The following is a 144,179-nucleotide window of genomic DNA, read 5'->3' on the forward strand; positions in this document are numbered from 1 at the left end:
TCATCTACTAAAGATAGGTATTAAACGAAGCTCTGACATAAAATGGCTTTAAATATTCTTGTACCTATACGAAAAGGGCGTATGATAGCAATTTTTGTTTTTCTCTCATTGAAAATTACGATTTTACTTTTTCGAAAAAAGATTTTAGTCAGCTGTGTTCTTCAGGGTCAGGTGACGTATTTTTTCCGCTATAATTCTTTATGTATTTTCACTATACTCGTTCTTTATATGTCTGTATGATTCTTGGAAATATATAAACTCGGGTATCTGAAATGTATGCTGCTTCTTGTGTGAATAGTCTAATAGAGAACAGGAATGTAGAGGTTAAAAGTCGAGTGTGAATGCATGAATACAAGAAATATGACTTAATAAGAGCATCCTCTCTGACACTTTATACCTACCCCTTTAAATCTTGGTACGAAATTTAAACAACATGATTTTATACAAAGCTACATTATTATGATAGCAAGAGGCCAGAAATTCATGTTTTCATGCAAATACCTATCTACCTTTAAAGTAAGTAACATTCATAATTCAACATATTTTATGTTAATTTTCTCCAGCAAACTTGATAATGTTTTAGACGTAGGATGTACATTACCCTGTTTTACATGCGTAATTTTATAGTTAGTTCTTAATACTTAGCTAAAACTATGATAAGTACCTTTTAAAGATGATATATAGTAATAAACTACCTAAAGTACGGTGCGCATTAGATGATAAATCCAGAAGTATGGCTTTATTACGGTAAAAGTTCAAGGTTTAGTTGATGTTAAAAATATTGCAATTCATAAATATAGGTTCTTGGAAAAGCAAGAACGTAGGGATTTCACAAAATTGCAAAGTTAGCGAATCTAGTTTCGTGATACAATATTTAGAACATGCTGCTTAATTCATACACAAGAATCTTCTACTTTTTTCCACTGTTTCCGTTCTTATTAGGTTTTTATCAATGTATACAAGTAGGTACAACAGATACATTAATAAACCTTACCTTCCGTTGGGTCCGTACTTGTATTAAATTAACGTCTGTTGTTCAGGATATTTGTGCCCAAAATAGGTAGGTACGACCCTCCGGCACGGACGAACTTATCATGTTTCACTGTATCACAACCGAGTTACCTGCCTTCTTCCGAAGGAAAGACAATGAATTAAAATTTAAAGACGGAAATTTTGGGACTTAATACTAATTATCTGAAGGCGTCTTAATAATTATGGAGTACTCCAATAATATTATTGAACGGTCTACTAATGACCAAACGTCTTTGGACAAATATAACTTTCAAATATATTGATTCAATGGCCGTTACAAATGTTTAACACGTTATTTGGGCAAACATACGTCTCAACCATAAATGGTTATGTCAGTAATAGCGTAGGTATAGAAAGTACGCAAACTGACCGAAAACTCATAAATCTTCTAATAGAATGGACCTTTCCCCGCCATTCGGAAAGTGAATCCCCGCATATCGGCTATCTGTAACCTTCGGCTCCGTTCGTGTCAGCTCGGCCGGTCGTGCGATCATCCGTACTGATTTACTCTTGCCATCTTTGTCTACATAACTTGTGGGTACAGGTGGACACAAAATATATTACGTGATTTATTGTATTCTATTATTTCGGAATTCCTTTTTCATGGTTGTCACTTTTCTTTACGTATTTCCTTTGTAAATCAAAGGAAATACTTTACGTTCTATTAAAATAAAACGAATAAGTATAAACATACTTAATGAAGACAAAGTGGGTACTTTTGTGTTTTAATTTATAATGAAAACCAAAAGCTTCTCGGAAATTATTCATGAGTGTTCATACAACTGTATAAAACGGTGTACAAAGAGCACCATAGTGGGATTAGTTGATTCTTTTGTTTGTATTTACCGACTCTTACACGTGCACACGACCACTAATAACGCTTTTTCATTTCGATACAAAAACATACACTAATTATATACACTACTTTTTATTTTTATCATCTCTTGATGTCGGGACAGTAATATAATTGAAATTATCATTTTTAAAATAACGATGTCAATTTCTTATAGAAGCTTTATAAAAAATTGTTAGAGTATCATAATTTTCGCAATACCTTTTGAACAACATGGCACAAAAACACTTTAGTCATCGCTAGTACTTTCCATGACATTAAGCCAGGGACACAACGCGGCAGACCGCTTAGCGAAAGCATCGTCACTTTCACTATGACCTTTGACACCTAAAGGGGTTTGTCTCGAAACGAGTGACACAGCCTAACGTGTGAACTATACTTTACTGTCTTAATAAATAACAAAATCGAAGGTCGGCTTTATAGAAAGTCGTTAAGTACGAGTTCTATAATTAACTTAAGACGTGAGGTCAAGGGACATTCGGTTTCACTTGAGCGACACTAAACGCAGTATTTGTGCGTAGATGAAGTTTTTGTATATAATAATTATACTAGCTGTTGCCCGCAACTCCGTCTGCGTGGACTTCAGTTTACACCGTTCGGTAGTCCCCGTTTTCATAGGAATACATACCCTTAGTGATCTTATAGCTTTTACACACCTTTTCAATTTTCCTTCGGGAACTATTTCAAAAATCGGGATAAAAAGGTAGCCTATGTTCTTTTCTATGTCAATGGCTATGTACGTGCCGAATTTCATCTAAATCTGTTCAGCCGGTTTTGCGTGATTGAGTAACAAACATCCACACTTTCACATTTATAATATTAGTAAGAATTTATGAGAATTTTTCAGTATTTCAATATAATAAACAAATGTAAAAAAATATTTGCCATTCTGAAGTTACTACGAATACTTACTTCGAAAACGTCAATCATATACATATAAAATGTCGGTACAAAACTGTTCACCACAATTATATCTAAAACATGGCCTAGTTTAGTTGTGGTACAACTGAGGGTTGTACAACTGTTGATTGCTCGCTTGTGTTATTATAAATTGATCAAAATGACTTAGTAATGAACATAAACTGTACATTTAACGTCCATAATTTAGTACATTGTCACTCTCATTTTGTATTCAAACCAGGTATCATTGTTGATGATAAATCAAAGTATTTTGTGATGAAACAATAATAGTGATTTATATCGAAATGTTCCCAAACATTATTATATTTCGATAAATTTGATTATTCGATAGGATAGTTTGACAGTAGGTAAGTAGCGGTAGCTTTTGAACTCATTTACGGCCAATTTCATAAAGTATTTTTTCTGTACGATAAGAAAAATATATTGTTGACAGAATTCCACCTTTTAATTGTCAAATAAGGTTTCAAATACAAATTTGAAGCAGTAACACTCGTTCAAGAAAAAAAGAGTATTATACCGTTTATAATATATATGGTTTATAACAAAAAGCCCGGTTAAAATACCTGTCTGATATTGACCTAATTTTTCACCCGAACAGCTAAAGAGAACTTGGCCCAATTCAATATGAAACTTTTTGTTTATCCGTCGACCTCACCTAAAATAATGTCAGAGGGACTTAGAATTAAATTGTTTGTTACAACATTTACAACAGAATACTTCAAGACATTTGAATGTCAGTGTGTTGTCAATATTTTATGACGTAAATTGCATAACTCGTGACTGATGACACACTTCGTAAATATGCAACAGTTATGTAAAAGTTTTGTCATAGCTTGCGTTCGCCGGAGATAGAAATTGCAGCCGCTATTGGTAATATAGGCCCTTCGTACACAAAGCAATTCAACTCCGTTTTTTGTATCCAAGCGATTATTGCCGTACATAGAGGGGAAATTCGTGAAGGCAAGCGTTGATGGTAAATTGTCGGGTATCATAGAATTGCGATGCTATCTGTCAGGTATGACTGGTCTTAGATACGCGAATCAGTAGGTTCTTTATTTTACTGCATGTTTCACGGTCAAAAGTATTAAGTCGATTACCAGTAAACATTTAAGTATAATCAAGTGTGACTAAATAAGTTACGACTGAATCGAAATGAGTAATTTATACAGTCCTACAAAGCTCAAGACCGAAGACAAATCAATACCTTTCAATCCCATTGTTCTAAATTTGACGGAAATTACTGATGGTTAAACAGCGGCTAAAGTTCGTAGCCATAACTTTTGACTTACAATATTGATATTCAAATCGATAAATATTTCTATAAACTTGTTCGATCACGGCATGACGGTACAATGACCTCGACGTCTGAAACAAAAAAGAAGCTAGACTAACTGCCTAAGAAGTTAAGTCTAGGCCGTTGATGGACGATTATTACCTACAGTAACGAAATTGTTTACATGTTTTGAGTGATTGCAGACCATGAATAATTTCAACACGACGAATGTATGGTGCGTGAACCAACCCTTTATAGATTTTATCGTACTGCCCCGGAAACGAGCATTGCTGTACAACAGTACGGACTGTAGATTTCAATTTATCGTGGTTTTCATAGAATGTCGTGCGGAAAATTGTTTTTGCGAGAATAGCAACACCTTACCTATTGATTTGTTAATTACTTACTGGGTATTGAAGTGTCGTGCTGTATGTAATTGTATTGTTGACTAATTAGATTGGTGCAGTGGCTAATGAGATTGGATTTCTATGTTGCTAATTTAGATTAAAATTCAAAGTTATTTGCATTGATGCTAGTGTAAAATTAACAGAGCTTCAGATTTACTGCTCGGGAATAATAATTTTAAATAAAATATTGATGATTTACAGTTCAAAATTATCTTAAAGAGTCATGACGTAAAAAATTAAGAAAATCCGTATCTGCTATATGACATTTTATTTATTATCCTATCCATGTAAAGCGCGGTCCACAAGATATATTATTGTCAAGCAATTTCTCTTGATACAAGTAGCAGAACTTATGAAATTATTTTTACTACCTCACAATCATCAAATAAGAAAACATTTTATATCCAGACTCAAGATAACTTTCCTTGTCTTTATTCCTAAGGTTTTGTCGTAAAGGCCTGTTTACATTATCTTATCGTTTTAAAAGAAAAGTGTAAACGCTACCCGCTTTAGTAAGATCTCACGTGCCTTTCAAAACATTTATACATATGTTATCGGAACATGCTGTTTTCAGCAGCACTAGCACAGAAATGACCCTCTACCGGACCAAGCATCAACGTTTACTCACACTTTTACCAAACTCGCCTTGCTTTCTGTACTAAAGCACTCCCCTAAACACTGAGCTAGTGTAAACCGGCCTTAAGGCTCCTGAGTTTTACTTGGAAGTGTATTCACGATGTGTCTTTGTTTCAGGTTGGCTCTCTACCTAATTACACACGTTACGCACCCCGCCGAGGTAAGGTGGCACCTTCATTTAGAACTTCTAACTTTATTATTTACGCTAAAAGGAAGGGTGAACGTGTTCTGTGTGTTCCACTGCGTACTAATAATTTTCGTATAACTAACATAATGATAAATTTGGTTTGTCATTTAATTTTAATACTTGTTTAGTCTATACTTGCCATTGGTTAGTTTGAATTTTTGTATGTAGATAGTACTAAACTTGTATTCGTCAATCAGCTTGGTAAATACCTGTTCTCATATAGGTTGCATTTTGTGTATAAAACAATCCTGCAGTAGAAAAACAAAAGATATTTTAAAACACGTCCTCGAAAAAACTCAGAATAGTATTTGTGGATCACACAAAACCTTGTTTTACGTAGAACTCGAAGCTGTGATACGTCCCGCAGTGGTCATTGGCGTGGTGACCTATACCACTCAGCTATCCGTGCAGTCAATCCAAGACGTGAGGTCTTAGTACATGTTAATCCTTTCTAGAACTTTTAGATCACCGTGACATCACGGTACTTTGATACATTCATTATCCTTTTCTAAACTTATCCAATTATTACTTCTCTTCTCTTCCATTCTAGTACTTTTTTTTGTTAATGTTACTCTGATAATATTGGTTTATACTAAATCTACGAGTAATTACTCTTCGAAAACATTATACTGTGTAGAATATAGGAACTAGAAAAGGGCCTATAACGTTATAATAACCGAAAATTTATTTGTCGCCATAAATAAAGCGTCCGTTGTTCAGTTGCCAAACAAATTAATAAATTAATATCGAGTGTAAACCCGTAGGCACTAGGCAGGCGCTGATCGTTATAAATTCCACGAAAATAACGTACACCGGTAATAGAACAAAACAGGCGTTTCAAATGAAATATTATTTTAATTTCATGATATATTTTTTTATTTTTCCTCTCACACCTCGAATTTTTAACAGAATACATGTTCTCAAAGATTTTTAGTCCGATAAACGCAATCAGACTTATAGAACAAGACCTAGAATTGAGGGATTTTGTCCTTATTAAAGTCTTTCTCTGAAAAGAACGAAAAATCTATCAAGTCCTCACCTACAAGTCAGTACTCCAAGAAGATAAATTGAGTGTTTGTCAAGTGGTTTGTAGTGTAGGACCTCAGCCTTCATTAATTAGATTCTAATTAATAATAATTATTCAAGAAGTGTGTCTCTAAAAATACATTCAATTCGCACTAATGAATACTTGACACGTTTTAATTTAATTTATAACAATTGTCGAATGTTCCACTTTCATTAGACATCGATCGTTAGTATGTACAAAGTTTTCAGACAGACAGTAGTTAATTATTTTATTTGGTTACTATGACTACTGGTGACCCATGTTTTCTTTGTAAGACGGTTTTCGGTTTAATATAAAGATACCGTATTACACTCACAAATGGCTTCCTAGTAGTACCACTTTTTTTAAGATTATCAGAACTACGTTAGAAACTCAAAAAGTTCACTTTTTTATCAATAGTTTTTATAAATAAACGGTCCTTGTAAAATACAATGGTTACTACGCTGCATCCGTTTAGACTAGAAACTGACCCCAACATAGCTGGAGAAGGCTAGGGCAATGATGATACATGAACGATGTACGAAAGGGAATTCTTTACCAGTCAACCATAGGGTGAAGCAGAAAAGTGCATTATAATATTAGTATAGATAAATTACAAGTTTTCAAACAAGCTCATGGGAATATATTATTACGTTCATGTAAAAGATATTTATTATTTGGGTATTAACTTATTATGGTTTATATCATCGCTCATTATCGAATCACATGCCGATTTGGCTGCGATGTCAAAGCCATTACTACGAAAATTGTTACTGTGGCGACATTAAACGTTATTAATTATTTCAATATCTGTGCCACCATTCCTGATTGCGATATCGACAGAGCATATTCAATTTATAATTGCAATCAATGATGTATTCGCATCCGCATGTATCATGCATTGTAAACATTATACACGTTTGCTGTTAAATGAAGCATTTCGTTAAGGAATTGATTTCGAGGAATTTATTTTGAGGATTCCCCCAGCAAAACAAAAGGCATCGAAAGTTGCATTGTATGTAATGGGTCGTAGTGATATCATCATGGTAATAACACGTAAAAGAGTGACAGTAGACATTAACAGTGATTACTTCACACTCCTTCGCGGCCAATGTATCCACATTAGTTCAACAGATAGGTAATATACTTAGAATGTTAGGCGAGGCTTTCAATAATGCTTTCAAGGTGTTATAAAGTTTGTAAGGCGTGCCGGAAAGGTTAGTTTTTAAACTGAAGTTTACGCATAAAACCATGATTATGATAGGCAATATCCAATTCCCAAAGTTATTATACAAGATATTGATGCTTCAGCCAACCTTCTTAGCTTATTTTGACAATTTACTGTACAGTTTCGGTGAACGTCTTCGCCGAACTATCGGTGTCGTAATTTTACGCGTATAAGTTTCATATAACACGATCGTTTTTCCTTACGAGTTGGCAAGTTTGTAGTATCAACAAAGTTTGTTCAAGACGCCCGCGCCGCTGCAATGTTGTGTTAAATTTCATAATACTTTAGTATTAAGATTTTACTTAAGTGTTTCATGGTTAACCTCAAAAGACAAAGCTCATTAGCGGCTACTTTTGATGCAGCAAATACTTTAAACAAATAGAAGTAAGGGTAATATTTGACATTTTAAAGACCACTGCAACAAGTGTTACAAAAGTGTGCATGCATAAAGATGAGTATATGAAATAGTATGCTTTCATGTGAAGTAAACGTTGTTTAAATGTTCTTACCACAGCAGCAGTATTTCGTATGTTACAGAAAAACAAATTATTCTTGTGTGATTGGTGACGCATACAACTCGATGGAGTTGCGCGATCAAAACCATGATCTAGATTGACAGTATACGAAACAAATTGACGATCACGGATTTTGATCGCGGATCGTACCCTGATTGAGCGAGGACAAGTGCCATTGATTTCAACAATAACTGTCGAGAGTGATTAAATAACTGCAGTGTGCTGTGACTAATCTTGCCTTATCACACTGTCGTTATTAACTATGTATCAGTTATAGCGCAAACCATTAAGACAAGTTTTTCTCATGTTGTATTTATTCGTTAAAACGGTGATGGGCCATTAATGTGCCTTCTGGAGATTAGAAGAAAGCGTTTCCCAGTCGGTCATTTACGAGATTATTTTTAAATCAAGGACTTTTTACGAGACTCGCGGTCGTTTTGTTGAAGAAAATCTTGCTTATTACAGTTTTGATGCAATATATTAAAACAGGATACAGGTAGAGATTCAAAAATAAGCAGTTAAAACTTAGGCAGGTCAATAAAATTAGGGCACGACATGATTTTCAAATGTAATTATTTTTTTGTGAAGTAGATTCTTAATAAATAATACAAGCACAAACTTAGACAGAACTTCGTTTGCTTGCCTTTAACATTACAGTATCAAAGGCTTACAACGATAGACTGATTCTAAAGCCACCAATGCGACAGCCATAAAATAAAACGTTCAAAGATATACTTGTAAAAGAAATAGGCTTTATTACATATAAACTGCGACTCACCCTGTAACAAGATCTTGTCTTTTTATGATGCTCAAGACGGCAAAACTCTTGAACCGAAGCTTTTTTATTAAAGATTAACATGACCTAAAAGAGTTATGTTTTATAGTTACCTAATACTTTTTTATTTTATGGATATGTAATAAAGTTTCTATGGAAATTCTTAACCTTCATAAAAAGTGGCCAAGTTATGCGGGTCGTGCTATTAGTATAATTTTGTTGGATAAGGTCGTTTTAGACTTCGTAGTTCATTCATATATTTTGATGTTAGTTGATTTAGGTGTATATTAAGTGGATGTTTTAATCCACACTTTCCATGTTTCTTCGCAATATTATCGAAACACTAGTTTCTTTCTACAAAGTTATAAAATGTGAAATACTACCTAGAAATACCGTCACACAAGCGTCCCCCTACATAGAGCAGGGTCTTCTGCTATACTATTCACAAGAAACACATATAAACTACAGCGCCATTTGAACATTAACGAACCTAAACAATTACGTAGTAAACCGCAAATAGATAAATACTAAACAATTCTAACTGACATTCAGTAAGACTGAATACAAGACAGTATGAATCGTCTCACATAAAATGCTAAGTCAGTAAAGTAATCACAATATCCAATACATTAATATCTTATTCAAGTACACGGATCGTGGGCGATGGTCACGGTAGTCGAGCGCCACTTGATACTTCCCTTGTTCGGTGTACCGTCATTGTGTACTGGCTACCTTTTGAACCACTGTTTAAGGGGAAGTTTCGGTACGCGAGCAAATAAACGTTGAACGAAAATTGAAGTTGAAAGAGACTGACGTAAAAAGAGGGTTGTTTGACGTGACGTGAGGTGAGTTTGACATGTCTTTCTGTGGCAAACGGATTGCGCGATTTCAATTTAGTTTGTCTTGTATTAAAGGTGAATTATGTGCGATTGTTCTTAGATATGTTTGATACAAATCGGTCGAGCCTTCTAATAGTTATGGGGTGTGAAAGTTTTTTCCGTCAGGGCTTTCTTAAACGTTATTTTTTCTTGTTATATTAATTGTAAAAGCAAGCCTATTTTACAAGTGGTGTCGTCAGATATAAAACACTATACTATATGTAATGTCAGCAATTAGTTTGACTTTTAAAATCAATTCTGTGTACACGGATTTGTTACGACTAAATCTAAACACATCACGGACGGAGCAATTAATTTTTGAACAGGTTTATTATTTATTTGAAATATTTATAATTGAAAATATTATGTATCCATCTTTGATTTTAATTTCATGCTTACAGCGTGTGAAACCATATTATATTATGCATAACATTATAATGTTTATGTTAATACGTAACCGTATCGTGTATGTAAATTAGCTGCTCATTACACATTAATCAAAAGTACCATTTATAACCTAAACGTTATTGCTATACAAACAAGAAAGGTTAAATTATTTTTTATTTACACGGCATTAAACTGAACTATTAATAATAATATTAATAGTTCAGTTTAAATTTATATAAGTAAATATTACGTGATTCTGAATCGATTTGATTCTATAACCGTCGTCAATGGAATTGTTAATCGACAAAGCAATTATGAGTTGAATGTTTGCTGAAGTAAAAGTTGTCGGTTCGTTTAGTGAGACCATACTTTTATTAAGCCGATGGTGCTCTACACTGTTATCACCTGTCATCTTCGATTAATGACACCTTGCGTGCGCGTTGTTGATTTTTAGGTCATTTTTTATGCCATTAGCTTTTACATTTTGTTAAAAGTTTGATTGATTGTAGGTACGTATTGTGTTCTATTCTTAACTTACATTTGATAATTGAATATTGAAATTGATGGTGTTTTAAGTTTTAATTTATTGACGTATGTTTTTTTGTGGTTACGTTTTTAAATTTGAGTTTGGTCTAGTTGTACTGGATGGAGCTACAATTATTTAACTCTAGCTTTTACAGTAAAAACTTGTCTTAAAATGAGAGTGCGGTCTAGATTCTCATCGTAATTAATGGATCCTGTTACCGTTAACTTGGTAAGTAATTATGTCCTATAACGATAGCCATCCTATCAAATGAATCACACCTTTTTTATCTACCTCGATGAATAATCTTAATAGTTAATAGAATACATAATTTCTGCATTTGCTAAACGTTTTACGCTAACATCATCGATCGATTTCGTTGAGAGTTTTCCTTGTATACCTGTCAAACTGCTTTCTTTTTTAATAAATTCCCGTTAATATTCATACGATCACGGATACTCGTAAATTGCTTAATTTGTATACAAAAAAAATGATTTTAGTACTTAAAAATATATTTTCGACATCATACGCTGCTTTTACTAAATTCTGGTGAAACAAAACTTCATAATAATTTGAGTCTTCGAGAAAAAAACATCCCCCTCTATGCAATCGGTTTCGCAGCACAATCTCTTACTATCAACATTAGATATAGCCATGACGTCATACAAGAACACTTTAAAAACCAATAAGCTAAGTCATGCATAATGATTTGCCTAATTGATCTGCAAGGTTACGATCTGTTGTTTTTCAATGACTCCTAACATCACTTTCACTTGTAGTCACGATTCTCTATGATTATTGGTCGAATAAATTTGTGAGAATTGTTTGATATTGGAGAAACTTGATTATTTGAATACTGAAGCTGGTTTCTCGCTTCACACGTGCAAGCATGCAGGTTGGTTGAAAGATTTGATTCGCATTTATTTCTCTAATGGGCTATTGGCTAGGTAATTTCTTTAAACAAATCTACGGCCTCGAATGAGATGGCGCGACGAACTTGATGCATACCACAAACAATGTATGGAAAAAGCAATAGACCGGACAGAGTGAAAGAATCTAAGGGAGGCCTTTGCCCTGCAGTGGGACAGTAAGGGCTGAAAAAAAATCTACGGTGCATGCAATATAAGTAGATACTAGATTGGTATTTCAATATTAGTTAAATTGTTCTTTCTTTTATAGGGTACTTAGTTTGATAATGTTTTTCAGAAAGTGTATTTTTGTTAAATTAAATTGCGTTTATCTTCCAAGTCCTAAGATTTACTCGATGTAGAAGTTAAATATTTACGCTAGAATAAAAACAATTCTCGATACAAATTTTCCAAATTAATGGCGCAATTAAATTTGTATCAAAAATAGAAACATTTGAATTTGATATTGTTTCTCCTTGTTCGGTCTATATTAATTTTGCCTCAAATTGCTCCGCCCAATGGCTGAAATTGGAAATCTAATTAACTTTCAATCTGAGGCATTAAGCTCGAGTTTGTTTTGAAGTGCCGTTTGTCTCTGTGTGTGTTTTAATTGGGTACATTTTGTCATTCATACAGACAGTCAGACGTTTTCAGTATGATCAGAAGAAGATAATTAATTAGAAAACAACAGGGGTTACAGAGCGCGTGGCAATATTATGACAAATACATTTTTTGTTTTGTATATGAAAGAACGTGTACTTTATTATTAGCTGTCTTGTTAATTACCACAAATTACAATTAAAAAAATTATACTAAAATAGTATTAATAATAGGTACTGCAATAATCTACTTGAAAGTTAAGTAGGAAACTGTTCCGGTGTTTATATTACTGGTAATTTATTGACCATGCGTGATGATCAGTACTAATTCATTAATATTTTTAATAGTATTGATTTTCTAGTGCTTTTTTAGATCGTTGACTGCCAAGTTAAAGGTCGTACGTTCAAATCCCAACACGCACAAGTGTTTTGATATTGAGTAATTATTTCATGTGTGTATTACTGACTTGGTAATTTTCACTTGCTATAAACGGTAAGGAACATTATTGTGAGAAAACCAGCAGCACACTTGGGTATTTTACTATCTTTAAGTACTTCAATCATGCGAAGAAAATAAAAGAGAGGAATTGATTATTCAGTGTTTTTTATGAAAGACATTCGGCGGTGTAATCCACTATAAACTTATATTTGAGAATAAACAAACAATACTTCCATATTATATCAACCCCATTCGTAAATAGACCTACATCTGTTACTTTGGATAACCTATGAAACCGTTGAAATTAGACTCGCATCCGTGTTTGCCAAACGCATATAAATATTGTATCAATTAGGTTCGCATGTACCTACAGCCGTACCGACCGCGGACGTTCAGTTTGATTGAACTAGCTCACGTATGTTTGCGATACTAGTTTAGAATTCTCTTTGTTGAGACACGGTAGTCTATCACTAACAAGGAAACTGGAGAATTAAAGTTCAACGAACAAGTTTTATATAGAGTAGGGCTTGGAATATCGAAGTTTGATTGTCAGGTACAGAAAAAGGTGAAAAGAAGAAGAGAGAGGTGGCCTTTTTTAATCTGTATTTGGACAGAAAGTGTGCAGAAATTTATGGATATTAAAAAAATACACTACATTTTTTTTGTTACCTACATTTTTAGTCTATTCTCAGCATGTTTTCACACTTCTTCTAGCTCAGAATTGGGAACTTAAAAGCACTATCGAAGTTTTAGCAGAAGCGAAACAATTAGTCCGTATTGAGATTTCGAATTTGGAACACCGTTTTCCGTTTTTGCTATTCTCTTTTTTTCGTATCTTGATGTGATCGAGACTCGTTGGCAAAATTTTCGAAAAAAAAGACAGATTCCATATTTTTTTCCCCAGCATTTCAAAACGTAGACTACCCATTCCCTTTTTAAAAACGTGTAATAATATTGACATAATGTAAATGTTAATTAAAACGACATAAAAAATAAACACTGAGCTGGCATTCCCAGTGTCAAGAGTATTTAATTAATGGAATGCACGGCACGGAGTTATGAAAAGCACTCTTTCCATTTTCAATGTAAAACAAGGTAATCTCAGCTTACCTATTCATTTAAATATTTAAACAGTGTGGCTGAGGATAATGTTTAATTAATTAATGGCTTAATTGATTTATTAAATCAAAGCATCAAAAAATTCATCGGCATCGCTGCCGGCTGGGAGTGTGCCCAAATGGCTGGCAGCATTGCCACGTTGAATGGCAATGCTAATCCTCTGAGCGAGGTAAAAGCCAGCCTTTGGGTCACGAGAAGTGTCAACGAGATGCTTTTCTAGAATTCGCCCATTTGTACGGAGGCCCCAATTTCTGGAGTCATTCACAGTTTCGTTTTGCTTTTGAATTACAATTCAACTGTAAAAGACGTATATCATAATCACTCAGGTAAATTACGTACCTTCGTAGAACTGAGACACCGCTACAACGTTGTATTTTGCTTTCTCCCTTCCACAGTATCTACATCGTGCTTCTAAGAGCTAAAAGTACAGTAGACTCAAGTCGTCAATGCAATATTAATGGATTCACATCGTGCATCGGTCTACCCAAGCAGTGGTCGTTTAATAGTACGTATTGTTTGAAACACCCTTTGAAAATGAATTTTAACATAACATAAATACATAAGTTATAAGTGTTAGTTGGAATACATTCAATTTTAAAACCTTTTATTTATTACATATTTTTTTAAAGGATTTCCAACCGTTATAAATATTTTGTGACGGAATATTAATAAAATATTTAAATCCTATAATGGTTTTTTGTTTCCATGGAACATAAAAAATGCAAGCAGACTATGAACATATGCAAATAAATATAAATTATCAGTTTTGATTCTTCGTTATAAAATAAAAATAAAAGTATTTCGTTTTTATTTCTCTTTCAAAATTTGTTTCATGTTTCGTTTTGAATAGTTGTGTTATAACGAAACATAGTATTGAAAATATAAAAATTCCTTTTTTAATAAATGTACTCTGTATTTAGGTACTCTTTTGTTCTACGCTTGTTAAAGTACAATCTGAGAGTATCAACTCTAAATGTTTTTATTTGATTGTCTAGATTCGTGAATGCAGAGAAAGGATTTATGCAACTAAACCACTTGTGTAACCGTTGCCGACGCATATGAACCGAGATGGGATGAACGTTTACATACTTTTTGCACTTGCGTGTTTAACTTTCTAAACAAACGTCCTAGCGATGACTCGTAATAACATATTACCGTAATAACATAATATTGTACTCGTAGTACGTGTTTGAGTGTGATGGATTAGTGCCAAGTTTGTAACAACCTCTTTAGTGTGATTTTGAAAGTGCCTAATGTTTGGAGCAAGTTTTGAATCGGTTCATTCTAACTAATAAATGAAGATGAACGTGGCAATAAAAAACTGGGATCGCCCGCCTAGTTTCTGAAGCCGCTGCAATAGTTAAGGACACGATTGCGGTCTGAAATTAGACGAGCAATGCCGATGAATACCCGTGAGTAAACAAGTTTAGCACTTGTTTTTAGATTAGTAAGTAATAATGATTTTCTATTTTCTTTTTAAAATCGTCCGTAAAGTTTCGCGCTGCAAGTTGCGCTTAAACTTTGTTTTCCTTCCAATCTTCTCTATTTGTTACAGTTATCGTGTTGCAAGACATTCTAGCTTTTATTTTCGCACCCAGTTGGATTTCATAAAGTGTACTCTGCAAAAGTTTTGCACTCTTAGCAGAACTAATCAGAATCAGAATCAGAATCAGAATAATTTTATTTGTAAAACATAGGATATTTACATACAGGTGTTAGGAGGTATTATGTGCGCTATGTCTTGCCGTGAAGGCGTACAAATATTATTTAATAACTAAGTTTATAATTAGGTACAATAAGTGCAGAGACCATCAGAAAAAAATCAAAATTAAACATATCTGTACAAACTAAAAAATATAACAGTGTTATTATTTTAAAATAACATTATTTAAAAAAGCTATATTAAATTTTATATCTCTTTAAAACAAATAAAAAGAAAAGAACAAACTATAAAATATAACAACTTAAAACACTTAAAAAATAAAACAACTACTTCTTAAATTAGGCATTAAAATTATCAGTCATAAAGTCTTCTACTGTATAATAACATTTTTCTATTAATAATAAGTACAGAGTTTTCTTAAATTTTAACAGAGGCATAATTTTTATATTGTCAGGTACCTTATTATATATTTTTGGAGCCATGCCAAATAAGCTTTTTTTTAGTAAGGCGGTTCTACATTTTATGTCGCATAATTTATTAATGTATTGTGAACGCATTGGAGTCTTTTTTATATCTGATAGTTTTTGGAATAGGTCTAAATGAGTTTTGACAAACAAAGCAGTCTCGTAAATATACATAGCCGGAACAGTCAGTAATTTCAGAGATTTGAAATAGGGTTCACAAGAATCGGTAATTTTTAACCCACATATGGACCGGATACACTGTTTTTGCGCTTTAAAAATAGTTTCTCTTTCAGTAGACTGCCCCCAAAATATTATACCAAACCTCAGGACTGATGCAACCAACCCATGATACGCTATTAAAAGTGTTTGTGTGTTGACCTTTTTTGAGAGTTGAAACAGTGCATAAGCTGATTTATTTAGTTTTAGACAAATTTCTTCAGCATGTGGTTTCCATGTGAGTTTACTGTCCATCGTAATGCCTAAAAATTTTGCTATGGTAGTTTCAATGTTGCACTTATTATATGTAACCTGAATAGCAGGTTTTGCACACCTTTGATGGAAGTGCATTACTTTTGTTTTATTTAGATTAATTATTAGGTTATTGCTATTGAGCCAGTGAATAATCTTATTGAGACAGTTATTAATATCATTCTCGTAATTAATAGGATCAGTACATTTCACAACAGCTGTACTATCATCAGCGAAAAGAATCATATTTTGGGGTATAACTTTTGGGAGATCATTTATGTATATTAAAAAGAGTAACGGCCCCAGAACGCTGCCTTGGGGTACTCCATATTATTACAGCTCGAGGTTGAGATGTATAAATGGTTACTACGTTGCTTTTTGGACATAATTGTGATACTTCTGTACACTGGGATCTATTTTCTAAATATGACTCAAGAAGTTTCAGAGTATTTCCTCGAATTCCGTAGCCATATAGTTTTTTTGCTAAGGTCTTATGATCTACATAGTCAAACGCTTTCGTCATATCAGTATATATAGCGCATACTGGAGCTTTTTCATCGACAGACGTCATTATATTAGAAAGGAGGTCAAACAATGCCATATTAATATTAATATTTTTTCTAAACCCTTTTTGTTCATTGCAAAACAACTTATTTTTCTCAAAATAATTATATATGGAATTATAAATTACTTTCTCAAGAATTTTTGAAAATATAGGAATTTTGGCAATTGGTCTATAATTCTTAACGTCTAATTTATCATCTCTTTTAAATAGGGGCTTAATGATTACCTTCTTGAGACTGTTAGGAAAAACACCGTTTGTAATGCATAGATTTATTATATGTGATAATGGTGGTGCTATAACTTCTTTGACATATTTTAAGACCTGTGTGCACACTCCATCATAGCCAACAGTCTTTGTATTTTTGAGATTATTAATTATTTTAATTAGATCATTGGGTATAATAGGTTGCATATATAATGACTGTGACGTTAAGTTATTATATACATTTCTATTAGTTGAATTATTATATACATTTTTTTCAATCACGTCTACAAAAAAGTTATTGAATTCGTTTACAATATCCGTGGGATGGGTCATAATCAGGTTATTGCTCTTTATAGAAGATATCAGGTCTTTCAGGACTAAGTATTCGAAGTGCATTTCGGAACTAGTAATTTTCTCAATGATGTCATCTAATTTCTTAGTTTTATCTTGAGATGTAAAGAGCGTTTGAATGAATTGACAATACATGCATAGTTATTTTTAAGACATGTCAAAGATTTACCAGTGATGTAATTTACACGAGCAATGCTTAAGAAAGCAGCTAACTATTTGCTTGTACAAATTGCTCTCTTAAGCGTACGTTTTCCTCAAACTACAATGTTTTTGCTCGTGTCTGTGCAAGTATAATTGCACGAAACACACAACAGTTGCCATAACCACAAGAACTATACGAAAAATGTACCACGATTTATATCACAGTTTTATTTGAGTCATTACGAAATGAGTGCTTGAATGACGCTTCTTGGATGAATCTGAATCGTGGGTAAACTTATTAAGATACAATCGTGTTCTCACGCTCTGCATATCGCGACATCCTGCTTCAGATAGCTCACTTTGTAAAAAAAACTAATGAATTAAAGCGAGTTGCGCATCAAAAAAATGGCAAATTCGCGAACAATCTCCGTGAAAATCAAAGAATGTAACTTTCACTGTGTTGTAACTTTTATTCAGCGTGTAATTAATTTATCGTGTGTATGTTAATGTTAATCAAATTACCAATTATATTTTGTTACTTATTTCCCATGTCATAAAATGTTAAAATGTCACCAACTTACGTATATATTTATTTATTACTGTCGCTTAAACAAGCGAAATTTGTATAATCACAAATGGTGATCGAATCACTTAACGTTCCGTACATTGATCGATTCGATCGAGTAACGAGTCTACAACATGTAACTGATGTAATAAAGAGATGTAGGAAAATGAAGTATGTATTTTTTTTCCACGCGAACGAAGTCTTAAACATTTTTTGACACAAGTTAATACTCATAGTAATGTTACCTATCCACGAAGGAAGGTTAAAATAGAAGAACATCTTAAATCCAATATTCGTTTTCTCCCGCCCCACCGGATATTTTACTTATAACCAGATCAGACCGTGTTTCAGAGCTAGCCTCTCGTAAAAATAGAGATCTATGAATAGAATATCTCCGTGCATTGTGTTTTAGCACGTTTCAGTCACCATTCTCGCCATCTATGCGGCTTAGCAGACACGCTACAGAAATAGGCCCGCCGAATTTAGTGCATTGTTATTCTAAAATACGATTTGTACCTTCGACTTGTGTTCCTAGCTACACTTTGAAAATTACTCACCGTTCTACAAAGGAGGTTATAAATTAGCTACATGTAAAAATAGTTTGTTGATGTTAACAATGTATATCATTTTTTTTATGTTTTGGACCGCTGATAGCGTAAAAGATGTAAAAAAGAAATAAGTCTGTTTACTGAAGTTCAAAATAACACCTTTTTGATATACCCACAGTGGTCCAACTTTCCTCCTCTTAGTCCTAAGTTATAGGGTACTGCAGCCGCTGCTTCGCAAACGATCTCACAACCTGCTGCTTCCACTAAGACGCTTATATGATACTTAGCAACACTAATTACAGTGTTTAAACCCTGTTTTCGCTCTGCACGGAAAATGTCAACGTAAAGAGTCCTAAATACCAGTTATATTAGATCACTCACCTTCCCAAGAGCTGTTGTTAGCTTCAAGTCTTGACAGATGCGACTCAGAAGCTCGTGTCGCAGTTCGATCCCCGCGTAGGACAAACATTTGTGTAATTCCCGAATACTTGTCTTGAAACTGGGTGTCTTAGCGCTTGTGGCTTGATTTTTTGTGAAACTCCCCACGACACAAGGATGAAATTCCTTAAAGCGGGAGTCGTCTTTTTTGAAAAAAGAAAAAGAAAAATGAGGGCTCCAGCGCCATCGCTACCCATTTAACTATAGAAGGTACTTTAAGCAATTTAAGGATCGTTTCTAATCGTAACCTTACTGTTAGAAAGCGTAGGAAACATCAATCCTATTGTTGTAAAATTAGCTGTCACTCAAACTCAAATATCAATTCGTTTGTCGAGTCATTAAAATTCATTGAAATTTATATGACAAATGACTTTTCTATGATTGTACGATTGTATCGTCGCGAATTTCGATTTGTGAGAAAGGTCAAGTTGTTTAATAAGCTTCGCTGGAGATATTTCTAATTCATAATTATTATCTTCTTTATAACAAGTACAGAATACAATTCGGCTTCGCTTTCAATCGCTCAAATGTGACATTATCATATTTTCGTTCGTTATTATCATCTCGTGTTAATATTAATGACCTAGTATGACTTCTATTAATTTATAATATTCAATTAGCATTATTCCTCGAAACGATTTTGTCTGCATAAGAAAGATTTACTAATGTTATTCTGAATTTAGGAAGTTATTGGTCTATACTTATATGTATAACTTTATCAAAACTTTCATCTCTATCCTATAAAACATCTTTCGCCTTACTTATATGGAATGGCATTATCTACTTTTCGTGATGCGTCAGACGTCATGGTTCGTGCAAAATTTCTGATAGTCTATCATCTTATACTAACTTTACATTGATTTTAGATTAAAGGATTCTTTTGTTGTGTGCTGGAATGTCGTCTTAAATCCTTATTAAGTCTGTGACCCGGATGTGAATGTACTTGTACAGTCATCTGGTGTTCCATGAATCATTGGAGATAATATATATGCAATGCATTAAGGTCTGTTTTTAATGTCTTTTAGAACCTTATTATGTGATTACGTATCTTACGCAAGTTTCTGATTTGAGAGGCTACAAGTATCCTATAACTTTTACCTATTTTTGTATTTTTTATGAGTTTTATGGTGGTATTTGCTAAGAGTCCTAACTTTTAGTTATTCTTGTAAGCTATAAATGGTAAAGAACCGAATATTAACTTTAAATATTCGGGCAAAATAAAAGTTCTAAAATATTAATCCCAATATTGAATTCCAAATTAATATATTCGAGTGGTTTAATGGTTGCCTTCTAAAAGAATTATACATTATGTCAAAATTTCCGTTCATTCGGGCCATCTTGAATCTGTAGGTTGCGAAGAGATTCAAATACTGATACTTGTGACATTTAACAGCGGATTTCTATGTCTTTAGTTTCCTAACATGGTGACTGCAATTAATAGTCTGCATCCTGACAAAGACAATTGCCTACAATTTTCCAATTATTTCAATCTTCTTAAAATCAAGTCATTTGGATAATGTCCATTGATTGAATATGACTAACTGCTTACATTTCATTTAGTTTCTTAGCCTGGCAGCATGATACCTCTCCATATTATAGTCGAAGTGCATCGTAATGAAATATGACCGTCGCATCCGGTCTCGGTAATACACTACACCGTTTATAGGGATTATGCCTTTGCATTACCTTCCCATGAAAATACCACTTGAGTAAACCAGTCCGGAGATTCAAATAACTACAATTTCATTGGCTCGAAAAATACTTTACTCAATACGTATCGTCTTTTTGCTGGATGCTGCATATAATTTGCGTTTAACTCGTTTTATCTTGGTTTATTTTAAGAACGGTTGTGTTTTTTATTCATGCCTAGTTTTATTTCCCCCGACGAGTTGGCAACTTGGATTACTGCGCTTCTAGCTATTTTAAAGGTGTTTGAAATATATTATTATTGTGTAGTTACTCCTTCATCGTTGGTTTAACAAACAAGACCTATAAAATATGGGTCGTACTTAACATGCAGATGACACGAAGTGATTATGTAAATGCCAAATATTAATCAAGGCTCAATAATATTAATTTGGGGGAGGCCTACGTTCAGCAGTGGACGGCGATAGGCTGAGATGATGATGATGATGATGATGATGAATCAAGGCTCCTAAATTCTCATCACGAAGTTACTAAATTAGTTTTTAATGTCAGATTTGAAAGTGTCAAGGCTGTTGTTGGTTCATTAACGAACGATTATATTAACCAACAAGATCATCAAAACAATCCGATAACAATTTAAACTTTAACCTACATTTTATTAAAATTTGTTGTTACTAAGCTTTAGTCATAAGGTTCGAAATAAACAATTGCTTACATTTAAAGAAATACCTAAGGCAAAAGCATTACGTAATGCCGAAAAAAAATGGTATCATCCAATGCCAATGTCGATCAACCGATGACATAATATTCACCAATTAGGATTATAACATTTTCATTCATTATTAACTCTTAAAGAAAGAAGACAGTACGTATTGATCTCCAACAACTGAAGCGGCGTCTAATATAACTGAAGTATGTTTAAACACGTAATATAAATACATCTAGTTAGGCTAGTGTACACGGTACAGCTCCTATCCGTGATGTGACTTGGTAAAGGGATCTGCGGTGTGGAATAGAAGGGAGGTGGAAGAGGCGAGGTACTAAAGGTCAGTCGCTTGCTTCACCGGTATGGCCCGATGCTACCCGATCATCGCGTACCATAAATGCGATGACCTCTATCGTATTATTAAATTGTTCTGCGTTGCGACAGGCTGTGTAACCAGCTACGATACCGGTAGTTGAGGCTATCGATGATCTTTTACGTTCGGTTGGGAACTAGGAGACTTTATTTGCAGGATTTAGTCTGTTGGGGACGATAATAATGGGCTTACTTGCTATCAAGTGGAACTAATATTTCATCAGACACTATAAGTGGATGTGACTTTATGTACTGTTTTTATTTTTTTAAAGTAAGTTCGTTAAGGTTTTTATGGTTACAGCTTTATTTTGCTGTGTTTAGTTCTTTATTCACCGATACCAATTTCACTAGAGTTATGATAATAAAGATTTTCTACCCTGTTTCCCAATAGACGCAATACTTCAAAGTTCAAGAGTAATGCGTCCAATGGTAAAATTGAGGTTTCTTACTAAAATATTTCGGAACATTTGCCTTGATCAAGACTCTGGTTGGGGTATAATGAACTAAACAAAACCGGTTCTTGTGAGGTAACAACGTATCGAATCATCACTATTGTAACCATACAACTTGTTGTTTGATTCATTACCTCATTGGAACACTGCAACATGTACATAGCAATAACGTTTTTGTTGATAGCACGCAACATTCGTACTTGAGATTGGCAAACAATAAAACACGACGTCATTTAACTTTAATTTTATGTCGTTAAAGCTTATAATATCATCAGTTTCTTCTTTGGTGCTCTTATGTGTTAAATTTCGTCATCCGTATTGGTTTTAGTTTTAAATATTTCTAACAACGTATGAATAAGCAACCTTTGACCTAACCCGATCGACGTTGAGCCGCTCCATTCTCCATCGAGTACCGTAAGGCTCCCTATATGGATTCTTTGCTCCCAAAACCCTACACACAAATTCCAATCTTAACTCTGAGAACTAAGGTTTATTTTAGCTAATTTGAATTTAATGATGAGTGGGTTATCACAAATTGTTTATAAACCGATTAAGCTTATTCCAATGTGCTTATACCTGTTTTGGAGTTTGTTGTTAAGTCTAAAACGTTTCGTTCTCATACCTCTGTTTTTGGATTGCTTGTATTTATTTGGAACATAGCTGGTAAAGTTAAAAATGTTGTTTGCATAGAGACTACTTTTAGAAATAAATTGAGTTCTAGTTTTAGATGCATTATATTTTTATCAAAACAATCAGTAGGTACGGTTTTACCTACAAGGCAGCAATTTGGACATGGGTCTTTCATCTGTCGTTACAGTGTCATTTTTAACTCAAACGGCAGAATAAAATGACTAAAATACTTTTTTTTAATTAAAAACATTCGTTACATATTTTGTCCTAAACAATACGAAGATCAACTCATTCTGTATCTACATACATATGCAAAGGGACGTATGAAATTTTCATAATTATGCCTAAAAGTTTTACATAACAAAGAAACAGGTAAAACGTGGTTATACATATTTTAAACCTTCGAATAAGTCGCTCACTTTTGTAAGATTAGGATGATCCTTTGCTGAAATTTAAGCCTTGGTTTTACCAAGAATTAGAGGTAGGCTTTGATGCTATTATCCTATATCCTTAGTGTTTGCTAGCTCCGTTTGACAATACAATGGCGAGTCGTTGCGTATTCTGATTGTGTTCATCAGACTCGCTTATCGATCATTCTGAATTACCTTTGCTTAAATTCTAAGCTTCGAGTCAATGCATACATTAGGATCCAAATAGCAAATCACTGCATCCACAAACACCTATTATGGAAATTCGCTACAGGTCTCTTTCAGTCATTTTATCCTCAATAAATAATATGATAATTTTTCATGGCAGTAAAACATCTATCGTTCAAAATTCTAACAAGACATCAACAGCGTAACAATTACAGCATTGTTTGAATATTTCGAAATAAATTTCACTCTTCCAGTGATGGGCACATAATAAAAACAATAAACGTTAAAGCACCCACCATTTTGGAAAATGAAAGTTTTATCGTATTTTGGACAAACTGAATTATTATCAAACTACTTAATGAGGAGCCGGCGTGTGACGGTACATTAATTTCTTGCGAATGCACCTTTCACGCCACGTTAACCGTGATAAGAGGCAATGCAGAAATTGTGTTGAATATGTCTATTAGTTTAATGGGTTCTAGAGAAATTGGTGTAATCTGAAAGTGAAATCAAATATATTGCGTAACGTTCTTTGGTATTCGAGATGGGTTTTGACCTCTCACCAAGTCTGCGCCTAAAATGTCTCGCGCGTTTTCGACATATTATTTTTTACCAAAATAAGATTTCAATTATTGTAAAACTGATATTCTCACATACATCTTACAATTGTTAAAATCGACAATAAGAACATTGAGACCGAATAATTAAATACAATTAAACAAACCACTATACGACAAAATTGGAAAAAAGTTATATTGTATATACCGACCAAAGAAACAATCTTGTAAATATAAAAAAAAAACGTAAAAGGAGTAGGCCTTGTAAATTCGTTTCTCTTTAACAAGTCTGTCCCGAGAATAAATTTGATCCTATTAATAAATTATCCATTCGGTGTTAAGTCAATTTCGGCCTCAACCTGGCATATTCATTACAACAAGCAAAGGACATGAAACCTCAAAAGTACACGATGAAAGAACGAAAAAAACGCCTTGAAATACAGAATTCTGTTGAAATATTTATTTTTTAAAGGTAGATTCTATTTTGTAACTCGAATTTATTTTTGTGAAAGAATCTTGTAAATTGAAGTTTAGAAATCCTTACAATCGCTTTTACGTCTTGTAACTACCAGTTTTCAATTTGCAATCTGTCCCAAAATGCCTATCAATATATATTTTTTTGCTACGTATCAAGAGATGATTTTGTAGAATTGCTCTTTTGCGTCATTATCAAATCCGTTTTGTCGGCTGAATCAATTTTTCCCCTCTTAGAAGTTACAAAACAGATTTTGCGTTTTACTTTTGTTGCAAAAATATATTTCTTTTCCAACGAATGTTATGCCGTCAAAATTGAGTATAATAATATCGCAGGAGAAATATTATATTGTACATAAGACAGTGTTATGGAAAAACACAGAGTATCTGTATTATATAAATTCGATGTATTATGACGACGCTGAGTTAAAAAAAAAACCGTGTTTTTATTTTATTTGAGATTTTAAAACACATTCAGCTACAAAGCAATATTGCAAAGTACAGACAATTTTCAAGTATACGTACATATAAAACGGTAGTACATAAAGGAAGTTTTTATCTTAAATTATATCAAAGGCCTTTTGAGTTGCAGCGCTGCTGGAGATTGCTAGAAAATCCTTTAGGTTGTAGCCCAGTTTGATTGTGTCTCATGAAATAAAAGAAGACGGAGAAAAGTCGAGTAGTTTCAAAGTTCAACCGGCGAACGTTATGAAACTTTCTCGGAGTGCACTGACAGAATTCGAATTAAATTAACAAACGGGAACTGTATCTCAATTTATGAAATCGGAAATCATTTTGAAATGTTCTTGTAAATTGGTACTTTTATTTCTCTTTAAGATTTAAGAATTGTTTTTAGAATGTAATTGAGACTGGTAAACTCTTTGACTAAAGAAATGGAAACATTAATAGCCGTTAGTTTCAAGATGAAAAGTGTATATAGGTACCTGAATTGAGTGCCTGAAGTAATTTTATGTTATCGTATTCGATTCGATTTTTTCGCAGCTCAAAGATAAGGGCTCTGAGTGATTCCACATCTCACGGGATTTTCAATTTAGAATTGATCGAAGGAAGAATGAGGAAAAGAAGATTGATATTTGGGATTTTTCCCTAGCCCATTCGCATCGGAGGCCTCACAAGTGAGTGATCGCTCGAGTCAGTCCCCAGCTAATGATACCCCGGGCTTATCGGCTCGACTGTCGCGTGTCATTTTTACGGATTCAGCCGGATTTATGTAAATTTGTTTTGTCAGCGACCCACCTTGTTACAGCCGTTTCGAATCGAACCAATAACGCCAATATTGATACTTTATTCAACATTCTGTTACGCTTTTAATGCCTATTTGTTGTTCAAACAATTTTATCATTTTGTCCATTTAATTGTTGTCCTATTTGAACATGAACATTGGACATAGATTTCATCAGAATATTACGGAGGCAGTCAAACGGTTATGCATACATTCATAACATTTTACCATTACCCACACAGTTACACGCTGTTCAACACGGAGGTGTATTAATATTCATCGGAGTGGCTGTTACTGGATCGAGTTGCCTCGTACTTGTCAATGTAATTAAGGCGTTTCACACGCGACGCACAATACGTAGGCAGGCTGCTCACGTTATAATTATGAAGATTTGCACTATTCGAGAGTGGAACGCATCTCTGTTTAACAATGGAGGCTTTATATTCAATGTACGTGCCTCTGATTGGATCTAGCAGGCTTGCTGGAGAATAGAGTATTATTAGTCACCACGCCTCGTCTGCGATCACACTTGACGTATTCCCTTTGTCCATAATGTAATTGTGCATGTGATATGTGCTGTATGAGGTGTAGATTACATAAGAGGAAGTACTAAGGCCTTTATTTTAAAGATAGTGTTTTTTATCATGTTACGAAAGATACCTTTCTAGCAACTAAAAGAAAAATATTCAAATAAAGAACAACATAAACAATTTTTTTAAGCATATAACATTGTATCTTTCGTTTGGATTTGCAATCGCTCAATTTCATAACTTTCTCCATATTCCCAATTACATTATATTATGGGTCGATAAATTTAATAGAGGTTTAATTAAAGGTGCTTAAATAATATCAATTTCGAAAAGACATTTCACCTACACAAACAACTCGTTCACAAAAATATGATATTCATATTTAATTATTCATCTTTTAATTACAATATATGCAGCTGTTATAATAATAACACTCGACTCGAACACAGCCATTTATTTACTGAACATATGACGTCACTTGTTACTACCGAATAATCCCGTTTATTCCTTTTACGATCCTATAGGGAGTAAGACATCAGATAAGGAATAGCATTGATTCTCGTGATTGATGTGTGCCAAGCTCAGATGGACTCCGTAATCTGTATCTGTACGATGAACTCATCAAGCATGAGTGTTCCCTATGAAGAAGTGAGACGCCACTATATAAAGTGTAGAGCTTTATCTCGCTTCCTCTCTGCCTAGTGTCTTGCTTCAATAACTCATAGTTAAGATCTCTGATCCGATTGGGTGTACGTAACCGAACTGTCGCGATTGCACGGCTAATCCAATTGATTGCATTATCATTTATACTATTGTTCCTGGGATCGCGTAAGGTGTTGGTTGCGATATTGATCTAATACTGCTTAATTTATTAGACATGTGTTTGATTTGAACAGATATTCGTGACTTCATGATTAAGTCGTAAAAAGTTGCATGTATTTTAAAATTAGCAGTACATTTGCTTATCATACTCATGCCTTTTTTGTTGTTGGCTTTGTAGGCCACGTTTTCATGTTTCGCTGGATTCTGTTACGTTTCTAAACGATGCTTTTAGCTTTTATCTCCAAATTAGCTCATATCGATAGTAAAGGATTCTTACTAGCACTCAAAATCAGGTTCACCCGATACATGGACCCAAGTGGTTCCCTAGAAGTAGCCCTACAGTTTACGGTCTGATTTTTCCACACTAAACAAGTATTAAGTTGCGCTCGATTGTAATTCGAGCGGCGCATTATCGCGACTAGTGGGCGTGAATAGATAGATAAACAAGTCCCCGCAACGGTTTGTTAAACAAATCTAAGCGTTTTTATTTTTGTTTGAAATCTCGCTCTGCAAGCATTTTCTGATTACAAGCGCTTTTCTAGAAAGTGTATTCGAAGCGAAGGTGAATCTCAGCCGTGAGTAGCTGGTATCAAGATGTATGAACGGTAAAGAAAGGGAAGGTAATAGGGTGGGCCTATTTACAGCAGTGGATGATTTCAGGCTGACATGATGATGATGATGGTTATCGTGATACCATTCAGAAATTGGCTTTTTCTACAGATCCATATTGATATCAAGAAATGTTTAGGATAGTGAAATTTACCTCTTCCAACTTTTACAAGAAAAAATAATAACTATTAGAAAAGTGAGAGCAATAAAAGTGAAATTCATTTTTCTTTTTTTTGTTTGCAGGTAAGCATTACACCAATACTTATTGAGAAAATTGAAGAACGAATCGTAAAATACGTACCACGGAGTCGGGTAAGGCATCATAGACATTTCAGAATTTGCATACGAACTTTGACATAGAGTCTTGAGAATTACGAAACTTGGAAAGTTTCCAGAAAGTACTTAACGACTTGTACTCCTGTGCTGTACAGCTTTTCAATTCAGTATTCGAAGAATTATTACGACCGCAGAGGTTGTGTTATATGTGGTTAGGTAATATAGGTAGAGCATAATGTTGGAATATGTACTTTTAATATAAGTAATTATTTGTTCGTTGACAAGAGTCAGCTGTCTATGTTAATAGATGATGAAGGTTAAACAACGCGTTCCGCGGATCAACGGTGGATGGGAGACGTCTCCAAACTTTAAAAGTTGGAAGAACTTTCATACTTTGTGTTTGACAGTCGTTAAGTCAAACTAGGATAAAATAACTCAGTGAAATGACATTTGTTGTAGAGGTCAGCAGCTGTGCAGTCGCTTTACGTAACACCCGATATATACTGCAGAAACTGGTAAAACTGGAACCTGACCTCAACTTAGTTTCGGAAACAGCAGACAATGGCACTCAAGGATATAAATAGATCACATGAACATCACAGAAAACAACAATCTAAATCAAATATTTGGTATCGACTGACAAATTGTAAATATTAGTCTTTTCTATTGGAAATTAATCAAAATTTACATTAATCCTTATATTTGTATATGAAATTTACACAATCAGTTTATCCAGTTATTAACTTTAGTATTTAATTAAATCATACGAAAATAACGGTTCGAGCATCTGCTTATATTATATCGAACTCTTGTTGACTGTCTGTTACTCAATAATCTGAAATGTTTATTCTATTAGTGTTGTGCAAAACAATCGTCTTCTAATTTGTAGGTCATAATCAAATTCTCGTCAGAAACAGTGAAACGCTTTTCGGGTTCTCGATTAATTGGGACAACGAAAATTATTCCAATAATTGACAGTATTGTGCCGATTCCCACTAACAATTTGCACTATTCAAATTCCTATTCGATTTGCTAGACGACCCAAATCTCTAACGTATCAAATCATCTTATGTCTTACAATAGAGAATGGAATGTGGGAATTCTTTTTAACCACTTTATGTGCAGTCACGATCATCGGATCGAGTTAAGTGATGCATGAGATGTAAGTGTTGACCTCTCCGCTAGATTGTTTACCCGTAATAAACAAGATACAATCACGTCAATCACAAATAAATATAAATTCTATGTGAAAACAAATAAAGCTCACATTTGTCTGAATATTTAAATCAACCCACGCATATTCGATATTAAAAACACGACCTTGAAATAGTATAACACATTTCAATAAAATAGGTTAATTTGGTGCTAATATGGTATAAGTTGTAATGATTTATCGGGGAACAATTTATGAGTCGTTATACACGGATATGAAATCCGTCGCCCGCACGTTAAAAGATTTACGAGGGACTAAGTTTGGAGGTCGTTAATTTTACTGACGCGTCGATTATCTTAACAAGTTGCCGTCTCAGATAATTCTTGATTGAAAACGTATAAGGTTCGAGGTTTTATGTACGATGAGCAGTTTATTTTGATGGGGAGATTCGACGTTTTGTAATAAAATATTATATCTTTAATCACTGACTGTTTAGTGATACTTATTTCAGTTTTCGCTGAGACGTTGAAATAAAATTTTGGAACAGAACCAGTGCACAAGAAAACATTTCAATCTGTACATTACTATGATTTTTTTAAGTAAGAAAAGACAAAGTTAGTAATATGTATACCATTTCTAAAACAAAATGCTTTCTTATCTTGCCCAAGTTTATGATGTTTAAACATGGTGTCAGAGGCTCCATTGTTTCACTCTACATTACTACACACATACATAACAAGCAAACAACATTCCCCGCTAAACCAAACTGCTTGACAACAGGGTTTTTCAAACGATTGCCATTTTACCTTTCTCAGTTCCCCGGGATACAGTAGGGTCCTCACAATCACCCCAACACCTAAAGTCTATAACATTCAACATATTACGACACTGTTCCTAACTTGTTCGGATTCCGGTCACGACAACTAAAGCCCTTTGTACACGAACCCACGCAGGTGTTACGATACCTGACGATTTTAGCCCACATGGTCTATAACATTGGCTATCGTTGACTTAGAGGTTTACAATATTTAGATTTTTTTGAAAATTGTTATAAAGTTAAAATTGTTATAATATATCAGAATATTTTTGCATGGGGAAATCGATCCTGTTAGAATATACCTCGTGAATTATTTTGAACCATAAGGTAATAGAACAATTTCGAACGAATAACGGTACGAACTTTCATGAGCTAACAAGTCGGTAGTCACTTCAGACTAAGATCGTCGGATATCAAAACCTTATGTCGACTCGTGTACCAAGGGCATAAAGGTTGTTTCAAAAACAACTTTGCGTGCGACAACCTTTTTATTAGTCAGGCCTTAAATAATGTCAAATATAGTTCCTAGGTTAGTGAGAATAGGCGTCAGCATTTAGGGGCGTTTATTTATGCCTGTTTTGGTTGCGAAAAAAGTTACGGTAACTTAGTTTTAGCAAGTTAATGTTACGCTCACTACCTACCTATAATATTAATTTAGGGTAAACAGCTGGAACGAAGATAATTTTTACAAGTTATTTCACTTTGAAAACAACCTTAGATAGATTATACTGATTTAATCCAATTAACTCGCATTGAAGGAGTTCTTTTTATAAACCTGTTTCTCCATGGCAACATGGTTTTTTGGAAACGTTTCAACTTTTCTAAACAAGTTATTGAATAGGTCATCTTTTAAGATAGCGTATGATACGATATTTAGAAGGGAGTTATTTATAACTTGTTAGTTTTTACTATCAGACTACACTCAGGTATCAATGATAAATTAATAATCTCATTAATAAAATGCTACTAACATATACATATCCACGTATAACTGCATATACTTGAGGAAAATGCCCCATATTATATCAAGACAATAGAAATAACAATATTAATCACGACGTTTCCATCCGACATCGTTATCCCATAATATTTCGATACATTAGGGATCCAATAAATTGGCCTGACGTCACACTCCAACCCCCTGGGCATTGGCTACGTACCAGTATATTGCCACAACACAAATGACATAGTTATGCCATTTGGTAAGGAAAACCCCATTTAGCATTATCGATATGCACCAGTTGACCGGCCAAGTGACACCAATGTAACGCTACATTTATTCAAGTACATTAATTGCAATATTGTCTAGTTAATGTACTAACATTACCTAGTTGTTGTATAGTACTTAGCAGGGTGTGCAAATTGTTTGTTGCCATGTTAAAAGAAAATGGTAATCAGTTACCACTCTTCCTCATTTTGGGGTTGGAATATATTTTTAATCAAATAAAGCAAAACTATATTTTACTGTTGGTCTTCTTGTCCACTGAGTTTCCTTGTCCCCTGTTTTTTTTTTGTTGATATAATTTATTGCTTAATTCGCCCAAAATTTTTATAGGTACTCAAGGGGGTTCTAATAAGCAACTACGTCCATACGAATCCTTTCATTAATTCTCTAGATAACCACGTTAAATTTGAAGTATGTGTTTAGTTAGCGTTTATGACTAAGTGTCGCAACCTTCCTCCTCAACTTGACTCTCGCGATTACCGTTGTAAATATGCTCTAGTCTACTAGCTCCGCACAAAACCGTAAGACGGTTCCATAGGTGCAAAGGATAGGACCGACTACAGGTCGAAGAGCAAGTATCTATCTTTTAATACTACGATAATGTTATTTAAGATGTGGCAGTAGGCCTCCACAAATCCGGGTGCTGCATCATCATTCCTCTGCCCTTATCCAAATTATTTTATTTGAGGTCGGCGCAATTATCTTCTTCGTCCATACCTTTCTATCTGACGTGTTCTCACTCTTTGCTGCATATCGTCTTTTACACAATCCATCCATCGTTTCTTTGGTCGTCTTCTACCCCTATATCCATCCATATCCAGTTACTATAATGCATACAATTTGTACTATAAATAATTATATTATTACCTGTCGTGAACAACGCACACATTACATACAGATTCAGCGGTTTAGAAAATAATTGTTTGTGTTCGAATCCTTTGTGCGGAGCGGGCTGTGTCAAATATAATGCGTATTTAGTGAAATGGAGCGATGCCGGTGGAAAATGTTACGTTTGCATACAATTTGAAACGTAAATATTGGGTTTCTTTACTCGATATGTCAAAGTTTGTTCGATATCAATGTGGAAATAGAGAAGAATACTAAACCTGAGCAATTTACGTCACGCAATTCAATTTTGTTTACAAACGATTTTTTTCCAAATAGTGTTGAATACATACGATATCTCGGAATAAATTCTATTTTGTTTTAAAATAATAAATAATGATTACTTACGTAGGCTCAGGCAACATTTATTTTCTTAATGTACGCTGAATGTGAAATATCGAATACCACTTTTACGACTCATTAAACATAATCATTGACTACTTATTTACATGGTATGAATGTAAATGTCTTTCTATTTGTCATTCATTACAGTGAAATGTGTTAACATTATACCATCTCAGGGGCCTGCCGCAAGGTCTTATAGTAGTATTAGATAGTTTGGAAAAGAGATGGCGCTCTACGAAGTGCATCGTGCTGTCACGCTTCAACAACCTATATTATTGAATAATAATAATATTATTGCTTGAAGAGGTCGTGGCATAGCATCTACTCTAACACGTAGAGATCTGACTGGTTTACAACAAAACAGTTATTATTAGGTCTCATGCTGCCTCTATCATTTACTACTAAATTTTAAAGAGCAATAGAAATTAAAGAATAACATCCAGATCTTAAGATGATATTTAAAGTTCGTGGTCATGACTCACAGTATCTACGATACATAAAACTTGTATTCTAGGTAGGTCAAACACAGTTCGTTTTATTACAATTTTCATATATTTTAGTTCGGTGAAGACCGCCGTCGCCGCCTTTAAAAATTATATTCCATTTATTAAAACTAAAACATTTTTGTGTGACCTAATCTTTTGATTTGCCTTAAATTTTTTGGTACATTTTAGTTGAGTTACGATTTATAGAAAAGATTTTACATTTTATTGATAAAGATTTGACGTTAAAGTAAAACTAAGGAGGATTAACATTTTTATTTACCGGCCTACAATAATACAAAACATTCTCCATTAATAGGTACATTATTTTATTTTTAAAAACAATCAGCTTATAGTGGCCAGTAAGAAAGGGCTTACAAGTCGAAACTCCCGTTTATGACTGCGGATTAAAAGCCTCCGATATTTTACGACTCAAACCTTATGGGATAAACCGACTCCGGTTTACAGCCTGGTATGGAAATCCGGTACGGCATCGATGACACGATTGTTAATAAACTTGAAACGTTATTTAATCGTAATCAAAGATCTGTTGTTAGATGGAATTATATTTGTCTTTTAAAGTAGTTTGCGTTTTTACTTTTTGTTTCTACACGATGTTTATATTAATTTAATATAGACATATTTTTTTTTGGAATAAAGAATAAACAGTAGTTACTTTGTCGAATTGGAATGATTCTGTAATGGCATAGAATCTCTATCTAAAACAACAAATATTGTATCAAGTAAGCAAAGAAGTTTGACATCAACATAGGTTTTGTTTAAATGTGACAAATGTGGGAAGGACAAAATAACAGCTAATGTTATTTAGAAAATTTCACGTCGATACAATACACGCAATGATGTACCTACAAAACCGCCGCTCCTACACCAAGCCCGCACCTTCATCAAGACCTTTCTTGCTTAGATCACTTCACCCGGTTCTAAGCTAATCTCTCTCGAATGACCTACGGGTTTTCTAAGATCAATGACCCATAGCATCGCTGGACACACACACACACTACCAACATAGGTAGCAACAACGCTATCTCATTACGTCTAAACATAAGAACACTGCCATGATTAATAAATTACAAGAACATATTATTGATAATGATATAAATAATATCTTTCGGGAAACGTTACGGAGACAAGATTCGAAAGCAATTACGCCACAATGACAGATGGTAGAGTAACAATTAAGAGTGATTCACACGACTATCCCACGCTTCGATATTATAATGATTGTTAAGTAATAGCTATACGTGCTCATTTGCCGTAGACTGTGATTTAATGATACGCTCATAATGGGTACTTGTTCTGCTAGTGCAAGTTGGCGTGCAATAAGTTCAGGAGTAGGTAACGTAGTGGTATTTTTTCAAAAATGCCTGTTGGTCGAGCTTTTAAAATGTTTAATGATAATTTTGTGTTAACAACCGACTTTAAGCCAAACTTGATGTTTTTTTTTTAAGTTTAATAAAAAAAGAATCGACAAAATCTTTTCTCTAGTTCGGAGGTTACCTTATACAACTACATTAAAAAAAATACAGACGAAGGAAAACTTCCTCATTTTTAAAGTTGGTGAAATTCGCTCAAACTTAGAAATAATAATCTTTTTTGAATTCCACGTGAATTCGGGACAATAAGTGGTCTTATCCACTCGTACCTTTTTAAATTTTAATAACCATCAAATAGAAAATAAGTATTAATTAAAAGTAATAAAAAGCATGTCAAAAGACCATACTCATAAATATTCAAAATTATTGTCTTGGCTATATTAGAAACAGATTTAATAGCCGAATCCCAGTCGTTAAATCTTTAACGTAGTTCACTATTAACCTAGTACTAATTTAATTGACCTATAAATAATCTTTTAACTACCTTTTAACATATTTATGTAACGAAATGAAAATCTAAAGCCTTCAGCAGACGTTCGTAATAGAACATAAAAATTTGAGTATTGCTCATCTATTCATGAATTTACATATAATTATATGTACCTTACTATATATGCTACTAGCTTTTCGCTCGCGGCTTCGCCCGCGTCGAGGTCGGTTATATCGCGTTTCCAAGAGAACTCTTCAAAAGTCCGGGATAAAGCTATCCTATGTTCTTTCTCAAGGTCAACTCTATCTCTGTACCAAATTTCATTAAAATCAGTTCAGTGGTTTAGTCGTGAAAGCATAACAGACAGACAAACGGAGTTACTTTCGCATTTATAATATTATTATCTATACTAATATATAAAGATGAAGAGTTTGTTTGTTTGTTTGAACGCGTTAATCTCAGGAACTACTGGTCCAAATTGAAAAAATATTTTTGTGTTGAGTAGACCATTCATCGAGGAAGGCTTTAGGCTATAAACCATCACGCTGCGACTAATAGGAGCGAAGATACAATGGAAAATATGAAATAAAGCAGGGAAGGTATAAATCATAACTTATATCTTCTACCTTCTACTAGTCGTGGGCAACAGCTAGTATTATATAATTATATATATTTTATTAGTAGAGATTGTATAATAAGCATTATGATGGTGGAAATGGTATTGTAGCCAACAATTAAAACGATATTATCCACCCGATTATCTCGTAGTTTGTGCAACACGTCTTAACAATGCACGTTAAAATCAATGGTGCGTGGTTTTGAGCGCGCATCACACCTCCAACTGGCTACCGGTACGCAGAAGTACCATTGATCAAAATGTATTGTAAATAACATGGAAATTGGAAAGTAATAAAAAGAATTTTAAATTTGTTTTTATTTGTAATTAAAAAGAAACATAATGTTACGTTGCATAATAAAAACTCGTTAAGCAAAAGTATGAAGCAAACACGGGTTGTCATAAAAAAATAATACACAGAAATATTTCTGTGTTCTTTATGCGTACTAATACAGTCAATCATATGCTAATAAATACATATCTAATCATATGTTAAAACATCGATGCGTCGTAATTTTAGTTGGAACCTTTCCAATATTCAAACGTCATATTGACCTATTATAAAATTTGCTCGATTGACATATATCCGTACGGTAGTAAAAATCTATTATTTCTACACAGATTTATACATTTTAAGTTATTTTCCTTGTGTTTATATATCAAATGTGACACTTAGATGGAAAACTTTCAAATTTGACCTTCTGCTTTAATTTTGCGCATATTATTGCAAGTGTAGTGTTGCGCCTGCGTGTCGCGACCTCATACGATTGTTGCGCAAACCCCGATGCAACCGATTGTAATGTGCAGTTACATCACTAATTATCGATTTTTTTGTTTTATTACTCGTTTGGTGTGCGTGGGTTTCGAGATTGTCGCCTGCATGTTTTGTTGTGTGACTGTGTCAAGTTCTTTTTGTTAATCCGAAGACGTTCAGTAGAAAGTCGTCTTGTGTAAGCAGGTTGCTTATGTGAAGTTATGACATTTACTTGTTTTAATTGTTATTGCAGAATCTTTGTTAATAATATTATTGTTATTTCATATGCCCATTCAAAATTGCGATGTAATTTAAAGTTCATAACAATTATCATAATTAAGTATAGAGAGAAACAGGTGTAGTTATGTACGTGCCTGTCAACGCTAACCTAAAATTAGGAAGAACAAACAAAGCAGATATATTTCAGCAAACGACAGGCCCACAATCGGCACAATAGGCACTTACTTAGTTTAGGCATATATTATGCTCAGGGCACACATCCGAGGTATTGTCGCCATAATGGATGTGCCGCGCGCAGCGTTAGCTGTTATTGTCCAAGAATTTTGTAGGTCAAGGAGTTGGACCAAACGCGGCTTGAGCAGGGATTTTATGTGTACTTAAATATTCAAATTTTTGAATAGCTTAGAAAGTGTTATTAGATCATCTTCAGTTTAATGGTATTTACTTAAGTTGAGTGCAGACAGTTTTATGTTTAAAGAATAATATCAGACAAATTAAATTATTAGGAATATCCTTCCAGTTTAACGTTAATCTGAAATGGAGTGCCGTTGCATTAATAATAGTAATTTTACCTATATATGAACCTGTATACCCACTGCTAGACGAGCTCGGAGGCGAAGAAACTTCTGCTTTAGTATTTGTGATGTCTGGTCTCGGATTTAGGAATAGAACTAGTATTCTTAAAATGTATAATTTAAAAACTCAGAGGTATTTCTAAATATGACATTCACTCTCAATTTTCTCATTGTGTTCAGTTAAATCTGTGTCAAGTACCATTGATTAGGTACGACATTCACAATTACGCATATCGTATTTGCACTCGGAGAAATTGCAACAACACATGTTCGCATGTTTCGGTTTCGCTAACCACATTATATAATATTACAGCTTCCATCAGACTATTCAAAGCACAGCGTAATGTAACAAAGTAAAACCGCACTGTAAGTGGAAACGTGCTTCGAATTCAACATATTGTCGATCCAATTTTAACTTATCGATATATATATATTGTATGTGCTAATTCGTGACGCACGAGCATAACTCTCCCCAAACGCTTCATATTTGGATAAGCCAAGCCTGAACTGTGACGTCATCGAGCTACGTTACGCAGCCTTGTGTGTACAGTCGGCAACGGAAACGAAACACAGCTTAATCTACTAGTTGCCAAAAATGTTCAACAAAAATCATAATATCAGTGTTCTTTAAGTTTCAAGTGGAATTCTAAGTTTCAAGCTACTTTGTTTCCCAATCCATAAAGTCTAGTAAATCTCATGAATTATTGTTGCTGACTGTACACACTAGGCTATGTTTATACTGATGTACGCTAGTTACACAAAGTTTTGACACGTTGACTTAACAAACAAAGCGAATGCTAAGACACCGCTTAGGTGCCGTATTGCCTTAGTTTTGGTAAACTCTGGAGTTATATTTATGCAATGGTTTAAGAGTGAGTAAACCGTGTTTGTTTTCTATGATTATGTAAAGTTCAAGATTTTCGAAAATCTATACCGATATAGTGAAAAAGAGTTTGTTTGGTTGGATGCGCAATCGAACTCTTAATCTTAGCGACTACAAGACCGGTAAAAAAATGATTTTGATCAAATGTTTATTGATAAAAGCGTTAAGGCTGAAAAACGATGTATCGTTCAGTTTGCAGATGCATTTCTTATTTCATAAATTATAAGAGCTGATTTCGTGAATTTTTGAGGAGAGCCTCTTTTTTGCCTTTGATACCAATTTCATAAATTACAAGAGCTGATGTCGTGAATTGTTTTAGAAAAAGCTAAATTTTTCCTTTTTTTGCCTTCATTACCAATGTCTAAGACGTAATGATATTAGTACTAAAGTGACGTAAGAATATGTACTTCATATAATCAGCTGCCTTGACCGACACGCTCTAGGATTCTCTTGATCAAGGTTAAACGTTTCAATCGCAGTATCTTATTACGTACTTAATATCATTGATACGTCTAAGCATAAACAATAGCTCAATATGGAAAATGAACTGTATGTCTGAGTACCTACACAATGACATACCGAATTTAAGTAAAAAACAAATAGAAAAAAAAACTTCAAATGACTAGGAACGACAAGGAACATTATTAGACTGGTCAGTTCAGTTAGAGGCCTTGACCTTCTCGAGAAACTAAAGCCTATTTACTAGGCTTTCGAGCTCAAATGGCATCTTTAATGTTCGTAAATAAATGTATGTAAATAATGAATATTCATCCATCCGAACACAACCAATACTCGTCAAATCATAGAAACGTATCCAAATCCATTTAATAGTTACTCAGACAGGCTTCCTCTCGGCCTATGCACAACGTTAACATCGAACATGAGTAAAGTTTACCTATTCATAAGTGTCAGAGACGGCACAACAGCAACGGTTCGCCTTCATACCATCCTGATGTGGGTAAACCGTTGTGGTCGAAAGATTTATTTAATTGCATTATTATTACGTATGCTGTGACAATGATTCTGCGGCTGTATGCTGTTGTGTTATTTGAGGGAATTGTCATTTGTTCTTAATGATGAGTTTGTTTTTTTTCAGTTGACAGGTGTTGTTTTGTTTTTGGTAGTTTGGTATTTGTTGCTTTTATTTGCAGTTGTAGTGTAGTATTTAAGTTTATTGCACTAAATTCCCAGACTAGACAGAACGTTGTCATGTTTTCAGTATGTTGCGTAAGACGTAAGTAGGGATTCAAGATTATTAGGTTAAGTATCGCTTGAACGAGAAAACTGTAGCCTGAGGGAATTACCAACATTAATAGCCTTATAAATCGATTAAGCAACAAAACTAAATGTCAGACGTGGAAATAGAAGCGAGCTAACAAAAATACGATTAGCAGGTGAGGGGTGAGCAGTGGCGGTGCGGTAATACCGGTCGAATGGCCGGTGCACTTCCCTAACTAAATTGTGCCGGGCGGCCGGAAATGTGACGTCACGAAATTCGGGACATTTGCCCCTAGGCGTGGCGTTTTCATAGTCGGGAAGCTCGGCCAAGAGAAAATTATAACATCACGTATTATATTGTTTGGTAGGACCTACTTTTTAGGCACTGCAACTACAATAGAACACGACATATTTAAATAATTTCCGTTTCGAGTAATGATAAAATTGCTGCTGTAGTTTCTACTCGAATATATTTGTTACTACATACAATGCTATGTTAAAATAAACTAACATGTGTGTTTAGCATATTTATGAACTAATGAACTTAAAATGTTTTTTAAAAGATGATACTGATGACCAAAGAATACCACGGCTCTTCGACTAAATTCGACGCCACACCTAACTTTGGTTACAAATGGCATTTCTTAATAGATTTCGTAGTTTTGTTGACAAAGTTCTGCTACTTGTCAACTGATTAATATTTATGGATTTGGAAAAGCGCACGATTTTATTAGGCGTCGCATTTTAAAATATTAATTTATTTTCTTTAATACCTCAGGTCAATTTGCTCATCTCGTTACCACGATAGTAGGTACTTAATCATAACTATATCTTAGTAAAAGCGTATAATGACGAAATTGTTATAAAAATACTTTGTCAAAATAAACATATCTATTGAAATATTTTAAAACGGAACAACTTTCTGATTCCGGATTCTGCTCTAGGTATAACATTTATTTTCATGAAACGACGTTCCCATAATACCCATTTATTCCTCTGGCGTTATAACTGCAATGTTCTCGGTATAGTGCTTTTAAACTGTAATAATAACATATCATACCAACAAACAGTCGGAGTCCTTTAAAGTTTCTTGACTGAGGACTTCCTACTACATGCTCTTTCCGTTTTAAATTACCGACGTTATGGCCGTAACGAAGTGTTCTAGCTAGGTCAGCTAAGAACCAGCCAAGCATGTGACTGGTTTCATTCGACATGCAAATCGTCAATTCAGTAATAAATTGCTGCCATATGGTTCCGAAACATGCGATTAAAGTCCTCTAGAAATATGAAGTTTTAAAAGTGTTTTCTTCGAACGAAAGTTCTTGATAACATTGGCTTTTCTTGGTTAAGCTGAAAATGAAAATCGGTAATTTCCAAAAGATTAGAGAGCAAGAGCTAAGCTAGTGTTTTTATTTTCTAAGCGAGTTGTTCATTTTCATCCCCAGCAATTTAGTTCTAAAATCTTATCAGTCTCTTCGAACGCGTTGCATGTTTTTGACTCAAACCAAAGATCTTTCGAATTAAATTAACAAATGAAGTAGGTACTTCATAATATAATAGACACTAACAAGCAAAACAACCAATAAAATCACGTCTACCCTCTGACCTAACCGGCATTGTACTGTGTTAGTTTTATCGACACATCAAGAACCACACGTTTAGATAGTAAAACAAAACATAAACACTAGAGGATCTTCCAGGAATGTAGTTGGATTGCGAATGGGCGGTCGTAAAACGAGTGTCATCTCATCACAGACCTGGATAGCTTCGATACCCCCGTTATTCCGTTTAGCATAATAGTGTCGACATTGCTGACTCAATATACAGGTACGAATGAACTGTTTTAGACGAAATTGGACGGTTCTATAGATGCAATCGTGTAGGTTTTTGAAGTTTCGAATAACATGTGTTTTTCCTGATATTTGAATTCCAGTTTTTTTTGTTGTATAAATTTGCGGTGTTTTTCATTTTTCAGAATAACGATTTATGGAAATATTTGGGTTTTAGGATGTAACAAAGTTTTTTTTTTCCTTCATTTTTGAATAATTTGTTGCTAACTGTAGAAAATAACGAACAACTAAGTGAGCGAGTTAGAGAGTTAAGTACTAAAGGTAAGTTAAATTAAATATTATTTAGCTACTGATGAAACTGACTCTACAAAAAAATATAATTAATATTTTCATTTTTGTTTCAGGTAAGCTGCAAAGAACCTAGTGTTAATATGTTCGTCGTAAGTATTATAGCATAGTCTTAAAATGGTGTCCAATTTCATCGATGTTATCGCATCCGTGCTGGTTAGTATTCGATGAACTCCACGTATGCTGATTAGGTTCGGTACACTTTTAGCAATTTTCATCTCCATGTTTAGATATTGTCCTTCTTTTATTCTGCTCAAAACATCGAGAATTTGGCTTCCAGTAAGAGTATTGGTTTAAAATTTCTATCACTGAAATTTTAAATCTGACAGATTTTTCCTAAATCTGGCAATAACACTATTATTTTGATTCTTTTTCAAGCATTTCTGTCACCTATGCCAGCATCACACTTATTTTTAGCTCCAAAATTTTTGCTATTAACCTTCATAAACAAGACCCACTTCTTGCACCGTCGCGTATCAATAAATGTTTTTTCATCAACCTTAGCAGTCTTCAAACTGGCATCCATATCTCTTTTACAAAAAAAGCCACCACATTTTTTACAGGGTTTAATGATTTAATTAATTACCCTCATTGCATTGCCATCACCATCACAATTACCGCCAACGTCGTTCGTGGACATTTATTTCGTTATTGCAGCATATTACAGGTTGGAACAATACCCATAATATTCATTGCATACAATTTGTTTCCATTCGCACTAATTATATTGTGCAGCAATAAAATTACCAGTTGACCGGAGGAGGAAATAGTAATGTAGTCGATTTATTAAGGAATTTCTAACTGTCGGTATCGGCAAGTGAAAATCTATGTCTGGTGCCTAACAAGAAACGAAATAGTTTCGGTAAGCATTTTTACTATACATAAAGTGAGAATAAAAACTAACGAAACTACCACTGTAACACTTAGGCTGCGTGTCTCAGGGGAAAGAATTATCATTCTCAGAAACCAAAACAAAAACTTAATAAGAAATAGTAAAAAGGAAAATTAACAAAACATATTCTTAAAACTAAATGAGTATACTCAAACGTAGGTACACAACATTACACGTCTTTTCTTGGTCGTATTCTAAATAAAGTTCCTCTTATCCGTATTTTCTCAATCTCCTTCGACTTCCTAGTTACTTCTATCGATAGTCCATCTGTAACACAAATTTACTTCGACATTGCTTTACACAGAAATATCTCACGGCGTCTATACGGAATGAAAAGCTAAGGTGATTTAAACCACATTTTTCTAGAAACCTGTAACCCTAATGGATTGGTTTTTCATTCAACTTACTTTATCTTCATTTTAAAAGCCAAGAACTGAGTAACTACGTTACTTTTAGCTACAAAGTGGAGTCATTCAATCTACTCCAATAATTAATAGAAGTCATCTTATATGACTTTAGAATTACAATTAGAATTAATATGAGAAGTTAAGCCTAGTTTGCGTCATGGTACATCAAGAAGTATTTGGGGAGGTCTGATTTCGTGAAAGTGGGCTTACTGTTGAATAAGTTTCGTTGAAGTAAATATGACAATTAGCTTCAAGCTCCATGAGCAAGTTAATTTGTCGGTAAATGTTACGTTTTCAGAGAATTTGAATTTAAATTATGATTTTAGTGTTGAACAGCGTGTCTTGTATGACCGTAGTGAATGTTAGTGATTCTTTTTTTTATTTCACTCTGGTTTCTGGTGGCAGCTTATTTTCATAGGAGGTTTTTTTTTTAATTCTATATAAACTTCTGATGAAAAATTAGGCAAGTTATTAGAAAATTAAATTAATAATAATATTCCACAACGCCATCTAGTCTCAAACAAAGCAAAGCTTGTATTATGGGAACTAGTCATTTAGTAAACATACTTATATTACTTATACATTACTTTATACATACATATTGTAAATAAAAAAAGACCTTCACTATACCTTTCGCCTTTACTGTAAATGAATACTAAAACAAAGGTACAAAAATTTAAGCTATACACTCAAAATTTTCACTTCGTTAAAATACCTTGATCTTTTATTTAGGAGAAAATATAGTTGGGACAAATTAAAGAAACCCAGCGTTACGTACGCAATATGGCGTTTACTGCTAAATTTCTCTGTAGAAATTCCCCGCCCTATTTTCCTTTGGCCACAAGTAAGTGCAAAATGTACCTCGCTGGCCGGAATACCGTGCCAAGATCCAGTGTTTATGGTGGCGTTTCTGTTTCCCTTTTTTATTTTTTTGCACTCGTATTTTCATCTTTTATTAATTTCTCTTTTTTATAAATATATCAAATGTATATTTGTGCACGCCAGGCCAGAGTAAATGCCACACATTTTGTATGATAAATGCAGTTCTGCCTTCCTTGCTTGCACTATCATGTTTTGGGTACCGTACCCGAAAAGTAACAACGGGACTCTATTGCTGAGGTTTCATTGTTTATCCATATGTTCATCCCTTTATTTCCCGATAATATTTAAATCAAAGTCTAGATAAGTAATCATACATTTTACGAATGACTATTTTCCTTTGAAAAGTTGTTTTTTACTTTATGATACTTTAGTGTTGCAAGTCTGACTTGCTTTTCACTAATTTCATGAGATTATACTATATAATTAGGGAGGTTTCATAAATACTTGCCTTATCATATTTAACACGCGATTCATTATAACTTTTACCTAGTTCTTGTAATTCTCTTACTCAACTTCATACTACATCAGCAACATCTACTTCAACGATGATTGCACTCAAGATAATATTATAACGCTATTAGTTTAATATAAGGACCGAAGTTACAGCATTATCAACTAAATTGAGTTTCTTAGTTAAGTAATTATGTCTAAAAGCTTTTATTGACTATTACAATTAACATCGTGAAATATATTAAAATATTTATTCAAGAAAAATAAATGCGAGAACGAGATACGAATTAAACCCCTTTTTCATTGGTATCTCCAGTAAATTTATAGCTGTTGTGCATCCAGAAATTTCGTCGTTGCTTTATTTATTGTAATGTAGTATAGTATAGTCTCAATAATTTTCACTACGATCCCCGAACCACTGGAATAACGTTTTCCTACTTTATTGTTTATCAAAGCCTTCCTTCCCTCGCCCTTTAGGTTTACATAGGTAGATAGAGATACCTATTTTTAGTTGAAACCCTTTTATCGTGAATAGTTTGGATTGTTGCCACTGGTCCTCAACCGAACTGGGAGGATCAAAGCCCTTTTATACGATAGTACAAAGAAAACACGCGGCACGTCAGTATAACAGTTTCATTATGGATGAACTTCGACTATGTCGGATAAATTTCGCCTCTCTATAATGTTCTCGATGTAGAATACCCCCAAACCGCAGCCGGGGTTTCGAAAAAAAATTGTATTAATATTGAAGTAAAATGTAAGTAATGAATGTGATTGTTTCACAAAAAGACGAACAGCTGCTATTGATATCGCTTTAGATGATACAATGGACAATATGCACGAAATATGGATGGTATGGTTGATTTTGGGATAAACGAAATTTGGTTTTATTTTACTGTTAGAGACGGAGGCATGTGTAAACGAGATCATTATTTTATAACCCCACAAGCCGGAGAAGAAATCGTAACCTGCGATCGAAAAAAATGCGTAGATAATTGCTGTTAAAAGAAATTGTTGCTTAGTTTGATATAATATATGTATAGGATATTGTTTTTACTCAACGTTTTGAGTCAAGTCAAATGTTTATATGCAAAAGCGTAAGTCAAGTTGAGTTTTTGTTACTTATCTCCAATCTCGTTTTTCGAAACAACTGTCTGGCTTCGTTTGCAACTTTTTAGGTAGTAAGGTCATAAGTTTATCAACATTTTGCAAAAACCATCCTGAATAATGCAAGCTTTATGTCAAACAACATGCAATTTGGGATTTTTAGAATTTTATCATAATTTTATATACAAAACAAGTTCATTTTTATAACCAGTTTGAACATTTTGTTCTAAAATTTATGCTTGTTTCAAATAAGCGTTTTTTTTACTGCTATTTCTATTCTTGTTTAGTGGTATATACATAATTTAAATGAATTTGTACCTTGTGCCGTTGGCTTAAAGTGTGTTTCTATTTTGATGAATTGCAAAATGTATTACGGTTTTATTTAGTGCAACCATAGAAATCTAAATAACAAGGTAATAGAAGTGCCAACGCCGCGTGACCTTGTCGCCACACTGGTGTCTTGGACGACACCAGCGCGCGAACTTACGCTCAGTCGCTCGCGGATCGTCGTCACAGCAAGAACCACTAAAAATGGTGTTTTGCGGCGTTTCTCAGGCTGGAAATTCATCTGCATCGTGTAATAACATAAATAAATAGATAACATTTTATCGGTAAGTAAATTATTGCAGTAATATTGATGTTATTGCAAAATTAAATTTCAAAACATAACCTTCATTATAAACCATATTTATATCGCACCATCCTGCAACAATTGCATTCTTTACTAATCATTGCCTCTGCAGTAAGAGACTTACAGAAATGCACCGTTGTAAAAAGAGAAATGTATAACGAAAAATAATATTTATCAATGCGATCGTATTTGTAGTGGTACGGCCGCACAAAACTGTCGGAAATAGTGATGTGGTTAAGTGCGGACAAATTATCCAAAATTAACATTGTATACGAAAAGTAACAATTTTAATAGTCGTTTGTTTTTGTGAACATATTATTGAATATATTTTTATTTCAGAATCCCGCAGGTTGCAAATAAATACAAAAGACAAGTGGATGACTACCACGGGTAAACGAAATTGGTACCCTACAACTTAGGCCGAATATACACTATGAAATTAGTTGCATGCTTGATAACTTGCCGCCCGCCGCCCCGCCCGCGCCCCTCTCCATTTTTACGGCTCGGACCGCGCTCGCAACTGAATGTTTCAAAAAGTACGCCTTGCGCTATAGCATAGCATTGAATAAAAATTGCAATTTAAACTTATCCAAATCTCATAAATACCTATTTTTTTATTATGAACGTTTACTAGTCATTCGATACATGAACAGGGCTGCTTTTGTAAGACGACTAAAAAGTCACCGAAAAGACACTAAAAAGTATACCAAACCTACCTAGGTACCAAGTATTTCTTAATAATATTTTTTTTTGTCAACCGACAATTAGCGATTTTTTTTTTTGTAAGTGGGTACATATTATAATGTAATCCATAGAAGAATACAACAAAAAACATTGTCACTCATAATTTCGTCTTTCATTATATTTCGGATCCGTAGTCAATCCCTAGTGTAGTTTACGTAATCACTACAACTAATGCAAAAAAATGCAATGACTGTGTGAGTTAGTAAATCCATACAACGACAAAGTCAACCTTATTGCATTAGACGTACGGCCTAGTATTGTTTGCTTGGTCTTCTCGATGTTAATGTTTGCGTGATTGCGTAGTTATTTGCTGTGAATGTGTTGAAGCCCCGCCCACCGGCGACATGCGTTTCGATAGATCGCCGCGGTGTATGCCATTTCTATTACCTTGTTATTTAGATTTCTATGAGTGCAACAGTCGTAAACGTAAAACTGGCCAACGTAACCCGGTGTACTTTGAAAACGTTGGGTAATCTTATTTTGTGGCTTTGCGATATAGTCGGGCATTCGGAAATCATATTTTCATGTGAATTGTTTTTAGATTAGAACTACACGTGAATTTAGGAAAAAATAAACCAGTTCTTTGTTGTTATTAGACTGCAGAAAAAAAATGCATAAGTATATAGCGTTATATTAGAGACAAATTATACGGCTATAATTTTAAATTACTTTAATAAAATTTCATCTTTAAAATGTTATTATAATTTTTAGTTTCTATTAGATTACTGTCAATTTCACTTATTTGCTAATAAATAGTATCAATCTAATTGATGCAAAAACGTTGGTCTATTAAAAATAAACGAAATGTCAAGCCTATCAATGCAATAGGCACTCGTAAAACTTAGTCGCCTTACATTCTCAAAGGGATATAATTTGCGTTCACTTGACTAAAATGAAGTTTTGTGAAGATTACCTCGAGCGGGCTCAGTAATTCTGATGAAACGACGCAAATTATGGCTACATTGCTTCAAGCGCTTGCCTTTCCGCAGGCGCTCTCTTAGTTACTGTTCCTGGCAGCTTACAATGCCTATTTCTCTTTATCATCTCTCTGAATCTTATTCCCAGTGAAATAACAACTAAATTGCCTTGTATCCGGCAAATTGTATCAGACATCGTATCTCGAGATTCTCTTAATATTTCGAAGAACAAGACTGGGTATCTTTTTAATTAGACCCAACTTGTCTTATCGGGATTAACGTGTTTTAGAGTAGTTATTATTGCTAGGATTTCTGTTTGAATTAATTTAATCAATCGTCGTCTTCGCATTTATTTATCTTTCAATTTAGTTTTATCTTGTGATATTTTGCTTTATTATTTCTATCTATAAATATTTTTCATAAAAGTTGAAATTATCACTAAGCTGTCTCTAATTTAAATTAAAGTAGGTTTCTAACAAAATTAAAAATATATACAGAATATCTAAGTCCTTGTTCAAAGTGTCTGCTCTTAAATTAGGTATTTTCGCAATACTAAGAAAAGATGCTATCTTCGCTACTTACTGGAAACAACAAAATCTCGTTGTTTCAAGCCAATGTTGCCGGTTCCGAGTACAATCGTGTCTTCCTGTAACGACCCACTAGAAAGGTATACACAAACTAATTTTAAACAAAGTTCTCGAATTTTCGCCGTAAAGTCTGGTCGTGTATCGTCGACGGGAGGTCCTGACTCTTGGTAGATATTCAGACCGCTCGCGAAACTTTGATACATGGCTTGGCTATAAAACGCAGCGCACCCAACCCGCATGTATTGTACACTCGCGTCCAAGCGCAAGCGAACACCGTTAAATTAAGCGATTAAATACAGCACCAGTTATGTTTGTACACAAATAAAACTACACATTTTTCGCCAAATTAAAATGCAAAAGTGTTTGACTTTTGTTCCGCTTCGTAACCTAATTTTTGTCATAGATTCGTATGTGTGCTAACTGCAAATTTCCTTTACACATGCCATTATTTTGATTTATGTTTCATGTTATCTCTCACCACAGGTGCACGTTTCGGTGCAAAATAACATAAGTTTAGCTCTAATGACAAAATTTAAATTACCTTCATGATTTACGACCGACACGGACGTTCGGAACTACGTTACTGCGAACAATGTAGTACAAGTTTACGCAATAACGTCGAATATTCTGTGTGTATTGTAATCTGTCCTGAAGTGTATGGCCCGTATGGTTATAACACATTGATGTCGGATCGAGATGGTAAATTTTATTTCGCCTGCGAGCGGAAGCTACCGTCGTGTTCCCCGTGCGTGCGATGTCGACTAGCCTATTCCAATTTTTATACCTCGCCGAGTGTCGCTAACGTTTCCGAGCACGGTCGAACTGTTTGCCAATGAAGTTCGGGTGAGCGGTTGATATTTTATCTACTGCGTACGATGTGAATCATGGCGCGTATCTAGCGTGCGGGTACATATGGGCGCAGATAGAAAATTGAATTTTAATACTTCGAATAGTTTTCAGGTATTCGATATTCGAGCCGAAGCGAAAAAGTTTGGTACAAAACGGATTAATTTTTTGCTACACTCTGACTTTTTATAACTGGTTCCAGTAACTCTTTTAGATTCCTTTTTCAGTATTTTTGTTGATATTTAATAAACTGATTTCTCTTTTGGTACGTCGGCTGATTAAATACCCAAAAGTGCTTAAAAGTTATCAACAAGATATTATAAGATCTATAACGGCTTTTGCAATGGGTTAAGTTGTAGAACATTATAGACACGAATCAGAAATTATCATGTAATAGCTGTACCAGTAATCCTATTAGCGCAGATATCAGTTTTAGTGAGGGTTCCCTTTGTGAATGGTTATCTCGTTCGGCGTCTGTCTGTATTACGAGTATCAGACGACTTAAGGCTTGCGATGGGTAACCATTCCGTCGCGTGGAACCCTGAATATGGCTTTTGCGACTTAATGCCTTATTTATGAATAATGTTTTAGGTAATTGGTAATACAGATTAAGCTAAAAATAACTCAAATAATTTTAAGAATAAGAAATATGAAATTATTTACTTAAATAGGGCGCGAAAGTTTTACAGTTTATGTGAACGGTGATTGACTTTAATATACACGGACATTAATGAGCTTAAAGGGCCTAGTGTGAAAAGTTAATGGAAATACTCTTAATAAGAACTGAAACTGTTGTAGTTTAGGTATTTGATATATTTTTATATTACTTTCATTTTATTTATTTTTTATCCATTTCTTCCTCTTAGAAATATTAGCATTCTTGAACTTAAAAACACATTATACAAAGATATCAAAGTGTATCCAAACGTATTATAAAAATTCATCTTTGAGATTGCCACCGACAAAGTTCCTATCACAACATTGCCAATCATCGGAAACCCGCCTTCCTTATCGTCGCTAATTCCACGTTTAATCATTTCTTTTCCATCCGACCTCCCATTTAATCGGCTTGGTGCTCTTTTCTTCTGTTCGACCTTTGATTAGAGATCCCTTCGTCTTTGGGATATTATGTCAATCAATTGATTTATATCTCTTGGTGGATTTTGCGACGGCTCTGTGGTTCGACGCTTCTATGCTGATGAAATGCCAATTTAGATGGAGAGACGATTGAACGGTCGATTTGAGTAAAACGGTGAAGCCCTTGTTATGTCGGCCCCGTTTGCAATTAAGTTTTGGGATTTCGGGCCTCTGTGTTAGTAAGCGGTCTTTATATAGGTAACATAGATCACATGTATATAACATAGTTACTGATAATACACACTTGATATATGAATGGCTTTCTCAGACATGTGAAATTTAATTTTCCAATTACGAAGTTTTCGTTTAAAGTTTGTTGTACATTTCATCTGACAAATGGTTTCGGTGGCACCTGAGTTACGAAACTTGACAAAGTCTTGTCAACGTCGTGAAGAATCTAAGCAGCTGTTGCCAAGTTGTTGCTTGTTACAAAACAGACACTAATTGGTTGTCGCCACATAAATTGCAATGGAATATCTTGAATTTCTTACTGCTTTGCTTGGAAGTATTTCAGCTAGTTCATTATTTAGTGCAGTGTCTTGGAAGTGCTCTTATGAGCTTAATTATTTAAAAAATAATAGTAACAATATTATGCTAGTCAACATAAGTATTTGTTTTCAAGTTTCAATGAGTTATGAGAACAAAAGTAATTCTATGGTCCCTTTTAAAAAACTGCTTTCGTAGAACATAACAAAAGAAACGAAAGTGCTAACAAATCTCGGTTTTCAATTCGTTTAAGTTTGCCCGAAACTATTTCGTTTACGCAATCCCGGTACAAAGTGGCTGTCAAAAGCGTCATCTACGACAGACCGCGTCGATTTGTCCCCGAGTCATGGTTTATATTTGTTGCAAATTCGGGATTTTCATGAAATGCGAGCTTGTCGTCAGCATTTCATTCCTGCTCCATGAAGCCTTTATATGAATGACAGATTTTTGAACAGGACAATTCTTTTTTGCCTTTTGGCTTACGTTGTCTAGTTATTTTTATTCACATCCTCAATTAATCTTCAAAAGTTCACCTTTCGAGTCATTCTTAGGTGCAAAAGTCAACTAAACGTGCTAAATCGTTCCCTATCACAAACTTTTTCAATTTCTACATTCAAGCAAACTTCTTTATCGTTAACGGCTCGCTGCAGTCATAATATTTCCTCGCTAGCAACCCTGCAAGCGATAGCGGTGACATTCATAAAACGGGCAGACGTAACCGGCACATTTGCATGTCTATGCGATGAAAGTGGTAAGTATTTATTACTCGGACAAGTTGCGGCCGTCGGCAGGCCACCGGGCACTTGTTGAATGAGGTCTTATTGATTCATATTGAACTGGTGCAATGATTTTATTAGCCACACATGCTGAGGAAGTGTTCACTCGACTAGTTTAGCACGAGTTTATCAGTTTTGTTAATGCTTTTTTTTTGTTTTTGTGTACATGCATTTTAACTAATTTATGTCTAAAAATCATATGAAATATAATTCGCGATGATTTCTTTCCATTGAAAATCATATTTTTTACCAGTGCGCATATATTAACTACAGTTTTATTTGTCGAATATTAAATTAATAGTTGAAGTCAAAAGACCAATCCTATTAAAATTTTTAGTTCTGAGGCATGATACAAACAATGGAAATAAAGATTCAAGCACCTAAAATAACGGCTTTAAAACAAAGTAATAACAAATCCTACTAAGTGCGTCTCTAACATTTAACTAAATATCAAGGATCCTCCATTACTCCATAATTGCATCCATGTCTTGACATTTTCGAATATCCTGTTCACCTAAGGATCCGCATTTGTGTATTTCTCTGTAAATAAACATGGACTCATCGGTGTATTTTAAAATGCAAAGCTCAGTAGCGCAAAAATAAGACGCCCAAGACATAAGCTATCACGATAGAACAGCGCGCTCCTAGAAAGCGGTGCCAAGTAAATTGCATTTACATCGGTGCAAAGAGCATAACATATGTCTGCAGCCTAAGTTTGTTGCCCGTAAATTCATTTAATTTGTCACTCGACATAGCTTGCGGTCAACGAAGCTCGCTTCTTGCAACGAGATTATGTAATATCATAGTACCAGCTATGTTTCTTCTAGTTTCAACCCTCATTGTTTTGTTTTCGAATACGTTCTTACTGCGTGTTCATTATCAACGGCGTGTTGTCTTGAAAGCTTTTGGTTTGTAGTTCGTTTGTTTTCATCTTATACGTGGTTTACTTATTTATCAATTTTGTTGGTTTTCGTAATAGAAATGTTTGGTATACTTACTCTGTTCATATTTACTGTGTTGTTTGTAAGTAAGAAAAGCTGTTTCGAAACAAGAAATGAACAAAACGTGTTAAATTTATTTAAGAATTTCACTTTCATGCTTCTTGGTATTTTTGTTGAAGCAATAGATAAAATTTGCTATAAAACGCCATACTCACGTTTACAGAATTAAGTCACGTAACAAACTTAATATTTTGTGAAAAATCTCAAGAGAACATCTGTTTCCAATATTTTCTGCTTCAAGTACTTTAGCTTGATTAAAATTCAGTCAGAAACTTTTGTTGTTTTTTGAAAGTGTCAAAGTAGTTTCATATTACTGTTGGGATGGAAAAATACTTTTCCCGTTTCATAATGAAGAAAGGTTGCTCAGACGCAAACACAGGGGACACTTAACTAGGAACGTGAGTATCTTTCGTAATCGCAATTCACACCGAAGACTCTCTCACACCATTAACCCTGAAAAGAGCGATCGGACGGAAGAGATTAACATCCACCGCAGCGTTTATACGGTGCTTCTTGAAAACGCAGCGAAGAGAACTGGCAATGGAATTTGTGCTCTTTTGTTTAAGTGAAAAATTGCTGCAAATTTTATCGTGCAGAGTAGGAGCAGTGAATTGCACGATTGCATTAAATATAATAACTGGATGGGCGCTGCACGGGTTACGTTAAGAACTGTTCCAAGTCATGAAATATGTTATTAGATTGAAGTAAAGTGCGTTATTATGGATTTAGTAAAATTATACGAAAGTCTTATCGTTTCTGCCGACAGGTCATCTTGAAACAACTTGTAGTTATGCCAAGTGAATACAAAAATATTTTAAGATATGACAAACCTTCAACTTTCTATACTACCATTATCCTTTGCGCAACGGTTGCGTTGCATTTGCCTTATTCTAAAGTAAATGTTTTTTGAAATAAAACTACTTTTACGGATTTTATCGCGGTTTAATTTTAGATTTTAGTTTCCGGCGTTTCGAAACCTTTGCAGGTATCATGGTCACGGGCAGACTAATGCCGTTCGTCTTGACAGTATATGTTCATATATGCGGTTTCGAAACGTCGGGAACTAAAATGTAAAATGAATCCGCGATAAAATCCGTAAAAGTAGTTTCATTTCAATGCCTAACATTCGCGTAAACCTAAGAAACCACTAAATGTTTTTGTTTATGTTTCAGAACGGGAATTTTAAGCATGTTTAAATCTGAGTAAAAAAAATAACATTGACTGCACAAGTACTTTCATTTACTAACTTAGGTACTTATTGTTTATAACATACTGTACGATATGACACAATAATGATAAAAGTTTGATGAGAATTACCTTTTTAATGCACTTAATAATTGTGTGCAGGGTATAACGGTTTTATGGAAGTTGAATAACTTTGTGATATAACATAATGAAGTTTATCATTAAGAATTATGTCATGAAAGGAGGATTTATTACAGACTTTTATTATGCTTAGTTATGTATGAGTATAGAAAACGTTCATAATATTACATGAATTTACCTCACCACATGATATGATAAAGGTTATTACGCTAAATAATTTTTACTGTTTAATATTTTTCTTTGATGTAAGTATCATTTTCATAAGATTTAGATCGTCATCATTTTGGTACTTCGCGGATATAAGAAGGTGCATCTTATATGTTGCTAAAAATGTATTGTTTGTTTGAAAATCCAGAGATACAGCTTGGTGACGGTCGAACAGACAGACAGACAACCGTCCCTTAGACATAGGGTTCCGTTTTTAATCTTTGGTTACAGAAAGTTAAAACCTTTGGTTTTTAGTCTGATAGAAAGTTGTGGATTTTTAAACGGGAACTCAAGAAGCCTTCGTTTAGGTCCAAAAATCTAGTATATAAGGTAGAGTGGCCTGCTTCTTGGCATCGTCCTCTTTCCACAATATTCTGTTTTTGCGACTGAATTCTCTTGGAAATGTTTTAGCAGTTTTAGCTGTTTTCTCCTTTATTTATGAGCTCTTCAAGAAACAGGTGTCTTCGCTAAAATCCTGTTTACTCCGTGCCTTGTGTAATATAAGATGCAGTATTTTCTTATTTGTTCTTTGTTTTGTTACTCAAGCATTTTTAAAATTTAGGTTTTTTATTCGGTTTAGAGCTCTCTGTGTATTTGGTTTCTTGAAATTCAGAGTATATTCAACATGATTATGCGTTTAGAAATGTAATGGTAGTTTTTCAAACAAATGTTAAGAGTACTTATTGCTGAAGCAGTGTGTAGCATCACTTTTATGTTCGAATTCATATGCAAACAGAAGTTTGTAAAGTTTATCGTGTTTTTGTTTCCCTGTCTTTTATCGAACTGATTTTTAATGTTCAAACAAAACTTTTCAATATTCTTGTGGTAGAGGTATAAGTAATGTTATTTCTGTATAATATCGACGACTTCCAAGTAAAATTTTTCTTCGCCAACGGGTTGACTCTCGGTTTTATCTTTAAATCTTTCGAATATTCGAGAGCCGAAGCTTTCACATTTTAAAAGTCAAATAAGTTAGTATATGTAAATCCCTCGCTGTTAATACCTACGTCCGTTTGGCGTTTGAATTTACGACGGTATGTGACACAAATACTTTTGGGGTTTGAAACCAAAACACATCAGTGTTTACAATAAACTTGTTAGATTATCACTCTATTCAAATAGATAGATCGGTGTAGACGAGATATGATTTCTCTTAGGATGCTGATATAAAGACACAAGCAGATAACGAGAACCACAGCAATACCCACACACGAAACGAGGAACTTCTTTGAGAGCTTAACGCGGTCACCATTTGAAACGGAGCCGAGCGCAGATTTTAGAATCAAAGGCAAGGCTTCAAAGGATACCTGCCGTTGTCAACTGTACGAACGAGACAGGATGTTTGAATTTTACAAGTTTTGTGTTGCCTTTGTTGGTATTGAAGATCTTCTCCATATCATAAATACCAGTCTAAAAGTTCAAATGATGCTGAGCTCTCTGATAACTGTTTTAACAAATATAAAATTTGTTGGATAATTTTATAGTCACAAGTTTTTTATCAATGACATAGTGGTTGAAAATGTAGTGTTAATGTTTTTCCAACCGAAAGCATCAAAAAATCCACAAAAACGGTTATCATCATCCTACCCGCTTCCGGGATTTCCTCTATAGCTTTTTATGTGCGAAAAAGTATAAACGTACAAGGGAAAACGAAAATAAAATTGCCATTACCCATTATGGTTAAAGAATTGGCTCACGTTTCCAAGCGGTAGCTTTCATAAATTGATCAGTTAGCAAATGGTGATAGTATTGCTTAAGACAGAGTGATACTGAAGCCAAATTGGACAAGATTGTTCTTGATCGCTTCTGCTCCCAAGATAAAAATATTACCCGAATAAGGAATCAAGTGACTTATCGAATTAGGGATTATTATGAGATATTACGAGATAAACTATATGAGAAAGTTGGACCTCGCGTGTTAGTTTGATCCAATAAGTTACGAGGCTTCAACACACTTGCAAGTTGTTCTGAATTTCCCTAAATGCTTTTTGCCATTTGTGTTTCATTTATGAAATAATAGTTTTGTCCATAGGGATTAATACCTTATTTGATATTCTTGATTCTTTATATCGTTTTCTGATTTCCCGTGTGGATTAAGATACAAAATGTTTGTTTTGTTATAAAAATTAAGACTTGACACGATTCAATTGGCTTACCATCATTCGTAAATTTTCATTTAAATTTTAATGAGTAAACATAAAATGTGCCACAAATTAAATCAAGTCTCAGACTTCCTGACAAGCATAAATAAACCACTTTTCACTGTAATTCAACTAGGTGATGTCATCATCAATCTATTCCATGCACACTAGCCTCATGAAAAAAGTTATATAAAAGTATTTTTAGCTATAAAACTGACTAGTCTACGGAACACCTTTGCTGTAAAGTGTAATAGCAAAATGTGCTCGCTACTGGAGATAGGTGAGGCGGTGCGTCGTGCTCATTACTTGTCCACTTTCATTAGTGAGTGTTATTGGCTGGGAGCCGTTTCACGCCTATTCCCCTAGGAGTCCGCGAATTTTCGTTTCTCACACTCATTGAACTAGACGAGTGGTGTAAGTATTAGTTTTACATATAGGTAAACAAAGAAGGGTGTTATTAAACAAATATTTTTAACAACTCCGGTGAACCGGCTGTATTTCATAGAACATAATAGGTGGGCAAAATAAAAAGAAGGTTAAAAAAAAAGGTTAAGCAATATTTGATATAGCCATAACTATTGCTATCAAGCATAATCTTGTCCAAGCTAACCCACGGTATCGCGCGACTGAATGTTGACTCTCATTTGAATGTTCTTTTTTTTTAACCCTATATTGTCCCACTACAAAGAGGTGTGCCCCTCTCCTTCAAACATTTGCAAGAACAATTAAATAAATATATTGTTTTTTGTTACAGGATTAAAGCTTCAGACGAAGTTATAGAAACAAGAGGTATGTTTTTTAAAGAAACATAACATTTCCATTTACAGTACAAATTGGTCGAGGCAACACTAACATTCAAACCACTAAAAGTTCTTTGACAAAATTTCCTCTAAATGGTGCAACGTTAAAATGCAGTGCAGTAGAAATTTTATGCAATATTTGCCATTTTAATGGAATTCACTTGGCTAGTAGCAGGCATAAAGTAGTCCAGCTCATAGTTAAGTATTGCAGTGCGAGCGCCAATGTGGAGTTCAGTTGATTTTGTAAGATTCGATTTAGTCCAGGTTTTTAAAAGTGTGGTGGTTTTTACTTATTATTAACTTAATTGTACCAATGATGGACATACAATTGTTTTTGTTTGTAAACATGTTTGATTAAACTTTTAAATAAGTTATCACTCAATTGAAACTATGGTGTTTTCATTTAATACTATGTAAGCTTTACGTTTAAATTTCGCAAGTATTGGTGAGCCTTCGGCTATATGGATACATATTTACGTACATTTTATATACATGTTTGCTGTATAAAAAAAATAAACCTATTTAAATCTAAGCGATTTGCACAATGTTTGTTAGTATATTGCCAATGGATGGCATAGGTATGAGTAGGTACATTTAGGACTAACGTTGCACCTATATTCTCCTGCACCTTCAATGGATATTTCAACGGATATGTTCATAGTACTTAAGCTTTTACTAATCAAATATACCTTTTGATTAGTAAAAATTTGATACTAATCAAAAACGAAAAGTACGTTAATTTCAATTAAGTTTCTAATGTTACATTTTCTTTTTCATTTAATCTTTATGCCAAAAATCACTTGGAGACTAAAAGAAGTGGTTGCCTCTTATCCGAAGTTTCTAACATAATTCTATATATTTATATTCAGTTATTATGTATCAAAACCTTACACGGTTATCCCATCATGTCATATTGCAATGACGAGTAGTCCATTTTACCCGAGTTCCGTAATCGGTAAGGCAACAATGAAATATATAAGAAAGTGTGTTTGTCGTCGAGTGGAACATGTTCCCAAATGATTTATGAGCTAACGCGGTATTTATTCCCCCCTTGTTCGTCGTGTTACCAACTAAGCCAGAAAGTATTCCTAACGCATATTGATATTCTGTGACTATTGTTAACGTATTTTTATTTTATGATGGTGACTATTTTTAGCATGTTATGGTAGAGCATAATTAAATGTTTGTATTTTTTTTTGGTGCATCATTTTTTTGTGGAAAGAACGGGGTTTATGGGTATTTTATGCAAAACCAAAAAGATTGATGGAAATCATGTTGTTGGATGAAATGACAGATAAAACATGAAATGTGAAAAATATTGTATTGAATTGAATCATATAATATGGACCAACAAACAAAAAGTATTTCCTTAATATCAACAGCTTTTTGCGACGTTCCAACAGATAATTTTGAAGGCTCAATAAAACTTAACATTGTAAAGACGTGACTTATCTTAAATTTATTGTTTTCTGTACAGCGGTCATAGCTTTTCGCAGATAGCAATCTCCGAAGCGTTACTTATTGCAATCGATGATCAAATTATATTGTATCTCACTTTAATTTAATAAAAAGACAGAGATAGAATTACTCTGTCTTGTGAACTAGCCCGGCCGATGTCTCTCACGACTACACCGGGGTCGTGAGCAGGCTTTTGTTTTATTATTTACTAACATCATTATTTGAGATGCATTGAGATAATTTTCGCGAAATTACATAGATATGTTACTCGTATTTTATTGTGACATACGTGACCTTTACACTACGCCCATCGGTTGTTTATTCGCTTGTAAATAAAATAAAGTACTGTAATGCATCGTAAACTTATTGACTTTATAGCTTTCAATACTTACGAGTCATATATATAGGTAAATAATATTCATAATTTCCAAGGCTCATTGATTTTTAAATTAACTATTTACTCTCGAAATATTGATAAAATACCCACAAAACGAAATAACGACAGATTCCATCCATTTCAATCTATATTTTCCGAAGCAATAAAACTTTTATACGACCAAGAAAGTTGGAAAACACTTGTCATAAAATAAGTTCATTTGTCATTCTCCGTTGTACATTTATTTGACTCGTGTTTTACTTCGGTTGATGTTAAATTATTTTGTAGACTTGCATTTGTTTGGAACGAAGTTGGTAAATTAAATTATCATTTTACAAAGACTGTATATGCCCTCATATACAGTCTTTTATTTCATGAAAAATATTAAGAACTCAGGTTTTGAACTTTTGAACTCAGTACTCCACATATTATAATATATTTCGAACCGTTTATCATGCGTGCAGAAGTGACAATCGATATTAGTAGTTATGACTAATTCTGGGAACTTGAAACTATGGGATATAGTAAAATGGATTACGGACTGTATTCAGATATACTGCCACTATGTAAAATACCGAATTCACCAAAATATTAATGAACTGGCATGCCTTGGCTATATGCTACCTAGAAATGATACTAATGAATATTCCCATAACTTATATGCAGCTAGTTCAGAAAGAAAAACAGGTAGTTTCCAACAAATATTAATTTGTATCGTACACGAAGTGAAACAGCACGGAAAAGATATTACCTACCTTAATAAAATTATCCGCTCTACATTAATACAAGCTTGCTAATAATCAAAACTAATGGCCCATATATGGCGCTCCGATGGCTTTTTAATTGAAACTTGGCACATTAAGCAGCCGAAACGACTAAATGACGATTTACTATACGACGTCAGGGGACGGTCGTTTCAAGTTACGATATTAGACCATTTACTGGTTGAATAGGACGGAGTTTGAAGATTCACTCCGTAAATAGGGATAAGGTGGGACCGTAATACAAGACGAGGGAAATGCAGTTAGATGTATGACTAGTTATATACTATTACGACTTACGTACGTAGCTTAGTTTTGCTGAACATAATATGAAGATCTTTGTAGTTGACACAAAGACGCTGCTTGTTTGGAATGGAGAGGTTTCTTTTTGGTATCCTGACCGTGCCTTGAAGGTTTCGATTTTTTAGCAGGTGGATCTAATTGTTGTTTAGAAAATTAACGGTATGCTAAGTTCTAAATAAATTATAGGTTGAGTGTCTAAGACAAAGCAGTGGAAGAATTTAATTAAGTTTGATATGTAAGAATTTAGTTGAGAGAGATAAGGTGTAAACAAAAACTAAGGACAACTTAAACGTTGCCAACACAACCAAATCTGTAAATTACTAACAACCCACTGTTACACAACAAAAACTTTACGAAAACGATAAATTATTATTACAACGGCTGTCATACAACGTGGACGTCGGTTGTTTTGCCAAGTTTCCAAGATAAGAAACCTAAACAGGTTCGAACGGCCGCCTTACTTCCATAATCTTCTCGGCCTACAAACTTCGACAGTTCAAGGGTGTCTAATAGAAAACTTCTGGTCTTAATCTCGCAAGGAATTTACAAAATACCAAGTAAAAATAATACTATGATCATATTTCGATAATGCACATACAGTACGAGACATATTCATGTATAAAGATTAATTCAATTTTTTTGACTAATCGTAGCCAAAGAATGCCGTCCTAACTACTCCAGAAAAGTGGGAAATGTTTAGGTATAGGATTCAAATAACTTATACTTAAATAATTATTTATAATTTCGCTGAAGTGACCCTTAATAGTTCGAAACAGGCTAAAAAATAATAATAAGATGAAGATGGTCATACAGAAGATAGATAGAAAAATAACACTACGATGAACTTTAATATAAAGGTCTTACCGAAAAATACAGTCTCCTAATTAAAAAAAAAGGATTCGCGTTGCTTAAGTGTCTCAGTGTACACCAAGGTTAAGGCCTACGTGTGCGTATGTAGGTGAAACTGGGGCAGTGGTGCTTTTCTTAAGGCAACTGGTTTTACGAGTATCCATCGATTATTGGAATCGGATGTCGATGATCGAACGATCAATACCGTGGATTGAATGTTAAATGTCTATTAATTAAATAATGACAGGTTTTCTAAGCAATCCCCTAAGAGATTTTTTCTTCATTTCTTATTTCCCCGATGCAGAAAGAAGGATTTTATGAGTTCGGCGTGTATGCCTGTCTGTGGCATGACGGCTCCTGTACGGATTGAGTTATTTCAATTTAACTTATATTAAAAGCTTTGGGGGTAAAAGATCTTGCTGCCGGGGGTCCCTACCTTTTTAATTTTCATTTATTTAAAGCAATCTTATTAGTAACTTTGTTTTTTTTTTGTTTGTTTTTCTTCCAATTTAGTTTGTTATTTAAGTGGCAAAGCCAAGTTGTATTCATTTTGTGGAATAGTGTCAAGTAACAGTTTTAATGAATTTACTTTCAACTTGGATCGCATTTTTTATTTTACAACTTCTAGACACTCTTTTATTGTTTTGCTTACTGCGAATACCAGCTGTTATTTGTTAAACAAGTTTGTAAAGTTAATTACGATTCAAAACAAATAAATACGTTTACAGTTGTTGACATTTTCTGTTGTTTGTATACTGAAATAGTGATGTAACTTTCGAAAAATAAATTGAAACAGTAATTGTGATTGTAACAATCTATTCCGAAAACAGATATTTTAGGATCTACTGCGCAAAATGTGCAAAGGACATTATTCATTTGCAAAATGCAATTTCACAGGATGTCACGTTTGTTAGAAAAATTGCCTCGCTGCATATTCAATACGTTTCCAGTGCCGTTTCTGAATTACACATACGATAGTGTTGGCGTTAACGTAAATTGTAGTACGCGATAGAAATTACGGCTACCAGATTGTCGGAATAAATTGTCGCTCGAAATAAATAAATAGAGTTATATTTGTGTGTTTATTTTGTTGTGGAGGCGATTTATGGAAACTAATTAACTTTATTAGATGTATTTTAGATTATCGAGAGCTTTGCGGAAGCATGTGAAATTAAATTAAATGTTTTAAGTAAAAATGTATGCCTGCGTTTTTAAGCAGCTTGTTATAAAACAGAATTCTGGATGTGGTAAAATTAAAAAATGTAAACATACTTAAGTAAAATTTTAGTATCGAGAATTCAACAATCATTTAATTCAGTTATAAAAAGCAAATCGAATTCAAGTTTTATTTGCTCCTGAATATTGTCAACCCTAATGGGAATCGAATTTTTAATAGAACACTATCGGTTTGTCCAATAAATCTCGTTTGGAATCCACAGACCGATATCGTGTTACCGTTTCGACCGTAGCGCCATCTGGTCTCACTGGAAATACCTTAGAAGCAAGCTTCATGTGAACAACGGAATAAGGGTGTCGACGATCGTACATTTAAGGCTTCACTTCAATACGGCTTTTGTTTTCACTGAAACGATTTTAGCAGGGAAATCGATGGTTGTGACTTTAAAAATGTTGTTTTAAGTTCTGGCATGCGTTGTTGTTATTGCTAAAAAATATCGTCCAAAAAATGTAGCAATACTTAATTAAAATTTGTATATACAAGTATGACATTCGCATGCACAAAATTAAAAGAATTAATGCGAGTCATTAAAATAAAGCGTATGTGTCTGCCATTTACATTAACATCATAAAATGGTCACGATGCAATGTAATTAGCTCGAATTAAACATACAAATGAATTAAGATCCTGACGTAATTGTTTGCATCTTCTGTTTTCAAGGCCGTCTGGTTTCATAGTTTATTTAATTTTAATTAATTACCTGTATGAGTAAAACAATATTATAATAGTATGTAACTCTTGATCTTTTACTCTAAATTAAAAAATACGTTTCAAGTTTGAATTTTGCTAAACTATGTTGATTAATGTAATTACTATACAGATTAAAAGCTTATTCGGTTGTCGGATCAATCCCTTCGTGTTATTATCACATGGGTCCCTAAACCGTGGATAAATTAACCCTTCGCAGCTTACAGCTGTGTGACGTACGAGTGACAGATACGCAATTTCATAAGGGAATGTTCAGATATTTACGTACTGCCAGTGAGACCAATCTTGGTTGAAGTTAAAGCCGTTTTTGTTATAAGTTGTTATGTATTTAATTTTTATAGCAAAGTTTCTAACTTTACGTCATGTAATTGCAGTTAAATGAAATAGGTAATAGGTTGAAATTTTGATTATTTTCAATGTATTACTAAAAGCTTATACTAAACCAAGCCAAATATATATGTTGACAAACACAAGAACATTAAAAAGGGTAGGAAGTTGTGAACGAAAGGAGCGCTGTCACGCTCAGCACAATGCAATGTTAAATTAAAGAGATAGCGATAGGCCTCCAAAGAATACATTTTGTAAATTAATATGAATGTCCCATACGACACTTGCTTACAAGTATCCACTTTTCAGAATTAATCGATCAGTGTATTAACCTCTGCACAAACAACAAGATTACATATATCTTGCGGAAACCATTTTTTGCGAAGCCAGATGTTAGATATTAAGTAACACGTGTTTGGCCTCCAAATTAATTAGATGCGTCGACCGGAGATTTTGCTATCCTCGTTCACCGACACTCTTGAAGATTCGCTGTTAATTAAAAAGGTCAAGGAGCTTAACTTTACTGTTCTACGTATCTGTAACAGTATATTTATTTTTATATTTGATTGATAATTTATGAGAAAATATTTTATTTTATTAATGACTAGCTGTTGCCCGCGACTTCGTCTGCGTGGTTAGAAGAAATTATGATTTATACCTGCCCTATTTTTTTCAAATATTCCATTGTATCTTCGCTCTTATTAGTCGCAGCGTTATGATATATAGCCTATAACGTTCCTCGATGAATGGTCTATTCAACACAGAATTTTTCGATTTGGAGCAGTAGTTGTTGAGATTAGCGCGTTCAAACAAACAAGCTCTTCAGCTTTATATTTATTAGTATAGATGATGTAAGTTTTTGTAAATCTGTCTATGCACAAAATGGGTTTCGAATTTAAATAAAAAAGGAACACGAAAATCACTTCATGATCAAGTGATCTAAGGTTTATTAAGAGGTTTAATTAAGTTTTACAGGCTTGTATTTGATAAATCATGAATAATGGATTTGAATAAATATTAATTTTCATTACTTGTAACAAAAGAAAAGTTTCTTACAGATCCCTGTAAGAGATCACAACAACGCTTCAGGTTAACCAGGTTAGTTAAACTAAATCATAGATTTGGCAAATAACTGTAACAATTCGTTTTACGTAATGGCAATTCGCGTGTCTAGATTTATTTTTTAGTCTTGTTATGCCTCAAATAAGCTCATGACTGTTATTACTAGAAATAAATCGGAAATGAAAAAGTCGTTACCAACATAATTTCCCTTTGTTTGGGCTACTGTAAATAATAATTTATGAGTATGTTAGGTTATTTAGATTTCAATTAGTGATAGTTTTGAGCCAATCCAAGGACGTTCGTTTTGATCGAATAATTTATGATAATAATATGTTTACGGAATGTTTGAGGAACCATATTGGATTGTTGAGTTTTATATAATGATGACGACGATTCCTTTTAGGGTACATTTTGTCGAGATTAAAAACGATAGCCGTATGTGCCATCATTAAGTAATTATTATTTCTTATTATCTTAAAACATTTCTTATTTTACTTCTTGTCCGCGTAGAGATTTTCTGTCTGATAAAAATAGCTACGAACATAATATATCAGCCATAAACGGTTCCATATTATAATATTTATCGAATAAAATGAAAGGGTTTATTTTTCTGTCACCATCTCATACAAACTTTTAATAAATTACTTGTTAGCACATACATATTATTATAATTCTGCTGCAATGCAATAACCTCTAAAAACGCGTGTAAAATAATACGTGAAAACCCAATCAATTATAAAAGCAATATCAAGTGAAATATCTATAGCATAAAGATAAGAGCGAAATATAAAACGCGCAATCTCAGAAAGTCTTTCAAAAGACGGAAGTGCTTACGCGACGTCGTAGCAGTTTGATTTATTCGACCCAGACGCCATTGAATATGAAGTTTCAGTCCCCGAGGTGGTTGCTCAAATCACTGATGAAAATTCTGAAGAAAATTCCTTATTAAGTATAGTATAAGGTTTTTGATTATATGTAACTAAATGAGTTCAGTTGTGATATAGGTATTTAATGTTAGTTTGAAGACTGTTAGTAAAATTGTCAAATCTTCTATTTTTTCGCTTTACTAGTAAGCGTCTCTACGGGATTCTTAAAACATTTAGTTTATTGATTGTCCAAATTGTTGTACTTGATGAGATAATTTTTCCAGTACTTTTTCTCAAAACCCAATAACAATTCATATTCGCGCCAAAAGAATTCCCATTCAATTTTAACAACGCTCATAAGTCATTACCCGTCCTCGTATTTTCCCTTCATAATGAACTCATTTTTTTATTTATTATTCGTCTATTTCATTATCCTCGCCTGCTTTCTTGGAAAAATGCGTTCAAAGACCACTCATTTCTCACCAGTGGCAGTGCTGCCGTCATCCTATCTAATATTTCTCAAAGCGATAAATGAGTGTTGCCATTGAAGAAATTTCTCATTATGGTAATGATACCCGCTGAGATTTTTTCAGCATAAATCATATTATATTAGACGGGGAGTCAAGTGGTTTATTTTTCTTCCTTTTATATGTTTCATTTAATTTGTTGCTCTTATTGACAAGAACGCTTTTTAATGTATTAAAGTTTACGTTTATTTTGTTTGTGTAAATATTGGTATAACCTTTGCAGAACTAACATTAATTAATGGAAAAATTAAACAGTTAGGGAGGAGAGCTGAAGATCAAACTTAGTGGTGTGGTGGTCTGAGACGGGCTAATGATAATGATGATGATGATGAACCCTATGATATCTGAGTACAAGATATAAGAAAAAAAAACTAATCAAACTACACCAGTGACCAGGGTCACTAGGATATAAGCTAGCTGTAGTAAATCCCGTTTTGAAACAGCATTAGCTATTACGACTTGATTACATACATACTTTCTCATCGTGTAATACGATACAAGTACTAGACTTTCTAACTGTGATGCTAAAAGTGAAAGATGAAGAGTTGACTAACATTTTCTTGGGCATAAAAATCGTGAAAATAAAATTCATTATCACACTTAAATAAAGTGAATGCAAACGCGTAACTTATACAAGTTATACCTAGTTTTAAAATAAGACTAGCTTGACCATCGAAAATGAAATAAATCAGTGTAAATTAAACTTTATATTGAGATTGAAGTTTAGCAACGCTTGTTACGATCATCAATTTGAAAGGATGAGATAAAAAAATAATATTTCACTGTACCGATTTTTTTGGTGTCGCAAGTCCGACCTGTACTTGACGGGTTCTTATAATATTAGTTAAGAATTGAGGATTTACATACTATTAATAACCATAAAATAACAGTTAGATGTAGTAGTTACCCACCTCAATAACTTAATTTAATCCGTGTCAGAGTAGAAACATAAGAATTACTATAGTAAGTAATTAAATTTCTCTCATTAAAACCACCTAGAAATATTACCCACTACGTTATAGTTTTTGGGAATTGGAGCGCAAATGAATCTCTCTTTTATTTCATTTTAAAACACGTCTCCGTACCGACGTGTGTATCGGTATGACCTAAATATTAACGGGATGTTACGAGTAACTGGGAACAAGGGGGAGAGGGGATAGTTCGAGGGAAGTCGACTTCAATTAGTTTTGATGTCGTGTGGCCACGTTAGTTTATCGAATACTATTGTATTGACGATTGTTCGATAGTTTCGATTGCATGGATAGTCGATATAGTTTACACGGCAACTACTGCTGCACGACATGTTCGGGATTGATCTCTGTTTGGCATAAACAAGCCAATTGGAACCAATGTTTGTGCTATGAACAAATATTTGCTCCTTGTGTGGTTTGAATGTTTGTGAAGCTGTTTACTGACACGGAGATACTTTGCCGTAATTTCGTTTTTTCTTTGTATAATTGTCTTTCGTTTCTAAGTTTCCCTATTTTGGCACGTCTCCATTTCATCCCTTATCAAATTGAGAGTTCTCAATGTCAATAACGATAAAAACAGGGGGATTGAACTTTGTTACATCGCAATATCAAAAGGAAGGCCCGGGTAGGTTATATGAGATCCGCAAAAACGTGTCGTTGAGGTACTATTAAGGTTTATATGTATTCGTAAGAATTTTGCCGGTGAAGACAATGTTGGCAGACGCTGTGATTGCAATTGGCTTTGGAATACTAAGTTTGTTGGTGATAAACAATGCTGGATAAATGCCATTTTCGTAAGATACGCTAGACAGCTAATTAACTAGACCAAAAGTGTGGCAGAGGTAGCTCATGTTTATTTAAAATCATATAACACATCAACAGACTAACGTCTGGCTTGTTTCAATGAGAAAATTAATTATTGTTACTGCTATACGGTGTACGAGCTTTAATAAGTAAGTTATAAGTAATAATTATGAAGAAGGTAATGACAAACTTAAAACATTATGTCTGCCGCGCGCATAATAAGCGTAATTTTAAAAACTTTTGCTTAGAAAATTACGGTTATGACACCTAAACCAAATTGTCTTAGAAAATGTTGAATGTTGTAAGGCTTGAAATTTACGTTAAGTAAAAATATACCCAAAAGTTAATTGAATAAAGTTGTAAATTAATTACATTAGGTATTGTTATCTATTTAAATTGTTTCCTTCTACTTAAATATGATAAATAATAATCATTTAATTTCAGTCAATTCAAGGTCTCCATTAAAATTTTCCTTTCGTTGATCAAAAAATTTAAAGTGCCATGTTAGATGATAGATTTTGCAAATTCTCCGAATCGTTTTACTGCTTTAACGAAAGTTCTCTTTTATTTAATTTGATTCTACGTCCTCATTATCTAATTTTAATCGTACCACTTAACTGTACAATTAATTTTGTTCTTAATTTAGTAAAACAACATGAGATGTTTCAGGTTTAATGCATTTACTGTTCAGTGTGTGTTCTTAGTCAAGTACATTGCGACATTGAAACCCCTTTACGTCTGGGAGTTTGTTAAACATACCAATTTGTTCCTAATTGTATGAAGTTTTAACATTAAAAAGAAAATAAGCTTGATCTTTATGAAATGCCCTTACTCCAATGATTAAACAGCTGTAAGAAGGTTTGTATTTTATTTATTATTATTTACTGACATTGAACTTATTAAGGATACAAAACAATTTTAGACAGCCTATTATTGCATAAAAAATATTTATTTACGAAAGAAAAACTATTTAAAACATACCTACATTTCAAGTGACTAAATTAAGTGCAAATAGGTTTTGTTCTCACTCTCCTCTTCTAAACTCAAAAATCTAGTATAAAATCTAGAATAAATTAAAACGTACCTATTCAGCTAAAAAACGTTGGTAATATCTGTTTTGAGTGTTTAATACCTATCAGACTCAAGGTATCCTGTTAAGGATAAATATGAACGTGAAAAATACACTCGCTTGTTATAGTAGCAAACAAGTTCAATATTCAGGATAGAATACAAAATACCTCTCATTTTACAGAACTGAAGTAGGTACGGTCAGCAACAGAAATGAAGTCTATGTCTTATGTCATATGGTAACGAAATTAGCTTGAAACCTAGTCACTGCAAAATAGTAACACTTTATTACTTAGATTCCCAATTCGTCGGATTTTTTTATGATTGTTACCTCTGAACTTTAGAATGGATGAACCGATTTTGTTGATTTCATTTTTGTAAACATGAAATAGATATCGGTTGCGTTCCATAAAAAATCATCAAGTTTTGTTCACTGATCAAGACTGTGTTGTATGTTTTTGTTGTTATAAAAATATTTATTTCTCTTTTTTACTGCTTTTATGATGTATTATGGAGCGGGTTCGTATACAGGCAATAGTTTTCCTAGTACACACCGAGCTTAAGTGCAAGTTGCAGGTATTAGTTTGTCATCTTTGTTGATCCTGGTTTACAGGATAATTATGAAATAATGGTGGACTTGTCCCATTTAAAAAGTGGATTGTGAGAACTAACTTCTGTTGCTGACTGTACAAGTAGGTACAAAGAAATTGTACCGATGTTACAAGCTGATTGCTTTTGAGCTAGCGGTTATACTGATTTCTCATGGGAACCTTAAGTTTTCTTAACTTCTTTGGTTTTCTAAAAGCTTTTAAATTCGAAAGAGAATCGGCTTTTCCATTTAACATGGTAAATAGTTTCGGCGATTGAAAATAAATTCAATTTAGGATGTCTGATTACCTAAATTAGCTTTTAAATCTAATTTAACACTAGTAGACTGAAAGGTTTTTGGTAAAGTATTGCGAAATCTTTTTGAAATGCGAAATGCACGAATTTTGGAACTCAAAAATGTTTTTTTTACAAAATTGAATACCTAATCAAATTTAATAACATGTTGTTGCATGTTTTAATAACTAATTTAAGCACGTTTTATGACTAGAGTTGCAATTTACATGAAAGGATGGAAAAAAATAAAAAGAGAACCATTACTGTTACGATGTACACCCACATATTAAGAAGTATAAGGTTCGAAAGCAAACAGTACCGAATAACGGTATCGAAAATCACGTTTCACATCGACTAGAACGGTTTAATGTTATTATTAGCGAGACCGTCATAAACTGACTAATGTGTCAAGTGCCAAAAGTGACACATTGCGTAAACAGAAAACATTGTGAAGTTAAATCGACATCATGTAACATGTAAGAGGAAAGTAGCATTACAAAATCAAACACGAACATTTTATGAGAGATATATAAAATTATTTTATCGATAATAACATGTTTTTTGGTTGAACACGATAGCTATGAATTTCCTCATCGCATACTCTTCTCGTTAAATATTTCCTTTTGAACCGAACGTGAATGATGAACTTATTTTCCATTCGAGTAAATTGGAATTCCCCCTAAAAGTGTGTCTATTTATAAACATCTGGTAATTGAATACATCCTTAGATAATCTAGAGCATCTATTAGTATAAAAGTTGCTGTATCAGCTCATGGTCAAGATGCTTTAAGTAACAAAGAAAATGATTTTGAAAAGAATTGTATAAAAACAAAAAGTCCTACAGAGACAAGTTACGGAGAACACTTTAACGATCGCTTTTTACTTCAGGTGGATCTCGAAAACCTTTTATTACAGTCCCGCCGACGACGTGTCCTTAGCCTTTGCAAACTTGTTCCACTATTCAATGACTAGCGATCAATTAAAAACTAAGTGTGGAACGCTCAGAGTTTGCGCAAAAGTTTGTTACATCCAAAGGATTAGTTTAAACACAGGTTTGGGTGAAACCATTTATGGTTTCGTTGGACTTACCGGAATGGAATATACTTTTTTATGTAGAAAACTAAAAAAAGTAAAATTTTGCTATAATATGGCAGACGTAGTGTACTTATCTCGAGCTTTTCATGGTAAATTCTCGTATAAGCAAACCCTATAAACCAAATTAGTTAAAAGTAAAAAGTCCTGCCAATCTCAAACCGAACCAGAATAATATTCATCGGTAAACATATTTCAGCCCTAAACCGTTATTAATCCAATGTTAAGTCAATTAGGCGCCGACTCCCTTATTAAGGGGCGGATATAGGCGGATATATGCGGATATAAGTGCTTCGGGGCGCGTTGGGTCGGAAACTAAAATCGTGGCGCGGTTTGCGCCCCTGGTCTAATGGGCCTACCGTAACGAGGGATGGCGAGGACTCTCGAGACCCGCCCGATCTCCGGCCCAATGACTAGGTATGACTCTAAAACGAGTTGTGTTCGTCAAGAGCCCATTGAGATCGTTCTTCAAGTGCTCTATGATTTTTGGGGCTTACCAAGCTTGGGTTAAGTCCATCTATTGTGCTCTTGAGTTAAATTAACCGTTCTATTAAGATCTCTTCGACAATATTTGCGTAGACTGATTTTTCAAGTACTTATATGAATTGCCTACTATTTTTTCTGTCGGTGTTTTTTTTTTTTAATTTTGTTGTAATATCATTTCATTTTTTGTTTCACAGATTTGGAGGGACAGCTTAGCTCTAATTACGGTGAGTTTCAATTTCAAACTCTCATCTCTTTTCAACCAGTGCGTCAGCTCGTATTATCCCTATCTTCATTAATTCAGTCATTGTGAGTGAATTCAGATCGGCTACGGATTTAATCAATTGACCCGACGCCGAACTCCTATTCGAGAGGGACGGGTCTGAAAGGCCTACAATCATTACTAGGTATGTTATTGCCAGTAATAGTGACCCTTCGATTGGATTGCTGATAAATTTAATGGAACTATCCAATAATGTATCCAAGATTTTCGATTACTTACCCATATCTGTCGTACCGAATGAGTAATGTGGATTTTCGACGTTTTTATGAAGGTCGCGTTTTGGTCTAACCCTTGCAAAGGTTGGGTATTAATATTGCATTGTGTGAAGGATTACGGTGAAATTCTAATGCCAAAGTATTGAAATGTCAATCAGTTTTGAGTTGCCATTTATTTTCATACTGTTTCCGTTTCTTTTAGACGTACTTATTTTATTTCACAAACATATGCATTTAGGAAATATTAAAGTAAATTTGCTTTTCTGCAGGGAGATAGAACAACCTAAGTACTATTAACATCATTAAACAATTTTTTTTTAGTTGCAAGCAATGTATAAAATTATGTAAAATAAATGTGTAATTGATGTCGTTAAATTGAATGATTGACGTGACATTTCCTTTTATGGGTGTCGATTAACGTTCCAAAACACATTTAAAGGTTACAAACAACGGATTATTGTATTTATGTTGTTTCTTAAAAGTAATTTATTCAATATTGACATTTAGCAGACAATACCTACTCAAGTAGGTTTTTCTTTTCAAATTTATTATCGGTGCATAATTTTCTTCTTTTGTCTTTTATTTTATACTCGAATTATTCGACTCTATAATTTTCATATTTTTGTTTGAATTCAAATAGCAACAACTTACTGGAACTTAAGATGTCGTCATTTACTTCATATTATAATACCTATTTTTTCGTAGCTGAAATAACTATTGTTACATAAACACGTTCCAAAAGGTACACATTCAATAATACACACTCTACCTACCAAAATCACGTGTACAATAAAAGGAAAGTTTATTGACCCCTGCAGGATGTCGATGTTTATTCCATTACGTACCGACTGTTCTATTACTTTGCGATTGAAACATTGATAAGCTCGAAAATGTATCATTTATCATGAACAAAATTTGTCTTCAATTTACTTGAACTAATGTCTGATTATTGGATTAGAAAATACTCAAACCAATTTAATGTCTTCTTCGTTATTAATTTTAAATATGCCTTATTTATTGCACGTCATGCAAGTATGTGCAACATAATCCGCGGAACAAAATTACGATAAAATATGAAATCAAAATTCGATTCGCTGTCATCAAACTGTATAATACAGGAGCAATCTATAAAATTGCCTCAAGGCCGTCTAACCGATTCTGATGATTCTTAATGTGTTACGTGACCAGATATTAAAGAACTTTCATCTTTTGAAGCTAAAACGAAATGGAAGATCATGATAGAGTAGTGCCATAAAAGTTGTACATGTTGAAAGCACCGCTAGTACAGACGCGTTTAACTGCTAATCGCGTTGCGAACGATAGCAACCGACAGTAGTTACTGCAACGGTTTGCACTGGGACCGTTTGTGGCTAGCTTGCTCTACTGAACTGATTGCGATGTACATTGCTCTGTGACTTAACACTTACTGTTTTGGTGCAACGGGTTCCCACAAGGGAAGCGTCAACATTCAAATGCAAGAGCAGAGATAAATAATTGATAACTAAGTATAGTGATTGTCTTTTTCCGGACAGGAACTGATAGATAATAATTTTAAGCAAAATGTATTGTTTTATTAATAACAAAAAAATATAAAACACTCAAACGAACATCTGGCAGTAAAGCTTTAAATGTGATTGTAATAATTTCGGCTTTTATTTATGAAAGCCAAACTTCATGTCACGAATCGTTTAATCACATCCGCAATGAATATAAAACCGTCATTGGCTACGGACAAGCGATATTTATTGCTTGTTTTTGTACAAAACCTGTGATATTGTCGTTCTGGTCCAAATATGGGTCCCTGGGGTACTATTCACAGTGCCGGTCATGTAACTATAAAGTATGAACATTTAACTTGATACAAACGTTATGGTATTGTGATTTATCATTATTACTATGTGCTAAGATACAAAGTTTTAGGTATTCCTCCAAGGATTTAATTCCTTCGTTAATCATGAGATGTTATTAACTGCGGTTTGACGAGGGTCGTGCATATCAAACGCTTTAGTGCTTTTTGTGGTCAAAGATGCATTGCGTTGGGAGCGTTTAAATGTGTTATATCAGCCAGACTAATAACTATATCCATTTTATTTTTTTTAAACTTTTCAATGTATCATTAATCATGGTTCTTCAGAACAAAGAGGTAAACCTAGATTTTTAGTCCTAAATTCAACTAAAAATACATTTTACATTTTTCGCAGTTATTTTACCACTTGTTTAGACTTTCCTCCACATAAAACGGAACCCATAATGTGCAGGCACTTGCTCTTAACTGTTTTTATTTTTAAAGTAGCTTGAACTAGTTTTGTAATGTGATATAATCTGTCTTCTGGGTAGTATTATTTGAAGCTCAGACTAAAGATATACTTTGTTCTTGCTCTGCAGAGATGGTTTTAAGCACAGTAGTGCCATTTGGGGCAACACAGTCACATCGCTTAACGTTTTTCCACTAGATTTTAAGGTACCCGGTAGTGAAATTATAAAGGTGCACTAAATTCAAACTTTTTGAATAATTTTTCGCTTTAAACTTATAACTCGCAGTTAAGTACTCCTGAAAAGCATCTCACTACTTTTAATTTAAACTTTTCGCTAAGTACGTGATAAGCAGTTTATTTATTACTCTTTTGTAACACAGTTACAATTCATTACAATTTAGACTTAAAATTCTATGACCGTGTAAAGCGGTAATGACAATAATTTACGTCTAACCATATAACCGAAATATACATAAATTATCATCGTCAAGTTCTCGTATTGCTCTGACAAATTCAATTTAGTTAAGTAACTTTACGTCTCCGTAGACCAACAAGATTTGACGATCCCAAGGCTTTTAAATGTTCAAGTATTCATTTGAAACTTTATATTCTAATCGTGTAATTACGAATGACTCATCCAATAAAAAAGTAATGGAATAACCTTCACGCCTTTAGTCACGACTTAGGAAATTATGGTCTGTTGTACGTCAACAACTTAAAATATAAGCATTTAGAAGTTAATTATGATTAATGTTTATTAATATGCTACCGGTGATATTGGGATCGGTCAACACTTTAAAAAAAAATTGTGTAATTTTACTAAAATTTTGTACTTATAATGAACTAAATATTCTATATCGAAGTAGCTTTTGTTTCATTTGATAAATGGACGAATTAATGGACTTAGGTGGCTATGATGGTGACTGCAGTGCCGGATTGTGCCAACTAATTTCCAAGTTCCTTAGAGACTCATGAGCAATAGCGGGAAACTTATTCGGTTAATGAAATAACCACGAGATTTGCATTGCTTCGTATTCGACTGGCAAAATTCTTTGTACCTGGTATTTCGGCAATCCCTCGTTAATAAGTATTGAGATCAGATCTTTTTTTAAATACACTCAAACAATATTTTGCAACTAAAATCTTTAAGATTATCTCTCAGATCTCCAGTTAAGTAACACGTTTGTATATATAAATGCAAATGCACCAAGTCTGAGGAAGTGGCCTCGTGTGCAGACGATCCGTGACCTTGGCAGGCGAACACCGAACGATCGGGTGCGTGCGTCACGACTGCCTCACATCACGACACTGGATGGGTGCTTCGAATTTCAATAGTAGCAGGAAGTCTTCTAAAACAAAGATCTGCAGCTGTTTAAATGCCATTGTTATATCTCCAAGACAATTGTATAGTCATTTATTTATTTGAATTTAAATTTAACAATAGTTATAGAAACTTAGATTTATAATAACAAGTATTACTGTTATAGTGCCGTGTTAGCGACGTATCGAATCCAACAATGGTATTATTATAAAATATGAAAAGGCTTAAAGGTTTAATTGACGTACCATTCAAGTAGTTACGTGTGTAATGAAAAGAGATTAAATCGATGAGTTATAAGTAAAGGCATGTATTTTGGATTTGTTGTCGTTAAGACTTAAACTGAAATTCTTTCTAGACGAACTTCCACAATTATTTATGGTTACAGTAAAAAGTCTCACAGTTAAGGAGTTCTACAAAACAATAGAATTAAAAGCCATTTAATTTTTGGAAACTTTTTTTTTTTATAAAAATATTCAAGAAAGTAAAATCTTCGGCCTGTCACGAGTCTTCAAACAATGGAAGAGAAAGTTTCGTTATCTGTTAAAATCTTGGCCAAAACAAATACAAAATCTGTATGCAGGTACATTCATTTTACAAAATTCTTCATATATGCAAGATACTGTACTGTGTATTCATACTGTTGTATGGACTTGTATATTTTCCTGACAATGATTCCCTTATCTTAATAAATTCGACAGCAAAACCATCTTCCATAATCGATTTAACCAAAAACGCATAGATATACATTTTAGCAAGAAAAATATCATCTTGGAAAACTGTTTATCTTGCCTAACGCCTGAAGGTCGGGTATCTCATCGTTGCAGTGTAAAATATTAAACGAGGGGTATAAATTTTTGCGGCCGCCACCGCGACTTGTGCGGCTTATTCACCCCATTCTATTTTATCCACGTGTCATGTGACCGCTTTCATGAATAGCATATTTTATTACCGTTGTGTATTTTTTAATAAGTGCTCCAGTTTTAGCGAGGGATTTTCGAAACGTTCATATTGATGATGTTTCCTTTTATTTGGGAGGTTTATAGCTTAGAGTTTATAGATTGTCTGTTTGATTTTGATTCTTCTGCCGTTTTTTGGTGTTACATTCCTATAGCAAAATGCGGGAATGCATTTTGCTATATTATTATGAATGTACCGACTTTTTTTTCGTAAATAGGAAGTTCTCTTTGCCATAAAACGTTTAAGAAGACGATAGCAGACATAAAATGATTTCGCTAGCTCATTTAAAAATCATTTAATTATACCAAAACGTAAACAGCGAAGTAAATAGTTTGCATTTCATTATACTGTTACGTTAAAAGTCTATCGGTGTCCAAGCGAGAAAAGCTGTCCGCTAAACACGTTCAATTTCCCAGCACACTGAATTTTATTTTAAAGTTTTATACTAGAACGCTATTAGCAACGAAAAACCCGGAATAAAGTGTCCCTGTTAAACGTTTAACTGCGCTATTTAGAGGCAGCCCTGTATCGCTGGTGCAATACAGCTCAATTAAGCTGCTGCCAACCCTGCGCTGGTGGCAATTCGTTGCGGTTAAGTTGTGGTCACATTAAACCGTCGAACCGCACCGCGTCATTTGCGACAAAGAAATTGTACACATTGTTGAATGATGCTCATACAGATAAGGCGGTGTGCAATCACCTTTATTTACATATGTGTGTTCTCTTGAATTTTAACAAAGTGATTATTGCTTGTTTACTTGTTAGACGGATAACGAGGTAATAAACGTATTTTTGTTTTAAAAGATGTGTAAAAGGATGAAAGAAAAACGTACACTGTGTAACGTACTTACAATGCCGTTTAAAGTGTCTTAGTTAATTGAGGCAAATAGGTTAGAACGGCGCGCATAGGCAATGAGCCCGACAACATGACATCATAATTACCTACATATGTAAACTTAATTTAAAAATCTTTTGTAGAATAATGTTTTTATTTATTAAAAACGTTAACGATTCGTGTAACATTTGAACTTGTTTTTTATCTTTTATACAAGTTTTAATATTTCATCGCAAATGAAATTTCAAATCCAACATGACACATATAGCGGACGCTTAACTAAATGAAAAATGGTACCCTAAGGGAATATACTGTCACAGTTTTGTTTGTGTTAAATAGATGTATAGTATTAGTGCCCTAATTGTTATATTCAACGTCTATTTCAACGCTTATGTTACAAAGTCTGCCAGAATATTTCGCGAGTCGGTTCTAAACACGAGTATTATATTATTAGGTAAAGCGGAACAAATATGTTTATGAGCTAAAAGTGTATGTTATTTAGTAAATGCATTTTATGCAGACTGTCTAATTTGTAAAAGCAACTACTAGTGTAACAATTTTCCATTTTGGTGCAATACTTAATACAACATGCAAAATAAAAGCTAGGTTTTAAAGATCAGTGACACAAAAAATTATTTGTTATCATGATTTACTCGCCAGTGAATTATAAAAGCAGAAAAAAAGTCAAATAAAAAAAATATTTGCTTAGATTTAAAACACATAATTATGTTTGGCATGCGAATGACTAATTAATACCCCGTGTATTAATTAGATTATTTAAATTATAAATCACGCATATTTGTCTGAATGCGCTTACTCCTGAAAAAAGTTTCATCTAGTGCAGGAGTCATAGGCTTGAAACAATAATTGTATAACCTATTGTGTCAATAAAGACATTCACTAACCACCGGAGGCCGCAGGAGCAGATCGGTTGGATCCGAATCATAATAACGAAAGTTACTAGAACAATTTTATTAATTCTCAATACAAAAAAAAAACAGAAAATCACTATTATTTCTATTGATTGGTCCCGTCTCAAACAAACCTTCTTCGTCTCTCGTCTTTAACTGCAAAACGCGGAAATCCTTCTTATTGTGGTCCGTCAGAAATAGATCGTATTGTACACACGTATTTGTGAAGCAGAAAACAAAGTGGGACAAACATGTTTACACCGCCATATTGTTACGAAATAATATTCTCTAACAAAAAATACTCGATATCTGTGGCCTGTAATTGTTATATCGATAATTACTTAGAAATATCAGTAACATAGTGTAACAATAACAGCACGAAATTCACTAAAAACAATGTTTATTATACAAACATCAAAAGTGCCTATTACTCCATTACAGTATGGCTGTACTGTTAATTAAAACGATATGTTATTGTTTTAGAAACTTGATACATAAAATCATATCATGTCAAAATATAAACAATGCTTTTCTTAAGGTAGTCGAAACGTTACAAGAAAAGCTGAAACATTACGCTTGAGCTTTTTTCTGAACGATTTCTTATGGGGAATTCTTCATCAGACATCTTGTTGACGTACAAAATTTAACGTCAACTTCAAACCTGTACCATCCCCCTGCAGAGCACAGGCTCTACCCATAGGCTATTTAATATCTCATCTATCAACCGCTCTATAATATGTGTAGCTTTTTTCATAACATAGTATAATAAGAAAGTAGCCAAAACATTCGTGTGATAACGGTATGATAAAATTAGCGACAGACATATTCTGCCATGCCCTCAATAATCCTTCTGCTTACTCCGTCTAGGCTGCAATTCTAGCCCACCTATCCAACTCTACACGTATTCAAAACCTTGGTAGGTTTTGCGAGTTTGTAGGTATCTGTTCTTTTTTATATTACCTACCCAGTTAAGCAGTACTGGCTTGATATAAAAATGCAACACGCGTAACTGATACTTGCTCCATTTTTGTACCTCACTCATTTAATAATGCCAAGGGCGTTGCGACAGCGTTCCCGTTTCGTTATATTACCGACGATACTGTTTCAATTAATGAATACCCCGGTTTGCGGGGACATGTGCTCCCCCGTCGCGGAACAACGTTCCATTACTCGTGTAAAATGAAAAATACTCACAATTAACTTAATGTTATCATGAAAAATTATCGCACTTGTGTTTTTTTTTTTATTTAAAATTGCCTAGCTCCCGGCCTATGTTAAGTGAACGTAGGGAACTGTTCACACGATTACATTTTTGTATTACGGTAATTTTGTACAGAAGTTTGTATGTAATTTGATTGTGTTTAATAATATATTTCTCTTTTAATTTTATAGCTTAATAAGGAGTACCGGGCGCTGACAGTATTTTGGAGTTTGTAACAATATTGATCACTTTTCAGGTTATATTCTACAGTGTTAGATACTGTGTGAATTTACATAATGATGCCAATCTTACTGTAGAAGAACATAAAACGTATTACAAGGATACATAAAATACTTAAAGCTAACAAGTAACAAAGATGAAAAGCGGTAAAAACTTCAAACATTACGGTGCGAAACCTTATAACAAAATCTTCTCGTAAATCATTGTACTCAAGGAAACTAGTACTGCTTGCAAAAAATATAACAAAAACACAGCTCTATTAGTTTTTGTTTCCCGTACATTTTCCCATCTAAGTCTTGGTGTAGAGCAAATAAAAGTCGCTGGAGAAAAGTAATTTAAGTGTTGTCAGGGCCAGAGACCGGTAGTCACCTTTATACCAAATGCATTAAACACATTGAGGTCGAGAAGTGCGTGACTTTAGAACGTGAACTAAATAGGGATGTTCTCGTAAACGTATTGCTACGTATAAATACGAAAGTACCCGCTGGTTTAGTAATGGTATCGAATTAATAGGTAGATTCAATGTCTGCCCAAAAGAGTGGTTTAACAACTGATTCATGCTCACAAAAATACCTTCATGCTATAAAAAAATAAATAAATGCGGACAACATCACATACATTGTTCTGAACCCAAGGTAAGTTGCTAAAGCTCTTGTGTTATGGAATTCAGATAAAACGAAGGTACCACAAACACCCAGACCCGAGACAATGTAGAAATGTGAATTTTTACATTGACTAGACCGGGGATCGAACCCGGGACCTCAGAGCTAGCGACACCTTGAAACCGGTGCGTACGCCACTCGACCACAGAGGTCGTCAAACGCTATAAACTAACCCATCAATGTAATGGATAGCATTAGTAAGTCAGTAGTATTAAGTAAGTGGGCACAAAACTCCTGTGCTGGGTGATTTAGCCCCAGTGCACTGACAGCCCTACGACCAGTCAAATATAAGAACGGAGCATGAAAACCTAGTAGACATTGACGATAAACATTATTCGATTTGGTTGTCACAGTCTAGCTTGGCTGCCAAGCTGCTAAGTACGCATGAAGCTTTACTTTAAAGTAATACATCGTATCTTACCCTCAACTTTCAAACTCTCCCTTTCGTGTTTTTTCGTCTATTGAAGTTCTCAAAACCAGCGTTCGAGCTAACTGCATTTCTATAAAAAAAGTGGTTAGAGTGTGAATCTTAAATGGTATTCAGTATATTACATGTCTGACACATACATTAAAATAAATTGTTTCGTGGAAATGTTGACGTATCCATACAAAAACATACACTCTGTAAGTAGAATCGTGAGAGAAAAAAAAACGAAAATGTTCTCTGAGGAAATTCCTGATTGCAGGAAGTATTACCGATATGATGTGTGAGTAATAATAAAAAATACCTTGTCAAAGTTGAGGATCTTATGTTTTATTTATACTCATGAGGTTTATTGATGGATGCCTTGAAAAGCAAAAACCAGGTTGTATTATTAACATTTTTAAGTAATTGTGATTTAAATAGATACAAAATTATTACAATACTTAATTCAAATTAGTTTCCATACTAAAAATAAAGTGGCTAGTTACCGTTTGAACTTTAGCGAATTCGCACGGTTTTCGACCAACAATAGGCAACTTTATTCGCGGTGTTAATTTACAACACCCCAGTGGGAAAAGTTGGTAATGATACCCGCTCATATACAGTATGTGACTATGTGCTTATCTTTCGGACGATGCCGCATAAAATACTATGTTTCAGAAATTATCGTTATATTATTATCACACCTTTTATGATACTGTCATAATATAAAGTTGAATGTACGAACGATATCTAGAAGAGTACTAAAATGGACTCAAATACCTAATTTTAGATAGAGTTTTTTTTTTAACATTATGGGCATGTCTATTTTCTGTTAGACTAATTCAATTCTAGCTATCGAAGTTATTGTCTTATTCTTTTACTTACATAATAATATAGGTTTTTAGAAAGTCGTTTAGATAATATGTATTATTTAATTTCTAAACGTTTATTCGTATAATTTGCTAAAGTAATCCTTAAATACTGAATGAAATATTTGCCACCGGACTCAAATTTCAAACAAAAAATGTTTACATAATATTTTCACTTTTGTCAGTTTCATGAATTGTTAATAATATTGATACAATTTAGGAAATATACAAAAACAAGTGTCAAGGTTCTCACGTAGGGATAAAGCAATATGAATATTTGAAGGCATAGAGTACGGCTGTACGCCTATCGTGCTAATATTACGTGGTGCGAATATTGAAAGTAGGACGAAAATTATTAGACGTTGTTTTTTTTGTAGCCCTGGCTCGCAATGTTTTTACATATAAATGTTATGTAGGTATTATATTTGAACAATCATTATTTTAGTATTAAAAGTTATTGTTGTAGCGGCAACATGAAAAGATAGTCAAAACTCAACTGTTTAGCTACCATGGATCCTGAGACAGCCCAGAGACGGACTCACGCAGACGAACAGACAACGGATGCGTATCCGATCAGTAATAGGATTACGATTTTTTTTGGATAAAAAATTTAAAATATTTTGAGAACATACTTTATTAATATTTTTAAATTATAAAGAATAACCTAAATTATTAATAAGTGTCACCACAGTCCATCGCAAAAAGTAATACATAATTATGAAAATTACTAGGTATTAAGGCCACAAATACGTAAGCTTTCTTTAATTTAAACCAGCCATTTATAAATGAAAAATAAAAGTAAAACCACGAGCCACTCATATTATCAGGAAAAGCGTACATTTTTGTGAAAAACGATGCCCCAACTACGTTGTCAAGATAACGAAAACATACTAGAACACAAGTGAACTATTTGTCCTGATAAAAGTACGTAGCAACCACAGACAGAGTACGAATAGAAGAAGCTCTAGGTATGCTGGTGTACAGAATTAAAATGTATTCTTTGAATATCGTACAAAATGGTTCAAGATACAGGGGTAAGATATAAACGATAGATAATAGATATTGACGACCTCCGTGGTCGAGTGGCGTACGCACCGGTTTCAAGGTGTCGCTAACTCTGAGGTCCCGGGTTCGATCCCCGGTCGGGTCAATGTAAAAATTCACATTTTCTACATTGTCTCGGGTCTGGGTGCTTGTGGTACCTTCGTTGTATCTGAATTCCATAACACAAGTGCTTCAGCAACTCACTTTGGGTTCAGAACAATGTATGTGATGTTGTCCACATTTATTTATTTATTTATTAAACGATGAGTAGCCTTTGCCTTTTAAAATTTGAAGGTCGCGATTATGACTGGATATTATAACATCCTATATTATTGGACGACTATAAACTTAAGATTTTCGTGAAAGATAGCGTCTCCAAACACATTTTCGTGAATGAATGCTAAAATAGCAGTAAATTGGGTCACCTTAACGATTATAGTCTTCAATATTGGTACATCCATTTATGAACTAAGATGATACAGACACGAATCTAAAAGTGTGCAGATTTTCCAAACTATAAATGCTTCAATTAATAAGTCTAGGATTAAAGAAGCCCTAATTTTATTCTGCTTATTGCACATTTTCATTATATCCTGCAATGTAGTAAAAAAAAGTAACAACTTTAGCGGTTTAATTTTGTTGAGAGCGTTCATGTCTATATGTTCTGTCTAACTTTTTTATGTGGTCTGTGCTAGCAACTTTGTTTCTTTATACCTTGCTGTCTGTTTCTTGAAGTGCCATTTTGTTAAGGACGCATGAAGTGTTAAACTTCTAGGTTAATGGTTTTTGAAGCTAAGCCATCTTTACTTAAGTTGACAAAACATATTTCTACGTTTTATTAACTTGGTTTTTTTTTTGGAGATTGGCTATTTGTTAAGACGTTTATCTCTTTGTATTGTTTGTCAAGAATTTGACAAAAACTGAGGTTTAACAGTTTTTGTCAAACTCTTAAGGTCCAAAATGAGTGTTATTCTAGTTAAATACTTTTATAAATGTAGGTACAGGTATGACGATAAATAAATAAAATTATAGGTACTTTTAAACGCATCCGTATATAACGAAAAAATCTGTTTTGAAATAAGAGGATGTTTATTAAGCAAACAGCGCAGATTTAAATGGCAATTTAATTATTTCTTATTGAACCCAACAAAATGACCGTTGTATTTGTAACTTGCCAATTAAAAGTTGATTGCTTGCATCGGTAATCATACAATACGATAATACCGTAACTGTAAAATTACAATAATTGTTACACGAGTTAAGATTATCATCTTTTTTGTAATCACCATTGACGATTTGTTACAAAACTTTAATTAGTCATTAGTGATATATTGATTCGTCACACATCGGTTCATTTCTAAACATAATTATACCTCTTTTTTCCTATTCGTTTTGTTGGTAGTATCGATGCGATAAAAAAAGACTAAAACGTGAAACTAAAACTGAAAAATTTATTATGAGGGTGAATAAAATTCCTTTCAATTCCACAATTTGCCGCACATGCAGTAATAGAAAAAAACAAGGTACTTAGTCGCAATGCCGAGGCGTGTTGGTATGTATAGCTTTAAAACCTCGCAAATGTCATTAGCAGGACTCTTAGGGGCTCGGGCCGAGGGAGGATTAGTACGAGGTGGGAGGGGGGGGGGGTCGCTGACCCCTGACCGGTGGGTCGTCAACATTGTATGGCGCTCATGCAATCTTACTACGTGCTCGCATTGATGACTTTCTTCAATGTAGATTATTTTCTATATTCATTATTCCGTTACTGGAATGCAGTTTGAAGTGTGCAGTTATGTTGGTTCGAGATTGGGTACAAAAGTTATTACAGATTTTTTAATATCTCCGTGCGCAATACATACTAAAATTACCGTTTTCGCTTTTATATCAGAACATATTTCTAAGGTTAGGTACAATTTTCTTAGCATTTCTATTTGTTTTTAGTTTAGTTCATCCCCCGTAACGTCTTTTATTTTCCTGCAACAAGAACCCACACGACACCAAAGTTTTAATGCCTCGTAAATATAACAAAGTGTTGTGTGCCACAAAAATTGCAATCCTACTTATCTATACTATCATTTCTAAGCACGTTAGTAAAATCCTTTCTCCGCATTGTCTTCCATACTTTAGATAACAACGTTTCATAATATTCATATTTTTTGCTTTTATAAAATTTTATAAAACTGTTTTGTATTTACAAAGTTTTTAGCGTTTAGAATGCTAATGGATTCTGTGAAATAAGTAAGTACGGTAGGTAATATCGGCTTCTTGTTGAAAAGGGAAACGTTTTCTCAAGAGAGACTGCCAAATTAGCTCATTTTATCTTCGCGTTAGACAGACGATTCGCTACTATTGGTTCAGTCAATTTTTAATTTTCTATCGAAGTAATTGGTTTATTATAAAGACTAATATCCGCTGAGTAGCATTATTATTAAAAATATTGTTAACGTTTTTTTTGTTTTGTTAGTAATATTATTTTCATTTTAGAAAGGCTTTTTCTTCTGGTCTTTTTCTCTGACGCCTTTACGTAATTACATTTGTAAGCTTTCAATTAACTATCAAGTTGTCTAAATTATTATTTTCTGAATCTAAATTATTTATTAGAGACGTTTATTAACAATTTCGTTTCAAGTTTTCGTTTAACGTAGTTCCCTAAAATTAATTTCTTAGAACCAAAAATACAACAGTGATATTTACAACAACATAAAACAAAAAATGTCAGCCTGTAAATGTAGAGCCAGAGGAAAGTCTTTACCTATTTACTAGCCTCCAGTATGATTTATTATTTTAGTACTATTATTCTATACTTATATTATGTTGCCTGCTGAAGAGATTGTTTTTTTTGAACCCGCTAAACTCAGGAAATAATGGTTCAATTTGAATTTCCCATTTATTGAATTGAGGAAAGCTATGAATATATACAATCACGTTATTAGTAATGAAATACATATATTGCAAAAACGGGGAAAAGAAAGGTGTGTACTCAAACTATTAAACTTATTTGAAAAAGTCCCAGCTTTATAGTTTTGATACGATGCGGACGAAGTCGCGCACATCAGCTAGTGTGTCTATAAAGCAACTGTTCCGAATACCGTTAACATTTCAATTTACAATTTCCCTACCCGGTCACAGCATTAGTGACTGCACTTACATTAAAATGATGAATGAAATAACGATGTAAATTATTAGGTACGAGTGGTTCGTGACCGGCGGGCGGGGAGCCATCGGTGAGCCGCAGCACCCACCACCGCCTTTTAAAGTAATACGTACAGTTGCGAAAGAAAGACGCCACTATACGTGGAGTAGTGTTGTCACGCTTCCACAGCTGCTATAATAATTCTTAAGATCGTCGCGGTGAGCCAGCGGTGAACTTAGGTCATGGTTGCGCGCACGCAACTCGCGAGGCCAGTAAAGTGCAAGAAGTATAGTTAGGAAATGTGTGTTTTATTGCGTCATTTTCAAATCACTTACACGCATACTTAAGCATCGATGAATTATCGATGTCTCAACAGAAAAGTATCTAATGAATCTAACGTAAATGACAAGTACATTTCGCTTATTTATCGGGATTGCCCGACTAGTTTCGGTTCCAACCGGAATCCTTAATCATGAGCTGACGCGGCAGCGGTATCGGGAGTGGAACAGGGTCAACACGCGACTCCGCCTCTACGTCAATCCCAGTCCCAATAAATGCGCTTGAGTAAACCAGAGTCAGATAACCAGTCAGATAACTTTTATCTGTGGAATAAATATGGCCGTTTGACATATTTTCTATACAAAAGCTGTCAAAACGTCAAACATATTTGTCGAATAAAAATTATCTGGCGATTGAAAAATCGGGCCTTAATGATATAAAGTTGTTTACAATTAAACTGATGACTTCAAATTTTAATACAGGTCCTATACTTACATAATACATAATGTCCGTCTTCTTAGCTATACAGAGTATAATGTACAGGTGTTACAATATTATATTATAAAGTATTGTTTAGTTTTGAATTGCATGTATAATATCATGTACATTTGTAAGATTCAGACGACACACGACAGTATTAATGGAACTTACGCAAATACTGCTAACCGGAGTTTAACGCACGTGTTACTTGTAGTTCATTTAAATTTATTTTATTTTAATAGTGAGTCATGGCGATTCGGTTTCAGCTAAAAGGATAAAGCAGGTAGTTTCTTTTTATAATATTTTATGCAGTATTTAGTCTAGCCCTTATCCCAAGGAAGGTCTGTAGATAAGTAACATGGTCGAATAATTGTGAAAATTTCGTTTATTAATTTACTTCCGTATTTAGTTTGTCGCCGTCAGTTATGTATTTACGTAAGTTAGTTTCCCACTTATGCTGTGGCTCTAAGCGTAACTAAGTACTCTACAAACTCCCGCAAAATAATCTAAATGCTTAGTTAAAACGTCTCGCCATTATTATTGTGACATCGCTTTCAACTATTTAATTAAAATTGTTAAATGCAATCCCGACAAGAGAGAACCGCGGCTCATGTTCTTTACGAATTCCATATCTCCAAACATAATGATACTTTACTTAATTAATGCATACTGTGTAAATAGTGGCTTAAAAACGCCGTGTAAGATTTACGATTACTATGATTCCATATTTATGATATTTTACATTCCATTGATTTTTTCTCAATTTTTTCCATTTTATGAAAAAAAGAACGACTTTCGTAGCAAGGAAATTATTTAATGTTGCGGGAGGTTTCACTAACATTCAAACACAAATGCTTGCGGATCGAACCTGTAACGTTGCACACATTGGGTTTTGCACCACTCGTTGGCCTCTCGTTCAATTCAACTCCAGAATCGTGTTTTATTTAAACTAAGCCTACTTTTAAATCAAATTAAACCTCCGCCTGTTTTGATCAACGATATAATGACTGTTCTCTCGTTAGTTACACTCGTTAGTTCACAATCGGCTTAATTAGGATATCCAAACTTAATTTTGGTTTAGAAATCTCGCATGTAATTCACCAGTGTGTGGATTAACTAAATTGGCAAATAGTACATTAATTGAATGTTTAATCTGTATCAAAGCAAACTTAACTAAGCAATTACAATAAATTGTAATTAGGTTTATGAAATTAATTTGGCATGTACGCGAATTAGACGGCGTAGTGGCGTAGACACACGGAAGCGTAGTGCGTGTTTTTCCGCTACGAATTTGTAGTAGCGGATCTGCATTGCGTATCAACAATACGCCCAGTACTACGTAGGTAAACGTTCAAGTAAATCCTCAAATTATTTAAATGGAAATAGTGGGAATGTTTGCTTCCTCTTGAGGTAATATAATTTAATTTTAGTCTGTTCCCCTTTAATTTACATATTGCCATTTTAATTCTAATATAACCATCAAGATAATTCATTTCACAAATGCCTTCGATACGTTCGTAATGATCATCGTGAATATTTTGAATTTATACCAATTTGCTTCGAATGGCTTAAGCCCTCGGGAGGAGTTTCCTCAAATTTATTACAGCAGACGTCTCAGATGTTCGTATATTTCGCCACTTACTGCTATTTGCGATAAATTTGTGAGCGTAAAGATTTTATCTAATTTATTGCTCGTATTTCGACGTCGCTCTAACTATATAGAAGGTATCGCATCTAGTAACTTAAACGTTTATTTAATTGTTACAGATACGAAAGATCTGCAAATTCTGAAGAATATTCGAAGTCAGAAGGTAAGGTATTCTTTGATACGAATCTTAAGGTTTAATTAAAAGGTAAAGGAAGAGATTGAATTAATTTAAGTGTGTGCAATGGAAATTGAGGTCAGATTACCTGAGCAATCGTCATATTTTATCCTCATTTACATTTCCACGTCCGTGAGACGAATTGAGGATTTTATCGCATTTCTTACTATGTTCATATATTTAAGATAATGGGATGAAACAGGTCAATAGCACTTGTCTGAAATATTCACGTTCATTCACGTTTTTTGATTTGTGACTTTTTTGTTTTGGTCGATCGACATTTTAGTCAGAATATCGGAAAATATAATTTGATACTAGTTCTACGAAAATATTTTAAAACGGGTAAAAACTATTTTAGAACTCTCTAAAATTAAAAGCATTTTAAAAACAATTTCGAACCTGACACCGACACCGGGTGTAACCGTTTTGGCCTACAAAATAGCTGTGTGACCACTTGAAAAATGGCACTGGCAGCTAGCGCCGATAATGTACGAAGCAGAACGATCCATCAGCCGTGTGCCGGAAACATCCACCTACCTCATACCCCTGAATAAAGACTCCATTGTACATCTTTAGTTCCTTACAGGGCCCCGAACTTTGACTGTTTGAGGCTAATAAATGTCCTTCGCCCAAAATAATGGATTCGCTTTATTTTACTGAATACAGCTGTAATCGTAGCTGTACTTATGTTATAGTATATATTTTCTGCTGATTAGGATTTCGAATTGTTTTTTTCTGTCGGTATTTTATATTTATAGAATTAATACAATAATTGCTAAAGGTTATAATAAATGGAGTAAGATTAGCTCACTGAACCATTAATTTGCCTGTCTGCTATGAAGATTTACGTTAAGTATCGTTGAATTAAATTAACTTTTGTTTTATATTTTAATAAAAGTATTAGGTTTAAACTTGTATTATTTTATCAATCTGAGAAATAATAAAAAAAATATAGAACATACTTAGTCGTGCTACCAAAAGATCTGTTAGAAATAAAGTGTAATAATAGGTACATTGATGATAAAAGTTAGTAAAGAAATTAATTAAAAAAACAATATAATAGGCAGTAGCTATACATCAGCGAACAAAACCCTCGATGTTCCAAAGCTATTCAACTACGGTGACATTAACCTGGGCTCGACTTATCTAATCAGAGTATCCAAGGCGTAGAACCCTTAAAAGGGGCTTTCCGACACAATTACCTTTTCAGTAGCCGCCGGCAGGGATTTGGCGAAAAATAGCTTCCCATAAATATAGCTGTACTTAAAGAGGAACATCAATCAAAATTATTAGGATTTTATTTTCGCTCCTTGATAGAGTGCGCGTGTTATGATATTGATAAGGCAACTATTTTTGTTCCCAGGATTTGCGCCGACGAGTATGGACGATAAATCATGCTCTATAAGCGATTGGAAATGAAACAAAAAACGAGAAAGAAATTGTTCAAATACAGAAAAACTGCGGCAACGTTATAGCCAAAACATTCACCAAAGTCATGTGAAGTTAATGTTGAACAGTAACTGTCATATCGAAGAAGCATATCTTGTGGCGATCGTTAAACAAGAAGACATATCTTATTATTTATGCTAGTCACCCTTTTGTGATTATAGATAGTGTAAACATTATTGCTCAAATTCTATAAAGAAAACTAATTGATTTAAAATTCTAGATATTAATGAAGATAAGGCTAATATTGAGGTTTTGAAAAATGTATTGAGTGAATCAAATAAACATAGAACTTTATCGAGTCTGTATCTTTAAATAAGTTGTTACGAGAATGAAGTACAGTATGTTTTTCCTGCGGAGGCGGACGTTGATACTAAAGGCTGTGCTCATACTGACAGCGATATGGTTTATGGTCGCGCTGCTAACTACTAATGGCGCTTCACGGAACGCCATTGGTGCTCCGGCGATGGAGTACGAAGACGCGGAGGCCAAGCCCTTGAAAATGGCTAAGCCCACATCCATCAAGAGAAAAAGCGAATCCTACGGCAACAATCTTTCTGATGGTGAGTAATTGTAGAATAAAACTGCATGAGCTTGCTTGGTGTAGGTGTTAAATCAGTACCGATATATTGATAGCTTTTCACGATATTGCACAGTATCACCCACCGAAACTAACTCGTATTGCGCACAATAATATTCCAATAAATAAATCGGAATCTGATGAATATAAAATAGACATTGAGGGTACATTCTATTAGGTATATTTCGATGAGGAAATCTTTCTTCAGAAATCAAATTGAGGATCGCATCCCCCGAGATCTAAAGGGAAAGAATAAACCTCGGCGTTCTTCGTTTCTCTTATTTATTTTGGTTTCGCAAACAGTATCCCGCTTAAATTATAATAGCATCAGTGCTACTATTTGCATTTATAAATATTGCTTTTCCGTAAAGTCTTTACATTTCCCAAGAAACGCCTGCCGTCGCGATTGTCTTTCGGGTAATACATGCAATACAAATGATAATGAGGCTAGACGCAAGGCAAACCAGAATGAATACCTCAGGATATTTTCTCCACTAACAACGGTTGGAGAAGTTTTCATTACTTAGGTACCCTCTGTACGGTCCAGGGTTTTCATGCAAGAATTTTGCTCATGGGGCAGTACGATCTTCTTGATAAAATATGCTTCAACGTCAATTTTACGCTCAGCGGGCATTATTATACTGTTAGATAACTCGTAACATTGTGAGAACTTGAGTAAGTAAAAGCTCCACATTTGCCAGAAAATACCTATTTACGCTAGAAATTATATTAAATACATAAATGAAATAAAAAATCTTCCAATACAAACTGACTGGCAATTCGCATAGGAACTTTTGTAAATATTAACTTGCATAAAAAACGAAATGTATATATTTACCGTGTCACGTATAGTAAGTTTATGTTTTACACCCCTAGTGATTAGTTTTGCATGTTTTAGTTTGTTTAGTGGCTTCTGTTATTTCGACATTTTGCATGATAATGTGCGTGTTTGTCCGTAGTACGAATGCGGGTCGATTGGCTCGATCGGATTGCGGGGAAGGAAGGTAATACATTAAGGCCTTTGTATATTAGTCTTTTCTACAACTTGGGCCCTTCGTACAAGATGCTATATTTTTCAATACTCGATAGTTTTGTCTCCAAGCGACTACCGCCGTACAAACTTATGTAACACTAGTATAAAGATTGGTAGGTACATAGGTATGTGTTGTTGGATGCTAAAGTCGTCGAGTATAATTGTTTCCTGTACAAAGGGCCTCAGTAAGCAAGCGGAGAACGTTTTCTTTACCCGTATTGAAAAATTAATACGCTTGTCAGTTACGGTCTTCGTTGGGCTTAATCACTCCGTTAGCTTATTAATTTCCGCTCACTGTCTACTGTAGACTTAATGTAGTTATTTAAATACGTCCTTCTAGTATTTTCCTCCCATTGTTCGGGGGTGTAGTGTGTAACAAAGCATCTATTAGATCGTAAGTCATTAATGTATTTGTGGAGGACATTTTGTAGCTAGCAGCTGAACACTAATTTACACTCGCATTACACAAACTAACCGCAGGTGTTGGATATATTAATTATCATGAAATACATACCATTTATCTAACTAGTCAACCGTTATTTTGAATTATTCGAATTTAATCTCATTTGCAAACATAAATACCATCCTCCATTCCAAATCAATTTCTACAACATGAATGTTACATTCATTCCCTTATCTATTTCCTAACATTCAATGGGCGCTACTAAAGCACTGATATTACATTTCTTTATTATAATTGCCGCTTGAGAAGGATGTTTGTAATAGTTCATATCCCGTAGGTCTCGGCGTGATTGCTGCCCCGGGATCGGACAACGCTCCCGGTGAACTTGGCAAACCGGTTGTTCTACCCAAGAATATAAGCGAAGACGCTAAGCTTGCTGTTTCAGAGGGTTGGAAAAAGAACGCCTTCAACCAATACGTCAGTGACCTGATATCCATTAGGAGAAAACTACCGGACCCCAGAGACGAGTGGTAAGGAAATTATATCACATCCTTTTGTTCATGTATGAGGTACTACCAAAGAACATCCCCGAGGATTTACGGATTTCTCTTTATCCTTTTCCTCTGTTGTCGCATTTTTCTGAATCAACACATTACCTTGTGTATAAGATAAGACAACAAGAAATAACCGTTTTCTGCCAGCGCATGTAGTATCACGGTTAATGCTGAAAAATTGTATATTTTGCGACCTGGTCTTATCTGTGAACTCTATTTGTAATAAAGTTACCCAACACTGAGAGGACGGAATAATAACTTGTTATAAAGATAAGAAATTTATTTCACGATTTAATGTTCAGACACTTTATAATATCGTTATGGAAATTTCTCAACTTTTAGACTTAACGTTTATTTTAAGATGGTTGTAGAACTAATGGCTCAATATAAATTGAATTTTGCTTTTGAGTTGATCTCAATCATTTTTTATACTGCTAATTGTGAATACAGTGATAATTTATTTTGATTAAAAATCGACTGGTCGGTTTTAAGAGTTGATTGCAATAAGCAATTTGTTGAAATTGTTACTTTTTGTATAATGACTAATGTTTCGTTATTTATCCAGGTGCAAAGCGCCAGGACGGTATCTTGAAAAGCTGCCCCAAACATCTGTTGTGATATGCTTCCATAACGAAGCGTGGTCGGTGTTATTAAGGACCGTACATTCTGTGCTGGATAGGTCACCACCCCACTTGATCAAAGAGATCATTCTCGTAGACGATTTCTCTGATATGCGTAAGTATTTCTTAAATTCCCTTTTTTGTAATAAATAGAATATTATTGATTAAAAATATAAATTAAAATCAACAGCTCACCTGATGCAACAACTAGACGACTACATGTCATCATTACCTAAGGTCAGAATAGTAAGAGCCCCCAGACGTGAGGGTCTAATCAGAGCACGACTCCTCGGGGCCCGATACGTAACTGCCCCCGTATTGACGTATCTCGACAGCCATTGCGAGTGTACCGAAGGTAAAATCCTAGAATTAGTTTTACGCAAATCCGTTTTTAACGAGTAGCCATTAACCCCAACAATTTCATTTTAGGATGGCTCGAACCATTACTAGATAGAATTGCCCGTAATAAGACCACGGTTGTGTGCCCTGTAATTGACGTCATCGACGACAATACCCTCGAGTATCATTATAGAGACTCATCTTCAGTCAATGTTGGTGGATTCGACTGGAATCTCCAGTTCAATTGGCACCCTGTACCTGCTAAAGAACGATCAAGGCACCAACATACCGCGGAGCCTGTCTGGTCTCCGACTATGGCTGGTGGCTTATTTGCCATCGATAAAGATTTCTTCGAAAGACTTGGAACTTACGACAGCGGATTCGACATTTGGGGCGGTGAAAATCTAGAACTGTCGTTTAAAACTTGGATGTGCGGTGGAACTCTCGAAATAGTTCCGTGTTCGCACGTCGGTCACATTTTCAGAAAACGTTCGCCGTACAAGTGGCGAACAGGTGTCAACGTACTCAAGAGAAATTCCGTTCGTTTGGCCGAGGTGAGCATTTAAAAAATATATAAATAAAGCTCCGATCTGATCCGGTCTTAAGAGCTAGACATTTAATTATATTATGATTTTAGGTCTGGCTGGACGATTATGCGAAGTATTATTACCAACGTGTTGGTAATGATAAAGGTGACTACGGGGATATTACCAGTCGGAGAGAATTAAGAGAAAATTTAGGTTGCAAATCTTTCGAGTGGTATTTGAAGAACATTTATCCCGAGTTATTCATTCCCGGAGAGTCCGTTGCTCATGGAGAGGTACGTTCGTTGCATTTGCTAAACCTGAATTGTGTAAACGTAAGAAAAATAATATATTCTCTTTTTATTGAAGCATCATTGAGTAAGACTTTTCTATTCAAAACTATTTCCACTTTACGATGAGTGCAAATTAATGAAAGTGTTGTTCGAAATTATTACCTGTACAGATACGAAATGTCGCCTTCCAAAAGATATGTTTGGACTCTCCTACACGCAAGTCAGATCATCATAAGGCAGTCGGACTTTACCCGTGTCACCGGCAGGGAGGAAATCAGGTCTTCTGTCGAATTCAATTTCACCGATTGCGGCAGTACCACTTTGCAGGAGTTTTTGTTCAAAATTTTAAATGTTTGTTTTGGTTCCGTTCAATTTTATTTAACTGCACTTTCTTATGCACGTTGGACAGCACGGTTGTTTTTTTTATTGCACCCATAGTCACGTTTTGCATTTTTTTTATGGAAACTCTTAATAGATTCGAAACCGAGGCTTCGGATCATTCTGTCTCGATGGAGTGACGGTTGCAGAAAGCGAAAAAGAAGAAACTCTCCCTACAATCATGATTCACAAATGTCACAAAAGTGGTGGCAATCAGGTACTCCTAATATAACAAGGAGTTGTGTGAATTTGTGTTGGATTTGTTTTCTTTCAAGGGGGGTTTAGGGGTTTTCATAATGGTCCTAAGTTTGATGCGAAAAAGGAATGATTGCCTCATCGTCAATATTTTAACAGATATTTATGTTTTCATTTTCATTTTCACTAGACTTTGGCGTCATCAGTCGTTTATTTTTTAAATGAAGTTTTCTATTCTTTATATCGAATGATGACGTGAAAGCAGCACGCTTGCTTTTGGCACGCCTTTTATAACTTATGGATGGCATCAGATCGCGAATGCTGGGTCAGAAATGTGCATCGACTCGGCTGCGAGCCCCGAGGACTTGAAGAAGCCCGTCAACCTTTGGCCATGTCACGGGGAATATGGAAATCAGGTTTGTCGAAGGCCGCCAAATTATTCAAATCTACCGCTTTCGCTTAAACCAGTAGTTGGGTTGTGGTGCTCACCATCATGTTGGTAAGTTTGGTTATGTAGTAGCTTATGAAGCTCGCCAGATAACATACCTAATACCGCCTTGTTCGGACACCACTAATTGGGATAATGTGTAAGTGTTCGTTCATAATAAAATATATGACACAAATGTGTATAGCATAATCCATTTGTATTTCTGCTGTACTAATGCAGTAATTTTAATTAAATTTGATAAAATAAGTAATTCTGTAGATATAGCACTCCATGATTGAACCGATCCAACTTGTATGAACATAAACCTGCGTTTACCCTTTATGATATTTGAAGGGTGGAATGGAGTTGTAGATTAGAAAACTGATCTTTTTGTTTACTCTTCCAATTTTGGTACTGCCGCGAGGTAAAACTTAACTTTTAAGCCTTTAACACATGTATGATGTGTAGAACCAAACTTCATAAGCATCAAGGTTTTTATATTGCTTTAATGAACATTTATATGTTTTGTGTCGTCTGGTTTGATGTTTGGAAAATGAATATCATTTGTGTTGAAAGGCATTTAGCGTGTAAGATTTATTTTTATTTTTTTAAGCTTCTTGACCAACATAGTGCTGTCTGAAACCCTTATTATGAATTGATTTAAAAATCGCTCTTTATTCCAAAAAACGATGAGTTTTAATGCTCCCTTAACAATAATGGAACGATGGACATTCTTGTTGGTCAATAAGACTTCTTTGAACCTACTATAACTTTTGTTAACCTGCCCCTTTATTTTTATAAACTTTTTTTTTTGTGCCGTTTGATTTTTATGGTTTTGGTTTATCGGGTACTTCGGGTGTATCTTCCAGCAAATTAATCATAGTTGTTTACGCTACTGTTAATATCCTTTATAATTTTACTGTTTTAATTTTTTGTATATACGATTGCTAAACAACCTTGCAAATAAAGTTGTTTTGACTTTTAATATTTTTTTGTACAGTAGTTTGATATAATATGTGCCCGAATATTATGAATAAATAAAAAATATGATTTTAAAACATTTCAGTACTGGATGTACTCGAAGAATGGAGAGATCCGTCGTGATGAGACGTGTCTGGACTACTCTGGTCATGACGTTGTTCTGTACCCGTGCCACGGAGCGAAGGGAAATCAGCTGTGGCTTTATGACCCGAACGTGAGTTTAAATGTTTTTTTTTATGATATTTTTTTACGAACTTGTTAGTAGTAGTACCAACCTTAGTAGTAAGTACGTATGAAGTTTAAGACTTACATGCTAAAAGTCTGAGACCAAGTTTTATGGAAAGAATAAGGAGAGGTCTTTGTCAATGAATGGGAAATGTAGGCTGATGGATAAATAAAGGTTTTAATGGATACAGTCAAATTGTATTGTTATAATTTTGTGAAGTCGTAAAATATACTTCTTACGGTGATACTGATTGTAGAATAGAAGCCTTACTAGTATTAATAATATTCTATCTTGATCATACATATAACGACTTTATTTAAGACCACTCAAATGTCTGCGATCATCGACACGCCGTGACTTTTAGTACCCTCTAAATTTTGGTTTATATTAGTCTTGGGCACAAATATCAGAGCACCAATTTTTTCTTGTTGTGTCACTTAATTCAATTTTTTTTAGATATCGCAACAGAAAACTATCTATAAAAGTTGTTGTTACTGTATACCGCACTCGCTAGGAAACGGCGAGTGCGCCGCCTCTTTCCGTTGAGTGTTTGCGAGGCAAACCGTCCACGCGGAGCGGATAATCATTTAGACAAAATTATTAAATAGAAAAAAAAATTATTTCTGTATTGTTTTTAATTCTCAATTGCGTATGTGTTGTAACTTAAAATTAACTAGATTATATGTAGATAATCAAATTACGTTGATTGTCTTACAGACGAAGTTATTGAAACACGGTTCGAGCGAGAAGTGCATGGCGGTATCGAAAAACAAAGATAAAATAGTCATGGAATCATGCAGCGAATTGGAAATGAGGCAAATGTGGAACATGGAGAACTTTAACCCCGAGAGATTAAGCCCGGAGTTGATAGTCGAGTAGCCGGCGGGCTACGACGGACTGCTATTCATATAAATAGCAAAGACTACAGTAATGTACCGTGACTGTGACTTAGTGTTAATTCAAATGGTTCACTTGTTGTCCGACGCAATGAACGATGTAGCTACGTGTACTAAGTATAGTGGGACGAGAACTATTCGGTAGACGATAAGGCTTCACTTGTAAACAAGCTTGTTGTACATTTTTCAATTGATGTTTGAACCCCGACGAATTCGGCCTATTGATGACTGATGTTTTGATTTTAGTTTCGCTTGGATGCCGTTGTTTAGTTCCTACAGATTTCCGAGTGATTCGTTAACGTGTGTGGTTTTTATGGACGGAAATTTTGCGTTGTCAAGTCAAGAATTACTGTAATATCTATGGTGCTTGCCTGTTTCTGTATTGTCAATATTTTAACTTTCTACTTTAAATTGTTATAGTCAAGCTGCTGTGTCAGTGTTTATTTTGTTTTTATTTTCATTTTCATTTCTTTGCGTGTGTTATCTCTTAGTGTTTAATGGGAAACTTATCTAAATTATACATATCTTTAAATAAGAATTTTATTGATATTTTCCACTAGAATGTTTATTGCCGTCTTTTATGGTTATGTATAAATTAATGTTGTAATAGTATTCTTTATCGAGTATTAACTTATCGGTTAGAATTTAGTATACAATTGAACTGTACATATCTTAATCTATGCTTCAATATATTTATTATGATTATTACTTAATAATCTATGACAGAAAATGGACGACCTAAATGTGAGTCAGGGACTGAAATGAATAATGAAAATTGTAAATGTGTTAATGAGATTGTACCATACTCTTACCGAAATTTGGTAAAATATATGTTTTTATCCCGTAAAAGTTCAGAGAATGTATAAACAAAAGAAATACGCCAATAAAATGTATTTCTTTAACATTTTCGTCTTTGCCATATTTATATGGACTGTTATTTTGCCTTCGAAATAACTATAAACGTATTTTACAATATTCTAGACGAAGTGGACGTTTGTGGTGTAAATAAAAGTTTTAATTTGTTAGGCCAGCTTTGGATGTTACGGAAAGGAAATTCAATTTAGTTTCCATGTAAATTACATAAATGTGATTTCTTTAAAAGATTTATTCAGAAATAGGACTACGTCGTAGATTGTATAAATTTTAGTGAAATTGTATAAATAGTAAATGATAGTTTTTAATGTATGTTTTATTGAATAAGTAAATATTTTTGTACTCATAAGTTACTGAGCGAATTTATTTGTTAGTCACGCGTTCTGTATTAAATTATTTTGATGGTGACTGAATAGGAATTTCTTTAAGATATTAGACATTTTTCAAATAAAGATACTTTATTTTATGCATACCATATTAGTAGAAGTACATGAATATTTTAAACTATTATTTGTTTTATTGTGTATGTAGATCTAAACATTCCAAAAAAATAACACAAAAGAATGTGGCTTTCATTGAAGCTTTTATCAGTAATTATTTATAACATTCCAGCCTGTTTACTATGAACTTTTAACCTAAGGCTACAATCATTGTTAAAGCAAGACAGCGATAGTGACATGTCATGCAGTATAGCGCCGTCTTGCTTGCACAATGGTAAAACCTTATTAAAGAGTTCATAGTACGAGCACAGTTATTATCCGTACAAAAGTATAAAAAAAATAAGTAAGTAAAAGATCATTCTTTATCTACAGCATATAGCCTCGCTGTATAATCTATAGTCTTTGAGACAGTATTGAAACCCCACAATGATTAACAAAAAGTAAATCAAATAAAACTAATTGATAACAAGACATTTTTCTAACACTGGTTGAATAATCATTTGACTTGCTAAAACTATTTCTAGTGGTTTTAATGTAGAAAGATAGAGATGTATAAGGCGTTGAGAAAACAATACATCATTTCTCCGCCACAAATTAAATAAACTTTATGTTCTGAAAATAAAGCTAGCCATGTTAGTTAGAAATTGTTTGGAATTGAGTCACCGTGGAGTAATTGCCATCGTATTCAAAGCGTCTGAATGGTATCATATCATACCTTTGTGTTAAGCTAACATACATATCTTACATTATAACGTAGTTTCCAAGACACGATACTGCCAGTTAGTCTTCCTAGCTCATTTAATTTAGTCACAATTGTGAAACTTATTCTCCTTTTGTAGTACTTTGACTGAATTGTATTTGAGTACGAGTAAAATAAAAATAAATAGTTTCCTATTAATAAATTCGAAATGGTCGAATATTTTTTTTTGTTGAAATAATAAATTGAGCGAAAATTTACGTTTGGAATTTTAAAGGAATTCTATTTTGTTATGTTCAAATTATAATGTATGTTTTTTTGTTGTATAGGAATTTATTAGCAGATTTGACGCTGTCACAATTATATAAGAATTTTGAATAGCGGTTAATTCCACATCTAGACTAATATACTGAGGAAGAACTATTTTAATTTAATATCATTGTGTTTTGAATGTAAATAGCTTTTCATATAGTTGAAAATAAAATGTTACGATTTTTAGCTAAAGGTGATAATTTAATTGTATAAATATTTAGCGGAAATTCGAGTTTTGTTTAAAAAAAATAACTTTAAATTATATTCCAATACTAAGGATATTATAAATATTTGAAACATTGAATTTTGATTAACACATTTTAATTTAAAAACAAGAAAATGAATATACCAAAAATGTTTAATTTAAAAGCAAAATTTATACAATTAAATTACCTTTATACATAAATCTACGCATTCCCAATTGTATAGTTAGTAAAATATTAGATGATAACAAATATATATTTAATAAGATGTTTTAATGTGCCTTATAACTTTACATAATTATTGAATGTTGAAAATTTCTGTATATAATGCGGTGTCTCCAAATGTAATTATACTAGGTATGTATAACGTAACAATTAGATGGCGATTACATAGTATTTGTAAAATAAAGCATTATGTTGGATTTGTATTTCTTTGTTTTATTTATTTCACCTATTAAACTACCAAAAATATTGACAAATAAACAATTCATGTTAGTAATACACGCCTTTTGTTTGCTTTCTTTGACGAATAGATACGCAAGTAAAGGGTCAGCAATTGAAAAAAACGAACTTATCTATTAAACTTAAACAGAAAAAAACCTATGTTTTAGCTACCCCAAACCAAATAATAATAGCAGGTAAAATAAAAAACTCAAAACCTAGTGTACTCGAAATGTTTAAATTACTAAAAGCTCTCAGCTTTATCTGTGCAACGAATGCTGGTCAACGATTAACTATGATAAAATAAAAGCCCTTCTATTTAGTATTTATCTTTAATAACCCATTGTATAAAACCTCAGCGAAGGTTTTCTGTTATCTTAAGTAAAATGGAGTGTGGAATGCTAACAATATAGCAGGGATTAAAATACTTATGGTAAGTGTAAAATATGGGCTTTAATCTCTAGGCATCGGAAGGGACGCAGAAAATAATAGGTTGGCTCGCCCAGTAGGTACCTAGCTATAAAAACATTTTATATGAAGGCCTACAACCCTTTAAATATTTTGTTCTATGGAATAAATTAAACCATTGCATCATTTAATAATCAATTATAATTCTCACTATAGTTACAGTAAAAATAAGTATGAAAGATACTTCAACACAACAGTAAACGGAATTGTAAAAGATTCTAACTATTTAATAAACAATATCAATAAGTCAATATAGAACTAGGAAAGACAATAGTAAAGTGAATCAAACACAACCTCAAGCGATATCACAAAAGAAAACTATACTGAGACAGCAAGACAAAAAATTCAAAATCAATTTCCATCCCATATTTAATCGTCACGTAAAACCAACGTGGTGCCATTCATGCACTAACGATGAATACGGAAGATTTTTCTAAAAATTCTCTAAACGATTCTAGCCCCAAAGCTGCTATGTGTCCGATGGCTTAAAAAGCGTTTTTTCTATTTTTCCATGTCGCCCTGTACGAAAGGGATTAGTGTTAGTCCACCTGTTTTGGCACCAAGCTTTGTGTAGGATTATTCGCAATTAGCAAAATTGCGAGCGTTTTAATTTGTCACGATCCTGTTTTGTTTATCTCATATTTTGCGATGGAATCGTTAGTTCCTTCTTCCTTGTTCTGAAAAGATTTGACGTCATCTTATTTATGCTATTTTGTATTAGTATTTATTCTTATGTTAAACAATTCTTATCTACATATCACGACTCTTAAAAGTCTTAACTATTGTTAGTATCGCGAAAAAGAAGGTTGTTATCACCATGGTATTACAATATTAATTAAATTATTTTAAGTTTCCAATTCTATCATTTTATTTATAAAAGCTACATTAGCTGATAGTAATCAGAATTTATAAGTAACACTTAACATTCCACACAAAACCAAACAAGCTAGTACAAAATTTCAAAATAAAAAGCTATCTAAGCTAAATCGTGCACGGAAAACAAATTCGGTGTTAAAAATTGTAGTGAAGATTAACTATTAAAAAGTCATTTTTTAAAAAATGTTCTAAAACAGTTTCCAATATCGTACGTTGTTAGTCTTATAAAAGCAAAGAATATGACGTAACCCGTTCGTCGGCAAAATTGTGTTAGGGCTGCATCAGTTAAAGTCATTTACAATTATTTTGCTTCTATTGTAGCCTTCTATTGTACGGAGCAACGGCGTAGTTCAAGTTTTGGGTAGTAATAATAATATTAGCCGAAAATTAGCAATCACTTTTTTAAATTAATTTCGAAAATCTCTTAAAATAAAAATACATAAAATGTTACAGGCACAAATAAATTAATTTTAGCAATTAAAGGCCATGAAATACATTGTTAACACCTAAAACGTACAAAAAACAAGGGTCGAAGGACAACACAATATAAACCAGCCCATTCATCTTTATTAGCCAATTCTGTCATTTCATTTCCAAAAAAAATCAACCCTCTTTTGAAACCGAACAACGGCACTCAATTACTCTATTTCACGATTCAAAAACTCGTATCATAAATTGTGATGTGCCCAAACAAAAAGTCATAATGTTGAAACGTGTGCGTCGTCTGTTTGTTAGTAAAGTTTTAATGTGTCGCCTGGACCCATACACGAGACGTTTAGGGTTGGTTTATTAGAATAGAATGGATGTGATGTGTTTGTCATGTAGTCTCGAAATAATATATGAACACGTAAATGTCACGTAACCATTATTACTTTAAATGTTCAAGCAGTTTTTGAACATATTGACAATATTTTTAGATAAACGTCTTTAGAGATACATATATATGGATATTAAAATTATTATAAGGTAAATCTATTATTGATAAATCTATTTCTGTAAGTTTTTACTAAAAGCGTCCGGATTGATACTAAAGAGGCAGATAATGAAGAAAAAGTGTGGCTGAAATAAAAGTTCAAAGACAGAAAAAAAAATAAGAATAGAAATTAAAAACCAAGATAACACGGACTAGCTCCTTTGTTTAACCTCTCAAACCTTTAGCACAACAATTCCCAACAAAACGACAGCTAATGATGCAAAAAGGCTACCCTAAGACTCCCGATCTCGAAATATATTTATCGTGAATATTTTGAACGAAGCTATTTCATACGAAAAAACTCTTGAGATTGCTTAGTCTCATGAATAAGTGATAACTTTGAAGAGTATCACAAAGTCAAAAGCCAGTTATCTAGGAAGGAATACTTTGTATAATATACTATTGAGTATGAATGTATAAGAAAACTGCACATCTAAGGAGGGTGTTGGATTGTTCAGTAAAAACATGACTTTTCTCTTATTGCCTTTTTTGCAATCATCTAACGTTTGCCTTAATGTTTTACTACTGGCTTTAATACTAGTAAACTAGTAATTAGCTAAAGAAGTTTTAAATGGATATGGAATAAAAATATATTTTACTAGTTCAGATGGCATATGAGTATGAAACCCGAGAGTATCAAATAACTGATCCCAATATTGGCTGGAACAAAACGAAACTGATATCACTTCATAGAAAAAAAATAACAGATTTAACCAATTAAATGAGTCCAATGACAACTGCAACCAACCCTTTTAATAACACTAGTACGATACGCTCATTTTTTTTAGCTTAAACCATATTTTGTTTCCATTCAACCCAAAAAGACCTACCTAATAAAGGTTAAGTAGGTAAATCAGTAAATATTCTCTACATTTCCCCGCTCATTATACATTTAGTCACTTAAAATAGTCCGAACAAAACGTGAGCTGTTTCCCAAAGCAATGGTAATTACAGCTCTACGCTAGCTTAATTAATTTATACCTCCTAACTGTTATGACGTTTAAAAACAATATACACACGCTTTTAGGCTAATGAAAGCAAGCCCGTTGGGGTGAGTATTTGAATAGGAGAGCTGGCATAAATCAGAATAGGTAGTTATGTGTTTTCGTTTTTATAGAATTTCAAACAAGCTATGAGAAAGGCTTTTATCCTATGATTATTTATGCTCAGCCAATACCGAAGCCCGTACTGTATGCGTAGGATGTGGTTTTTAGTAACGACTTGGAATTAGACCAGATTCGCCATTTATTATTTTTTAGATGTAAAAACTGCTTTATTGAGCTCCAAAATCTATTTATCAGAATACAATAGCTTTTGTACACTGATAAATAGATTATCAATAACTTAGCAAAAACAACACCGAGTGGTCTATCGAGAAAAACCAAAAAATGTAAAAGTTGGATCAAGATAAGTCTTATACAAAAAGAGAATCGAAAGAAAAAGTTCGCAGAAAATCTTTATTAGATCTTAAAACAGTTACGCAGTACTGCATTTGCAAGTTACAATCCTTTGGTCCTTGCAATTTCCGATTTCACTCGCTCCGGCAATAATCGGGGCAGTCCAAGTCGCGGGGCCTACCACGATACAACCAAGTTAGACTGTCGCAGGTGTAAGAGCGAGATATCATTCTACACTATGTAAAGTGTCATCTCGTTCACACAGCCGTACTATTATTTTTTTGATTGTTTTTGGTAGGCCCCTGATAAAGTTTTCTATAGTACCGCCTTGATTCCACTTTATTCAGTGGACCGTGAGTGGAATAAAGTATCTCACGATTCAACATTTAATTTCCTTCGGTTTGACAAATCTGTTTTTTATTTTATCATCCCCATTTTCATACTTTGCGAAAAAATATATGCGTTGAAGCTGTATTCGTTTAGTACGTATTTGATATTTTTGTGTTTAACAAAAAGATTAAAGATTAAAACATTAACAGCGCTTAACAACCCTAAAATTTAATTATTTGATAATTATAAAGTATTTAATATTTCATGCATAGTTAATTTTGTATCAGATTTTTATTTAGCGGAAAATTGCCTAAACAGCTCATTAACAACATTCGGCCCAAAACTATACAAAACTTTATCCTAATAAAAAATTGCTAAAAATTATCATGAAAAAAAATATTTCTTAAGACAACCAGTACCTACAGCTTCATGCTCAGTGACAGACGTTTTCTGAATATTTAACTAGTACCCTCGAACTCGTAATTCTGGTTCGATTCGAAAACTTTTTGGTTTACCAGTATTTTGGTGGTGTTCGAATAGTCATTGAATACAAAAACTTTTTCATTTACGCTGTCGGACGCACTCTGAATAATATATGAACGGTTGTCCTGAAGCTTACTGAAATCCTTTTGGGTTTAAGGTTTTTTTAGGTTTTCAACTGAATTAATGACAGATTATTTGCGGTGAATCATTTTTCGAATATGTTTTGTTAACGAGGATTTTTGGTGCGGGGTTGGGGAAAAGGATTGGAGGCAAAATGTAACGGGGGGTGGTTTCACACATACATTTTGATTATTTGGGTTTAAACCATGATTTAAGGGTACAGTAAAACTGAATTCGGCTGAAACTCACGTGATCGTTAACTATCGTCTCGACTCGTCACAAATATTTCCTTCTTTTAGATTGTAACAAAATTTTGAGACCGACTTATTCTAGAATTCAATCACCAATTTATTTTAAATAAGGCTCCTACAGCTGTAAAACTTTTACAGCTAATTACACGGCGTAGATTAGTGTCTTTCTTCAATACGTTGGTCGCTATAAAAGACACTCTAAGTAAATTACCATTAATACACCGCGATTTTTAAGTCGTCTTACAAAAGCAGCCCAGTTCATGTATCCAATGAGTAGAACACGTTCATGATAAAAAAATAGGTGTTTATGAGATTTGGATAAATTTAAAATGCAATTCTTATTCAATATTATGATGCAATTCGTAGTTTTAGAAACACAGCTCTGTTGCGAGCGCGGTCCGAGCCTTGTAACAATGGTGTGGGGCGCGGACGGCGGCGTTTTTATCATTTTAACAGCATGATTCAGATTTCTCATGTTTCATTTTTCTTCGTACCTATCTTAATCGTACCTATCTTAATCTTAGTTGATGATAAAAAAAAATTATCGCGCCTAGGGGTATTTTATGTCGGATACATGAACTGGGCTACTTTTGTAAGACGACTAAAAAATCACCGTGTATAAAAGCAGTAATGAGGAAACACCCACATAGCAACAGAGGTTCCTTGAAAAAAGGTTTTTAATTAAACCGTCCTCATTGGTTTGTGGTACCTGACTGTCAAAGTGACTCTATCTGGTTTTCCTTATACAAAATCCTTAGAAACAGTACGGAAATATATTTGGTGTAAAAGTGGCAATTAAAAAAAGAAGATATGAATTCCTCTTACACTGTCATAGTACTAGTACATAGTATATTGATCCGCTCAATTTACTTATTCACAGACTTATTCTAGTCTACTAATAAATACGTAAAATCTCTATCTATCTATACTAATATATAAAGCTGAAGAGTTTGTTTGTTTGTTTGAACGCGCTAATCTCAGGAACTACTGGTTCAAATTGAAAAAATCATTTTGTGTTGAATAGTCCATTCATCGAAGAAGGTTTTAGGCTGTAAACCATCACGCTGCGCCTAATAGGAGCGAAGATACAATGGGAAATGTGGAAAAAACAGGGCAGATATAAATCAAAACTTATATCTTCTAACCACGCGGACGAAGTCGCGGGCAACAGCTAGTAATCAAATATACGATTAAAATCTTCGATACGTATCAAATTCAGCTACACTTCAACTTGGACAGAAATTCTTTATAATCCATCCTATAGGGAATAAATTGGTTATAGAAAGCATATTAAAGAAAAGAACACCTACCTAGTTAAAAAACAAACTTCTGTCGCCCCAATCATCACAAACATTTCTTCCCATAAAGTTACACATCACGTATTTGTCAATATAAAAAATGAGTGCTTATAAAAGTCGATGTGTTCAATGGTGCCAGTGATGAATAACACATGAGTCGAGTTCCTTTATTTAACGATATGAAATAGGTGTGAATTTCGAAATAAGGGTATAGGCAATCTCAATGCTCGGTCATTCGGAATTTTTCGAATTATGGTTACACTATCATTTAGGCTGTAACACTATGAGCTAGTTAGGTTAGGTTAGGTTTTTTAACGAGAAGCCTGGTTGATGCTTCGGCCAGATCATAGGCGATCCAGTTTATTAAGTATTCTAGGATAATAGAAAATGTACTTTATTATGTCTAATACAATTATTTTGAAAATCATTTCCGATATTAATATTATGCTACCATATAAGCGAACTTCAATATACTGTTATAATTCTGCTAAACCTGACACTCCAAGTGTTAATCCGATATGCTTAAATTTTCTGAGTTTTTGAGTTTTGCAAGCTATGTTTATATCCGATAAATTAAAACCACCAAAAAAATACACCTGGTAATACCCAAACCATATGAATCAGCCACCAAAACTCATACAAAACCTTACTCCCAATGAAAGGACTGAATATTCTTCCCAAAAATTTAATTAACTTCAACGCGGATCTTATATGAATTCACATTCCCTTTGAGGCATAGACATAGCCACATACGAATAGAACAAAGAGTAGTGAGATGAAGGGATCCGAGTAAAAATATCATTTCCCAAGAGAGATTACGCTGCACCTGAACTGTACCTGTATATTATTAGGTGGTACTGCTTTTATGGTAAAAGTGAGATAGCATTATACATTATAAATATCGACCTCTCTTTTCCTCAACCGCAATAGTTCTGTTCTAAAAGTTCATAGTGTAAGTTTGCTGGTATTAGACCGTCAGATTTGAATATCGGACTTTGGATTTGGTATTATCTTTTCCGTAAAATGAAGCAAGTTTTGACTTTTTGTTTTTTGTATTTTAAGTTTTGATATAGTGCAGCTAAATGTACGAAAAGTAAAACGCTTTTTTGCCACTGGAGCATTCCAATATTAAAAGCCTGCGCTTAGACTAATTATATCTGTTGAAATCTACGGGGTAATTTGTAACTCCAACTTTGGCACTTTTAGAATATATTTGCACTTTCGTTATACCAGGCTGGTTCCACGTTTTCCAAAAAAAAATCTGATCATTCTGGGAACTGCAAACTTGGCGGGTAACTTAGAAATCATACTTGAAGGAGATATCATGAAACTAAATCGGGAACGGGAGAAGTACAAACATGGCCAATTAAGAATAAAAAATACAACACCTGGGATTATATTACGGGCTAAACAAACTTGACCTTGAAAATATCTGCAATTTATTCCGTTTGAAACTACGTGAAACCCACCCTATAATATACAGTCCCTTCGAACACAGCCCTACAGTCGAATCGCTTGAATTCAAGTCACAATTACATTGACATCTCAAAACTCATGAGACACATTAGCCGATAGTTTATGAAGGTTCAAAAAGCAGAACTAACTCTTAAACTATTATTATTGTAGATGTGGAAAAGGGATGGCACTATACGCCATATATTGTGCTGTCACACTTCAGCAACTACAATAATATCTCTCTCAGAGATGCCGGTGGACCTTCTGATTCTGGCTAATCAATTTTGTCCGAAGGTTTACTACTTCTGGGACCAACGAATTTATGTCGCAATACATTGATAGTGCCACAGCAGTTTGTGAGCATGGTGTTGGCGTAAATTGGGAGAGGCCTATGTCCAGCAGTGGACTATGATTGGCTGATTGATTGATTGATTGGGTTGTTTTTTTTCTTAACGGATTGTTGTCAAACTGGCAAATTTCTGAAATTTTCAAGACCTGAATTGTGTTGAGAAAATGTTTAACTAGATTTGCTGAAAACAAAATCTAAAAATCTTAATGAAAATACCAAAGTCGCCTGTCTCTATAGGTAATGAAAATCCATTAAAGCTGCAATACCATTCAAATCAAAACATAAATTTATATTTCTTAAAATAAAGCTTCCGATTCAATTAACTTCGTTCCAAAAGGAAAAACCCGTTGAATAGGCAACAATCCGCATTTAACAATGAAACAATCGGTGAAGTTAAATTCAAAAAGTTTTCACCCGAGTTTGTGTTACACCTCCATCTAGGAAGCTGACGTGAACCTTTCTTGTATTAGAAACGACTTTGTTTTGAACCAAGAATCATCCTATCGTATTTTTGCAAATGGTTACCTAAGTAAAAGATACAGTTAAAAAGCCCAATATTAAAACCTTTCAACCTCGTGACTTTTATATAACTCGACCGATTTTTATCAAACTTGTCTAAGAATACTCGCATATTCACTTCATACTCGTATAATACAAAATTAACTAAGTTGAAATCGGTCGGTCCGTTCGAAAAAGTAGACAAAATAAATCAAAACTAACCAAACATTATTCAAAAAATAAATTACAAGATTATTTCGTGAAACTTTTTACTTAACCAGCGAAACCAATTCCGAACGGAATCCAAGCCATATTCCGTACACGAGCGGCTCCAATCCACCAATAACTAAACTAACAAAACAAATAAGTCAATACAGTGCAGCCCAACTTCACAGAACTACTGCACCGTTAATAATCTTACCTACCTCGTTAAGGTATTACACTCTTTTCCAATACAATACGGGAACAAAACCAAAAGTCTGAAAGACTTTAATGCTGACTTACTTTAGCCATCCTTAGTCCAGTTCCGTTTTCTCGGCGCTTTCCGAACCCTGTACCACGACACCAAGACGCAGGATTTAGGGTGCTGTGCAATTGAGGTGACGCTATTAACTGCAGATAAATGCGTCTCGCTTCCACATTGACAAAAGATTGTCCGTAGGAGTTCGTAGTAAGGGGATAGAGCTTTGCTTACCTTGTCCGACATTTTCATTCACAAAGGTGAGGTTTCGACGGGTTGACTTCCAGTTTTAAATCTGTGAAAAGAATCTGAAAGGTGCTGTGTCAAGTCAGCGGCTTTGTAGTATTTTGTTGGAATTCGTCTTTGTGGATTTTATTTTGAGTTTAGTAAAATACGCTTTGGTTATTCTAGTGTAGGCGTATAAAATGAACATTGCTTTAATGAGGTGCTTTTTTGTAGTTATTATGTTTCTTATACTATTGTTGTTTGTTAACGTGTTTTTTTTTTAAGGAGTTAATAATTTATTGTTTTACCATTTAGATTTTTTTGTACGAACAATCTTTGTTCTCTAAACCAGTGCCTGAAAAATAAAATAAATACAACAAGCATTGTATTTTGGCTGAACGTCTTTAACCACAAACATTCGGCGAACAGAAGCTTGAGAATTCGGAAAAGCATTAAAATGCGTTTCTGTAAAGTTTAAATATATTTTTAACCACAACAAAGGTATGTTGTACTGCGAACTTTAAATTCACGACCACCGAAAATACCATTACTACTGTTTATTTTTTTAATTATTATGAATTGGTTAATTTTTGTACAATTTTAAAACTGAGCTGAATGGGACCTTTCACAATTATTAAATTAAAACATGGTTTTGTTTAATTGCTTGTTAATTCCGATTTTATGTAAAAATATTGCTGTTGGCTCTATTTGAAGATCATTGTCATCGAGTTTATTTTGCGTACATTCTAGGAATAATAAGTATAGGTACCTACTGAACAATTCATGTTAATTGGGTGTTAATTTAAGTAGTCGAAAATTTTAACAATCGCAACGTAGAAAAAGAATTTATAATTAATTTAAATAATTGAAAAAGGACCAAATGCCACACACACATTACATCAACCAGACTTAATTTATAAACCATTCAGCTATCCAAATTGTTTTACATTCTAAAATACCAGTATTGACTGAACCAAACCCTTCGACTGCAACAAGGGTCAGAAGTTACCCCATAAGGCGGCGTTTCCACTAGAGATTAGCGATGAAAATGTGTCTGAGCCGTTTTGACCAAATCTGTGCTGACCGAGGCGAGATAAATAAAATTAAAAAATTAAAATAAATTTATTATAAACATATGTAGTTCATAATATTTTGTAGTACATGTAGGAATACAAATGCTCAGCTGAAATAACAGTAAAAATATCTTAATAATAATAATCAAAGGAGTTGAGTTAATCTAGACTAGAACATAATAATATAAGAGAAAGACGGTCTAAAGCTAATGTAAGGACCACCCGAACTAGGTTTATTGTTTCGGGCTATATGAAGCGATTATATTAGTTCTTTACAAACATCCCTCGCTACGCATCCTCGCACATCTCTGGTGGAAACATAGCCTAACAGCGATGTCTATAAAATGTCAACGTCGGACAGTGACGTACGCGTCGCGTGTCCAAACGCCATGTGTCATGACGAGGAATGGAAAAACGTCCCTTTATTCAAGGCATTAGATACAGTGGCAAGGAAAAAGTCGCTTGTCTCAGAAATTTGTGTTTATTTTGATAGGAATTTGTTTGTGAAAGAGTTTTATACAGGTACTATTTTGGGCTAGAAAGATGAAGCTTGTTTTAAGTTATAAGAAATAAGGAAATAAAGGTTTTGGAGGACGGAATGAAATTATATTCGTGCTGGCATCAAACACTGTTTTTTTTTTAAGTCGAACATTGAGTCATACTTATTTTTTTTTTACATCAGAAATCGTATTTTGTATAATAATCGTCAAAAATATGCTATAATTTGAGGAAGAAACATTAATACTATAAAAACAAGCGTAACCGTAACTAGAGGCACTGGAGGATTAAAACCCAAACTATCAAATAAATATTCTTTTTTTTTCGGTTTATCAGACACATCAAGCAACAAAACAGAACATTGAGCAATCTAAAATAGTCATCGAAGATCTAAAACATGAATCATAATATCATACCACCTTCCCATTACAAAAACCTTTTCAAGAATAAAACTTCTTTTTACGACATCTTTAAAATCAAATAAACATGACTTGAGCGCCGTTGTAAAATAGGCGCATCCATTTTACATGCAACCTCCGGATGGGAAGGGCCATAAAAGATGCCTTGTTTGTTACTCGAGTCTGAATCGTAAACTCAGCGTTTACTCCTTACATTTGGATGCGAACAAGTCAAATACAGTAATTGAATATGTTTCTCGATATTTTGGATCAAATAGTTTCTCTTTGGGTTAGGATTTGTTTATAAAACATAATAATTCCCGTGACCATGATACCTGCAAAGGTTTCGAAACGTCGGGAACTAAAATCCAAAATTAAACCGCTATAAAATCCGTAAAAGTAGTTTCATTTCATAATAATTCTCTTAAAGATGATATAAGTTTTTCTTTATTAAAATAAAGGTCAATAATAGAATAATAACCGCTTCCCGCGGTTACATTTAATTCTTTGGCAATTAAAAGCTACTGAAATTCTCTCTTAAATCATTATATTGGTTATTATTACCTAGTTTTGTACTAAACACAATATAACCTTTTATATTATCTATTCGCGTTATGTTCTAAACATAATGACGTGATAGCATCACCCGCAAATTTGCAAAGGTTGAACGATTCAGTCCTTCAAGACAGAGTCCAATTTGAAAGCAACGTACAAACCTGCTTAATTCTAGTATAAATAACGAAAACCACTTCAGACAGTCGTGTGTTCATCCAGAAGTCTCAAAGCCTAGCGTTTGTCGTACGTTTAATAATTTAGGAGTTCGTCCGTGTACTCCCAAATTTCTTAAGCCATAAAACTGGTACACAAAAGCAGCGCTTCTGAATGATGTATCCATCTATCTTATCATCGTGAAGGTTTACGCGACTCGAACATGGCCGCGTAAACTGGAGAGCGACGATATCACGACAGCGATCGCCGAAGAAAAGTGTGTGGTTTAATTAAACTTTGTGTTTTTGTGTAGGATGGTCCCAGAATTAGAAATTGAAATACGTGTTTTTCTGTCAAAGGTTTCTGATAGGTAGGAATCGTTTTTGTTTTATTCTGTTTTGTGGTCTTTGAATGTTACTATGGACTTTTAAAATAAGTAATATTCCTAATGTGAAACGTATTCTAAGTGTAAAGATAATGAATCATAGCTACACGCTACTGCATCTGATTTCTGACGCATAGCATGTTACAGTCATCCAAATGGTTGCAGAAGCTTTTCATAAGGCGCCACTGCGGTTCGCTACAACAGAATTGTTTTCATTTTTTTTTAGATTTTTCTCTTCTAACGTAAGCTTTGCAAAAAGGAACACCGGCTTAGACAATACGTCGGGCTAGCCGCTAGCTTGAAGCACACAACTTTTTTGGCCGACCATTTGCGAACTTGGTCCCACCTGCGAAACATCTCACATCATAAATTCAAATACCCAAAAAGCATCCAAACAGGATAAACTATTTCATTTCCATAGAACAAGCATTTTTCCGGCACTCAATATCCAGCCTTCAATTTCCTTCGGTATCCGTCCCTTTTCCATATCCAACGCTTCTTCGATCCTTACTCCTGGTATTGTTTCCCAAAGTAGCGTGTACAGCGTCACGATAAGGCAAACCGAGCCCTTTGGGACTTCGATAAGATTCGTCAATGCGTCGAAGAATCGTCGCACCGCAAAAACAGGGGTGAGCTAACGGCTGACATTTTTTGTCGAAAATACCGTCTAGGGAAATCATTGAGACATTTTGTGACGGTTTAGAACATATTTTTGTTGTTACTAAATGTAGGTTAGGGTTTTTCGATGCGGATGCTGCTTTATGCGGTGTTTAGATGTCGCCTACACTGTTTGAATTACCTATAATTACTTACTATGACTAGTCAAAGAAGTTTAATATATTTTTGACTCTTTGTTCTATATTTGTTTATAGCTAGAAACTGAAAATCTTGAAATTCGATATCGTATTTTGGCAAGTCTAAAATAAATCATTTTCTCCTCACCAAAACACGTAATATCCACCAAAGGCTAATAACTCAAAGACCCATTCAGAGGTTCTCACAATTGAACGAACATCAAAGAACACAGATCAATACGAGACTACCGCAGTCAACCCGATTAAACACTGTAAAAAGCTTTGCAAAAAGGAACACCGGCTTAGACAATACGTCGGGCTAGCCGCTAGCTTGAAGCACACAACTTTTTTGGCCAACCATTTTGCTTTTTTCCCTTTTGTCAATTCAAAGTTACACAGAATGTCAGGCAATCCGTGTCGCCTAGAGGGTGTCGGGAAAAATGCTAACACTACTTGGTAGTCGGATTTCGTAATGGAAATTAACGAGTTTTGTGGCAGGCTTCTAAATATAACGTATTAGAGCAAGACTTAAAGACTTAACGATGACTTTAAAATAGGTAGATTACGAAAATATATAACACTTTTTTTTTCTTATCATACTGTTTTTTGAGATTCTGTACCTAAAGGGTAAAAATCGAACCCTGTTTCTTTAAGCTCCGCTGTCTGCCCATCAGTCCATCTGTACGTGTGTCACCAGGCTGTATCTCATGTACTCTCATGAAACTTCAATTAAAGCATTTTAACATAGTAGGCATGTAGCCATATCATGTCAAGGGCATAATTGTTTCTATAACGTTTATTATTGCGTTTTGAATCATCATCTTTTCTGCCCAGATCTTTCTTTTACAAACTAAAATTCATATAAAACTTTCAGGTGACTTCGTCTGGAAATAGTATCTACTTACATTCATTCTTTTCAACTTTGTAGCTTCTTTGCATATTATAAGGATATTATGGGAAGAGAAATTTCTAGAAAGAATTATGTAAGGCAAGCGCTCAAAGAGACAGGCTCCTGTAAGCGCGAACACTCGCGGGAAATGAAAACGTCAGGAGCTTGCATACAAGCATACACGTGAACAGACAGGCAGAAATGTGGCTGGTGTATACAATGTAAGATTTAATTTTCAAGATAAAGAAATAATAATGATTTTTAACCAGTTAGTAGTATGCATTTTAAATGCAAATTTTTGTATGTTGCTTTTATCTAGTGAAACAGATTTTTTTACAGATAAACAGTTTAAAAAATTCAGGAGTACTGGCTAGTGACGTACGTAACTGTAAGACCAATGAAAGATGTGACGGAATAAACTTTTTTGGATATTTTATAATATTTAATAGGAGTAGTGTGTGTTTATTCTCTTTAAGTATTATATATATACTAGCTGTAGCCCGCGACTTCGTCCGCGTGGACTTCAGTTTACAGCGTTCGGTGATCTCTGCTTCCATGGGAATGTCGAGATAAAGTGTAGCCTTGACCCCCATTAAACCCTTTTAAATTAAAACTACCCATAAACCCTTGCGCACATATTTTATTACTTTTGAAAAATATTATTGATAAAAAAACCTATCGCGATCAACTCCCCAAAGTTGCGCCACATAACCATTCCTAGGTACCCACGAGACCGCTTTCAATTTATTAATGAAAAATTACTAAACCCCAAAAGAGCAAGAAGAAAAGTTTCTATCTATTTGTGATATCAAAAGAAACTAAATGACATTATATTTTCGCCAAACGTCAACGGTAAAGATGGCGACAGAAGTTTTTTTGTCAGTGCCATCGCAATTTACCGAAATTCTCCATAATCCGAATTTTGCGGATACATGTTTTCGATTCAAAATCAATATTTTTTTACGTTTTGTTGTTCATATAAGGTTTCGATCGAGTCTACCGTAGCCCTGCACGAAATTATTAATATAGATTTCGCGTTTTGAATATTCTTAAAGTACTGAAGAATTAAAAACTATCAAGTTTAAACTTCGTTTATTTAAAGTATAAAACCACGGAGTGGCTTGCATTTCACTGCATGATACAATTTCCTTCGGTCAAATTGAATCAGACCTAGAAAAATATCAGGAATGTCATTTTGTTTATCTTATTCTGTACTTTTATTAAGAAATTTATAACTCTGAGATATAAATGGCAGTGTGCAAATATTGTAAACTTATGATATTATTTTTTTAAAATTATATTCATTAATATAAGAGCTTATGAATGTGTCTCAGTGTGTTAAGTCAGAAGAGAAAATTCTTTTTTTTTATATTATTATGAAATACCATTTTATTACTAACTTCAAAAACAAGGAGACCAGTGATTCTAGTTAAAGATTCGAAGTGTTCACAAAGAATCGATATTGCATTATGTTTACACTTCCAATGTAGCCGCTATGATATCAATAGAAGAGTTGATAATGCGGAAAGGAGATGGCACTATATAGTGTATATCACTATCTCACTTCTACCATGAAAATAATCCTATTTTAAACGGTCATGGTGCAGATACAGTGGTACAGTTGCACTTACTTTCCCCAAGGGCCGTAGATACTACTTTTCTTGGCACTCAAAGTCTCAATGTTTACAATAAAATTGTTATTTTGTTACCACCTTTGTTTCGGTGATAGGTCTTCAATTGTTTTTGTTTTCGAATCGTGTACGTTTGGTAATGGAAACGTGACTTGTTTTTTTTGTTTTGTTGTTTGTAATGAAACAAAGGCGTGCTATTAAAATTGTTAGTATTTTTTTTAGTTTGTTTTTAACCGAGTTCAATATAAAAGTCTTGTTTTCCTCCTTATATTCAAGACATATCATACTTTTTTAATCGTATATTAAGCATAATTCGCCTCCATATTTGGCCGTTTCGCGGAATCTCTAAAGTTTTTGACTAAATCAATCATTAGAAATATTAGAATCGACATTGTCTAGTCAATGTTTATCCACATTATAACAGATGTAATTATAATTAATATTACGAATCGTGGTCGGTATTTTGGTTGAACCGAATAATATCCGATATCTGGAATCCAATTAGTAGATAAACTTATGTTTACAGTGAACGGAACTGAAACCAGAATATTATGATCATTTCTGATAATAATTTTCCACGAATGAAACGAAAACCCTAGAAGACTTTATTTAAATAATATTACTTAAGTGTGTATGTTACTGATCTCCTCTTAAACGGTTTGACGGTTTTTGCGTGCGTTTGGGCGGCGCCCTAAATGGTTTTAATTCACAAATCAGCTCGGCAGAATGACAAAATCACTAGTTTGCCGGATCAGCTTGTATTAAATATTTAAAAAAAACAGAGTCCTACTGTTGTTTTTTAATTACGTATTTAGATTAATATAATGTGTTTTACAAGTGCAGGGCCAACATTTATGAGAAAAGTCTCTGTGTGCCTTGGGATTGAACTCAAAACCTTTAATTTGGCAGCCACCGGTCTTACCACAGATCTATCACAGCTTCTAGAACATCAACATCATATCAAAAAAATAGGTCAATACCTTCTTTTGTATAACAATAAAAAAACACCTAACAACACATACGTGACGAAGGAAAAATATAAATCGTAAAGAAATTGTAGTGGACCTTTTACAATGGGTGTTACGAGAAAATAGCAAGACCCTTTTTGATGTAGGTCCGTCACGCATCAAGGAGTATTTATTATTGATGTGTCAAGTTGAGTTATGTACAGGCAAATCAGGGAAATGAAGGTTAATGTTCAACATTTCGAGTGAAAGGTTTGAGTTAAACGGGTCTGTTACAAAATGGACATTTGAGTTACAACTAGTTGTTGACGACTTTTGTATGTGAGAAAATAGTTTTTTGTTATGTACCAAATAGTGCTTACTTTATAAGATCCTTTTCCTGTTTTATAGAAGTTTCTTTTATCAATCACTACTATACTATTTAACGTGACATACGTTTATTATGGGTTGAGACAAGAAAAAATCCCTATGACAATTGAAAAAGATAAATAAAATAATGGCAAAGAGCGAGAGAGAATACTATATATCATATAGTATCATTATAATCAATATTCCTATTCCTTTTAACTCACTGCATCGGTGATTAGTAGTCTACAATAATATTGAGCAGGATTACTGTCAGTAGATGTTGTTGTAATTGCTCCCTAGAGTGTTGAGCTCACAGTGAAAGGGCTCTGGACGACCATTTGGTGACTAAACAAAGCATGATGTGCACTGTATAGTATGTTCTTGAATGAGTTACTTGACGTGGTGTTGAGGCACCACGCCAAACCCACTGAATGCATGGTGTCGGGATCCTCCCGCGTAAGACCAATATTTGTGTGGTAAGCGAATGCTTATCTTGATGGATTTAATAACTTAAAGCGAGAAACGCTTTTTTTTTCTATTTGATAGTGACCTATCTGTTTCGTGGTATTTACGAGGTTTCAGACTAGCAAAGAAAATAAAGGTGATATCTATTGATTATTAACTTGTGAAATATAACGTCATTTATTAATGTATTAACAATACTTGTCGGATTGTCATAATAATATATCTTGTTTCAAGGCTTATAATAATAAAAAAAAACACAAATCCTTTGTTACTTAAACAAAAAAATATTTCAAAAATATTTGATTCCATAGCCATTGTGATTGTCACACAATTCTTAATGGGTATGTAAATTCACCAATATTGCTTATTGTATAAAAGGATGAAAAATGCACCGTATTGAAAATTAAATATGCAGTGTTTAATCGCTCAGTTACAGCGTTGCACGCTCATAAAAATATATTTTCTGTCCATTCGGAATTATTGAACGAAAGCTTTTATTGATCACTTTGAAACTATTTTATCTATAAACCTAAATAGGTTTGAGTTTTGTAATATAATCTTTTAGATTCCTTTTGTGTTAATGTGCATGTTAAATCTAAGATACTTTAATAAAAAAAAAAAAACTAAATTATGCGTAAGTATTTTCAGAATTAAATGCATATTTCGCTAAACCACCATTAACAGGCGAATGCTATTTTTGACAACCCTTATTACCAAGACGTATGAAAAATAGAAGTTAGCTGATTCTCGGAATCGGTCAAGCCGTTTCGGAGAACTTAGATTTTATTGTATAAGATAGTAAAGTAATTTTATGATATTTTTTAGAAACCTCAGCTTCTAATCTTTTGAAAATGCAAGAAATTTTCTGTCTCCTACGAATCCACCAACAGATTTTTGTTAGTAGTGACCTCTAAGAAATCACTGTCAATCAAAATCTACACGGGCAAAACCGCGGATAAAAGTTAGCAATACATGTATGACATAATCTGTATTTTGTTCAATAAAACAAAAGGGAATCATTTATCCGAATATCGAATGGGCTTTAAAACAATTGAGTATTTTTAAAGCCGTACAAAAATACTATTTTTTAAATAAGACCCATATGAATAGGATATAAGTAGATACGTTGTATCAACTCACGGCTGAACGAGTATTCGTTTTTCATTGAATAGGTGCTCTGTTGTGGAAGTAAGGCGATGTACTCGTATAGAACTTCTGTGACATATCCAAGCTTTTGTTCCAGTTTTGTTTTCATATGTTTCCAATGTTTCTAGGTTATGTTTTGTTTTTGTATGGCCATTTTTTGTTTATTGTACGAAGGTTTTAAATGGGTTTAACAGTTGAGTCATTGATATTGCGATATCGCGGTTTTGGTGAGATTTGTAGGTAAGGTAAAATGTAGATTTAGAACTGTATCGTGATTGTATTTAAATTGGATTATTGTTATTGCACTGTTGTCGATATTGGTTTTGATGGGGACATCTATAAATATTTCAACAAAGTCTTAGTAATTTTAATGATACTTGGCAATCCTGGTTTACTATGACAACGCGACTTGCAACTACGACGGTTTGCTGCCGTGTAGGACAATCTTTTGTTTAATCCACGAATACTTGTCCTGAGTCTGGGTGTCTTTGTGTAGGCACAGCCCCCGCGACACAAGAATGGAATTTTATGTTACTTAAGTGTTCTTGTATGCAAAACCATATTCAGTATTATTTACCTTTAAAATATAAAACTTCAATCTTATATCCAGGGCAACAAAAACTAGAATAAGTAAATGAAGATCGCGTACCTATACTTTTAATATAATTTCTGCTTACCGAACACGACTGCAGCATACAGGCAAGTTAGTAATTTATTTTTACACTCAACGTGCGAACTTGAAGTTAGTTTCCACGTGAAACCACGGTACAAAACTAGTTTGGAAGTCGAACTAAGTTTGCAGTCAGTCACAGATTGTTTTACGTTGGAGATGGTGTATCGACCTAACCCTGTACTATGAACTTCTTAAATAAAACTCTTTTCGGTCTGAAAGCGAGAAGGCGTTATACACTGTATATTGGTGTCTCGCTTCTTCTAAAGCAAGAGCCGTTCTTTGAGGTTTCTAGTAAGTGTAGTACATAGAAATTTCAACAGTCTGCAGACTTTTGTTTTTTTTGTTGCTGCTTCAGTCTCGGTAAAGTTTTTGATGCAACGTGGATGAATTTAGTGCCCCGTCTTGTTGAGTCAAAGATATTTCTGAATCCGCCTTAAATATCCGTTTTTTCTTGGTTTTGATATGCAACAACCATTTTCCATTACATCGGACCAACATATTTTATAACCAAGGAACAACAATAATAAGTATTAAATCATCGGCCTAGCCTTTTCCCAACTATGTTGGGTCGGCTACCAGTCCAACCGGTTTCAGCTAAGTACCAGTGTTTTACAAGGAGCGTCTGCCTATCTGACCTCCTTAACCCAGTTACTTGGGCATTTTGGGCAACACGATACCCCTTGGTTAGACTGGCTGTAAGACTTTTTCAAGCTTCTGACTACCTGTAACGACTGTCAAAGATGTAGGAATAACAGCCGGGACCCACAATTTAACGTGCCTTTAGAAACACGGAGGAACTCGTTATGGCAAAGATGGTCACCCATCTACAGACCAACCGCATCAAGCGTAGCTTAACCTGTGATTGTATCACTTATGTATTAAATGATGTAATTAATTTATGCCACGCGTATTTCTTGGGATTGTCCGACTAGTTTCATCATGAGCTGACGCGGAAGCAGGGTCGTAAGTCGACGTCGAATTCGTTGTAACCGTTGTATTATTTAATATAAAATCATCATCACAAAAGATACTGTAAAAAAAAATATGTTAAAAATCTATCAAACATTTATTTCGCTTTCTGCAATAATACCTAACTCCACCATTCACACTAAAAGCGACTAACAAAAGTCCAGACAGAGCTACAATTGAGTTATCCATACAATCCAATCTAGTATTCTCATACTTGCGAATGAAGATTCTAATTGAATTGTTATCGAATGAACTTCATATGGAACAAACAATAAAAGCTATATCTACATAGTTATTTAAATTGGTAGGCCGTGGACTCCTAGAAGCGTCAGACGTCGATTACAGCGTCACTCTTTAAGCTGCACCACGAAAAGAAACGTCTGTACCTAATGAAAGTCTAAATGCAGATTTATGAATCTCCAAAAAAATCTTGGATTTAATATTGAATTTTAGCTAGTTTTTTGTAGAATTTTGGAGTGGAAAACTCCGCTGTCGCTGTAGTCTTGTAGATTAGTATGGACGAGAGCACTTGTCAATCACAAATCAGACAATTACCAATGTGACTTTTACAAAGTAACATGTACTTTATTGTTTCTTTAAAATGGACGGTGAAGAAAAAACCTGGATTCTAAATATTGGTAATTATCGCGGCGTACATCGTTACGCTGTAGGCAACCTCTCGCGTTTACAGCCTACAGGCAATCACAGCCTTAGGAGTTTGAAAATCGAACGAATGCAGAACAAAGCAAAATAGAGAAGTCTCTTGTTATCTGTGGCTGTTATACTCATTGTTTTATTAATTGATATTTGTGAGCCAGTTCTGTGATCTTGTTGCTTCTATTTTGGTATTGATTGTGTTACGTAGATTGTGGGATTGGGTGTTCAAGTTGATTATGTTTCTACTACCTTTCAAAATACTGTGTTTTTTTTGTACTATATTTCAAAATTCTATCAATGTATTTTTAGGCGAAAGCTAAGAAATGTTCATTGAATACGTATTATGCTGAAATCCAAGTGCAGTTTTCTCTGCAATAGTAAAACAAAACATGATTAACACGTCGAACTCGACTAACAGGGGAACATTTAAAAGGATAGGTAATTTCATCAACCACCTTCCTATTTGTATAGATTCTTCTGTCTGTCAGTTCGCAAGTAAAAATTGAATTCGAACTTCATCGTCATTTTGGCAAATAGAATCCTCCCACATCCTTTAGCAGGAAATTAAAACTTCGGAGTTCAATAACTTTCGTCTCCCAGGTATTCGTGGAATTTTGGACGTCTGCACTCTTGATTATTCGTCGAAGTAAAATATGTATGTAGATAGGTTCGCATGTAGGTACCCTTGTGACTATTACGTATGAGCAGTATAGAGAATAATAATAAACTTTTTTGGTCGCATAATTTCGACTAATAGGGTCTTTGGAGGTAAAACGAAGCACTTCTGATATTCCTCTGATCTAAGTGTATTTAGGTATGCTATAAGTATAAACCATCCCAGACGTTCTTTTTGTAAGTGAGATCCTTCATTGACACCTAACTCCTTGGAGGAGGAAGTAGTAGTGCCAGATTTTTACTAAATAAAATTGAATCACCGCGCAATGTCCTCCGCATTTGGCATGTGCGCGGTAATGCTTGAAACATTAAAACGTCTTTAAATCTCGTCTCGACAACAAAACTTAGTAATCTTTACTTCTAAAATCGTATCGTAATCGGCAATTATTATTGTTACTTAAAAATGTAACCCTCCTTCAAATATTCTTGCGGCTGGATCAATTTGAATCCATTTTAACTCATTAATCAGCCCGAAAGAACGAAGTTCACCGGATCAGCTAGTCTAATATTAAACCTAACTGAGAAATTTATAACACGGCATTATATATCTCCTTCATAAGATCAGAGAGGCCTTTGAAGACCTCACAAAATTCATTTCGTTATGTTTTTACCGTGTTTACAGGTGGATAAGCAGTCTTTCAATTAACGTGCTCAAAAGTTTCGAAGATACCAAGAGTTTGACCTTAATATCGCGTTGACGGTCGAGTAAATCTTTTTTATTACGTGTACCTGAGTTATGGTAAGGTATATTCGATTTTTTACTAGAATTACTTTTCAAATAAAATTGAATTATGTTTTTTAACACATTTATCCTTAAATCATAAAAAAACATATGTTTTTATTTCTAGTATGTCAAAAACAGGAGTTTAAGAACTAAGGTAAACCCTAAAACCACTATAGTTCTTTTATATAGTTTTAAAATAATCGGTCAACTGCGAGTATGACTGAATTTCCAAAAAAAAATCACCTATTAATTTATAACCTTAACAACCAAAATATTTATTTTAATTATTTGTTGTTACAGTAGCATCAGGAAATCCATCATCTTTTAGAAAATCGAAAGACGGACGGACAACAGACAGATAGCCTTAATAATAAGGCTTCCATTTAACCCTTTCGATACGGGACCCTTAATTATGTATAATTTACTTGAGTATTCTAAAAACAATTACAAACAGACCTGCTCTATAATCGATGATCCACTATAAATGTCCTTACCAAATTATTAAAAACTGAAATCAGACACGCACCCAATCCTTCGGCATCAGAATTCAAGTACTATCTGATTGGTTGGGAATGAATCCACCACGCGCGTCCGTGATCCCATTCAGACATTGACACAACCGCCACCTCTTCATCATTCCGCTCCACTCGAAAATTCATTGGTCTGCTGATTAAAGTGCGTCGAGATATGCAATTGTTTAACAATGAATGGAGGTCTGTGATAGGCGAATTTTTTCTTTTGTGCTAAACTAAAAAAACTTTCCGCAAAATTTTAGTTTATAAAAGAACAGAAGTTGAGAGAAATTACCTTTTTTGGAAATCGTAGCAGGACACACCAATATGGTTGCAATTTGTCTCCATTAATGTAGAACCGGTATGCACCAATGACGTAACGAATTCATGTTCATGCTTTTCATATCAATGTAGCTATCGCTTAAAAATCAGAATAATAACATCGTAGGGTATGCAGAACACCAGAGAATTAGCGAGGATATGCTAAGCTACATCAAAGGCCTAAAAACTCTAACACCAGTAACAATAAACATACGAAAAGATGAAATCTTGAAGCAAAAAAGAACATTGAAAAAATGTATCGTAATTTGTGTTGACCCATATTTAACAACTCAGTCAAGAACTCACCATCGACCAAATTAAAAAAAAAAAACATAGTATAACATATTATGTGAATCAAATACTACGTTACCCTACTCGCCTACTTTCCAACTCCAATCATACATAAAAATCCTTACAAAACATGCAAAATATGCACATTGTGCTTATGTTACGCGAAGGCAACTAATGCACATTCTTCAACGACTCTTATGCAACGATAAAAGTTCTCAAACTACACAATAGACCGTGAAACAATAACGAGAGAAATCTTTAGCACGATTGCTGTTCGGTATGTTCTAATGGGTAGACGTAGAGGGAATGGATTGATTGCTTGCTTGCTAGTTTGGGATAGGTACAAGGGTAAGTTTTTATTTGTGTCAGTGTGTTAGTGAAAGTTGTAAGGGTTTTTTATGTAGTGTTAATAGGACCGTCATTTAATTTGCTGAATTGTTTGGTAAAATTATGTTTTTTTTTTTGTTGCGCTGATTTCTCGTTATGGGTGCTTTGATAGAGTTATAAATGAGCTAGTGTTTAGAGCAGGTAAAACCCGTTTTATACCAGTATATGTGATGCATCTACGGTAAAAACTAACAAAAAATAAATTATTAAGAAAATTACTTTAGTACTAGATTCTTAACTTCTTTATTTTCTTTCTTAAATTTTCTACTCATTTGACCACGCTACATGAAACCACGTACTAAGCCGGCATCAAGTAAAAACTGAAGCGTAAATAGTATCGTCGCCATCAAAAGTTCAGTGGCTCTTAGCCATCGATAGGGGAGTGTAGTCGGGCACTTGAAAGCACTGTGGACACATGTACAGTCGACGACAAAATGTGAATACATGTACGTGTAATTATTTAAGATTTTTTTTAGCTTTTAGTATTATTTAGGCACAGACACTGCTTCTTTGTCAATGCCTTTCGTAGCCCAATAAGAATTACTTTCTGTTTAAGCTGCTATTGCTACCTGCGATCACCTAAAAAAAATTGTTGAGAAAAACACTAAACATATATTTTTTATTATTATCAAGAGCTTTTTGGACTCGTGACCCTGAGGTTTCTGTACAAATATGCTAAAGAAATACTAATCAGTTGGGTGACAAAGACATTTAAGGATAGTAGCTAAACTCCTATAGTCATATTTGAAACGCAACAAGTAACAACCGTTGCTTACCTTCGATCTCTTTTTGCAGTTATGGCAGCAACAGAAAAACGTCACCTGTGAAAATTTCTGCTGTCTGCTATCCAGGTTTATGAGACAAAGCCTGGTGTCGGAAAAATTATATAAGTCTCAATTTTCCCCGCTAAATAGTAAGTACCTAATCTTAAAGGAATTTATTTTTATCTGATTCTATAGAGAATTGGGACTATCGAATAAACTACAGTAGCACAACCTTTAACCTCTTTAGTACTGATATTAACTTAAGTTTTTATTGTTTTGCAAAACGCGAATACTAAATAACAACTTACAAGAATAAAATATATTACTTCTATCATAGTTGCAGTTTTGTTTGAGTGAAACCTTCATTTTTACGACTCAACCGAAGAGTTATATGTTTAAACTTTAATTAAATAATTTCAAGCTTTCCTTTCTTTATTATTCTAAGTCACTACTTACAGCTGTTGAATTAAAAATATTTAAAAAAAATACTGCAAATTTCTGATTCTGGGATTGCGGGTTTCTTTCTTTCATGACAACGCTATGCCATGATGGCAAACTTAAAACTGTAACACACTTCTGTACTCGATTGTACCGACGACCGTAAACACTTAACGTACCAACGTACACACATGTACAGGCGAGCTCAATAGTTTAGAATGGACCCAGCATAGGGGCTTATTGGGACATTCGCCGTAGCCGACCCCACTGTTTTATATTTTAAGCCATTAACTGCACACGCAGCGTAGTCTAAAGAGTTTAGTAAAAAAGTTACGACTTTTTGCACAGTTTAAGAAACTTTAAGCCAGATACTGAAATGGTTGTGAACTAAGATTATTATTTCATGCTATTTAGCTGCTTGATAACTACTTCGAATGACAATGTTATGGTTTTATAGATAAAAAAAACGAAAAATGATGATAATCGTGCCCCAGAGTGCCAACTCTTGGAAACGCACTAATAAAAATAGCTTTCGACATTTTTATTTTAGTGTAATTGCAAAATGGGGATGACCACAATATTTTTTTATGAAATCCATCATAATTATAGTTTTATATAATAAGCAAGCAAGCCAAACATCCTTATTTTATCATTCTTGACTTGAAAATAAGTCTGGGACAATCCATACATACCATTGACTCTTTATAACGATTTTCAGTTCCAAAGCAACGTTTATTTTCCAAACTACTTTTTATTACATTTTTCATCTCTACAATGCGGACGAAGTCGCGGGCTATAACTAGTAAAGATATATAAAGCTCTCAAGTTAGATCTAGGTATCATCTGCGAATAACGTTCAGACTGGCATTAACTGTGGCAGCGTAAAATATTCTTGAGGAATGGCCGCACTAAGTGCCAGAATACGAACTCTACTATATTTCCACAGGAATATTTCTTTAAACTTTGAATTGTATGGAATTTTCTTTGAAAATAATTAGGGATGGTTTTGTGTCTGATTAGATTGGAACTGTTGTGGAAAATAGAATCCAAACAATTTTGTTGAAAACAAGGAGAGGTTCATGTTTAATTACCATTATAGACTTGTGATACCACTTCTAGCTGATATCTAAATTTCTAGACAATTTTATGCTATTAAAATCAAAATATAAAATACGGTGATATAAAATATAAAAGCAAATGCTTTAAAACTGAGTGCAAATCTGATAATGAACACGAAAAGAAAGAACTTTTTTTATATTTTTATAAACGCATGCATTTTTTATCATGCACTTGTAGACTGTTTTAAATATCCTAAAAAAGCTATCAAATTAACTTAAAAACTCGAAATTCCATTCTAAATTGAAACGATCGCATTCAAAAACTTTTGACAGCAAGATCTACATAGAATCATAATACTCTAACCAGCACTTAACTTCAGCCCCACTATATTTTTAGAGTGAAACTGCTTTTATCTGGTGTGAACTGGAATAGAAGAGTGAGTTCGACCAATGTGCGACATTGCAATTTGTCATCGGGGTAACGACAGCTGCCGTCCTTTTGTCTACGCTTCCCACCGGCGTGTATACGTTTCATAGATTTATCGTCCTGACGTGGCCAAATACTAATGTTTTGGAAACTGATGAATTTCTGGATTTGTGACAAAAAACATGGCGTCGCTCGCTGTCTAGGTATGGGAGGTTTGGACGATAAATCTGTGTTGTATGTGAATAATGGATCTCGATCATTGATTTTCTATTGAATGTTTTCACAAAACGCTAGTTAGCAGTCAATTGCTGAATTGTAATTTTCATGGTTTCGTGTCCAAAAGGTAGAAACAGAACCCTGCACCGAGACACCGTCTTTTTATGTGTCCGTCCGTTTCTCACGAGGATGAATCTCAGTAGCCGGGATGGCTAAAAAGTTGAAATTAGACAAAAATGATGAACCTCTTGGTTTATGCGTATTGAAAAATCTGTTTTGAACAACCAAATTCACCCAGTCAATAAAAATCTCTGTAAGTCTATGTAAGAAAAAACTTGGTGGAAATACATTTTTTTATTGTTAAGTCAGTGAAAATCTCAGGTATCCACAAACAAACATTTAAGTCATCATTGTCCGTACGTAAATCAATATTAATAATTAATAATTATCTATTATCTAAATATGCCATCTTACAAAATGCAAATTGATTAATGAGAAAACAAAATGCAAATTTATAAAAAAAAATCTTATAAACATCGCACTTGCATACAAATCACTCAATAAAACTTAGTCGAGATGAAAACTTGGTCGCCTGAGATTCTCGCGTCAAGACAAGGTATGATTAATGGGTGTATCAATAGAGATCGCCACTGACTACCCGGCTATCCTATGATGTATTGCTCTAGCTCGGGCACTTTTATCAAGATTTGAGACTTTAAATATTGAGATTTTGATACGATGTTTTTATAAAGAATCTGTTAGCATAAGCTCTTGAAGTTGCTGTTTTTCTTTTGGAAGTAAGACGCGGTTATGTGTAGAGTTATACGTTGGTGTCATATAGATAAAATTTGAGTTTCAGGTTGGACAAAGAATAAAAATAGAAACAATGAAAGAATGTAAAATAAACTATGGGCAATTAATTTTAGTAATTTGTTCGAAATTTTTCATCAAGCAGTTGACAAATAAATTGTAAAAGAGAAAAATTAAAATGCATAGAGATAACTACGAGTAAATCTCATCTCGTAACATTAATGGCTGTACCAATCGTTAATTTAGATAGATTTTTTTTTGTCATTACAGCGGCATTTCTGAAAATTGTTGCTGTCTTTTCGAGGTACGGTCTGGTGACAAACCGACGGATATACAGCAGTTATTAGTAACCAAGCATTCCAATTTTACCACAAAAGCACTATTAAATTTAATGATTTGCACATCTAAAAATCTATAATTTTAACTAAAATACCAAAACAATACTCGTTCATACGAAATCCTTATTTTATCTAATTGAGTTAACATAACCTACATATCAAGGCTAAAAACATCAAGGAAGATTTCCTTTCCAGCTTCCAAGATCTTTGAAAGAGCTTTCCTCTTATTTATAACTAGAATAATAGCAAAGGGATAAAAGGATCGTCGAAATCTTTGCTGTTTGATATGTCAAGTAGTTTCAACTGATTCTCAAGAACGGTCTAAGTCTATGGAGGCAAGTTTAGAGGGCTACCGTTAATCATTACGGCTGAGAGAGGTCTCAACTATTTTGTAAAGACGTTTGTTTATTTTGGGTTGTAATTCGATTTTTGGGATAGTCTATTAAGAAATTGTCACAAGTAATCCTAAGAAAAAAATACTATATATATGAAAGCCAAGCGTGAGTAGGACTTGTAGCACTAAGGGTTCCATACAACTTTAAAGTAGAAAATTAACAAACGCACAAAGCGTTTCTTAAACTGGGTGTCTATTTAATTATTACTATTTTTTGTTATAGCGGCAACATAAATATTTCAATTCTTTAGATACAAAGATTTATAAGACGGACAAATAGAGAGACCGGGTAAGCAGCAGCTAAGTAATAAGGTTCCGAACGGTATCTTAAAAACTAAGACCTTGTAAATCCCGCAGAATTTAAAGGTCGACATTGTAACAGCCTTAAACAATTTCTAATTAAGTTGTATAGTTTGTTTAAGTATAACTACTTTATAATAGTATTTCCATTTAGTTCTAAGAAAAGGGATTTGATTTGGAAAACTTATTACAAACTACTGACTACAATAAACTTCACGAAAACGCAGAAGCTAACAAAAAAGTCTTAATATTTTCGTACAGCATATTACCAAAAAAAAAAATATTAGAATTTTAATAGAAATAGTAGTTTACAGTATTTAATTAAAGACTAGTAAAAAAAGTTATAATTATTATAATCTCTGGTCCTAATAACGTTTTTAACAAATCTACCAGATTTGACTATTTCTTTCTTATTAAAATAGCTGAGTGGTTTAGGTCACCATGTCAAGCCCATCTTTGTTTGATTTGTTTCCTCTGTCTTTTTGCATATAAAGCCCACGCGAAACAAATATGAAATTCATTAGGAGTTCCATAAAGAAAGTAAACCACCCAAGCTCAGTCTAAACTTGATTTATCAAAAGCTACATTACACTGTAATAAAGTATAACAGAGTTACATAACCGAGGTTATCGTGCAAACCACTTGCAAAAACCAATTTATACGTACAATGTCATACAAATCCAGTTACGGTAATAGTTTTAGAGACGGTACCGTTATAAGTTAGTTAAAACTTCGCATAAACAGGGCCATTCCTGTACCACGAACGTTTAAAGTAGGATAGCTGACGTTGTAAGAGCGAGATGGCGATAGATATGTTGCATAGCAGCGTTTCGCTTACACCCTTGCGTGATTTTAATCAGCGTACTATGTTGTTCTCTCTGTATAAAAGTCCGTGTAAAATGTTAGGAAGCAAATGTTTTTAATCTTATTAATAAAAAGGTAGTTTAATTATTAAAGTAATTAAGCAATCTCAGTCGTAGCTTTATAAGGGACTGGGATTATTGTTTTTAAGAGTAAACTTATGCTCTACTTTGATGAATGATTATTGCGATGGTTGTTGTGATGAAAGTTACCGACAAGAATAAATAATAAATAAATGCGGACAACATCACATACATTGTTCTGAACCCAAAGTAAGGTGCTAAAGCACTTGTGTTATGGAATTCAGATACAACGAAGGTACCACAAACACCCAGACCCGAGACAATGTAGAAATGTGAATTTTTACATTGACTCGACCGGGGATCGAACCCAGGACCTCAGAGCTAGCGACACCTTAAAACCGGTGCGTACGCCACTCGACCACGGAGGTCGTCAGAATAAAAAAAATGTCGATATCAAAATAACATAATAAAACTGTATATCGTTCTTAATATTCAGTTTCTAAATAGTACAGCAGATAAGGAAATTTTCGATAATATTACTGAAAAAAAAATATAAACTTAAAGCCATTTCACTTACCAAGAAAACCCTATACCCAAACTACAAATCCAATAAATCAAACGAGTTCCCTTGCTAAGATAAGCTAAACTAAACCTCAAAGATCTTCTAGTCCGGAAATTCTTGACAGCCTAAACTAATATTACAAATAGCAGACATTTGTTAAGAGCAATGTTAACAATAGATAATTATACCGTACAATAGGCTTCGGAAGCTCAAGAAATACGTAGCTGGAACTAAAGGAATGGTACAGATAGCAACAACATCAATACTATATATTGATTCACTTTTGACCTATCTATTTTGCATCGCGGACTTCCCGCAAATGTTTTTCTTCTTTAGTATTGAGTCAAAAGGTCGTGTTTAAAAGATCGTTCTTATCGTAGTAACTATTTGTCATTGTTAAATCCTCTAGCACACATGGTGTGCAATTAATACGATTCTATTCCTACCTGTCTATATCTACTACCACGTTAAAAGAAGTTCTCAATGCAATAACTTATAGTGAAATTGAAGCGCTAAACATCTCCTGAGGAATGAAAAGCATGCGACAATTGAATTTCGTTCATCGTTTTTTTCCTGGGGGTAACTTTTGACTGTGTTTTGAGAAAGAAAGTAGCAGTATCATAGATGTTTTTTAAATATTTTGGAAGTTCGTAAATCCATGTGTGTTTATCAACTTTCGATGCTGACCATATTCACATGAACAGGATGTTTCCAGATCCTAGGACTCATTCACATTGTGATTTAGTCTAATCACGAAAGTTTTCTTGACTAAGTACCCATTAGACTTTATAGTTCGCTATAACTCTGTTGAATCTTGGTCTAATCTAGAAACAGGGATCTTCCCCTATTTCTTGATCTTCTTAAACTTCACTAAAAGTAAGAATGAGACATTTTCAAGATCCATTTTAAACTATATGCATCATGTCTTGATGGACCAAAACTGCCATGTTTAGCGTCCACATTTTGTCTTTGTTTTCTAATAAGATTTAGAGAATATTCCTTTAAATGACTTAAATTTTTGTCTCCGAATCAATAAATAGTCCATTTTGGGTTATATTTCAGACAATTACTGTCACTTACATCTTGATTCTGATGTTAGCTTTATGCCATTAAAATAAGTTTATCTCTCTATGACTATTTTTCACACATGAAATCAAGCCTTTACGGTCCATTACGGAACAATGACATTTAAGAGAAATTGTAAGCTAACATTGACAACCCTAGATGTAACTTTATACCTAAAATGGTTCGCTAACATAGTCTTAACATTATCTTAACGATTAACATAAAACAACCGAAACTTTGATAGTACATTGAATTTTCCAATTTAATTGGTATGTCTAGAAGTTGAAAGTTATAACTGTGTCGAGTTAACTTACAGTTTGGGCTACGTAAATTTATCGTTTTCTAAATAACATAATAATTTCGGTTGTTCAAATGTTGGATGTCTTTTGGATTATGGAGTTTTTTACTGGTTTTAATCCATAGGAATAACATTTTTGGACTGTGCAACTAGGATCTTGACGTTTTGAAAGATCCTGACAAAGTCTTATATAGAGAAAAAACTTATATTACGATTAATTTACAGGATGGCTAAAAATCAGACCTCAAAAGAAGCTTTTAAATATTTATACATTATCATATTTAAGTGCTGAGCATTTGTTGGTGAAGTTCCACCTTTCTCGAAATATCACTTCATCCTTTCCTTTCCTCATATTCCAAAAATTGGCAAAAATCTTAAACATTTACTGTCTCACAAATAGACACATTAGTTAAACAAAAACAATCTTCATAATTACCAAATAATCACGGCACAGGGAAATAGTTACCTGATATGACATTCATTCACCAAAACTCCCTGTCTCGAAATTAGTCCAGAAGTTAGTTGAGAATAGATGGTAGGGTTGTCACTCAGCATGAAATACTGACATCCGCATACCAGTATAGCGCTGCCCAGCTGTGTACACTGTACAGCTAGACGTGTGGTCACACACAAATCAACACATGTACGATCGCTTCGTAGAATTGTGACTTGAAGGTAATCAAGGAAATACGTTTAACAAGACGATTCGGTAAAATTTTACTAACTGCATGTTATCTTCATGTCCTTAAAGATCTAGAATAAATTCATCAAGTATTTTTTTAACTTGACGGATAACGGGTTTTGCTCCGTGTGCTCATGACAAAGAAAAAAGGCTGAGTCCGAAACTAGTCGGGCGATCCCGTATATGTATATGACGTGTGAAAAAACCTAAAGAACAAGTTCTAAACATTTTTAGGCTCTTCTCCAAACGACGTTTAAATTACATAACTAGTAAACAATCCCGGCAAAGGGCCTGCTGCAAACTGTCTCCAAATTTTCAATACTCCTATCAAGTGAATCGAAAATACTATGGCCTGATTTACAATTCAATTTCAAATATTCCACCTTTTTACAGACTAAACAACATTAAAATTAATATTCCCGACCAAAACGAATCCTATCCACAATTGACTAAACCCAGAAACTAGTTTATGATAAATGGCTAGCAGCAAGCTTACTACGAGCTTTTAGAGCAGAACTGTTACCGTTGTGGGAGTAAGATGCAGCGATGCAGAATGTAGCGCTCTATCTTCCTTCCACAATGGCGATTGTTTTGCTGAAAGAGATCATGGTATAGGGATAGTTAGCAGGATCGTTTATATAGCGGTTAATAACGGGTATAGGTTAAGAACTGTAGATTAATATCTCATTGGCCGGGCCAACCACGTGAGAGGTTATTGGTATCGGGAATTTCAGTGAGTTATGAACCATTTTACTTTGGTTTATAAGGCGGAATAAATGGTGTATGCAGTAGATAAGCGTCGACAGTTTTATTTTGCAATTTGTCTTTGTAATTGTTGGGCGAATTATAGTGGCTTATGGTTTGAAATTTACTGTTTCGTGTATTTGCATTTATTTGATCAGTATTTTATCAAAGTGATTGGAATAAAGAAGAGTGTTTTTAGATTAACTTGTTTCACTATTATTTGTTTTTTGACAATACCGACAAAAGCTTCTAAAAATTGTGTTTCATCATAATTCACACAAAGAAAATGTACGTATAATTTAATATTTTGAACACGACTCAATTTTTTTTTTCTATTAGGTTAGTGCTCATTTCAAGCTCATTCTTTTCCACTAGATTTTTAGCTAGCCTTTCATTTCCTTTATGATTACTCTTTCACCTGAATATAAATTGAACTCACTATAACAGTAATACTTTAACAAAAAACATTTGGAAAATTAGCGCTATTCTCTTTCAAGTCGACATTCGTTGGAGTACGCTTGAACAAAACTACCGTCGGCTTGTTTGGAATAAAACACGGACTCATTTGGTATACAGCTCAGTAAAATAACACTAAGGATGTCTTACATTGGGAAAAGTATACTCGAAAATACACTGATCCTTTAAACAAGGGTTAAAAACAGTAAGGAATCGATGTCTGATATTCTAATTGATGATTCACGTGTTTCAATCCTCATTGTGAAGTTTGATTCAAACATGTAATTTTAAGTTTGTCTCAAACAGGTTTGAAGTTTATTCAGCTGGTTTTAATCTTTGAAGAACACATGTCTCTAGGGAGTCTGTCTTGAGGGACCTTCAAATGGGCTTCAAACATTTTTATTCGTATCCTGGTTTATTTTTTACTAGTTGGTATTACTGATTACTCCTTGAAAGACTTGCCTGAATTGGTTAAACAAACACCATTTGTAACAAACATTTCCCGTCGTGTCGCTTCTATACAAATGCGATCTTTGCTTTATTATAGCTGAATTTTGTTTGCCAAAGAAGGTTATGTCAAAATGAAATACTGAAAATAAACCCTTTTAAAAATGATTGTAATAGATTTTTCCAAAGAGAATTTCAACCAAAAAAAAAGTCGTTCTGAATATTTGAAGCTCGCAATTTGTGCATATTGTATAGAGTTTCAATGATATTTTATTTTATTCAGTTTTCTGAACTGGGGATTTAAAAAAATCGGCTATTTTGTCGCAATACTATTTTAAGAATTAAAATATGATTGAATAAAAAAATATTGTTCAGTTTTAATTCTTTTTTTATAATTTTAAAATGAAAAGCCACAACTGTTTGATAATTTAATACACCTTCGTTGTATCTGAATTCCATAACACAAGTGTTTTAGCAACGTATTTTGGGTTCAGAACAATGTGTGTGATGTTGTCCGCATTTATTTATATATATTATATATTTTAGGACAATTTAGAATTACCTAAGTAGTGTTTTATTGCTTGAAGGACAAGAGTTCAGAATACAAGGATTCCTTGCAAGAATAGAAACGCATTTATTAAGCTGCGTAAAATGTAAATTACAGTAATTAATTTCCCCACACCTCCTTTAAATATTTGGCAAAGAATGTGTCGAGGATGGCAACCCTAGATATAGCTGGAACGCTAGTTACACTAGATACGTTTCTTGCCACGACAGGGGTTTCCTGACTAAGGATATATTGCAATTTTCGCGTTTGCCACACTGTCTTACCTGTTTCTGTGGAAGAATACAGTATTAGGTAGTATTGAGATTAGCTATCAAATATTTTTATTGTATCTGTAGAGTATGTGACTTTTGTATAAGTCAGTTTGAAAGTATCTCTTTACTTTTGTAATCAGATAGGAAGAAATTTTCCGTCATTTAGTATTGACTTATGAGATCCGTACCCTAAGATTAAAACTGAATACTTTACACTGAGCTATGCTGCTGCTGTTGCTGCTGTCTGTCCGTTTGTCTGTCTGATACTAAATTGTGCCTTAAGAAGTGTGAGAGTTAAAAAGTTGGGTTTCGGAAATCGAAGTTAAGCAAGAATTGGCACAGTCATAATTTTATAAGTGAAGATTTTGTTTCTTTAGCCTATATACATATAAGACTTTCTCAACAGAGTTACACGGCCAACTCGCACTTTAACGGTTTTTCTAAGATTTTGTAGCAAAATAATTTCTTTAACAACATTTCGTTTTTATAAATAAACCTACGTTTTTATAACGATTACAACTATCTCCAAAATGTGCTTCATACATATTGATATCGTAATACTAAACCAAAGCATGGTATCAACCACAATCATTTGCAGTTTGAATTAGTAGCTAATTATTAATTAATCCGTCGACTAACATATTATTGACAGAATCCTAACTGCGCTTTCGACGTAAACATGCAGCTTAATCATAATGTATTCGAAGCCTCCATGTACAATTCAATATCAAACCTATTCAATCAGAAATTTGTTAGTTAAAATACATTTTAGTTGAATATCAATATCAATTAAATGATCCCTAAAATAGTAATTTAGTTTAAAATGACTTTTGTTATTATTATGACTGATATTTCGAATCTCATACTATTTAGATGGACAGCCGATTGGTAAGGGACACTAAGCCAAACAACTACGCGATGTATCACGAATTCAATCTCGACATAACACACGCATTTTTTAGTAAATTTTGATCGTTTTTTTGCGACTTGGTATTCTTTTTTATTTATTCCTTTACAATAGCTGGTGTTCCATAAAATCAGGTCTATAGTATGTTGTTGTATCCAGCGAATATTAGAACGAAAATAGGAAATTATTATGTAGCAAACAGGTTTTTAAGTACAATACAAAATATAGTGCAAGAGTTATTAAAAAGGATCTATTGAGCTTCTTACGTTAACTACTGTGAGAACTAAGATTTTTTTTCTTTTAAAAACCTTTTCCAATTACATTAGAAGCTCGGACACAGCAGCTGTTCTATGACATTGTCGGTGAGTAATATCTGAGGCGCACGTGCTGTAATGATCGCTCGTTAGCTCGCGTCGTTACGATGCACTTTTGTGGAGACCTCAAGCTCTTGACTTGAGATCCTTCGGGAAATATTTTTACTTAAGATAGCTACATGTTTTTCGTTGCAGGATTTTTAATGCTGAATGTTTTTGAAACGATTTTAAAAGAATGGATACAATTGAAATAATAAATATTCAATTTTGGGACGTAGAAAAATTGATCCAAAAAAGAAACTCTTCAAAAAAAATTATTGCCTTAGCAACACTCAACTAACAGCTATTGAGAGAAAGAGGGAGAGATTTAAATACATAAATACAAACATTTAAAATCTTTATGTAACAATAAGTAATAGATTGTCCGGGCATTAGTCTTCATCTATATCTCATCTTATTGTCCTATCTGTATCTGCGTTGTGCCTTGAAAAGACTACTTGTAGTACGCAACTAGAACTTAATTCAAACAAAACATTTACATAGTCTCAAGTCCCTATACTCCGTAGTCGCTCTAAAGCATACACGTACTAATGTGTAAACGTGACGCGAGCTGAATTACAAACTGTGTGCTTAATCGCCTACATCTAAGCTGAGCTTATCAAACAAATATTATTTCAGCTTAATCTGGTACGTTCGAGATGGCCCCCTTATCACTTGATCTCTAATTACGTGGACCCTCAAGTTGACCCAAGTTATTCGGGTAAAGTAATTGTTAAAACTTTGGTGGTTTTCTTTTACTTCTTTTTTAATTTTTTTATTTCTTTAGGACTAAGAATACAAGAGATTAATCAAAAGAATGAATACGTTACCTGATTCAGAAAGACTTAAGTTATTTCATCAAATGTTTTACTTCAATCATCGTTTTGGAAATTATAATTTTTATAAAAAACGTTTTTCACAGCTGTATGAAGTCAGTTTCAGCGCAGTGTTTGACTACTACAATGGACTACTTATAAAAACACATGAGTCAGTTTTTGTACTTTCGTAATTGTGTACTCAGAATTTGAACAATAAACAAGGAAACTTCATCATCATCTATATGATAAGAATCTCTTCCAATAGATTTGCATATGTCAAACAGCATAACACATCTAATTCGAACGCGTCATCGTGACACTACTGATATGCAATTAATTGGATCAGCATTAATGTGCTCGCGACATTAGACCAACATAATTGAATACAACTTAATCCAATTAACTGAACTCCAATGAATAGTTTAACGAGCGATACATTGCATCAGCATAACCTTGTTAACACAGATTGCGGTGACGTTTGAAGGGTTTTAATATATTTGAGATCGAATTTCTAGGAACAATGGCTTTGTTGCCTAGCAACTACTATTAACATATAAGTGAATGGATTTTCCCATGTAAGATGACTAAGTTGATATTTTTTTCCAAAATATAGAGTTCGCCTCAGAGCTCTGTATATGGATTGGAATGGAAGATTTGCAGGTTTGATACCCGCGCAGGAAATACCTATGTGACTATTTTTAAATGGAATATACGTTTTTATTTATACTAAGACACCACTGAAAACGGCAAAGGGAACATCGTGATTGGACTTGGATTCCAACATTTTGGACTCAAGGTAGCTTGGAGATTAAACCCAAATGTTCCTTTTATGAGATAAAGCTATGCCCATTAGTGGGACGAAATTGTTTATAATTTGTCTAATAATGTAGGTTGTTTTTCCTCGACTTTAATTCAAATAGCAAAAATCTGAACTCAAATTTCACAAAAAAATGCAATATTTAATGCACTTTTACTTAAAAATAATTCAAATCCCATATCAAAGAGACCATGTATTTTACAATAAAAAATTTAAAACATCATTAATAAACTCATCATTATTAGACAAAACACATAGCCTTTAACAAATTAACCACTAAAATCTCAAATAACACTTAAAATTACTATTTACCATAAAGAAACCGTTAGACGAAGTGCATAAAGTTCTGTTCATTTAAATTAAAACACCTACAAGGTATGCGAATTCATTATAGTCACGGATGTATGAAAAACAAGACCAGAAAAAGGATACGGGCGTTTGAAGGGGGATGTATGAAAAGAGATGGAACCGGAGGCTATAGTAAAAAATGCAGAAGCTCTTTAGTTCAGTAAACATCGCTTTTGTGGGATAAGATGCGACGCTGCGGCAAAGTCATGCACTTGTTTTGTTTTTTATTTCGTGCAGTCTATATTAAGCTATATTATGGTTTTGAAGGTGAAGGGTTGGCAAGTCAGGGTGCTGGCCAATGTGAATTCGAAAAGTGCTTAATTTTAGCCTAATATGAATGAACTATTTTTGACTTTTATTTTAAAGATTAGAATAAAGTGTCGTGGAAGAATTTGGGGAAGGCTTTTGCCCAGAAGTGGGACACAGTAGGCTAGAGAAAAAAAAATAAAGATGTCATTTTAAAGAGAAATATGATAGAAGAGAGATATGATACGATACAAGTTTTTTTGGTTCTTTTGAGTCATAATCTCCACCTGTGCTGTCTTTTACATATAAGTATCAGAAGGAACTTCCAAAATAATTCCGAACTTAACAAAATAGCTTCCTAAAACCCATTCGAAATAATACATTATCAAAGCCATTCATCTAAAGTGCTCATGTCCCAAAAACTTTACTCGTAATTGTTACATCAAAACTTTTCGAATCAATTAACATTTAAGTTAATTCACAAACATACAAACTTCGTCTTTGTGATATAATCGTGGATAAGTCTGTTTCCTTTAGATTTTGCGGACTAACGTTAATTAGTCTCGAAGTTTATTTTCTCTTAGAGTTCTTGAAACTCAAAATCCGGGAGCAAGTTCGGTTCTACTTGAATGACGCTCATTAAGCTCTGTTTATGGTACAGTTAATTATTTTTATTCACAGCAATTAAGAACGTTGTGTTACTATATTAAATAGTCTTGGAGTGAGGGTGAGACTATTTTAATCTAAAACGTTTAAGTATTTAAATGAAGCCTTTTATTTATGGTTACGAGTTCAAGGGAATTTTCTCTAAAAAATGATTCAATGTTATAACATTCAAATGCTCTTCTTTAGTAAGTTTCTTATTCAGGAAATTGGTAATTAGTTTGTTCTACAGTAAAAAACTAATTATGTTTATTTAAATGCGAACACCCAGTTCTCCAGTATCAGGTACATTTCATTTATATTCATGCAATTACTTAGAAAATTGAATTTTTTGTATAAATATTAAGGTATTGCAATCATAAATATGAAAAATGCAGTTTTTTCTTCCTTCCTTCCTTCTACACTGATTTATATTTTCTGCAAAAAAATGGAATTAACAAGTCGATTTTAAAATTGCAGCAGTTTTTTATTGCCGTCTTAAAAAAAAAATGATGTAGTAAATAAAAAAATCGTGTGATGCCACTTATCTGTAAACGTTTTGCCGACAAGTGACATTATAACTTTCGCACGGTTCACTTCCTCTGATGCGTTTTTGTCTTATTTTCTAGTGATTTGATAAAATGAAAATAATTTTCTAACATTTTTCTTAAAATATATTTGACATGCTAATTAGATTTTGTTACTTAAATACGCTATTGAACAATTTACCATGAATTCCTGTGAAGCAATTTTAAATTTTGCATGAGAAAAAACCGATGAATATTTCGTCCAATTTTAGAACACGAGCTGTTAGCTTCAAGGCAAGGGAGACTATGCAGAGTATTCAATTTAGATAGTGGCACAGACACTGCCGGAAGATGTTATTCGAGAATTTTCATTAACTCTGAAATATTCTGTTCGTTGCTTTTAAGTAAAATTTGTAAGAAACGCGATAACCTTGTTATCCCGTTGCATAATACCGTCCTGTGTTAAGGAAGGTTTCTAAGTAAACATGTATCTTAGAAATGCAATTAAGATGAGACGAGTTATTTAGGAGCGTCCTATACATTCTACTTACCGTCTTATTAGCGTCTTCTATATTTTCAGAGCATAGTGAAGAATCCGTAAAAATGTATTATTCTGATAATAATAATAATAAAGCCATTTATTCCAAATCTCCAGTACATATGACAATGTGTGTTAGTAAGTTTAGCTTAAATGTACGAAGGTTTACTTAAAATTAATGTTATTATTATTAATAAGATTTGGACCCCTGTTTGGGTAAAGGCCTCCTCCATCCTTTTCCATGACTCCCTCTCTTTGCCTATCTTTATCCAGTTCTTTCCTGCCATTTTTATTATATCATATATCATTATTCTGATATCGTGTGTCAAAAATTCATACATTCATACTATTAATCCAATATCCCCAAAAAAATCGGATGAAAATTCATCCATACTGAAAACCTTCAATAATTCCTCCCCAATCAATTTACAGATTCGTGAACGTTGTTTGCTCTGAATAAACAATAAACAGCGTTCGAGAATAAATTCTGTTTTGACTTGACGACTTCATAACATAGAAGATTTTCCAAAGCGAGCTGAACTGGAATTCAATTTGCTGGTATTAGACCCCTGGCTTTGTCCGCAGTAGTGTTGTCAGTACCAATATGATATGACGCGGGATAAGACACCGGATCATAGGCGTTGCCGGGACATAGTGGAATTAAAATGTCAAACTTAATTATAGTTTTCAGTATCTAAAATTATGGGATAAACAGTGACTAATAATTTACCCTAAATTATGAAATAAAGTAATTTCTTTCCATAATTTTAAGGTATCGTCAAAATCTCAAAATTTTTCACCTTAGGATCAATTTCGATTAGAATAATTAATTTAAAATTTTATTAAATTATTAATTTCAATTAGAATTCAAAAAAATCGAAAAATGCTGCGGATATGTTCCCGTTTCCCGGTACGACCATCACTACACCCCAGAACAGGGTCGCAGATATTTCACTTCATAAATTTCATCTGGTACGTTGTAATTATAGAATGAGGATGCCTTCCAATGGATTCTGTATTAAATTCTTCGCGGATCAAAATTAATTTGTCTAATTCCATCAGGATATTGGTCTCTTGGTCATCTACATTATTTGTTGGGAATTCATCTGTGCGTCAGTAACATTTTAAATTAAATTTTGATATATGTATTTTTTGTCCACTTACTTACTTGCAATATTTGCTTTTGGATAAGTTTAGGCATTTAAAATATTTTAATCAGAAATATTTATTTAAACACTTACCTATAAACAAAAATTAATGGCGGTTAATTGTACGAGTGTATTTAAATATGATTTATGAGTATTAAATTGCACATAGTAAAATCAGACGACGCTGATCTTGGCCCCTGGGCCAAGATCAGCGTCGTCAATAATAGCAGGTTATTTCAGAAAAATCTGAAGCATCAGCTTAATTTAGTAACTGATTTCAATCTTAACTAAGCTGCAAAGCAAAGTATTTAATCAAAGCCAGTAAGTTGGACTCCAAATCCAAAACTCAAGGTGACAGTACAAGACAGTTTCCATTAAACGTTATGCGAAGTTCACAAACAAACTGACCATTTGCCGTCTGTTATAACGTACACTTTGAATTTCACGACGCGGTCCGAAAACCAATTATTGTTGGAAATACTGGTGCCAACCTTTTGTGCAAAGTCTCCTACTTCCTGAGTTTAATAATTTCTCGACTGGTAGAATAATTGCAGGTTGGACGTTGAAATACGTGTGGTGACTGGCGAGTTTGCCAAATGTTGGCGTTCTCTGGATGAGAAGTTCGGCTCCGCGAACTATTTTACAAGAGTTTTATGTATGGCCTGAACAGCGTTTTCAACAGAACAAAACGACCAAAATATTTCAACAATTTTAAATTCAAAAAGTAAAGCAAGTTTCAGCTAACTTTTCGAACGGCTTTGAGTATGGGACCCAGTAATTCGATCGATAACCTATTAAACGCCCCCAAAACCTTTTTGTAACACGGTGTACAATAAACGGGATACTTCAGCAAAATGCTCCTCGATTCTGACAACCGAAAATCTATTACTCGATATCTGACAGGGGATAATTTGATATGACGTAAAAGTGGCAAAAATAAACAAAAGTAAACAACCTATGTTATTTTGAGAGACAAAATGTATTTTATTTACAAACAAAGTCTTTAAGATTTTTCGATTTAACTTTTTCGGGTTCTGCACCCATAGGGTTGAAACGGGAACCTATTACTGAGGGTTGCCTGACAGGTCATACTGTCTGATGTTACCTTATCTACATTCACACATACTTCACCCATAACCCCAACTAAACGTTCATGTTCATTAAGCGTATTAAGTTAATCATCTGCTGGAATCCAGGGCACGGTGTTATGGTTCCGTACTATTATATTTGCAGCACTTTGGCATGCGTTTGATGGGAAAACGTCCATAATCTTTGGCACAGTTTCAAATTATACCGACTTGAGGCTTACGTGGGTTTTATAACTTTGCTGTACGAAAGTCGGGTTATACTTTAATAGTTTTGTTTTTAATTATTTTCGTGGGGTTATATGGCGATAAAACAAACGTAGTTTTGGAATACTTTATTAAAGTTGTCATAAATGGTGAGCATTTTAAATGAAATTAGATAGGATTGTTAGATATAAAAATATTTTATTTTAAATTGGTGTCATAGAATACAGGTACAAAGATCGAATCCCAATGTTATATTCGGTCAAAATTATGAAATAAATAGGTATAAAACCATAAACGGTGCTCCAGTAATTTTATCTTTCGTTCCATACTCCTTAGAGTGTGAATAGTTAATGAGTATTTCTACGGAGTGAAAAAAGGCAGGTATAAACTGAAACAAGCTAAAACATGTATCTTCATAAAAATGGAATTCCAGCTAAACTATTGGCCTATAAAAACTATTGTCACCGACACTAATAGATTTATGCTTTTCGGCAGTAAAGGAAATTACTATTAAAGCTGTCGCTATAAAAGAAAAAGTACAATCTGTAAAATATGGTATTACTTGCAATTCACATAATGTAGTCAGTTCTTGCTCAGAGTAAAATTATTAAACAAAGTGAGTTTTTATTTTAAATTATGAGCAGATGAATAAATAACATTGTGTTTTTTTTATAAAATTAAGTGATTTTAAAAGTGACATCAGAAAAAATACATAAAGAAATAAGATTTCAAAGCCAATACCATAAAAATTAAACACTTAATTCATTATTTTAACACCATACATTAGCCTATCTACATGCTATTTCTCGGTGTCTTCTAAAAATAAAATATTATAACAATTGTATTGATTTTTATCGCACACAGATTTCCACCTAATTTGAACACAATTAACCCTCTTAGCATCACGTTATCTAACCAATCAGCTCCATGTACATGTTAAGCGACGTCACATTTATCAAGACTATCTCTAACATACACTAGTGTTACGTTACTCGGCTTGGCTGCTAAATTTGGTCTTGGCATATCTGCATCTGTATCTTCTTGTATATCACCTAATATCTCAGATGTGGTGTATTCTGATGCTTAGGTTAATGTTGATGTTTCTTTGTTTTCCACTTATTTCACAGTAAATAGATTTTATGGGATGTTTTATTATTTTTGCATTCAATTGGGATCCATAAATTAAAATTGTATATTGTGTCTATTAAATTGTATATTGTGTCAATAAGATGTTATTGTGGTCTCTTAGGTCTAAAACCTTATTTCGGTTCATACGAACATATAAATAATACGAAAATGAAGGTCTTAACGGCATACTACCCCAAACAGTTAATCATTTCACTTAAGCACTACTACCTACATAATTATAAATATAACACCTCTCCGCTATAATACGTAAAGTGCAAACCGAATAGTGTCATGGCGTCGGTCGTCTCCAAGCATGCATTACCATTTAATCCCGGGATGAGTTCAAGTGTGACACTGAATATTAAACAGGCTTCTGGTAGGTCACCCCGGATTAGATGATTCCCGAAACTTCGCCAAGAACGGACGAACTTTAATTATCGTTTAATCACGATAGTTTAGATCGGTTTCGTGTTTTTGAGATAATGTTTGATATTAGTTGGAGATTTTATGTGAGACGGGTTAATGCGGAGAAAATTGGATTGGTGTGATTGGGGTGATCTGCGCCTTTTTTTCTATACTAGGAGTAACTTATTTTCAAGATATTTTTATCAAAATACTTTTTTGATGACTAACTTAGTAATAATTTCAATTCTGAAAGTACGGACCATATGAAATACAATATATTATTATAAAAAGAGGAGCTCGTGGCTAAGCTATAACCGCATAAGTGATTCAATCACAGGTTAAGCTATGCTTGACGCGGTTGGTCCGTGGATGTGTGACCATCTTTGTCATAACGAGTTCCTCCGTGTTTCGGAAGGCACGTTAAATTGTGGGTCCTGGCTGTTAGTCCTTCATCTTTGACAGTCGTTACAGATAGTCAGAAGCTGAAAACGTCTGACAGCCAGTCTAACCAAGGGGTATCATGTTGCCCAGGTAACTGGGTTGAGGAGGTGAGATAGGCAGTCTTTACACAAAGGGTAAAATGAAGTACGAAATGGGTTTTCGTGAGTAGACGTCAGAAACTCCCTTCCGCTCCACTCAAAGCGGGATCATCAATTATCATTTGATGATGTGCACTATAAACGAAATATGACTGGCACAAACTGCTTTTTAAAATAAAACCCAAACATTTTACTAGCAAACGGCACCGCTGTACAGTCCAACAAATATCACAAATAAAAACATAAAGACGCATTCACCTGAAATATGTGTTGTTGGATATAATTTGGAGAAAGAAAATTCGTTTCCTGCAACTTATTTTAGCCATTGTTCGCCACAATAGAGCTTGATTCCGTCAAGCTTTTGATGTAATGCCGACACTAAACACTGCGAAAGTAGAAAACTTTGCTCCCAACAGTTTTGGGAATATCGTTATATAAATATGGAGGAAAATACAGGAAAACCGGTCAAGTACGAGTCGGACCTCTGACACTGATACGTACAAACAGAACAAAGGAATAAGAATAAGTAGACAATATTCTGTAAAAGGAGCGCAATTATCGCCAAGAAATTGTCGATTGGTGATTTTCGGTAAAGTTGAACAAGTGTTCAAAGTAAATGAAAACAAAAATTGTACCCATCAAATTTACGACTCTACCAATCGTTCGTTCACCTTTTTTAGTACTTGTTGTTTGAAATAATACGTGAAAACTCTTTTTTACAATAAAGCCTTAAAAACACGATTACATTTTTGCCCTTAAAGGAACCCCAGAAACTGATACTCTCGGATGACAGCGTACGGTGTATGGAAGATAGTTATGGGATAACGCTTGATTTGAGTTGATGGTTTTTTATTGACTGTTTGTTTACTTTTTGGTAGTGTTTTGATTTTGTTACTTATCTCAAGGTTTGATGAGAATCGAAGTCAATGTATCTATAGTATTGAGTGTTGTAGCTGCGTATAACAAGTTTTAATTAATGAAAAAAAAAAC

The 144,179-nt window shown here is 33.9% G+C and overlaps 1 protein-coding gene across 6 annotated transcripts; it reads left to right on the forward strand.

The window, feature by feature from the left end:
- Positions 1-4,846: 4,846 nt before the first annotated feature.
- Positions 4,847-97,874, forward strand: LOC113498917 (putative polypeptide N-acetylgalactosaminyltransferase 9). 6 transcript variants are annotated; one of them, XM_026879172.1, is made up of 14 exons: positions 4,847-5,282; positions 56,493-56,527; positions 70,510-70,539; positions 87,171-87,214; positions 88,590-89,235; positions 90,212-90,256; positions 91,026-91,218; positions 91,808-91,977; positions 92,053-92,217; positions 92,292-92,755; positions 92,839-93,021; positions 93,494-93,613; positions 95,085-95,213; positions 95,943-97,874. In XM_026879172.1, the coding sequence occupies exons 5-14, from the start codon at positions 89,004-89,006 to the stop codon at positions 96,102-96,104; spliced, it is 1,863 nt and encodes a 620-aa protein (XP_026734973.1). In that variant the 5' UTR covers positions 4,847-5,282; positions 56,493-56,527; positions 70,510-70,539; positions 87,171-87,214; positions 88,590-89,003; the 3' UTR covers positions 96,105-97,874. The 6 variants fall into 6 exon arrangements, with proteins under 6 accessions (XP_026734973.1, XP_026734975.1, XP_026734978.1 ...); XM_026879177.1 differs by lacking the exon at positions 93,494-93,613 and adding an exon at positions 93,903-94,007 and having other exon boundaries at positions 4,852-5,282; XM_026879175.1 differs by lacking the exon at positions 93,494-93,613 and adding an exon at positions 93,189-93,296 and having other exon boundaries at positions 4,857-5,282.
- Positions 97,875-144,179: the final 46,305 nt, after the last annotated feature.

Source organism: Trichoplusia ni, chromosome 11 (genome assembly GCF_003590095.1).
Source record: "Trichoplusia ni isolate ovarian cell line Hi5 chromosome 11, tn1, whole genome shotgun sequence".
Taxonomy (NCBI): domain Eukaryota; kingdom Metazoa; phylum Arthropoda; class Insecta; order Lepidoptera; family Noctuidae; genus Trichoplusia; species Trichoplusia ni.

Coding starts and splice junctions, on each gene's coding strand:
- LOC113498917 (XM_026879172.1), top strand. CDS start 89,004: ATGAAGTACAGTATGTTTTTCCTGCGGAGGCGGACGTTGATACTAAAG. Junction 89,236..90,211: donor CGGCAACAATCTTTCTGATG/GTGAGTAATTGT, acceptor GTTTGTCCGTAG/TACGAATGCGGGTCGATTGG. Junction 90,257..91,025: donor TCGGATTGCGGGGAAGGAAG/GTAATACATTAA, acceptor CATATCCCGTAG/GTCTCGGCGTGATTGCTGCC.